At 42.7% G+C, this 115,383-nt stretch overlaps 2 protein-coding genes and 1 long non-coding RNA gene across 4 annotated transcripts; 1 reads left to right on the plus strand and 2 right to left on the minus strand.

Annotated features, from left to right (window-relative positions):
- Positions 1-7,772: 7,772 nt before the first annotated feature.
- Positions 7,773-9,050, minus strand: LOC149437613 (uncharacterized). Its single transcript, XR_016308042.1, has 3 exons — positions 8,874-9,050; positions 8,380-8,424; positions 7,773-8,298 (listed from the first exon to the last, which is right to left on the minus strand). It is a non-coding gene; the product is annotated as an uncharacterized LOC149437613 (long non-coding RNA).
- Positions 9,051-19,741: 10,691 nt separating this feature from the next.
- On the plus strand, positions 19,742-34,776 carry LOC149437614 (antigen-presenting glycoprotein CD1d-like). Its single transcript, XM_089660872.1, has 4 exons — positions 19,742-19,817; positions 22,536-22,793; positions 27,730-28,002; positions 34,369-34,776. Exons 1-4 carry the CDS (start codon positions 19,742-19,744, stop codon positions 34,701-34,703), a joined length of 942 nt encoding a protein of 313 aa, XP_089516998.1. The 3' UTR covers positions 34,704-34,776.
- A 16,934-nt stretch (positions 34,777-51,710) lies between these two features.
- Positions 51,711-97,351, minus strand: LOC149437615 (class I histocompatibility antigen, F10 alpha chain-like). Of its 2 annotated transcripts, XM_089660865.1 has the most exons (8): positions 97,194-97,351; positions 84,051-84,314; positions 78,334-78,612; positions 72,611-72,886; positions 67,992-68,098; positions 64,009-64,149; positions 61,831-61,854; positions 51,711-59,505 (listed from the first exon to the last, which is right to left on the minus strand). In XM_089660865.1, exons 1-8 carry the CDS (start codon positions 97,255-97,257, stop codon positions 59,452-59,454), a joined length of 1,209 nt encoding a protein of 402 aa, XP_089516991.1. In that variant the 5' UTR covers positions 97,258-97,351; the 3' UTR covers positions 51,711-59,451. The 2 variants fall into 2 exon arrangements, with proteins under 2 accessions (XP_089516991.1, XP_089516993.1); XM_089660867.1 differs by lacking the exons at positions 51,711-59,505; positions 61,831-61,854; positions 64,009-64,149; positions 67,992-68,098 and having other exon boundaries at positions 72,603-72,886.
- Positions 97,352-115,383: the final 18,032 nt, after the last annotated feature.

Here is a 115,383-nt window from a genome sequence, read left to right on the forward strand (position 1 = left end):
CAGTCACAGGTCCAGCTGAGCCATGATTGTCGCATCCAGGCGTCTTACCGTAGCCAGCTGCACCCACGACTGACGTAACCTGCTTTTTGGCCTGGGGAGCAGATCAGACCACAACTGCCTCAGTCTCCCAATGCCCAGACCTCTGGGGGTCTCTTCTTACCGGGGTGTTCCAAAACGGAACCACTGACATGCCTCTCTGACAGTTACCCTTCTCCACTGTCAGACTGGGCACGGGCGGTTGGTTCCAGACTAGTGACAGGGGCCCAAGTTGCTCTTCCCAGACAGGGCCGAACACCGCAAGGCCCCTAAAGTGGGCAACTTCACCCAGTTCCACTCCGCATTGCGGACCATTCCTGACTGCTGGAGAGGCGGTTGGCGCGTTCTCAACCCCAACTAGCTTTCCCGTGGATTCAGGCAAGCCACATGGGGTAGCAAAGGCTGGTTCGTCTTGAGCTTGCTGGGTTAGAGATGGTGGCCCATGCTCCTTGCTCAGGTCCATGATGGCAAAACAGCAGGCACCATCTGGATGCTCCATTAGCTCATGGCTCCTGGGCATGGGGCAGGCCACAACCACAGGGCTGGCGCTCAGATTTCCAAGGTCCTCAAAAAGCCTGGTCATCGGCTCCTGCTTGAAGACGGCGACTACTGGGGATGCCCAGACTCTAGCTGACCCCTGGATTCCTGACTGTGCCATTCCCTTGGTCTCTGTGGCCCAGTCAGCCTGCACCTTCTGAATCCAGACACCATCTATCAGAGGCCTGGCCAGCAGCTCCGGAACCTGAGTGGCAAGGAAGGGTGATTGGATCTGGGCCCTGCAGCCCTCTCTCTGTAATCCAAGCATCAACCCTCCTTGCACTCGTAATCCAAGCATGCTGTCACTGCCCATGACACATGTTTGTCTGCCTGTTGACACGCCAGGACACATGAGATCACATACCAGGCTCCCAGCCCCCAGTGACTAGGCCAGTAGTCCTGTCAAGCCTGTGTTGACTCTTCCCAGCAGGGGAGTTCATACCTAGCCCTGTACTGAAATCTCCATATAAATGGCTTTCCAGAGCTGCCTTACTCATGGGACTTCAAGTCCCAGCTAGCTCACCTCTGAAGCTCCTTTGAGAATTGCTTTTCAGGGTTGCCTGGAGCGAGGAACTACAAGTCCCAGTTGCCTGTTGTGTGCCCTCCTTAGCAGGGCAACTCACAGCTAGCGGACTTCTGAAGTTCCTTTGGGAATCACTTTTCAGTGCTGCCTGAAGCCTGGAACTACAAGTCCCAGCCGGCTGTTGTGTACCCTTCTTAGCAGGGCAACTCACAGCTAGCGGACTTCTAAAGTTCCTTTGGGAATCGCTTTTCAGTGCTGCCTGAGGCGTGGAACTACAAGTCCCAGCCGGCTGCCTAGTCCTATGCAAGGCCAACGGCTGGGCACTTATCAAGGCACAATCTTTTGGGCCCGGGCAAGGAACAGGCCTTTCCAGACCATCCCCTTGCTCAGCCCCCAGAGACTGTACCTCTGCCCCGTCACAGCACTGTGGGTGACCCCCAACAGTGAAAATACATCATTTGTCTCATCATGAATATCACAATCATTGTTAGCATTACCAACCATACCATCAACAATACTGACATCAACGACATTACTGACTTCACTATCAAGGTTACTGACATTATCAATGACATTACTGACTCCACTATCAAGGTTACTGACATTACTGACATTACCATCAATGTTGCTGACAATATTACCATCATCCCCATCTTCTTTACACCCATTATCAACAGTCACGTTCATAATATCAATGACACATGAGTTCAATACCTCCACAGGCAAGGGGATTTCTTCTTGTTCTCCAGCTAATGGAGAATCCTGTAGCCCCACACCATTCCCAGCCCCCTCCCTCTGTAAATCCACCAGTGGCCCAGACATTACCCCAATATCTGTCCACAGTACCTTGGCTTGTCCAGAGAGTTCCAGGAGGCCCTTCCGGGTATTCTCGGCAGGGGCATAATAGGAAACAAGAGTGCCCAGGTCAGCACCCAGCAAAACAGGAGTGGGAATTTCCGCGGAGACCCCCACCTCCTGCATCCCCCTTCCCGCACCCCAATCTAGGAATACCTTTGCACAGGGTATGCGTGAACGGGTCCCCCCAACTCCTGTGAGGGTAAGGAACTTTCCTGGGATGAGGTTCCCTGGCTCAATCAGCTCGGGCCGGATCAAGGTGACTTCTGCCCCGGTGTCCCGGAAACCAGTTACAGACTGGTTGCCCATGGTAACTTGCTGCAGGTTGGCGGGGGTTACCTGCATCTTCCTGCGAACGAACAGCACAGAAGAAGAGTTGCTGGCCGGCTGGCCGGATGATGTCATCTTCTTCTGGTCAGGACACTGCGTCCTGAGATGTCCGGCTTTACCACAGGTGAAACATTGGCGGGTGTCAGGCAGGAATGGCTTGGCTCCAAGCGCTGCAGGTGTGGGCGGAGGAGAAGCTTGACTCACCGACGTGGGAGAGGTTGCTAGGGACGATTTCCCCCCTTTCCAGCCATTTGGAGGTGCCTTGCGAGGGTCAGACACCCGCGTGTGGACAAAGGTATCTGCTAGGTCGGTCTGCTGCAGCTTTAGTAGATGCTGGCTCCCTCTCCAAGACAAACTGTCTGACGTCTGCCGGGTAAATGTGCAAGAGTTGATCTCGTATCATGAGATCTTACAAAGACTCATAGGAATCAGCTTTCAGTCCCTTAGTCCACTGCCGGAATGTGGTGCGTAAGCGACTTGCCACATCCGTGTAAGAGTCCCCAGGTCCCTTCTGCATGGACCTGAACCGCTTGCGGTACACTTCCAGGGTCATCTGGTACTTCCAGATGATGGCATCTTTTAAAAGTTCATAATCATCATCTTGCCCCTCTGGCAATTCAACAAAAGCTTCCAGGGCCTTGCCTCTTAGCCCTGGTGTCAGGTATCAAACCCATTGAGCTGGGGGCACATGGTACTGACGGCACGTTTTTTCAAAGGACAGTAAGTAGCTGTCAATGTCACTGTCCTTTTCCATCACTGGAAACTTGGCTGCGCCCATGGAAAGAGTGGCGTCCCTGTGATCTAGGGACCCGAGGTTCTGACCCGGTCGCTGTGGCTGGAGCCTTGCCATCTCCAGCTCATGCCGACGATCAGCTTCCCTCTGCACCACCTCCCTCTCAGCCTGGCGTTCCTCTCTCTCCTGGGGAAGTCACGTGTACAAGTGTACAGGACACTATTTATAAACCAAACAAAACTTTTTTTAAAATAACACCAAATAAATAAAGTGTTTAAAGTGGCACTAAGTGAATTAATCAATAATAAGTACAAAACCATATAATAAAAAAATCTCCTGAATGCCCATAAAACTCAATAGTGATAACACAAATATATGAATAGTCCGTGACTGCTGTAAAAAAACAATGACAAACTTAAAAGTGACGGAAAGTCCATGAAAAAAGTGTAGTAAAGTAATCCAAAGTGCATGAAAGTAAATCTTCTATTTCACAATGTGCAGCAAACTGACAACAAAGTGCTCCATAGGATTCCCCACATGGATGTAAACTCACCAAAAATATTTGCCTCCACTCTTGTGGTTGGCAAACAAGCTTCCTGGGACATATTTCCATTTAAAGATGAATATAGATCACTGAAGATAAAGATTCCACACACAGCACGCGCATGTGTCAAAAATTTCAGCCCGCGCTACCTGATGAAGGAACTCGGCAGTGAGAACGAAGTCTAGAAAGTCAGGAGAACCTCTTCTGCCTTCCTAGCCTTCGTTCTTGCTGCCAAGTTCCGTCATCAGGTCGCACCAGCAGAAACTTTTGACGCATGTGCGTGCTGTGTGTGGAATCTTTATCTATATGTCCCAGGAAGCTTGTTTGCCAACCACAAGAGTGGAAGGCAAATAATTTTGGCGAGTTTACATCCATGAGGGGAATCCTATGGAGCACCTTGTTGTCAGTTTTCTTCACATGGTGGAATAGAAGATTTACTTTCATAGACTTCGGATTACTTTACAACATTTTTTTCATGGACTTTCCATCACTTTTATGAAAACGTTTATGTTTGGTATTTTGCCTGTTGTCTAGTCTGTGTGTCATGCACATTTTCCTATGTTCTGTGCGTTCAAAGACCCTGAAGGCATGGAAAAAAAATACCTGCTGACCAACCAGGAATGCACTCTCCCATGCTCCTAAGTCCTGTTATAAGCTGACAACACACAGAGTTGTGAACCAAGTGGTGTCAGCCCTGCCTATTTTGTTTTGCCAAGCCATTCAACCACTCCCACTCTCAGATCTCTGCAACGTAAAGAATTATTAATCTGCAGTTCCAAGATAACAACTGGGAGGACTAATTAGGCACCCTGAGATAACACAGAAATTCTGCATACAACCCAGGACATCCCTGAAATTCTAATATGAACAACTGTTTTTTTATTTGCATTTATCAAACAGATATAAAAACAATATTTTCAATTGTATATGTAACATTCCAAAAGGAAGAAAATAAAAAAGTTTTTAGTAGGTTTGACATACATTTTAAAACCAAACATGGAAGGAGAGGAAAAAGAGAAAAGCTGACAAGTAGTCAGATTCTCAGTGGTTTCATTGTTTCTATAGTCTGTTAAAGGATACCTGTTGTAAGCAGTGGTGTATTTAGGTTTTGTGCTGCCATAGACAACACAAAAATCAGCGCCCCCCCCCCCCCCAAAACCAGGGAGAGCCTGACACCAACATCCTCCCCTCCCGTGGAGAGAGCCTGACATTTACCAACAACACCCCTGCCCCCCCTCCACCACCCGAGATACACCATCCTCCGACCCCCCTTCCCGTGGAGAGAGACAAAGACACTAATCTGCCCAGATCCAGACATCCCCAAGAATGAGAGTCAGGGCCGTGCATACACTATCACGCCATCAGCCTTCAGCCTCTCTCGGATCCCCCCTGGTCGCTATGCCACGCGTGCCCCTTCTTCCGAGGGGTATTGCTGCCCCTCTGAAATATGCCGCCCTAAGCAAATGCCTTGTTTGCCTTGTGGTAAATACGGCCCTGGTTGTAAGAGAAAGCTATCAGCTGCTATTGCTGACACTGCTGGCAATGTTATGGTGCTTTATGGACACTGTCATGTGATGGTCCCCCTGCATCATCCTCTGGACCCCCATCATCTCTTACACCCTCTGCTGTCAATCAGAAAGTCACACACCTGTTACAGCCCCACCCACAAATCCTATAATAAAACTCTGGAACACAGCTCAGGTACAGCACTCATGCAATGTTAACGGGGCAGAATTTCTACTTTCTGACGGTTTCAGATAGCAGTATTTTTCCTTGATAGAATACATTTATTACAACCCACTCTACTTGTTTCCTGGAATTTCCGGGACTTTTATTACAGATTTTCCTTCTCACAAAAAGAAAACATTCTTTAAGTCTATTTTTAGTGTAACCTTTCTAATGGACTGTTGCCAGTTTAATGATCATTGTAAAATGATTGCCCCCCCCCCCCCCCTGCGATCTAAAATTGCACGATTCGTGTGCAATTTCAGCGCGATTTCAGGTGCAATTTCTGAAGACTGTATTGCTACTTGTGAAAATTTTCAATGATTTCTTGCAATTTGCATTGTGATTTCCATTATATTCTATGTATGTGAAGTCGCAACAAAACTGCAGAAAAAGTAATGCAAGAACTACTTTAGAAATCGCACTGCAGCAGATTGCAAATGTTAAGGCACTGACATTCGCATTCATTGGATGTGATTTCAGGTGCGATTTCAATTCCCAAATCACACCTGGATCAGACCTACTAGGCATTTTACTGCAGGTCTTTCAACACATATTTTTAACCTTTCAATGCAGCCACCAGGATTGTGTCTAAAACTGCGTGTGGCCATGTATTCTGGTCTCTGTTTGCCCATTGTCAGACACCGGCTGACATGATGGGTGCCGCCAAGACAGAAGAGTGGACACACAACCCCTCTCCTCCCCTTCTTGCTGTGACCCAGAAAGCGACATGTATGACATCACTTCTGAGTCACCATAATGTATCCAGTGAAGCCCAGAGGAGACACTGGGGATCTTTTAGACCCTGCATGTCTCACCTAAAAATCATCACATAGTGGATTTTGTATCCCATATGCGATGAAAAAAAAGGTAAGTTAAAACCTTTTTTTTTCATTGCAAAAAAAAAAAGCACATTACATCACCATCCCCCCCAAAAAAATTTGAGAGGCCCCCTATCCCCACATGTTACACATGTTACATATATCGCCTCACATGCCGGAGTGAGACCAATAATTCTAGCACAATACCTACTACATAACACTAAACTAATGACCTGTAGGGGCTTTTGAAGCGTTGCCTACAGAAATTATAGGGTACTATAAGATTGCCGCCATTTCACAGGTGCACACAAATTTAAGGTTTGGCATGTTGGGTATCTATATACTTCGTGCAACCTCGTCTTTTATATTCTACCAAAAATGTGGGTAATTTATTACATTTGTTTGCCCTAAAATTCACTTTAGTGTGTTTTTACTGAAACTGTGCATTTCCTAGACCTTTGCGGTAATATCGTGAGACATAAAAAATTGGAAGTACCGTTATTTTTTTCTCTAGGGTCTCTGCTTTCAGAAAATTATAATATTTGGGGGTTTTGTGAAATCTTCAGGCCTAAAATTATTTTGTAAACGTGTGCGAAATATGCAAAAACGGCTCTGGCAGCGAAAGGGTTAAAGCAGAACACTAATCTGCAGCAATCTATATTTCTATTCTTCCCCCATGCCTGCTGTGTAGCATTCTTGTCAGAATTTTAAAGTGTTTCTAAACCTTTGAAATTAAAAAGGAACAAAGTATATCCCTATGTAGTGTGTACTAGTCCCAATCCAAAACATTTAGTTTGGTTCCAATCTGATCCTTCCTCCCTCTGCATGAGTCAGTTCTAACAGGCTATGGCCTCACTCTCTTGCAAACAGAAGGCGATTGACTGCCTCAGTTCTGCATGTTTCTCTTTGAGACCGTGTCTCTTTGAGGGTGTGTCTTTTCCCAAAACTCAGATCTCAGATTACACTCAGCTCCCTGCTCTATGCTGTGCAATGTGTGAAACCAGATCCCTGCCCCTGCCTTCTGCAGCTGAGTAAAAGCCTTTGATCTGTGTGTTTTAGGAGGTTATAGAGTAGAAATGGCTGCAGATAACTAGGTATAACTTATGTAGGAGGATTTGTTATATCTCTGTGTATCACTTGAGGCTAGTCATGTCAGTGGGTATGTAAAGGTTTACAACCACTTTAACATTTATTTCGAGTTTGTACCCTAGCACTGAAGAGACAAAAGATGTCACATGACCATCTTTGGCCTTTATTATCCTGCTCTGCACTGGCTGAAGCCAGCACCTCACTGCAGCAATGCCTACTGCAACGGTGAATGTATTTTTGCAGGCATCATGCCTATCTAAACTAATACACACAGCTTTACAGCTGTAGTAGTTTGGGAATAGCTGGGAGTAATCACCACTGAGCAGTTAGCTCTTTATCCAAGCACATATCTTTCACCACCACCATGTGTTACACCATTCACAGCATCTGCTGTTGCAGTTCTGCCCTTTAAAAATGTCTCAATCAAAAAAATTCTCAATAAAAATAATTTAACAAAAGAAAGGTCTGCACCACTCTCTGCCATGCCCAAATAGGAATGTATCAGAATTTACATTACAGCAGCTTTATCAACATTTTACAGTAGATTTTATTTATAATTAGCACATTCAGGAATTCAGATTATTGATTTTCAAATATCATTTAATGAAAAGAAATAAAAAATGGTGCAGGGAATATTTACAAAAAATAACCTAAGTAACAGAAGCAACACACAAAGTAGTAGATTTACTAAAACTGCATGGTGCAAAATCTGGTGCACCTCTGCATAGAAATCAATCAGCTTCCAGGTTTTATTGTCAAAGCTTAATTGAACGAGTTGAGGCTAGAATTTGATTGGCTCCCAAGCACAGCTGCACCAGTTTCTGAGTGTACCAATTTTAGCAAATATACACTAAAAAGAGATTTTAATAGCAAAAGACATACTGAAAGGGATAGTTCAAATTTACAGAAACCATGTAAAGGTGAACTAACACTGGACACCCTCTCCACCCCCCAGAATCAATCTGCTCCATGCCAGGAGCACTGACAGAAATTTTAAAAGGATGGGAGCGCCACGTCAGCTTGTACAGACTTTTTAGAAGATTTCTATTTGTGACAGCCAATGCATTTCGGGGGCTCAAATATCCGCCTTCATCAGGGCAAAAACCTAGACAATAAAGAAAATACAAAGAATCCTTAAACTTTGTTAAAATTTATGAGTATATAAAAAATATAAACATACAAATACCTTAATACAGTATTATTGGAGCCAAAAGGGACATATATTGCTCAACTAAAAGGTATAAAAACCAAGAAGAAAACATGTTCTGTTAAGGCAACACAAAAAAAAGTGAAAAGTGCAAAACACAAAAATAAATAAATAAAAAATAGAATCAATAATAATAATAACAATGATAATAATAATAAACAAACACTGATGCACTGCAAATGAGAGGGGCATAAACATCTGAAGCACTGACAGAGAAGAGGGAGAAGAATGGGGATTTCATAACCACTGCTGGGGTGCTGACAACTCCGGAGACAAGTACAGCAAGGATCAGAGGGGTGGGGAAGGTGTCTGACGTTAGTCAGCGTTTACATTTTGTTTCTGTAAAGATATACTAACACTTTAAAGTGAACCTTAATTCCAAAACAGAAAACGTCATGGTGCATGAAGTACTGCAAGTAAATCCAAAAATGTCATAAGTAATTTATTAAACAAAAATGTTTTGGTAAACTTACACATTTTGTCTTCTTCCAGGTTTCTCTGGGGCACTGGTGACATACCCAGAGCCTCACAGTGTGCACCATAGGCAGTCAACCTCTCCGGCGCCTCAGAGAAATCTCACCTGATGTCACCTAAAATATCACCTGATCTTGTACATGCACCTTACCAGCCTCCCCAGAGCATTACGGCACATGCGGTGTACAAGATTTGGTGCAGCTAGGTACTGCTCAATAACAAGCTGCCTTATCTTGTACAGCAGATGTGTCTGTTAGTGACGTAAATAGTTTGTTTCAACCAGATTGGTCCAAGCTAACTGTTTAAAGTTCACTGAAACATGGAGTTTGGCTATAAATGTTTCCCATGGCAGGCTCCAGCTCGCCATGCCCTTTATTGACAATAGTTTGTCTATTAGTGGCAGCACAGTGGCTAAATGGTTAGCACGTCCTCCTGGCAGCACTAGGGTTGTTGGTTCAAATCCCAACCACGGCACTACCTGCCTGGAGTTTGCATGTTGTCCCTGCACCTGCATGGGTTTCCTCCCACACTCCAAAGACATGCTGGTAGGTGAATTGGCTCCTCCTGTCTAAATTGTCCCTAGTATGTATATGTATGAATGTGGACCTTAGATTGTACACCCCTTGAGGGTCAGGGACTGATGTGAATGTACAATATATATGTAAAGCGCTGCATAAATTGACAGCACTGTATAATTACCTGTAATAAATAAATAATCTTAGCCTTGAAAATCACCAGACTTTTTGGCCATGCTTCATTAGGGTTTGTTTCTAAGTTAGTGAACTGAAATCAGGTAGAGTGACAATGCTGCTCCCCCATAGATACAGTACAATGAGTGAGTGTTGTCACCTTAGGAAGGAAAATACATTAATGTCAGGACCACCAGGTGAAAATAAAGCTGCAATTTTTATTTTTTGTTTTTAAGTTTATAAAGATTTTAACATATTAAAGCTTGTATGTGATTTTAGTGATTGGGTAAATCTATTCTAATACAGTTTTGTGGTTATACCTGTATAGTTAAATGTCGTGCTGATAACATCTGTGTATATACTACAAAATGCCAAAGGTAATACAATAGTGTTTTATGCAAAGCTTCAGTAAAGTGAGTTGGTCACATTCTCATAGAGAACCTGGTGTACAGACTATTTCCTCCTTCATCCTGACATCAGATACCTTACCTTGTGTGATATTGGCAACGTCTACATCGCCAACACCATGCCAGGCTTCCTTCTCTGCCTCCTGATAAGTTGGGTCACAGCTGTAGGTAAGGAACTAAGACCATACATATTCAGCAATGGTTGGAGGACTAGGAGATGACTGAACTTCTTCTATGGCTTCTGTTGTTTCTGCTCTTCACTTTTCAAGGATTCTGCCAAAACCCACATTTCCAGTGTTGGTTAGATGCCACCATATTGAAATAACTAACTTCCAGCTTTTCACCAATTTCTTATATCTTCCTGGTACTCCCGCAAGATGCCTGGATCCCCAATATCCCTGTTGGAATTTTCTTATATATTATATGTTCCGAAAAAGGAATTCAAATAGTACCATGAGCAAAATAAGAAAAGACATACAGTATATGATCTAGTCTGTCTCTGTCATCAGCACAGAAGCAAGACCCTCATTGGGTAAATCAGGAGAAAACATATTGTCTGTTGATCCTGCTGGCAGATCTGTAATTTCCCACTTAATGCAAGTTAATGCGTTGTGACAACGCTCTTCATTCTGTAGTGAAATCACGCAGCATCGTTGTCAGCCTTTGGACAGGGAAGCCTTTGTTTAACATGTACTTTGTAATGGACTTTCAAGTAGAACAAAAAGTATAATATATCATACTGTGAGCAGGAAGGCTCTTCATCAGAGAAGAAACATGCTATGGCTCTTCTGCCATAACATAAACTTACCTGCCCGTTCACAGTCTTTTCTTTTTATAATTTACACTGAGCTGCACATTTATGTAAATGTCTACAAAAATTAAAGTATGTGATATAAAAAATGAATTCATACTGTATGCTTAATATTATCAATATAGATTTGATGCCCATATTTACCAGAATTCACATTTTTCTGCCTATAGTGGTCCATTAAGTTGTAAATGTAAGACTCAACTTACTTCTGCAGCACAAAGGCAGAGTTGGGGGAACTTACTATTGGAGACCATTATGATGGGCTCCAATGAGATATGACTCCACTCATAACTGAAATAACACTATTAGGTGGACTGGCCCTTTAAGTAAATCATTTGTAAGTGTATTTAAAGTGGAACTACACTGTATCTGAGCACCACAAATCAAAAGCACTATTTAATTTATTTTTAGTATTGTCTCCATGCTTTATTTTGCTGAGCAATCACTTCGGAAAACACCTCCCAGCATTTCTGGCTACGGGCATTTTGAGTAAGGGCAGATTATTCATGTAGCAATTACTTCCTGGAATCCATCTGCCCTTAGCTCAGGCATACAGGCAGGAGGGGGTGCTTAGCTGAATAAATTCCTCCTCTCCTTCAGAAAACTACAGGGATGTATGACATCATTTGCCTAGGCATGGAAACAGGAAGTAACTAAAGAAATTTAAAAAACGGTTTACAACACGTAAATATGATATACCTTCCTATCTATTTACTAATGCGAGCAGCATAAGGATTCAAAACAGTCAATGTTGATTGAGAGAATAAAGTTCCACTTTATTTTATTTTTTTCAGAACTGTTGTTTGTATGTAAGATTTTGTATTTGTTGCAGGCAATAATGTTATCTCCAACTAAAAATGGAGAGACAGCTGTGGGAACACAGCTTTACACAAACAAGCCTTTTCATTTCCTTGTGACATACTTTAAAAACGTAACTAAACCCCAAAAGAAGAATTTATTATATTGCAGCTTACCTATCATTGGTGGCAGCTGCATTAGTTTTCTATTTTGCAAACTTTTATTCCTTTGTTTTCATGTGAAGATCAACCAGTAACACACCTCCTGTCTAAGGGTGGCTACATTCACTCCTCTACTGCATCTTTGGAGGAGCAATGTAGCCACTCTTGGACAGCTATATGGTCAACCAATGGGGAAGGTAGCGTTAGATGGATCAGTAGGTACAGATGGACTTTACATAAGTGAATAACAATTAGAAGCTGAACTCCAGTTAACACTTTTTAAGCAGTTACAACAGTTTCTTTTGGTTTTGGTTTGGTTTTGGGATTAAGATTTTGCATGAACAATATGACAGTGTTAGGCCCCCTCCACTCTGTGAATATAGGGAAAAGCAACACAGGGTTCACACTAATGTAGAGTGTGGGGCTCGGAGTTATGTGTTCCTTGAACCCAAAACTGGCAGTAGCCGGGGCTTTGGAGGGGGACCTTGGGTAAGTATGTCTAGTTTCTCAAGGTAATAGGAAAAAACACAATTGGATGGGTTAGAGGTGGGCGGAAAAAACAGTTTTAGTTTTAGTTTAGAGTGGGACTTTAACCCCCCTGGCGGTATTCCCGAGTGTAGCTCGGGGTAAAGTTTCTGTACCAAAAGCGGTAACCCTGAGCTACACTCGGGCTTACCATGCGGCGCTGCATAGGGAGTCCCTGCAGAGCTTACCTTGTCCTTCGCTCCCGCGATGTGTCCCCTGCAGCGTCCACGGCCATCTCCTCCGGCTGATGCCGGCATCCGGCTCCTGTGTTCCGGTCCCTGTGACGTCGGGACGTACGGGCGGCAGTGGCGGCGAATTGTACATAGTAAAACATTGCTGTTTCAAACCATTTCACATACATTTTGTCCCGAGTGCTTTGTCCTGTGCCCTGTCTGCATTTTGAGTGTTCTTTCTGCCTCGCAACTTAGAAAAGTCCATGGCGTCCAAAAAGCATCCCTTTAGGTCAAAATCGGGTTTAGATCAGCTAGAGAACAGCGATAGTAAATCAGAACCACTTGCAGAATTGAGTGATAATGATTCGTGGAAAAATTCGTCATCAGACACTGAAAACAATTTTGCGACTTTGCTCAGTGATGTGCGAACTTGGCGTTATATTTCAAATTTCAGTGTTTTTGGTTTGATTATATTATTGAATTAAATGTATTATTGTTATATTATTATTTTTTATGATTATTTATTAAATTATAATTTATGATTTTGTGTTTCAAATTTTATCATACCCGGGATGTTTAATAGACTCTTGTTCGGACAGATTTCAGTGAGTTAATCCTAAATATTACAGCCTACAATAAAAAAAACTACATATTTCCATGCAAAATAATGGTACCGCTTTCAGCACCAAAAATCTGAAATAATCATACCGCCAGGGAGGTTAAAGAATGTTGAAAGCCCACCTAGATATCCTAAATAAAGCCCAGGAGCAAAGTTTTGGAAATACGAAAGGAGCGCAACCACAATGCTGTGAACACCATGCCAACAGAGCTCTGCCAGATCCTTCCTATAATCCTGTTGGTGCAACATCCCCCTTAGTTCCACTAACAACACAGGGAGCCTCCGGAAATACCCCTCCACTTGATGGCGAGGTGAAAGTAGGGCAGGGTGCACCCAAACCAACTGTGGGATGGCCGATGAAGGTATCCCACACACCAGAGAGAGATGGTGTGGCCCCTCCTCATCCAGTGGTCTCCATAGTGTGACATGCAGAAGTGACCCGCAGAGAGGGAGCCATAGGCTCCATCCTCTAAATATCCTAACTCTCCCATGTGGCCAAGTTTAAACATCGGATAATAAGAAGACTCAAGCATTTAACGCTACACAAGGTGCAAGAGAGCCTACTCTTAAACAAGTCATGGGTGGAATACATACCTGCCAAGCTGCCTTGACTCCCCAAATAGACATGGACATCTTCCCCTTCTTGAGCATAACATGCAAAAAATCCACAGCAGAATAACCACTGAAGAGCAAAGAATTTGTGAGTTGAAGAATAGAGATGAGCGAAGAAATGAAAAATTCGATTCGGCTGATTCGGCGAATTCCAGTATGAAATTCGATTCGATGCGAATTTCTCCGCTACGAAGATGACTTATAAAAAGGGTTTCTAGGCTTCAGAGAGCCTTTAAATTAGTGCAGAACACTGTACCTTTAATTTAAATGCCCTTGGAGATGAGGAAGGAGAAGGAGAAGGAGAAGGATGAGAAGAAGGAGAAGGAGAAGGAGAAGGATGAGAAGAAGGAGAAGGAGAAGGATGAGAAGAAGGAGAAGGAGAAGGATGAGAAGAAGGAGAAGGAGAAGGATGAGAAGAAGGAGAAGGAGAAGGATGAGAAGAAGGAGAAGGATGAGAAGAAGGAGAAGGATGAGAAGAAGGAGAAGGAGAAGGATGAGGAGAAGGAGAAGGATGAGAAGAAGGAGAAGGATGAGAAGAAGGAGAAGGATGAGAAGAAGGAGAAGGAGAAGGATGAGAAGAAGGAGAAGGATGAGAAGATGGAGAAGGAGAAGGATGAGAAGAAGGAGAAGGAGAAGGATGAGAAGAAGGAGAAGGATGAGAAGAAGGAGAAGGATGAGGAGAAGGAGAAGGATGAGAAGAAGGAGAAGGATGAGAAGAAGGAGAAGGAGAAGGATGAGAAGAAGGAGAAGGATGAGAAGAAGGAGAAGGAGAAGGAGAAGGATGAGAAGAAGGAGAAGGATGAGAAGAAGGAGAAGGATGAGAAGAAGGAGAAGGAGAAGGATGAGAAGAAGGAGAAGGATGAGAAGAAGGAGAAGGAGAAGGATGAGAAGAAGGAGAAGGATGAGAAGAAGGAGAAGGATGAGAAGAAGGAGAAGGAGAAGGAGAAGGAGAAGCAGAAGAAGAAGGATGAGAAGAAGGAAAAGGAGAAGGATGAGAAGAAGGAGAAGGAGAAGGAGAAGGATGAGAAGAAGGAGAAGGATGAGAAGAAGGAGAAGGATGAGAAGAAGGAGAAGGAGAAGGATGAGAAGAAGGAGAAGGATGAGAAGAAGGAGAAGGAGAAGGATGAGAAGAAGGAGAAGGATGAGAAGAAGGAGAAGGATGAGAAGAAGGAGAAGGATGAGAAGAAGGAGAAGGAGAAGGAGAAGGAGAAGCAGAAGAAGAAGGATGAGAAGAAGGAAAAGGAGAAGGATGAGAAGATGGAGAAGGAGAAGGATGAGAAGAAGGAGAAGGATGAGAAGAAGGAGAAGGAGAAGGATGAGAAGAAGGAGAAGGATGAGAAGAAGGATGAGAAGAAGGAGAAGGATGAGAAGAAGGAGAAGGATGAGAAGAAGGAGAAGGATGAGAAGAAGGAGAAGGATGAGAAGAAGGATGAGAAGAAGGATGAGAAGAAGGAGAAGGATGAGAAGAAGGACAGTTCTGTGACAGTTTCTGTCTATTTCTGACAGTTCTGGGACATTCACTCCATACAGCGGTTTCAACCGCTGTATGGAGGGAATGTCATAGAACTGTCAGAAATAGACTATTTCTGACAGTTCTGGGACTGTCCTTCCATACAGCGGTTGAAACATTGTATGTATTTGTTTCCATAAATGGATCCATTTATGGAAACAAATACATACAATGTTTCAACCGCTGTATGGAAGGACAGTCCCAGAACTGTCATTAATAGTCTATTTCTGACAGTTCCATGACATTCCCTCCATACAGCGGTTGAAACAGCTGTATGGAGTGATTGTCCCAGAACTGTCATAAATAGTCTATTTCTGACAGATCTGGGACATTCACTCCATACAGCTGTTTCAACCGCTGTATGGAGGGAATGTCATAGAACTGTCAGAAATAGACTATTAATGACAGTTCTGGGACTGTCCTTCCATACAGCGGTTGAAACATTGTATGTATTTGTTTCCATAAATGGATCCATTTATGGAAACAAATACATACAATGTTTCAACCGCTGTATGGAAGGACAGTCCCAGAACTGTCATTAATAGTCTATTTCTGACAGTTCCATGACATTCCCTCCATACAGCGGTTGAAACAGCTGTATGGAGTGATTGTCCCAGAACTGTCATAAATAGTCTATTTCTGACAGATCTGGGACATTCACTCCATACAGCTGTTTCAACCGCTGTATGGAGGGAATGTCATAGAACTGTCAGAAATAGACTATTAATGACAGTTCTGGGACTGTCCTTCCATACAGCGGTTGAAACATTGTATGTATTTGTTTCCATAAATGGATCCATTTATGGAAACAAATACATACAATGTTTCAACCGCTGTATGGAAGGACAGTCCCAGAACTGTCATTAATAGTCTACAGCTGTTTCAACCGCTGTATGGAGGGAATGTCATGGAACTGTCAGAAATAGACTATTTCTGACAGTTCTGGGACTGTCCTTCCATACAGCGGTTGAAACATTGTATGTATTTGTTTCCATAAATGGATCCATTTATGGAAACAAATACATACAATGTTTCAACCGCTGTATGGAAGGACAGTCCCAGAACTGTCATTAATAGTCTATTTCTGACAGTTCCATGACATTCCCTCCATACAGCGGTTGAAACAGCTGTATGGAGTGATTGTCCCAGAACTGTCATAAATAGTCTATTTCTGACAGTTCTGGGACATTCACTCCATACAGCTGTTTCAACCGCTGTATGGAGGGAATGTCATGGAACTGTCAGAAATAGACTATTAATGACAGTTCTGGGACTGTCCTTCCATGCAGCGGTTGAAACATTGTATGTATTTGTTTCCATAAATGGATCCATTTATGGAAACAAATACATACAATGTTTCAACCGCTGTATGGAAGGACAGTCCCAGAACTGTCATTAATAGTCTATTTCTGACAGTTCCATGACATTCCCTCCATACAGCGGTTGAAACAGCTGTATGGAGTGAATGTCCCAGAACTGTCAGAAATAGACTATTTATGACAGTTCTGGGACATTCACTCCATACAGCGGTTGAAACATTGTATCTATTTTTTTCCATAAATGACATTCTGCAGATACACTTAGAGGAGCGCTGCAGATACACTTTTTGCCGGCTTGGAATTATTCTTATTTTTATCCTACTTCTTCTTTTTCTTCTTATGAGGATGAGGATGAGGATGAAGAAGAAGAAGTAGGATGAAAATAAGATTAATTCCAAGCCGGCAAAAAGTGTATCTGCAGCGCTCCTCTAAGTGTATTTGCAGAATGTCATTTATGGAAAAAAATAGATACAATGTTTCAACCGCTGTATGGAGTGACTGTCCCAGAACTGTCATAAATAGTCTATTTCTGACAGTTCTGGGACATTCACTCCATACAGCTGTTTCAACCGCTGTATGGAGGGAATGTCATAGAACTGTCAGAAATAGACTATTAATGACAGTTCTGGGACTGTCCTTCCATACAGCGGTTGAAACATTGTATCTATTTGTTTCCATAAATGGATCCATTTATGGAAACAAATACATACAATGTATTCTCTGCACATACACTTTTTGCCGGCTTGGAATTATTCTTATTTTCATCCTACTTCTTCTTCTTCTTCTTCATCCTCATCCTTATCCTCAGAAGAAGATGATGAGGATGAAGAAGAAGAAGAAGAAGAAGAAGAAGAAGTAGGATGAAAAGAAGAATAATTCCATGCCGGCAAAAAGTGTATGTGCAGAGTTCCTCTATTTCTGACAGTTCTCTCACAGCTTCTTCACATGTACAGCGGTTGAAACATCTGTATCCTAAATGGAAACTAATAGATACAAATTGTGTTCATGTGTTCCTTCTGTCAGAGAACTGTCAGAAATAGCGGAGCTCACTGCAGGGACACTTTTGCCGGCTGATCTGGAAATGTTCGATTCGCGCACCCGAAGTAGGCAAAATTTCGGTTTCGACGCGAATCGAATATTTCCTGAAATTCGACTCGAATTCCGGTTCGCCTGGTTCGATTCGCTCATCTCTATTGAAGAATACAGTTAAAGTGATTATAAAGGCTTATTTTTTTTAACCACTTTCCCACCACTTTCCCACCGCCCTATAGTAGACATACTGCTACAAGGCGGCAGGGCTGCGCAAAATCATGTATATATACATGATTTGTAGTTCCAGGTAGGGCGCACACACGCCGCCCTACCTAGCAATTGTTTGGGAAAGCTAACAGGGGAAAGACCTGTGTGTAAACAACACAGGTCTCTCTCCTGCCAGCAAGGACATGCTGCCTTGTATTTCCCTGCACAGCAGAGAAATACAAAGCAGCATGTTTCCCTAGTAAAACACACACACAGCACATGATGTAAAACAGCACACAACAAACAGTTAACCCTTTGATCGCCCCAGATGTTAACCTCTTCCTGCCCAGTGTCATTAGTACAGTGTCAGTGCTTTTTATTAGCACTGATCACTGTATTAGTGTCAGTGGAAATGTCAGTGGCAGTTAATCAGTCCCCCCCCCCCCCAGTGTCAGAATGCTCGCCGTAGTCCCACTATAAGTCGCTGATCGCCGCCACTACTATTATAAAAAAAATTAAAATCAAAATTCCAGTATATATACCACCATTTGTAAATGCTATAACTTTCACACAAACCAATTAATTTACACATATTGGGATTTGTTTTAGCAAAGACATGTCGCAGAATACATTTTGGCCTAAATTTATGATGAAATATGATTTTTTTAATTTTTTTAGTGGACATGTTTTATAGCAAAAAGTCAGAAATATTGTTTTTTTTTCTTCAACATTGTCGGTCTTTTTTTGTTTATAGCTCAAAAAATAAAAACACAGAGGTGGTCAAATACCACCGAAAGAAAGCTCTATTTGTTGGAAAAAAGGACATAAATTTCATTTGGTGCAACGTTGCATGACCGCGCAATTGTCAGTTAAAGTAACGCAGCATCGTATTGCAAAAACTGTCCTGGTCGGGAAGGGGGTAAATCCTTAAAGAAAAAATAACAAACATGTCTATACTTACCTGCTCTGTGTAGTGGTTTTGCACAGAGAAGCCTGGATCCTCCTCTTTTTGGGTCCCCCACAAGCTTTCCTGGCCCCTCCCTCCTGTCCTGCCCTGTGTGTCCATTCGTGGAGCCGTGGCTTAGCCCCACCCCCTCTCTCTTCTCATTGGCTCACTAGCTGTGATTGACAGCCGCGGGAGCCAATGGCTCCCTCATCTGTCTCAGCCAATGAGAAGAAGGAGTCCTGGGATAGCCGAGACTCCAGTGTGCATTGCTTGATCGAGAGGGGGCTTAGGTATTAGGGGGGCTGGGGGAGGGGATGCTGCACACAGGTTTTTTCCTTCATACATAGAATGCATGAAGGTACAAAACATTGAGCCTCTACAACTACTTTAATCCTAGTCTGCTGAATTTCCCAGGATGAAAAAGAACTATGTGACCACGTTGTAATAGGGGGATTTGGAGGATCGCCTGCACCACAGTAAAACCTTTAGTCTCTGGGATTCCCTGAAGGTTCAGAGGGTAAAGATGTAGAAACTTTTTGGAAAACTGGTTTAAATCTATTGTTGGTGGAGACTCATTCTCTAATTTTTTCAGTCTACCAAGTGCACTCGCACCACTGCTCTGCCTGTCAGCCTCATCAATCAGATGCTGTTCTGGTAAAGTAAGCCTTGTTAAAGTGTCATCTCAAGTGCTGGGACTGTGTTAAAGTACAATCCATGTGCTAAGAACCATTGTACCCGAGCCACCTGTAGTGTCCAGACTCAGATGTCATATTATTTGGGACTTTGACAGCAGAGTTCCCCCCCAAAAAAATTAAAACTCAGCAGATACAAATACTGTGGCTGTTGACTTTTAATTGCAGGTCACTTACCTGTCCAGACATCCAGTGGTGTCCTCACCCTGAGCTGATTCTTCAATTGGCTGTTGGGTGCTGGTGCCGCCATCTTCACTAATGGAAACCAGCAGTGAAGCCTTGCAACTTCACTGCTGGTTTCCTAGTGCATATGCGCAAAATGCACGGCACTTTGTGAAAGGGCTGCAGTCCTCTAGGACCCTGGACATGTCCCAGAGGGCTACGGTGGGTGTCGAACTTCCAGCTCAGCATTTGACATCCTCTCAGAACGGCGCCTCCAGCGGTGTGCACCCGGCGCTCTCTGTGAGCACTGTGTCTTTTGGACACAGCTGATCACATGACACGGCAAAGGGCCAATCACAGCTGATCACCATGAAAACAAACTTGCTGGTTATCGGCATTACTTCCGATAAATCACACATCACAAGTTACTGATGCACAGGCTGGCTTGCCCTTCTGCCCCCCTCCTTGTCCCAACCCATTTTAGTACTATTCAGAATTAACCCCTTGCCTACCGGGCACTTTTACCCCTTTCCTGCCCAAGCTAATTTTCAGCTTTCAGTGCTGTTGCACTTTGAATGACAATTGTGCGGTCATGCAACATTGTACCCATATGACATTTTTATACTTTTTTCACACAAATAGAGCTTTCTTTTGGTGGTATTTATTCACCATCCAGGGTGAAGTACCTCCTGGGGAAAGAGCTAACACACAGAGATCAGAGACAGAGAAATATAGTGTAGTATTTTATTTAAAAGTAATCACAGCCACGTGGCGCATAAAACAAAATTACAGGCAACAAATCACTTATAAAGATGACCGCCGGACCGTCGCATGGACTCGGCGGTGTGACGTCAGCACGTAGGCTCCTCCCAAATGTTGGACATTTGTATTGCTAGTCACCATTGAGTTTTTTTAGACACTGCAATACTGGACTTTATGAAAGTGAATGATATTCACAGATTTGTTGTTCGGTTTTTGTTCACTCACCAGCGCTGCACTTTTATTTATGTGTTTATGTAGTGGTAGTAGAAAGTTTGCTACTGTGTGCTAGCTGCTCATACACATCTTTGCGCTCACTGTTTATATTTTTTACATGTAATAGAAAGACATGATTAACCCCTTGAAGGGAGTGATGGCGTTAATTAACATTGCCAGCAGTGCAAGAGGTTAATTAACGCTGCCACTGGTCATTGCTGTATTAGTGGCCAGTGGCAGTGTTTATTAACCCCTTTGCATTACTAGCTAGTGGAAATGTTGTTTAACCCCCTCACTCCCCAAGGGGTTATTCATTTATTTGTACAAAACTGGATCATAGTAATTGTCATTAACCCCTTGCATTACTGGATAGTGGCAATGTTAATGAATCCCCTCACTTCCTCAAGGGGTTAGCAATTTGTACAAAGCTGCATTAGTGACCAGTCAAAGGGGTTGATTTACCAAAGATGGAGAGTGCAAAATCAGGTGAACTTCTGCATCGAAAGCCTAAATGAACAAGCTGAAGTTAGAAGCTGATTGGCTCCCATGCACAGCTGCACCAGATTCTGAATGAACCAGTTTTAGTAAATCCCCCCCAAAGTGTTTATTACCTGTGGGTTTTGGAGGTTATTACTGTGTAAACTGGCACCAATACTAGGGGTCAGTACTGTGTAAACTGGCACCAATACTAGGGGTTAGTACTGTGTAAACTGGCACCAATACTAGGGGTTAGTACTGTGTAAACTGGCACCAATACTAGGGGTCAGTACTGTGTAGACTGGTACCAATTCTAGGGGTCAGTACTGTGTAAACTGGCACCAATACTAGGGGTTAGTACTGTGTAAACTGGCACCAATACTAGGGGTCAGTACTGTGTAAACTGGCACCAATACTAGGGGTCAGTACTGTGTAAACTGGCACCAATACTAGGGGTCAGTACTGTGTAAACTGGCACCAATACTAGGGGTCGGTACTGTGTAAACTGGCACCAATACTAGGGGTCGGTACTGTCTAAACTGGCACCAATATTAGGGGTCGGTACTGTCTAAACTGGCACTAATACTAGGGGTCGGTACTGTGTAAACTGGCACCAATACTAGGGGTTGTTGGCGGTTATTGGTGGAATACGCCAAGACTCAACCTGCACCCCCTGAATAACTTCAGAGCAAGCAGCTGAACACTTTTTATTGAGAATTCAGCAGAACATATATAACATGAGTAAACATCTTTTCCCTAACTGTGGCTGCCCCAGTGTACCTGCAAAGGTGAAGTCCTTTTGGAAAAATTTGAATATTGGAAGAACTCAAGTAGAAGTGTCCATAGTCACAGGTCTCCCAAATAGATGATGCGCCTAAGGTGGACCACAGGTCCCAGTAAGCTTCTGAAAGGTTCCTGTTCATGTGCCTGCTTTCTAGCCCCCCAGGGACCCAAAGCTCTTCCATTTTATATAACATGGGAGGGAGGCTGGACCCCAGAAAAAGCCTGTGAACATTATCAGGGAAGGTGGCAAGAAACATTAGCCCCCCCCCAACTTGGGCAGCCAGAAGTTAACTAAAACATTCTATACAGTTGGCAACCTGCCTACATACTCTATCATGGCAGTTAACTAAGCAGATTTCTTTTGAAGAAAATTCTCTAAAGTTGTTTCCATTGTAGGAAGTCAGACACTGCTTTATGACCCCGACTAAGCAAGCTTAAGCTGACTATAGATGGATCATTTCATTTTTGATCAGCCAGCCAACTGACCAAAATAATTATAAAAAGGAACAGATTACCCCATCCACACATTCAAGGTGGTTGAAGGATTTCGCCCTGCTGCACTATTGTATTCTGTCAGAGGGGACTCCCCTGCTGTCAGAATACATTTATCAGCACTGCAGAAGCTGATCAAACAAACGTTTCAAATCAAATTTCAGACAAAGCAACAAAACAAACATCTGTATACTCTAAGACCATACTGTGAGGTTGGGTAGATCAATTATTACATTCTTGTCATTCTTTTAATTTGTTTTTTTGTATACAGAATGCTTTAACATGGTGTTCACCCAAACGTCAGAATTTACCAAGACCATGGACATGCACATCTGGGGAGAAGCAACACTTGGTGGGATTGAGACCCACTCCCTCCCCAATAACTCACATCAGTTTGTCTTCACCCAGAGCTGGTCTAAAGGAAACCTTACTGACCTGGAATGGGGCTTCTATCATATGATTTTTGATGACTATTTTAACAACTTCAAACATTATGTTACAAAAAAAATACTGGCTCGCGGAATGACAGGTAAGGTTCATGAAATAATAAATGGCCCTGTACTATGTGATCGCTGTGACCAATCAAAAAAACAATAGCTGCATATTGCAACCACTAGTCTGTTTCCTCTCACTGAACAAGCGCCTGTGTCAGGAATGGATTCACCACTGGTGGTGGGACTCACCTGTCGTGTGGGCTGCAGTACCAGGGCTGGCCAGAGGGTGCTCTCAGCAGCGAGAAGCTCACTCCTGCAATCAAGCCATCACCTGAGGCTGATTGCAGGAGGTGTATTTAGGGAATGGCCAGGCCTGCAGTCAGTGCCTTGGTGTACTGTTTCCCATGAGCCCCTGTACCTGGTATCCTGTGAATCTTCTGTTGCCGACCTCTGCATTGTTCCTGACCCTGCTGACTGTCTCCTGTTTAACCCCTGGCTTGCCTGACCATCCTACTGCCTGATCCTCTGTACCGCGCTGCCCATGAGTTACTGAACCCGGCTTGTGACCCTGACCATTTTTTGCCTGCTCCTCCGGTACCTCGCTGCCCGCACGTTGCTGACCTGGCCTGCCTGACTACACCTTACGCTACCCAGACGATCCATCCATCCCGCACGGATCTGTCCCTGTTACCAGGCCTGCCAGCCTCTTCACGTCAGGCTCCTTTCCCCGCACACCTCTGGCGATGCTCTCTACCATTGCCGGACATACTCAGGGGTCGCGACCTGGTCTCAATCTGCTCCAAGTCCATCCCCACCATCAGGGGCCCCGATGAATAAGCAGATTGGGACTTAGACCCCGCGCCCTGAGGAACCCTGTGCTGTGGGCTGCTAGAGACGCTGCCAGGCGGTGCTTAACAGTACCAAACGGCCTGCCTGACCATTCCACATCTCCAGCCCTGACTACACCTGTGTTCCCACACATTTCTGGTCATACCCGGATCCCTGACAGCCTGTGAGAGAAAATGGACTGTTTCTAATTGTCAGTGGAAATTAGTAATATACCTGTATTCCCCTAGAGAGCATGAAGATGCTCCTTGGATTTTAGGCCTCACTGTGTGACTAAGCTGTGAAAAAGTGAAAAAGCGACACAATCTCCCAGAGGGCCAAGGGGACTGCTGTGCTAGAAATTACTTGGGGAAGCAGAGAGCACAGGGTCATGGAGAGACACATGGGGACAGCATGGACTAAGGGGAGAGCAGGTGCTGCTGTGTGAAGATAGTACCTACCAAAAGAGAACAGCCAGGAGACCATGAGAAAGTGGACTGTGGTGCTGGACAGAGGGAACTGTGTTGTGCTACCAGCCTGCAGAGTGCAGGGAGAAAGGGACTGTGGGGAGACCACATGCTGCTGCAGTCATAGCATCCCTGGACAGGTAAGTGTCCTGTTCTGTTATTAAAAGTCAAAGTACTCTGACTGTCTCTTGGTAATCTTTAAGGTAGGTCTAAACCACAACACAAACATCAACTATAAGCTTTACCATGTTAGTGTAATTTAAAAAACAAATTGTCTTCAATCCTTTTATATCTGTGTCTTTTTTTAATATTGCCTGGCAATCATGACATGAAAGTCTTTGTTCCGAGACTTCTTGTTATGGGGACAACTGTGCTCCTGCGTTGTCACCTTGTTACATGGACCTCTAGTGGAGACTACAATCAGCAGTATCAAAACAATACTGTATTCCACAAGCATGATCCAGACCATGCGTGGTGTGAGTACATGTAGATTGAAAGTGACTGAAAAGGCTGACGGAGCTCAGCAGGACTGAGATGCCAAAAATAAAGAAAAAAACAATATTGAAAGGTTATTGTTTATAGTACACATTTCTCACACATTTCTTTAGCCAATTAAATGTTATCTAGTTGGAGTTTAGATCAACTTTAAAGCCCATCTGTGAGTACAACCTGTAATTTTATGAATCTGTCTAAAGCACATGTAGTTGATGATCGTACACCCATCCAGTCATCTTCTCTGTACACTGGGTGGACTAAACCACAAAAGGGTAGGTTGGTAAAGCCCATGGTAGCATTACAGTCCCACAAAACATTCCTCAGTTGTATTATGAGATACACACTATTTTTCCAAAAGTATTGGGACGCTTGCCTTTACACGCACATGAACTTTAAAGGAATCCCAGTCTTAGTCTGTAGGGTTCAATGTTGAGTTGGCCCACCCTTTGCAGCTATAACAGCTTCAACTCTTTTGGAAAGGCTGTCCACAAAGATTAGGAGTGTGTTTATGGGAATGTTTGACCATTCTTCCAGAATTGCATTTGTGAGGTCAGGTATTGATGTTGGACACCCGTAAGATTGGGTGGGTGTACATATTTCTGAGAGGAATACCCCTGGGAATGATGGTAAAGTGCCTGGTGCCTTTATAGTAAATTTAATCCAGCTAACTTTGGGGCCTGTATGTACAGTGGTGCATGTGTTGCTGTCTCTTTAAAACTGCACACAATTGATGACTGATGGACTAATACTGTAAGTAAGGAGCAGTCTCTACTGGAATTACCTGTCAATGATTATGTTCACTTGGCGGTCAGTTGTCCCAGGTGGCTTTGTCCACATGATCAGGTAATCACAAGGCTCATACTTCATGATCAAGTCCTCAGAGGTTCAATCCTGCTGCAGGCACAAGTTGTAACAGGTCCCTCCAGTCGCAGCTCAGCAAGTGACCTTTCAGTGGCTCAGTCTGCCTGGTGCTATGCACAGAGACCAAAGCTGCAGGCCTGTACTGACTTGTGCAGTGCACTCCCTGAACTCCACAGAATTGCTTGGGAAAAGTCCTGTGCTCACCTCCTCCTGTTTGCAAGGATCAATGGGTAGTCAAATTCACAGCCCATAGCCTCCATTGTTCATTGCCCTGCCCCGGATTACATATCCCAGTGTTTTCAGTGGCTGTTGTAAAGAAGCAGGAGCAAGTGGGGAATGACACAAAGCCCTCTCTGCTCACACAGCCACTCCCACAGTATAGCAGCAATAAGGAGAAAGAAAGAGCAGGCACCAAGCGCACAGCATGCTCTCCAATCCCCAGTATGGTCAGCAGCACACTTGGCAGGGGAGGAAGGAAGAACAAGTGAGGACATATTCAGCTTATCTCGTCAACTCATTGTAGTATAGAAACATTTGGTGAACAATTCTGTGTGCAGTTTAACAGTATTTCTGGGCAGTATTAATCTCCTCCTACCCATCCCTCCTTTTTTAAACCAAAAACCCACCTTATTGTGTTACTTATTTATTTGAGTCCAGCACCATCCATCCACAGTGTCTCTTCCATGGGTGATGACTGCTGATTCAGCACTAGGGTCCTGACACTCCGCTGACCAGTCTTGCTGCCGCCCCTTTTTATGATGTCATCACATCATTGCAATTTCTAGAACCTGAGAGGACCCGGCAACTGGACAGTCAATGGGAGGTGCTTATGTCACTCAGGCTGTGATGTGGCTTTCTAAAAAGGACCCTTCTTCTGTGCATTGATTAAAGTAGAACACTTGGAACTTAGCACCAAGGCCATGGATAAGGGGGTACCACCAGTCCTCTTGTACGGGGCCCAGGACAGTTGGTGAATCAGATTTGGGCAGGGAGGCTGATTGGGGCAGCAATTACTGGAACCGATCCCCTGTGTGGCTCACTCTGCAGCAGATAAAAGCTGGATTCTTCTCCTCTCCCTCTCACTGTCTTTTAGCTGTTGAGAGCCATACAGGGGATCGATTCCAGCAATTGCCCCTCTGCTGCACCAATCACCCTCCCTATGCACCATACATTTCCCCCTGCTGCCCAGGTCCCCTTGTGCGCCCCCAGCCCCCCAGCGCTGCCGGCTTCCCTTCTCTCCTTCCCACTGGCAGCTGCAAGCACACAATAGGGACCATCATGATGGAGAAGGGTCTAGAAAATGTCACATTTATCAGCCTCTTTCTTTCCTGAAAGGACACAAGGAGTAATCAGTACTGATCACTCACTGTGTTCATTCATAACTGAAGCATGTAAAGCAAGTAAATTGTGGGTTTTTTTTGGGAGAGGGCCCTGTCAGGTTGGCTGTATGGGGCCCCGTGGTTTCTAACAGCAGCCCTGCTTAGAACATATATTGCCAGCACAACATGTTTCTTCAAGATATCATCCTCAAATGTATTAAGGTGAACATATCAGAGTTGTAAGGCACAATGTTTCTGGACCATGCAGGACCCATTTTTCAGAACCCAGCATGTCAGCAGTCAGTGTGGCTTTTAGAATTTTTCTGTTTATGCTGCTGCCAGACTCATCCACCTTACTAACCGTTCTGTATCTGCCACCCCTCTCTACCAATCCCTCCACTGGCTTCCCATTGCCCAACAGATAAAATTCAAAACATTAATAACATATAAAGCCATTTATAACTCTGCCCCAAATTAAATCACCAATCTTGTCTCCAAATATCACCCAAACAGTCCTCTCCGGTCCTTGCACGACCTCCTGCTCTCTAGCTCCCTTGTCTCCTCCTCCAATGCTCGTCTCCAGGACTTCTCCAGAGCTTCCCCATCCTCTGGAACTCTCTACCCCAATTTTATCAGACTATCGCCTACTCTGCTCACTTTTAGGCGATCTCTGAAAACCTATCTCTTCAGGGAAGCCTATCCTGCTCTCAGCTAATAATGGAATATTCTACTCCTCCTACCAGTCCATCCCCCACAGTTACTACCTTTTGTACCACTAGCCCCTCCCTCCTAGAGTGTAAGCTCCATGGAGCAGGGCCCTCCTATCCTTCTTGTATTGAACTGTATTGTTGCTGTATTGTCTCCCGTTATATTGTAAAGCGCTGAGCAAACTGTTGGCGCTATATAAATCCTGTATAATAATAATATTTACCTGAAGGATCAATTAGAAGGAGGCAGGGGATAAAAAGGAGGGGAGGGTGGGGTGCCTAGCTGTCCAGATTTAGGCTTAAACAGCATATTATTTGTATTGTTTAATGCATACTCATATCAGCTTTTTCTCTCAGGTCCATTGATAATGCAGATCCATTCGGGGTGTTCAACAAATTCTGAAGATTCAGAGGCCACGTTTTATAAGTTGGCTTTGAATGGCATTGAAGTAGTATATATAGACATTGATCGGAAGATTTGGGTGGATTACCCCTCCTCTGCTTACCAATTTGCAACTGACATGAATCAAGATCAAAGTGCTAAGAGCCTCCAATATTTCCATACCAAAATGTGCCCAGATATCATCAGCACCCTCCTGCAGTCAGGCCGTGCAGCACTGGAGAGGAAAAGTAAGTGACAAGGTTGAGAAAAATACATTAAAATATTGTAACCAGAGGGGACACAAACAACATCAAAAAGGTATAGATAGAAGGTATTGGATCTGGGTTTGTCCTAAAGAGGGCTTGTGGAGTAAAGTCTTTTGTGGAAGGAGTAGAGGCTTTGGTAAGACAGTTCTCAAGCTTCTCAGAAGAAGATCAATAAAAATGGAAGCATAAAAGCTCTACACCAAAGGAGTCTAAAAGTATTGATTCCATCATCTCTAAAATAACAATCCAACATATTTCTGGAGCCAGGCTGTATCTTTCTTCATGAGAACTGAAAATATTGTGTAAGGCAGAAGGAAAAAATTGGATTTGAATGATATTTTCTAAAGAAAAGGGTATCTCTTAATCACTGTTATTAAAATGTCTTTATCAGCTGAAAGTGATTGTAAATCCTTACATATACCTAGTGAAATTACTGGCCTCAGGTGATACACAAAGATGAAACAAATCCTCCTACATACGTTTTACCTGTTTATCTGCAGCGTTCTCTTTTCTACATCTGTTCAAAGTTCTACATTTATAAAGCTTGTCTGAGAGCTTTGAAAAAAGGAGGTGGAGAGCTGAAATTACACACTGCAGAGTGCAGTAAGGAGAGTTGTGTGAGCTGATTGGAGGGAAGAGACACCCCCCCCCCCCCCATCCACCCCTCTACACAGCTCACGGGAACAGAGTTAAGGCTGCTAATCTGCTGGAGGTCCCTCCCCTGACACCATTTTTTTCTTGCTGTCAAGAAAACTTGTCAAAAGTGATTCATGCAGATAGCAGAGAATGGAGGCAGCAGACAGAAATGACACTTAATGCTCCTAATTGAGCCAAATACATACTATGAGGGATATACTTTGTTCTTGTTTCATTTTAGAGGTTTACAACCGCTTTAAGTTCTTTACTACAACTGTAAACAGCATTATAAGCCCTAATGAAGGGGGTACAGACTGTCCCCTGAAAAGGGGTTTCCTTTAAGATGAAAGGGATGTGTAGCTTGTGTTGGGTTGGCTTGTTGTGAATTGTAGCCAATGTGACTCTATCCTTTCATTCTGGGCACACTGCCCAATAAGGATCTATGTCAAAGGGCTATGAATTTGTGCTGGTGGGCAAATGCTGCTTGCCTTTGAAATAAATTTATAGCAGACCATCACCCTAAACTAAACTTTTATTTTGCCCTGCCTCTTCCCCCTCCATCTCGCACATTTTGTGCTGCAAAGTTTGCATCACCCCAGCATCAACTCGTGGATTCTGCATGTGCGCAGATGTGCCACAGGACTTCAAGTCCAAACTGCGCCTTGCAGCACATCCACACACATACTGGTTACCTGAACAACTGTAATGTGTGCGGATGCCAGGGAAATCTCCAGTACATGTGCAGACATGTGAAGGGTTCTTCTTCCAAGACCCAAAGACTAGGTAGAGCCCTTTAGCATGGCTGCATATGTGCCATAGTAACAAAGATAGTGGCCCTGGAAGGGCAGAGCCAAATGAGAGAAAACTGAAGCTTTTCTTTAAAGGTGCTACTGAAATCATTTAGAGTTCACTGACGTGAGGCTGCTTCCCTGGAGGGTCCCAGGAGAGGTGTACCTAAGGCAGTGTTTCTCAACTTTCTTTCAGTCAAGGCACCCTTAAAAATTATGGTGGTCCCGAGACACCCTTTAAAATGATGTACATCCGCTCCCTCACCCACATCTTCAATCTCTCCCTCTCTACTGGCGTATTCCCTCCCCCCTAAAGCACGCGCATATCACCCCCATCCTCAAAAAGCCCTCCCTGGATCCCGCGGACCCCAACAACCTCAGACCCATCTCCCTGCTGCCACTCACCTCCAAGCTCCTTGAACGCATAGTCTACTATCGCCTAAGCTCCCACCTTACAGACAATAACCTCCTTGACCCTCTACAGTCCGGCTTCCGTCCCCTACACTCCACTGAAACTGCCCTCCTCAAAATCACTAACGACCTACTAAACGCCAAAGCCAAGGGCGACTACTCTGTCCTCTTTCTCCTGGACCTCTCTGCGGCCTTCGACACAGTTGACCACCCCCTCCTCCTTAATAAACTACTCTCCCTTGGCATCGGAGATACTGCTCTCTCTTGGTTCTCATCCTACCTATCCCGACGCTCCTTCAGTGTCACCTACAATGGCGCCACCTCCCCCTCCCTCCCCCTCTCTGTTGGGGTCCCCCAAGGCTCTGTCCTTGGACCCCTTCTCTTCTCCATCTACACCTCCTCCCTGGGCAAACTCATACACTCTCACGGCTTCAACTATCACCTCTACGCTGACGACACCCAAATCTACCTCTCCACCCCTCACCTCACCCCCACTATCTCCGCCCGCATCACTCACCTCCTAAATGACATCTCAGACTGGATGTCGCTACATTTCCTCAAGCTCAACCTCTCCAAAACCGAGCTCCTCATCTTTCCCCCTGCCAACACCCCCCCCCCCATCCTATCCATCATCACCAACAACTCCACTATCACTCCCGCCCCGCAAGCCAAAGTCCTTGGCGTCATTCTTGACTCGAACCTCTCCCTCCAACCGCATGTCAAATCACTCACAAACACATGCAGGCTCCATCTTCGCAACATTGCCAAGATACGTACCTTCCTCACCCTTGACACCACCAAACTTCTAGTACACTCCCTCATCATCTCACGCCTTGACTACTGTAATTCTCTTCTCACCGGCCTACCCAAGTGCAGGCTCTCCCCGCTCCAGACCATCCTGAACTCAGCGGCTAGACTCATCCACCTCACCACCCGCTCCACCTCTGCCACCCCCCTCTGCCTCTCCCTCCACTGGCTCCCGATTGCCCAACGCATCAAATTTAAACTCCTAACCCTGACCTACAAAGCCGTTCACAACACTGCCCCTGACTACCTCACCAACCTGATCCCCAAGTACCGCCCTACCCGTACCCTTCGCTCCTCACAGGACCTCCTTCTATCCTGCTCCCTGGTCTCCTCCTCCCAAGCACGACTGCAGGACTTCTCCAGGTCCTCCCCCATCCTCTGGAACTCACTGCCCCAATCCATCAGACTGTCGCCTTTCCTCTTCACATTCAGGCGCTCCCTCAAAACCCATCTCTTCAGGGAAGCCTACCCCACCCTCACCTAACGGCCATCCTCCCTCATTCCTCCCACCACTTCATCCCCCTCAGCCACTTCCTACTGTACCTTTACCCCCTCCCTCCTAGATTGTAAGCTCGAAAGAGTAGGGCCCTCTTACCCCTCGTACGTTGTTTGTTGTTGTTGTACTGTGCCATGTATTGTCCCCCCTATTGTACAGCACTGAGCAAACCCTTTGGCGCTATATAAACTCGTAGTAATAATAATAATAATAATACATTCTAAAATGGGGTGCCTCAAGACTGTCCATCATTTTAAAGGGCAAACCATTCTAAATGTGAAAAGCTTTATATAATGCAGCAATATCCACACATGTAGGACACCCAACATTAGAGGTGATTTATACTTCCAAAGCAAGTAAACTTTTGCACACTGGTACTGTCTAGAGTTTGGAGTTTTTCTCCATCATTGAGCTAATGTGACCCCAGCACTGATGGAGAGGGGCAGGGGAGGGTCAAACTAGGATACTGTGCAGGCAGCTAACATCCTCCTTATCAATTGATGATGTCATTGGTTGTCAGGAAGCTGGCAGCTAGAAGGTCGTAATGGTGCACAATGAAAACCTGTGGCTTTGCGTAACTAAAAGGCTGGCTTGTATACAAGTTTTGGGCAATTTTTAGACATTTTGCCAAGGCACCCCTGAAGAAACCTTAAGGCACCCTGGTTGAGAAAGGCTGACCTAAGGAGGAGTTGACTACTGAGAGCTCAGTCCTGTGAGTACTAAAGACCCTGGTGAAGGAGAGGCAAAGGCAGATGGCTGATAAATGTGCTGCATATGCTTTCACATGTGAATACTGCAAACTGGCCACTAAATGTGATTGACAAGTGACTTGAGAATGTACATGATATACCTGTTATGCCATTTCCTGAATTTCATCAGTATAGTGCAGTGTATGTATTCATATGTATGGACATTCCTACATTGGGATATAAACGTCAATGTTGTGTGAAGGCCTCTGGCAAAGAGTGGGGCACAAAATGGCAAAGAGTTCAGCCTCAGCAGAAGGGGCAGTGTTCTAGCAGGACAGGAGCAGGGGTAGGGACTTGTGCTCTTTGAGCCAATTCTGGCCAATCACCAAGCCTTTCTTACAATTTGTAGTTATGACATTGTTGCTAGCACCGAGTTGTCAGCAAGTTATGTGATAATCATGGAACATTTGTACAGTGAATGCATCGGTCCTGAACTCTCTGCCTTGCAGGGCTGCATCTGGTGTAGCTGACTAAGAGCTCTTTCACACAGGAGTTGAATACATGCAGTTGGGTCACATTTTTACCACTTCCTGACCACCTATTAATGCAGCTCAAAACTGTTAAAACAGAGAGTGGATAGAGGTGTAAAAACTGCAGTGTTAACATTTCCTCACAATGCAATGAGGCAAACATAATGCTACCTGCAGAGTTTATCAGGCGTTGATGCTTCACAACTGCTTCCATTCACATCTATTGCAACCCACCCCAAGTGTGCCAAAAAAGCATGTGCGTATGGCATTTAGAACATGTTTAAAGTGCAGCTGCAAAGCATCAAAACTAATCATTTTCCATTTCAGCCTTGTAAAAATTGTTTAAAAACACATCTCACAGGGCCATTAAGGAGCATCACTTGATGCGACTTAAGCCTGTGCAAAGCATACAAAACACTAATTAATGTTATAGGCAGGGCCGGCGCCAGAATAAGGCAGTTTAGGCAACATTGTTAGATTGCCAGCATGGGGGCCGGTAAAATCTAATCCCAGTCACTTGCTGGGGATTCGGATTTTTAAAATACCTGTCTCCCCAGCAGGCAAACTAAAATTTCCATGCTGTGCTCTCTCTCCTACGATCCTACAAGGTGCAGTGTGGAGGTTTTAGTATACCTGCTGCTTAGTAGGTTGTCACCAAGAGAGCATGGAGAGTGAATCCAAGGATGCAGAGGAGGGTGGAGCAGTGAGTACACCCCAGTGCTTATAGACTCTGGTCAGGCATAGTGTGTGCCTGGCTGTGTGGGGTGGGTCAGAGGAGGGGGGCAATGGAGGGTCAGGGTGGAGGAGGATTTCCGCTCACTGCTGCATCTGCGCCTGCCACCAGGGATCCTGGTGGAGATCTTCTCCTGCCTGCTCAGAACATAGCTAAACCTTTTGTCCCTGGTATGCGGCAAATGTCTGGCAGCATCTGGAGAACGTGCTGCAGGACTGGTATTATCAAGGAGGATTGGTAAACCCAAGGTGTGTGATCAGAGTGGGGGTATCTGGGGAGGTGTGATCATAGTGGAGAGATCTGAGGGATGTGATCAGAGTGGAGGTATCTGGGGAGGTGTGATCACAGTGGAGAGATCTGAGGGATGTGATCAGAGTGGGGGTATCTGGGGAGGTGTGATCAAAGTGGGGAGTATATGGGGAGTGTGATCAGAGTGGGGGTATTGGGGTGTGTGATCTGGGAGTTTGTTTATGGGGGGGTGTCTGGGTGTGGGGTGATCGCAAGGTATATTGGGGAGGCGGGATGCAATCAGAAGGGAATGCGCTGGAGTATGTGCTTGGGGTGGTATCTTCTTGGGTAGATGGTATATGCTACAGCGTATGTATATTGGGATGGGGGGGTATCCTCTGGGGTTTGGCTATTGAGATGGAGAGTATCCAGAGCCTTTATTCCATTCTTCTAACACTGTCTCCTACCGGGAGTAGTGTAGAAGTTTTAGTTTGCCTCACCTTCAAGCTGCCTGTCAGCGAGGGGAAGCAGAGAAAGCATTATCCTGCCCCCTCATTACACACTGCCGTTTAGTGGCAGTTCAGCAAGTTCAGTTTTCAGTGCTGTGTGACATCTTTCACATTGCTCCCCATCACATTATGGGCACAATGTGAAATAGGTACCAACGTGGCTATAGACAGTGAGAGGATATGGTGGAGGGGAGGGGGGGTAGGATGGTGGTGAGGGGGGGCTGCAAAATGCACCTTCACCTCTGTAGACAAAAATCCTTGCACTTGCCCTGGCTATAGGTGCATTGATGCATGTTAAAGGTTGAATTAGAATTCAACGCATGTGTGAAAGAGCCTTTATAAGAAGCAGACCAGTCATTTCGAGAGGTAATAAGGGTCTATGTGAAAAAAGGACATCTTTTGTGAAGGATTACAGAACACTGGAATGTATACAATGAGACATGATGCCAAACATACTGAAAAATAGATTGCAGGATAAACACACTTTAGGCTAATTTTATACTTGTTAATCTTTCCTTCAGCCAAGCCCAATGTGTACTTGTTACACAATTACAGAGACTCAGATGATGAGCTGGTATGTATGGTTACTGGATTTTACCCAGAATCCATCAATGTGAGCTTATGGAGAGGCAACAATATCATGGAACGCACAATGTCTACACCCACATTGCCCAATGGAGATGACACTTTCCAGATAGTGGTCATTGTGGCCTTGGATGGTAAAGAGGAATCAGATCTATATTGTAGAGTGGAGCACATCAGCCTCACAGAACCTCTAATGGTCCAGTTAGGTGAGAACTCAAACACTGTATTATTTTATCGGAATTGTTATTATTTTACTAGAATGGCTATCTGAATTTCACTTGGTATCAGCCTTGGCAGTTTACTGTACAGTCTGTTAAGCAGAGCTTTGAGAGCACAGGGAGCAAATCAGCTGTTATTTCTGTACTTGTTTAGCAGTGTTAGGCTCTTTACATCCCACTGCATGTTTTATGTGGTTTCAGAAATGTATTTTCACATGTGTGTTCTGCAGCCCAATTGCAAGTCCTCCTGCCCTATAACTCTTTGATGGCTTTGATGCATAAAAAAAAAATATATATATATATATATATATATATATATGATGTGAATGTACAATATATGTATGTAAAGCACTGCATAAATTGACGGCGCTATATAAGTACCTGAAATAAATAAATAAAATAAATATATATATATATATATATATATATATATGACATTGTTAAAAAAAATTCTCGAGTCTGACTTTTTTCTCTGGAAACCAACATTTCATATCAGTTTCCAATACAGCTGGGACATCCTCTTGGCTCGTAGAATTTTTGTTTGTGAAAACATTTGACGCATATAAGTTGCATTTGCCTGTGGTGAAGAGAAGTCTGAAAACACATCATCAGTTTAGTTTGAATCAACCGTTTGAAAGTTCCACCCACGTGTTACTACTTTTACTGGGACATGCTTTTTTGAAATTGACATTGAGGACAATATATACCATTGGTTGTTAAGACCCCATTATAAAACTTATTTCAACTTCATTTTTAGACATGATTTTATTATTATTATTATTATTATTATTATAAAGGATTTATATAGTGCCAGCAGTTTTCGCAACTCTTTACAACATGAGGACAGACAGTACAATTACAATACAATTTAATACAGTAGGAAACAGAGGGTCCTGCTCATTAGAGATTACAATCTAAAAGGGAGGGTCAATCGAAACAAAAGGTAATAACTGTGGGGGATGAGCTGATGGGGAAAATAAAGAACAGATATTAGGTGGGGGCAGGAAAGACTCGTCTGCAGAGATGGGTTTTCAGGGGTCATCTAAATGTAGACAGAGTAGGAGATAGTAGGAGAGATTGGGATAGGGAATTCTATAGGATTGGGAGAGACTCAGAAAAAGTCCTGAATGCAAGCATGGAAAGAAACTGACAGGGGAGGCCTTGGGTGGAACGAAGAGAACAATTTGGTTGGTATTTTGAGACTAGGGTAGTGATGTAGCTGGGGGCCGAGTTGTGGATGGCTTTGAAAGTTGTTAGTATTTTTAATTTAATTTGTTGGGAGAGCAGAAGTCAGTGGAGGGATTGGCAGCGAAAAATAGCAGACACTGAATGGTTGGTGAAATGGATGGACTGAAGAAGGTATAGCCTATGTAAAGGAAATTGCAGTAGTCAAGGCAAGAGATGACCAGGGAGTGAACTAGAAGCTTTGCTGTGTCATTGGTTAGGAAGGGGAGTATTTTGGAGATGTTATATAGGTTGAGGCAGCAAGCTTTGGACATTGATTAGATGTGGGGTGAAAGGATAGGTCAGAGTCCAGGATAACGCCTAGCAACTTGGCATGCAAGGACGGTTAATAGTTGAGTCTTCAATCTTAACAGAGAAGTCAACAAGATAGATTTGGGTGTCATCAACAGAAAAATGGTATTGGAAGCCATGGGAGGCTATCACTGACCCAGGGATGAGGTGTAGATCGAGAAAGGATAGGACCAAGAACAATACCTAGGAGGACCCCGACAGAAAAAAGAAGAGGAAAGTAGGAAGTGAGATTGTAATTGATGCTCAAGACATGGTGAGATAGGTAAGATGGTTAGAACCAGCGAATAGTACAGTCACGGAGACCAATGGAGTGAAGTTTTGTGAGGAGTAGGGGATGGCCCACTGAGGCAGCAGAGAGGTCCAGAAGTATGAGTATAGAATAGTGTCCTTTGGTTTTAGGAGAGTAGCTTCTGCGGAGTGTTGAGAGCAAAATGCAGATTGAAGGGGATCAAGAAGGTTATTTTCATTGAGATGGTCGTGCAGTCTGTTGTAGACTGACGCTAAGGTAATTTGGAGGAAAAGGAGCAAGGAGATGGGGCATAGGTTTTTTAGATTGGTGGGGTACAGTGAGGGTTTTTTTAGTATGGGAGTGACTAGTGCATTTTTAGAGAGTTGGGGAAGATGCCAGAGAAGAGGGAGAGATTGAAGATGTGAGTTATAGATTGTAGGATAGAGCCAGAGGGTGATCGTAGCATTTGTGAGGAAACAGGATCCAGTGGGCAAGTGGTTAAGTGGGTATTAGAAAAAAAGTTTAGCAAGCTCGTCTATAGTAGCTGGGTTGAATGAGGGAAATAATGAGTGTACCTGTAGACATGGAGTGATAAGTGGGAGAGATGTCTTTACAGCAGAGATCTCATCACGAATTGTATCAATCTTATTTTTAAAGTGATTGGCGGTCTCCTGGGCAGTGATGGAGGTAGTGGGTGGAGACAGTGTAGGACAAAGTAGAATGGTCAAGGTAGAGAAGAGTTGACGGGGACTGGATAAGACGGTGTTAATGAGAGTGATAAAATAGGTCTGCTTGGCAACGTAGAGGCAGGAATATTATTTTTGAAGGGCAGATCTATTGAAAGACCAAGACCTAGTCTTGCTCCACAGGAGCCCCAGAGCACTGCTACATTTTTTCAGACTTCTGGTTTTATCTGTTTGCCAAGGTTGTAGGGGTCGGGACCTGATTCTGTGCCTGTTGGGGGGGGGGGGAATTGTGTCTACGATGGATGACAGTGAACTATTGTAGACAGAAGTGACTAGGTTGGGGCAGGACAGGGGTGAGATTTTGCCATAGAGTTGGTCAGTAGTAGAGAAGAGAAGGGTTAAGGTGGCAGAGGTTTCTGTGGGTAATTGTTAGGTGATTGGAGGGAGAGAAGGAAGAAGACAGGGAGAGAGTGAAGCTAATAAGGTAGTATCAGAGAGAGGGAAAGGATTGTTACTGAGGTTGCATGGAGTGCATAGGTAGGAGAAAACAAGGTCAAGGTTGTTGCCATCAGAGTGAGTAGAAGCATGTATCCATTGCTTCAGGTCAAAAGAGGAGGTTAGACTGAGAAATGTAATAGTAGCAAGAGTGTTAGCATTAACAGGGATTTTGAAGTCTCCAAGAATGATTGTGGGGATTTCAGAATGTACAGCAGCCAGGCAGAGGAATCAAGGAAGTTTGATACTGGTCCAGGGGGCCAGTAGATCATAGCAATTCTTAAAGATACTGGAGAAAACAGACAAATGCAATGTGCCTCAAATGAGGAGAGTGATAGAGAGGGAGAAGGGTGAAGTACCTGAAAGGTGCTATGGGGGATAGAAGGATTCCCACTCCACCTCCTTTCTGCCCACTGGGTCTGAGTTCCGACAAGATTACTATGGGAGGGGGAAGCAGGATAAGTGTCAGAATCATGGAGCCAGGTTTCCATGATGGCAAGTAGATTAAAGGAGTTGGTGTTGGACTGCCTTTGGCATCCGAGACAGCCTGAATTCCCCTGGGAATTTATAAATATAAGTCAAATAAATTGGCAACTTCAGTCACAGAGGCACCAGCTAAGCGGCACCAACATTTTTCCCTCTTTGAAACTCAGTAAGCTCTGACATGACTCTGTAATACAAGCAGCTCAAGCAGTGCATGAAAAAGTGAAGATTCCCACCTGTTAGCTAGGTGTCTCATCACACAGCGTAAGCAAAATAATGTTACATCACTTCTGCTTTCAATGTGAAACATGTCACTTTCACACCTGCAAGTCATGTAGTGTTTGTCCAACCTCTATATATTTTGCTAAATTTTAAAATACAAAGTTGCATGTTAAGCACTGTAGTTATATTTATGGTATTATAAATACTCTGCATAAGGTCTGTTTAGACACTCCATAGCTCTGTGCAATACAGTATCTGCTTAGGTGGATACTGGCAATTTTTTGGTAGGCATTAAGAGGGGAGGCAGGAAGGTTTCTTTTTTCTCTTTCTTTGGAAGTAAACCTAATCACTAATAAATGTCTCTCATTTCTTGTTAACAGAGAAACCTTCTAAAGCTCCAGTAGGACTGAATGTAGGTCTAATAGTTGCATTCTGTGTGTTAGCCATTGGCATGATTTGGTTGGTGGTCCGATATAAGGGAAAAAGGTAAGAGCATGCAGCAAAACTTGACCTGAAAGTGCAGGTTGGTGTGCTGAACATAATACTACACAAACATTAGATGTTGCCATGGTTTAATTGCACATAACATGTAAACAGATGACGTTCAGAGCACATTTTATGCCCAATTCATGCAAAACTCCACGTAATCTCAAAGGGGTTCACATACTTTTTCTTGCAACTGTAAATTATCACATACCTGGTGCTGGAGGCCAATGGAGAGAGGGCTTCCCTTGTGGCTAAGTTCCGGCTCCCCTGAGAGTGGGACAGCGGGAGTCAGGCCCAAAGTTGCACAGGTCGCCTGTAGGAGTGCTGGTTGGTGGTCCACTCAGAAGCACGGCTGGTGCACGGAGATAGGTCTGCAGACAGGAGGCGCCTGTGCGTAGTATGTAAGCCCTTCCGGGATTTGGATGTTTACTGGATAGTTGGTTAATGCCAAGGTCAGGTACCTGGTGGGAATCAGAGCGGTCGTAGTCAGATGGGATAGCCGAGGTCATACACAGAGGAGCGAGAGGGAGAGAGTATCTGTAAGCCAAGCCGAGGTCAGATCAGGGGTAAATCAGAGTAGACAGGTCCAGGAGCCAGCCAAATCGGTAACAGGAGATCACAAGTCAGAATAACAGGGAACAGGGCACGGGGAGCTAGAGATCATCCAGCAACCAGAGGAAGTGATGAGCCTCCTTATAAAGGCCGTCTGGCACCAGACTGAGGCTGATGTGTCCTTCTGCAGCCATGTAGAGTATTGCAGAAATGGCAGATCTTCCAGAGCTCCTGCCGTGGACAGGACCCTGACATAAGTACAACACAGAGTACAAAGTAGAGCCTTTTAGAAGTATGGAGCATACAGAATGGAGTGGTCAGGGGTAAGTACAGTAAAATACAACACAGCATATATACTCAACTCCACTTAAAGCATTTTGTCCAATTGGATAAAAAGGGCTGGCTTTTCAGAGAGGTTTGCGGAGTCAAGTTCCCTGACATCAGACGCTGCTGTCTTGGATGACAGCGGCATTCTTTTGAGTGATCAAGCCAGCGTGGTATAGTTTTATATTTACTGTATAATTGGATAGCACTTATGTGAATAAAGCTTTTAACATACTGCACTATGAGAGCCCTCTTTGGCCCTCATGGATGCTGTGAGGCCAAGTGGCATGTAAGATTTATCTGGAGGGCTGCAGTGCTGGTTCTATTGGTTCTATTGAGTTCCAAAGCAAGAGAGATATTGAAGTGCAGCAGATCTGGGGCTTTTTGAGTGGTATTCATCCATCTGGGGAAATCAATAAGGTCTCTTTCACACAGGTGGACTGATTGGGCCTGCCTGTCAGTTTTTCAGGCGGACCTGATCGGACCCTCCGTTATCCTCTATGGAGTAGCAGATGTAAAAGGACTTGTGGCCCTTTACACCCACCGACATACAATTCGATCTGATCCGCTAAGAACAAACAGATGGGGATCTGTTCCCCATCCATCTAGCGGATCGAATGGCAGTTGGGTGTAAACAGACAGGCATCCGACTGTCATTAGAGGAGAGCAGGCTGTGTCTGTGTCTGCTCTGCATAGGCGGAACGGACATAGACCAGCCATCCATCTGCTCAGTGGGGATTAGTGGGCAGATTCCCTGCTGAGCAGACGGACTCCTGGCAGAATCTACCCCTACACCTCCCAGATGGTTTACCTCCATCTGGGAGGTATAGGATCTGGTAAGCATACCACTTACTCTTGGGTATCGGTGCTTCACTACTGGAACTCATGGTCTGAAGGCTTGTGGAAGTCACAGTTCACATCCACTTTTAGGCTTTGTGGAAGACACATTGGAATTTGAAAATTGATTAACGTTTTTGCAGTATATGATTGAACATTCAGTTATTACAGTACATCCATATGATTATTTATGAACACTTTATAAATTGCATGGTGGTTTTAATTAATTATTTATTGATTATTGATATATTCATTTTATGTACATAGTCTTGATCGATCGCATGGTATTTATGCTTAGCACATTTTAAATTTTTATTTTGAATCTACTGCAATTTCCTATTTTCTGTTGGGAATTAACAAACAGTATATCAGTTCCTTGCAAGCAGCCAAGCTATCCATTAGCACAGATTGTGTAAAAGGATAAGTCCCCCTTTGATAACATGTTACATGTTACACTTATTTGCAGGGTGTAACATGTAACATGTTACTGTAGAACCGGACCCCACCACCCCTCCCGTTGTGTCAGTGAGCAGGGGATCTTCTCTGCCTGGCCGCGTCATTCATTTACAGTGTTCTGTGAATGGGAAAACTACAAGTACCAGCAGCCCTTGCGGCTCTTGGATTGTAGTTCTCAATAAACTTCTGAGGGCGCTGTTGAGCACTGTGGTAGTTCATTGATTCTTCCTGTTAGTGTGAAGCTGCCTGCCCGTATGAGGTACATGCAGACCGCTTACACGGACAGTCTGTAGGAGTCCTACATGGCACCCCCAATCTGCTGATCATGGGTACAGTGCTTTCCAGACTCCTACAGTAAAAATAGTAAATGTACTTTTTTTAACCTGCAAAAAATGTGGATTTCTTCTTATTATTTTTTTTAAGTGAACTTATTCTTTAATGATGAGAATTGGTGAATTATTAAATTTAGTTTTTTTTTTCACAACCATAGAAGAAAAATGTAATATACTGAAGCTTGCCAGTCCTTAGCTGTAGTGGTTGCATTAGTTTGCATTTCGCAAGAGCAGAAAATACCCGGTAATCATGTCCTTGTGAACTCCAATCTCAAACAATGTTTTCTTGCTTCCAAGCTCATTTCTGTAAACTACAAATTCCCCACCCCCAATGTAATGTAGATGAAGAAAGGACATGTTTATACTCCAAATCAATTGAGCAGCCTAGACTGACAACGCTGCTCCTATATCTATATACCGTATTTTTTGCTCCATAAGAAGCACTTTTTTCCCCCCAAAAAAGGGGGGAAAATGTCAGTGCGTCTTATGGAGCGAATATGGAGCAGCCGGTCCAGTATTTCCACCGCCGCCGTGTCAGAATACTGGGCCGGCCGCTCAGCTCTGCAGCGGGACCTTACCTGTTCCTCTATCCAGCGGCGCGCTGTCTTCCTGACTTCTGTAGTGTGGGCGCTTGGCTTGACAGCCGGGTGCCCAGTGCGCATGCGCAAGAAGCGGTGCTGTTTGTGAATGGTAAGGCGGCACCTGGGACACATGACAGGTCCCAGAAGCCGCCGGACCAATCACAAAGCGCAGCGCTTCTTGTGCATGCGCACTGGGTACCCGGCTGTCAAACCAAGCGCCCACACTACAGAAGCCGGGAAGACAGCGCGCCGCTGGATAGAGGAACAGGTAAGGTCCCGCTGCAGAGCGGACACTAACTAAAGAACAACTCCACGGAAGTAAGAGCGGGTACCTGTCAAATTCAGGTATCGACTCCCCTCCCTCCCCAAAGGTCAGCAGTCATCTCCTGTACTATGTCCGCAGTCTCTGGTCATCTCCTGTACTGTCCGCAGTCTCTGGTCATCTCCTGTACTATGTCCGCAGTCTCTGGTCATCCCCTGTACTGTCCGCAGTCTCTGGTCATCTCCTGTAATATGTCTGCAGTCTCTGGTCATCTCCTGTGCTGTGTCCGCAGTCTCTGCTCATCTCCTGTACTGTGTCCGCAGTCTCTGGTCATCTCCTGTACTGTGTCCGCAGTCTCTGGTCATCTCCTGTACTGTGTCCGCAGGCTCTGGTCATCTCCTGTACTGTGTCCGCAGGCTCTGGTCATCTCCTGTACTATGTCCGCAGTCTCTGGTCATCTCCTGTAATATGTCTGCAGTCTCTGGTCATCCCCTGTACTATGTCCGCAGTCTCTGGTCATCTCCTGTACTGTGTCCGCAGTCTCTGGTCATCTCCTGTACTGTGTCCGCAGTCTCTGGTCATCTCCTGTACTATGTCCGCAGTCTCTGGTCATCTCCTGTACTGTCCGCAGTCTCTGGTCATCTCCTGTACTGTGTCCGCAGTCTCTGGTCATCTCCTGTACTATGTCCGCAGTCTCTGGTCATCCCTGTACTGTCCGCAGTCTCTGGTCATCTCCTGTACTGTGTCCGCAGTCTCTTGGTCATCTCCTGTACTATGTCCGCAGTCTCTGGCCATCTCCTGTACTGTGTCCGCAGTCTCTGGTCATCTCCTGTATAATGTCTGCAGTCCATTGGTTCAGAATATTTTTTTTCCTGCTTTCTGCCTCTAAAACCTAGGTGCGTCTTATGGTCAGGTGCATCTTATGGAGCAAAAAATACGGTAGGTATAATTCAGTGAGACAGCCTTGTCACCCTAGGACAGCAAATGTGCTATTTGCAGGATTACTAGATGAAAATAAAGGAAAAAAGTCTGGGGAAAAAAAGAAAACTAATGCAGGCAACACATCTAAAGACTGGCAAGCTGCAGTGTTATATTAAAAACAAAAATGCAGGGTGTAGATGTGTTTTAATATCTGCCTGGAGTTTAGCTTTAACTTGTCTGATTATCCATGATATAATCCTTTGTTAAGTGTTTCCAAATTTGTGGATTTTTTTGTAAATGTCATTTGCTGCCTCTGTATGCATAAAATAAACTAAGAATGGACATTCTCTGAGAGATGCTATGGAGGTCATTAAATGTTATTTTCTTTTCCTAGGTTGTACTCACTCTGTACCACGACTGTTATGAATGAACATCCCTCTCAAAACACTTTTGACTTGCCCAACCACTTGGAATCTTGACTTACCAAAGCTACCTAGTGTGGTGGGCTGGGCCAGTCCTGGGATTCTTATATTCCATGGACATTCCAATAGAAAGATCTCCCTGCCATAATTTTAGACTCTGTTCCTGTCCACCTGGTAGGTTAGGGTGATTCCATCCATCTTTATGTGTTCCAGTTCCTCCTGTTGCATTGAGTCCCAACAATAAATATACGAAATTGTCAGGTGGTCTAACTCTTCGGCATCTATCAAAACCAAATATAGGGTGTTCTGGTCTTAATGGGAATTTGTCCCAAACTCTGCTGCTCAGTAGTTATCTTTTTAAATCCAACAACACATTTTGACAAGCTGGTCAGGGTTTACTATACAGCAAAACAACATTTGATTTAAATTGAAATGATCAATAATAGAAAGTAAAATTGCATTTGAAATTCATTATACATTTAAATGTAAATAATACATTTAAATTTTAAAAGTGGACATTTAAATGTATTATGAAATCTGGGTGCACTGGGAATCTGCCCCCAAGCTGAGCCACTCAGTAGTTAACTTGATGGATAAAATAATATAAAAAAAAAAAAATAATAAAAATAAAACAAATTTTGACAAGCCAGTCAAGGTAATGCTATACTACAACTCTAATCTTAATTTGAACGAAAATGATAAATAATAAACATTAAAATTTAGTTGAAATGTATTTTAAATAAAAAGATACATATAAAAATTATCTAAAAACAAATTAAACGTATTATCTGGATGCACTGGTCTTTTAAAGGGAATCTGTCCCCAAGCACAATCATACACTAGTTAGATAAAATTACACATTTTAACAACCCAGCCACTGCAACGCTACCATTTTGGTTGGAGTTGCCCTTTAATTTACCCTGCTAACTCATAGCACCTTATTTTCTGCTTTCTCCTACCTGAACAGCGATTATTTTATTATGTGATACTTGGGGTTTTTGTCAGTTACAGTTTTTAGGTTTGTTTCCTGAACTGTATTTATATCAAGCTCAATTCATAGAAAACAAATCTATGCAAAGCAAGCTAGAAGAACATACTGTACATCTTAACAGGAATACCTTAGTACAGGGGTGGGCAACTGTGGCCCTCTAGCTGTTGTACAACTACAAGTCCCATGAGGCATTGCAAAACTGACAGGTACAAGCATGACTCCCAAAGGCAGAGGCATGATGGGACTTGTAGTTCACCAACAGCTGGAGGGCCACAGTTGCCCACCCCTGCCCTAGTATATACTAATCTTGATTATTTTGTTTAACCCCTTGTCCTCAAGAGGATTTACCCCCCTTCCTGGCCAGGCCATTTTTTGCGTCACAACGCTGCATTACTTTAACTGACAATTGCGCGGTCATGCAACGCTGCACCCAAAGGAAATTTATGTCCTTTTTTCCCACGAATTGAGCTTTCTTTCGGTGGTAATTGATCGCCTGTGCGTTTTTTATTTTTTGCGCTATAAAAAAAAAAAAGGCCGACAATTTTGAGAAAAAAACTATATTTTTGACTTTTTGCTATTAAACATGTCCAGTAAAAAAATATAAAATATCAAATTTCAGCATACATTTAGGCCAAAATGTATTCTGCGACATGTCTAAAAAAAATTCCAATACGTGTAAATTAATTGGTTTACGTGAAAGTTATAGCATCTACAAATGGCGGTATATATACTGGGATTTTTATTTTTACTTGTAATGGCGACGATCAGCGACTTATAGCGGGACTGCGGCCGGCATTCTGACACTGGTGGGAACTGACTTGGTTTCACTGACATCCCCAGAGGCACCAATACAGGTAAAAAAAAAGCACTGACAATGTACTAATGGCACTGGGCAGGAAGGCGTTAACATGAGGGGCGATCAAAGGGTTAACAGTGTGCTGTTTTACATAGTGCTGTGTTCATGTGCTTCACTGTAAGCACACTGCTGTGCACAGCCATCCAAAGCAGTGTGCAGGAGCTGACTGGAAGGAGAACTGTTTTGTTTACAAACAGCTCTCCTCCCTGTCGGAGATGCTCGGCAATCAAGAGTAATCACTGGCTGGGACCCGACCGGTGATTGACAGATGCAGCCGCAAATGCCTCACACGCACCCTCTACCCGGAAATGCAAAATCACGTATATATACACGTGATTTTGCGCACCTGTGCTGCCCTGTAGCAGTATTTCTGCTACGGGACGGTTGGGAAGCGGTTAAATGATCGACGGACAATATTTATACATTTTTGTCATGTCAATGTCAGATTGCCACAGTATAAATTTCAATGCTTACATTACAATAAAAACATTTTAGAAATAATATTTGTATGGATTGCCTGGCCCAGGAGAAATTGCATTACATAAACAAATAAACAATCAAACACAAGAAAACAATGGATTCCTTCCTGGCACCTAGCAGTCTGGACTCTGGAGGTGATTAAGCAAAGTGAGAGCTTATCACCTATACCTCCTAGATTGTAAGCTCCAAGGATCAGGGCCCTCCTATCCCTCTTGTATTGAACTGTATTGTTGCTCTTTTGTCTCCCGTTATATTGCAAAGCGCTGAGCAAACTGTTGGCGCTATATAAATCCTGTATAATAATAATTATATACCTAATTACAGCACACAATGGTTGAAACCTGTAAGATAATAAAGTTTCGTAACCCTGCATATGCTGGAATTCACCCCCTGCACATAGTTCCACTATGCACAGTATGCCAAGGGGTCCCAGAAACAGTCCATCCAGCCCTAATTGCCTGGAAAGGGTAGCTGGTGTAATGCATGGTCAGCCAGATAACCAGGGAAGAGATATAACCTTTTTGGGCAAATGGTTCATTGTAATGAGGGTCTCCTTAGTCCTGGGTCCAAAGTCAGTGGGAAGGAGGGTGGCCCCCCCAGGAACCTCAAAGTCATGGTGGTTTTGGTGACAATGTTAACAATCCACCACCATTTATGTCCACCATATACAACCCCACCTATGACAAGAGCATGGCTTCATAGTAGAAGAATACTAGTGCTTAACTGTCCTGTCTAAGGTCCAGACCTTTCACCAATTGAAAATATTTGGTACATCTTGAAATGAAAATATGACAACGAAGACTCAGAACTGTTGAGCAGGCAAGAATGAGACAACATTCCTCTCCCAAAACTCCAGCAACTGGTCTCCTCAGTTTCCAGAAGAGGCAATGCTACACCGTGGTAAACATGGCCCTGTTACAACTTTTTTGAGACATGTTGCTGCCATCAGTTTCAAACTAACCTTATTTCTTCTTCAAATGGTACATATTCTCAGTTAAAACATTTGACATGTTCTATTGTTAATGAAATACGGGTTTATGAGATTTACAAATCATAGCATTATGTTTTTATGTAGATTTTACACAGCGTCCAAAATTGTTTTGGAATTGGGGTTTTGGATTGGCAATTTGGTAAAGTCAACCTGTGGTCCTATTGACATTGTTGGCCATGTATGAACAATGATGTCACCTGGGAGACCCTACTCCTTTTATATAGCAGCTGTCATTTGCTCACCCTGTCATTTAGTGGGAGGTAAGCTAAAAAAATAGATGTGTCTCAATGGGCAGCAGTTTCTTTTTCTCTCGATGGGTTGGAGGGCTTTGGGCATTGTGATTGATGAGGTTTTCTGCTACTGGTTAGCCTCCTCGGCGGTATGATTATTTCTGATTTTTTGTGCTGAAAGCGGTACCATTTTTTTGCATGGAAATATGTAGTTTTTTATTGTAGGCCTGTAATTTTTAGGAATAACTCACTGAAATCTGTCCGAACAAGAGTCTAATAAACATCCCGGGTAGGATAAAATTTGAAACACGAAATCATAAATTATATTTTAATAAATAATCATAAAAAATAATAATATAATAATAATAAATTTAATTCAATAATATAATCAAACCAAAAACACTGAAATTTGAAATATAGCGCCAAGTTCGCACATCACTGAGCAAAATCGCAGAATCGTTTTCAGTGTCTGATGACGAATTTCCCCACAAATCATTATCACTCAATTCTGCAAGTGGTTCTGATTTACTATCGCTGTTCTCTAGCTGGTCTAAAACCGCTTTTGACGTAAAGGGACGCTTGGACTTTTCTAAGTTTCCAGGCAGAAATAACAGTCAAAATGCAGGCAGGGCACAGGACAAAGCAGTAGGGACAAAATGTATGTGAAATGCATTGAAACAGCAACTATGTAATAATCATTTTTTAAAAAATGACATTTTTTAAAAATTTCAAATTTGCCGCCGATTCCGGCAAAGTCCTGCCGTCACAGGGACCGGAACACGGAAGCCGGATGCCGGCATCGGTCGGAGGAGATGGCCGGGGACGCTGCAGGGGACACATCGCGGGAGCGAAGGACAAGGTAAGCACTGCAGGGACTCCCTGAGCAACGCCGCATGGTAAGCCCGAGTGTAGCTCGGGGTTACCGCTCTTGGTACTCAAATTTTACCCCGAGCTACACCAGGAATACCGCTAATAAGGTTAGTGTGATTGACATGCATGTCATGGGACATTTTATTAAAGGACTTGTCAAAAACCATGACTTTCAAGGGTCTTCCAGATTCCGATAAGATTCTTCCCACATGCAGACCCAAACAACCACCGGCCCGGTGTTATGGAGAAGAGTATCCTGTCCTCATCAACATGAAGACAAAGGGGTTGATTTACTAAAGGCAAATAGACTGTGCATTTTGCAAAGTGCAGTTGCCCTCTAAAAGAGCAGTTGCTCCAGAGCTTAGTAAATGAGGTAAAGGTTCACTCTGCAAAGAATACCTAATCACGTGCAAGGAAAATGTAAACAAAAACAGCATTTTTGCTTGCACATGATTGGATGATGGAATTTAATTGGATTGGATTGGATGCTCATTTACTAAGAACAGGAGCAACTTTGCAAAGTGCACCATCTATTTGTCTTTAGTAAATCAACCCCATAGTGCTTTGCCAGGAGATCCACCTTGCAAGGTACCCCCCATGTTGGGCACATGTTCCCTGGTATGGTTCATGAGTGGGGAAGATATATGCTTGATCCACCTTTCCTGCCCTGCCAGGCTGTATGCTCAGAAAAGTGTCTGGTGTGGTGCTGGGAATTTATCAGTTGTAATCCCCCGTGGAACTGGCTGGCAAGCAGCTGCGCTTCTTCTCTTTGTGTGGCCAAGCAATGTGTGGGGAGGGAGCAAGGCAGAGCCAGACAGTGGGGAGAGGGCTAGAGGAAGCAGCTGCAAACTCTCACCCAGCAGACTGGAGCCAAGTTCCAGCACTGGGCTCCACTAGTCCTTTGCAGGGGAATCAACAGTGCCTGTGCCTGCTCCCAGCACCCCCTCCCCCTGCCACTCTAAATATAGCCCCCCTGTGTGCTCCCCACCGCTGCTCTGATCCCCATGTGTGCCTCCTGCAGCACTTCTGGCTGCTCTCCTCTCCAGCCGGCTGCTGCAAGGCACATGAGGATAGGATTAGTGATGGAGAGTGGGGGGAGGGGCAGTAAATACAGTATATTATATTTTGTGTCCCTTTCCTTTCCTGGATGAACACAGTGGGCAATCAGTACTGATCACTCACTGTGTTAATTGATAATTGAAGCATAGTAAACTGTGTTTATTATGCTTCAGTTTGCAAATGAAGAGGAAGACACTCTGCATACAGCACTTCTCATTTCTTCACTGTCCAGTGCAGCTGACGCTGCAGAGAAAAGAAAATAATGAATCTCTGTCCTCACTCCTTTTCTTTGACTCAAAGTGAGACATCAGACGTCTCTTCAGACCTCTGATATTTCACCAAAGCCCCAACAAGTTTGTTTAACCTCCCTGGCGGTATGATTATTTCAGTTTTTGGTGCTGTAAGCGGTACATTTTTTTGCATGGAAATATGTAGTTTTTTCATTGTAGGCCTGTAATTTAGGAATAACTCCCTGAAATCTGTCCGAACAAGAGTCTAGTAAACATTCCGGGTAGGATAAAACTTGAAACACGAAATCATAAATTAGAATTTAATAAATACTCATAAAAAATAATAATAAAATAATAATAAAGTTAATTCAATAACATAATCAAAAAAAAAACACTGAAATTTGAAATATAGCGCCAAGTTCACACATCGCTGAGCAAAGTCGCAAAATTGTTTTCAGTGTCTGATGACGAATTTCCCCACGAATCATTATCACTCAATTCTGCAAGTGGTTCTGATTTACTATCGCTGTTCTCTAGCTGGTCTAAAACCGCTTTTGACCTAAAGGGACGATTTTTGGACGCCATGGACGTTTCTAAGTTTCCAGGCAGAAAGAACAGTCAAAGTGCAGGCAGGACGCAGGACAAAGCACTCGGGACAAAATGTGTGTGAAATGCTTTGATACAGGAATGTTTTGCTATGAAATAATCGTTTTAAAAAAAATGTCATTTTTTAAAAAATTTCAAATTTTCCACCGGTTCCGGCGCCCGTACGTCCCGACGTCACAGGGACCGGAACACAGAAGCCGGATGCCGGCATCGGCCGGAGGAGATGGCCGGGGACACTGCAGGGGAAGCATCGCGGGAGCGAAGGACAAGGTAAGTGCTGCAGGGAATCCCTGAGCAATGCCGCATGGTAAGCCCGAGTGTAGCTCGGGGTTACCGCTTTTGGTACTGAAACTTTACCCCGAGCTACACTCGGGAATACCGCCAGGGTGGTTAAAATGTAAATAAACCAATAAATATGATTCTAAAAATTGCAAAAAAATATTTTAAAATCATTTTAAAAATAAATAATAAAGGGTTTGCTCACACTTTGCTCTCTGAAGATAAATCTGCACTTAGATTGCTCTTCAGAGACCATTTGACAGGCAGTACGGAAGCATCGTATCACCTCCTCAACGTCTGCTTTAACCCCTTCAACCCCACACTGTCATGGTGCAACTGAGCTTCTCCTTTAAAGCAGAAAGCCTCTTATCAGACAATGTGACCCCTTAATTACAGGAGGTCAGAAATGCTTCCCCCTCACAATGGGACTAAAATGTGGCAAAAGGATCACTGCGGCTAAAACTTCCTCTGCTCTTCCAATAAAATCCACAGACTGTGTATTACGCAGTAATCATTTTGAAAGAGAAAAGCTCCACATGGTAAAGTACTGTAAAAGGACTCAATTTATTTAGGTAAAATAAAACTCACATGTGAAAGTAAAAACAGGCATAAAATGTATGGATCTTCAATGTTTTATGCCTGTTTTTACTTTCACTTATGAGTGTAAGAGCGGAGGAGGCTTTAGCCTAGTGATTTCTAGATTTTCACTATAACAAATCTTTACTTTTTGATTTCAGTTCCACTTTAAAGTGATTGTAAACTTCAGACATAAAATATGAACAAATGTATCTCTTTATAGTGTGTGCTTGTCCCAATACAGAACACTAAGGGGTTTATTTACTAAAGCTGGAGAGTCCAAAATCAGACTCCCTTCTGCATAGAAACCAATCAGCTTCTAACCTCAGCTTGTTCAATGAAGCTTTGGCAATGAATCCTGGAAGCTGATTGGTTTCTATGCAGAAGGGAGTCTGATTTTGGACTCTCCAGCTTTAGTAAATAAACCCCTAAGTGTCATTTCTGTCTGCTGCTTTGTTCCTCTGCCATCAGCATGAATAACATCTGACAAGTTTTCCTGACACCAAGAGAAAAATGGTGACAGCGGAGAGCACAGCCTGTGATTGACAGCCTCAGCCCTGTTTCTGTGTGCTGTGTGAGGGGGGGTGTCTCTTCCTTCCAATTAGCTCTCCTCACTGTTGTAACTTTAGCCCCCTTGCCCCCTGCTTTTCAGAGTTGAGAGATCCCTGTATTGATTCTGCATTTTGGATGGATGTAGGGGACAAATGGCTGCAGATAAACAGGTACAACGTATGTAGGAAGACTTGTTTCATCTCTGGGTATCACCTGAGGCCAGTCACTTCAATGAGTATACTGTATGTAAGGGTTTACAACCACTTTAAGGGCATAATAAATGAGCAGGGATCTGCACTCTCATAGTGCTTTTGCATCAAAGCTACCATTTCTGTGTCTGATTTGCCAAACTATTATCAGTAGTAGCATCCTAAAAAGAAGAAAAGAAAATGAAAACAGTTGAAAAACGTGGATCTATAAACATCACTATGGGATCTTGGTAGTGGACTGTTGAACAGCGGAGTTACATTTTCACTGTTCTTTATTTTTAAGTACAAACAAGACAAAGAAAGATAATACAGTTTTGTAAAAATATATTTTTATTAACAAGTGCTTCAACTCTATAATGAAAAATACACATTAGTAATTAGATACATAATTATACAATTCACTAAATACACAATAAAAGAGCATGCACATACATGCTTACAGCGTAGAAATCAGTATGATCCTTAAAGTGCATCTCCAGTTCATAGTCCACAGCAAGGCCATGGAAAATGAACATAGCCATCCTTTAACTGGAAGAAACAGATCACAGCAACACACAGCAACAAAAAAAAGGAATCTGGAGATTTGGAATTAAGGATACATACTTGAATAGCTTTTTTTAAAACATTTAAAATACTTTGTGTCTCTGTAGTTTGTAAGTATATATGATATTATAGTTTGTAATTATATATTATCAATATATGCATGGGGAAGCCATATTTACTCTTACGTTACATTTTTTCTACCCGTTTCTTTCCTTGCTGTGCAACACAATGGATGTGCTTCACTGCTCCTTCTCACAATACCATCATCCTACTGAATGAAGTGCTTGTGTGGCTGATAAGCAGATAGGTGGGCCATACATGAGCAGAAAAGCAAATAAAAATTCATACCAAAAGACCGATTGTTCAATTTTCGAATAGTGTGCCCGCAGCAACAGCTGGTTTTTGCCCGGCTATTGAAAATGGCCTGTCAAACATGTTTGAAACGTTTTTTAAGAACGCATGATTTTCTAAGGCTAAGTTCACATCTGTGCGGGTGGTGCCACTGCGGATCCGCACGAAAATTCGTGCAGCCGCACCACCCGCACAGAGAAATGCAGACGCGTGGGCGGCTGCCATTAGTTCTAATGGCACGCCGCCCGCACTGGAAAACGCAACCGTACTGGAAACCGAGGTTCCCGAGCGGGCTGCGTTTTTGGACGAAGTGCAGGGACTTCTTCCCTGCGTGTCACGGGGACGGGAGTCCATTCACATGAATGGGTTCTCATGCCCACGAAAAACGCAGTCCGCACGGCCGCATATATGTGAACCAGGGCTAATTGTTGATGGGGGACTGATTGAACATGAAATGTGCATGAGCCAGGAAATTGTGTGAAACGGAAGGAAAGAATGTTCACCGTCACTAAAGTTGATTATCATACAGTCTCATTGTAATTAAAATATATAATGTAATGCAATGAATATTAATAATTTACTAATAGGTTATTTTGCTTTAAAATGTCATAAGGCATTGAAACAAATGGATTTCTTTTTCCAGACCTAGTCACCTCATCTACATTTGAATCCACATTTTTCAGGATGTGAAAGGATAATCTTTTTGTTTGCCACAATTGAAATATACAGCTGTACCTCGGTTTACGAACACCTCGGTTAACGTAATTTTCGGTTTACCAATGAAAATCCATTGAAAATATTGGCTCGGTTTATGAATTTTTTTCGCAATACAAACGGATTAATTGTTTTTTAGTGCATTTACGAATTGTTTTTCAATCATGTCCCTGTACAGTACTATGCCTTTATAAAGAGTTTTGAACAGATAAGACTTTTTTCTGACTTCCGCAATGGATTAATTGGTTTTCAACGCATTTACAAATTAATTTTGAATCATGTCTGCGTACAGTACTATGCCTTTATAACGAGTTTTGAACAGATAAGGCTTTTTTTGACTTTTTTCTGACCTCCGGAACGGATTAATTGGTTTTCAATGCATTTATGAATTAATTTTGAATCATGTCCCTGTATAGTATTTTTGCCTTTAAAGTGCATTTTATAAAGAGTTTTGAATAGATAAAAGACTTTTTTTTACTTTTTTCTGACCTCCGAAACTGGTTAATTGGTATTCAATGCATTCCTATGGGAAACCGCGTTTCGGTTTACAAATTTTTTGCAATACGAAAAATCCTGCAGAACAAATTACATTCGTAAACCGAGGTACACCTGTAAAGCTGGAGTGTACAGTAAATGAGTGTCTGTAAACATCAAAAATTACATTACTTTTGTCAAATGAAGGAAAAAAAATGGTTTTGCAGGGCAATTTCCAAAACAATGATGGTAGAATTATATGAAAACATGAAGAACAATTTTAATTTTCATTCGATGTTTGTTTTTTTACTTGTGTAGGCAGAATCATCATTAACACTAATACAGGTTTCTACTGAAAAAACTAATAAATAAATAAAATGTTATATATATATATTTTAAAGGTACATATATAGCACTGTCAATTTTCACAGCTCTTTAGATATATATTGTATATTCACATCAGTTCCTGCCCTCGAGGAGCTTCCAGTCTAAGGTCCCTATCTTCTGCATAGACATACTAGGGCCAATTTAGACTTAGACTCACCATAGAGCTTCTTTAATACAGAAGGTGTTTGCATGTCACATGCCCATCACAAACTCAAAAATAAGTTTACTGGAGATCTCTTTAGAAACGTACTAGCTTGCGGTGATTGTATCCGTATTGGTGCACTTTTTTTTGTGACAAAAACAATTACTGCCCATGATACTTTTTTTATTTGCACTAACATACAATTTTTCAGGATAAGCTTTCAGGGTGCACCCCCTTCTTCAATCTGCACGCAGTACTCAATATCCAAGGAGTACAGTTTGGAATTTGAAGAAAGGGGCGAACCCCGAAAGCTTGCCCTGGAAAATTGTATGTTAGGCTCGGTTCACACTCCCCCAACTTTGGATATGATTTTAGACACCCAAAGTTGCAGGACATGTAAAATACAACTGTTTTAATTGAAGTCTGTTTTAATTGATCCTACTGAGGTAGCTGCGACTTCATTATGTTGCATTATGACTATTACACTCTCTGGCACTGAAGTTGTATCAAAGTTGCATTATGATGCAACTTTGATACAACTTCAGTGCCAGAGAGTGTAATAGTCATATCAAAGTCATATTAAAGTTGAATTCCAAAGTTGCACAGAAAATCGCATGACTTTGGAGTCGATTCGTGTGAACCAAACCTTTGGGCAAATAAAAAAAAAATATCACAGACAATACTCAATTATTTTAGAAACATAGCAAAATGACAACAGAAAAAAAGACCAAGTGGTCCATTGAATCTGCCCCCTTTTTTGAATGTATACAGGTTTTTGTATTTTCTTGTTTTTTGTTACATTATTTGATTCTTTTTTAGCCCACCTAAAATATTACTAATAAAAGTAATTCGGAGCTCATGTAGCACACTTTAAAATGACTCTGTGCAATGCCCATGCAGGGCAAAGTAACAGGTTCTCTTTAATGCCCAGTCCTGCATTTAGAATATAGTCAGCTTCCCTTTGATTCCTCACTGCTCTATTCACTGCTGGGAGTGAATTTCCAGCACTTCTCATTACTGGGGTTCATGTAACTTAATTTCTTTCCTCCAACATTATTGGTGCTTGTCAAGGAGGTGCTCAGACACCGACACCATCTCATGGGAGGCAGAAAAAGAGTGTCTTTGTAATCTCCAACTAGGATAGAGTTGGAACTTACACAGGAATACTTCTCCTCTGTCCTTCCAAGAAATGAAGTGGTGGGACAATAAAGGGAAGGTAAGTATAAGTGGACTGGCTTTAATGTAAATTGTGGACTGTATTAAGTGCCATTGTAACATGATGAATCGGGGCCAATAAACTGAGGATTTTCCCTCTAACTCTTTGGGGGTCTCTGTGTAAAGACACACTAATTGGATGGAGCTAATACAGTATATTAATACCAACTGCTCCATTATATGTGCTTTAGGTTGCATAACAACAATAAAAATTTACATGCAATCTCAATAAAACAAAAATGATGCTTCTGTGTATAATATATAATTAAATAAAAGCTATAGAAAACATTATATATTCCCTTTACGCCTATTATAGCCACATACATTCTAACCCAAAATATCCATTAAAACAGGAAAGCTCTGGTGGAGAAAGTAACACATTTCAAATACCTTAGCAAGTCCTGTTTGGTCTACAAGACCTCCTACAGATATGTACGAGGTGGGATCAAAAAGTTTGGTGATTAGCTCCATCTACAAGAAAGTACTTTATGCGCTATAAACAAAAAATACAATACAAAAATACAATTTTGAAAAAAAATATACGTTTTTGACTTTTTGCTATTAACCACTTCGAGTCCGGACACTTTCACCCCCTTCCTGCCCAGGCCAATTTTCAGCTTTCAGTGCTATCACACTTTGAATGACAATTGCGCGGTCATGCAACACTGTACCCATATGAATTTTTTAGCATTTTTTTGAGACAGATAAAACTTTATTTTGGTGGTTTATTCACAACTGGGATTTTTATGATTTTTTTTTTTTTTTGCTATATAAATGAAAAAGTCAAAAAAAATTTTAAAAAATAGTTTTTCTTATAAAATTTTGCAAATAAATAATCTTTCTTCATAAATCTTGGCCAAAATGTATTCATTTATCTTTTTAGTAAAAAAAATAACCCAAATTAGTTTATAACTAAAAATTATAATTTTTCCCAAAAACATTTACATTTTTATTTTATTTTTTTTATATTATTATTTATGTGGGGTTTTTTTTAAACATACTGTCACCCTAGCAGTCACTATGGTGACACTGTACTACTTGTGGAGGGTGATGAAGATTTTTTTTTTACACTGATTGCTTTTACACCTATAAAGACTGTAAAAAACAATCATTTCTCCTTCTCTCTGGATGCATTCTTGCATCCATTGAGAAATACTGTGTGAGCTGTGATTGGTCACAGCTTGTCACATGGTACAAGGCTGTTGTGAACAGCCTTGTACCATGTGACCTCTGTGATCATTCCCAGATTTCACACGTAGTAAGCATAGATGTCAGAAGTGACATCTTGCCTACTACTATTCATGTGATCACTGATTGGCCAATCAGTGATCACATGATCGGGACCTCACACAGAGGTCCCGTACAACGATTGGGCTCTGGATCACAGTGCTGCGGGCTCCCAGGGAGCGGGTACAAGCAGATAAGTGGGGAGGACGTTTATAAATGGCCATCTGCCCCTGCACTGCTCCCGTCCAGCCGTTTATATACATGGGTCGGACGGGAAGTGGTTAATATACGGTTACATGGTATCTCCTTCAAAAATAGTCCCTTTGCACAGCAATACAGTGCTTCCAGCATTTCGAAGCACGTCAAGCTTTCTGCAATTCATGCCAGATTTCCGTAATGGTGTCAAAACAGTGATCTTTCAGCTGGATCTTCATTTTAGGGAAGAACGAAGAATGAAAATCTGGCTAGTAGGGTTGGTGCAGAAGTGAGATCACGCTGTTTTCAGCTCTATGTTCTAACATGCTGTCCATTATGAAATAGCAGATTGGGTAACACACATGGTCAGAACAGCACCAGTTGCACAGCTCCCAATGTACACAGGACAATGTATTTTGGCACACTGACTTAAGAAGGACCATGCTCCCTGTGACAGCACGTGCAGCCTTGAGCTGTCATCTTCTGGCGTGTTACAAAACTAGTCTCAAATTTTTTGATACCACCTCGTATTTTTACAGCCTGTTTGATGCCTAGGGATCCCACTTTTAAACAAAATGCACATATCCTTTCTTCCCTCTATTGCACTAGCCTAGCCCCCCTTCTCATTAGGCATACTTACCATGCAATCATGCCTATGGCCTCTAGGGTGACTAGCTTGCCTCAGGAGATGGCTCTATATAATCCAATAGGAAACGAATCCACAAGCAGGGATGGAACATGTACGATCAGCAGTGGGATATCAATAAATCCTGGAGACCTTAGGCACAATTTCAAGATAATTATGCAATGGGAAGGAGGATAGGTTAGCACAGTAGAGATAGGTTAGCACAGTGGGGGGTACAAAAATGATTTGAGCTTTGTTTGAAAGTGCACTTATCTTTTACAATTTTGGGCTTCTGTGGTTCAAAATGATACCATTCCTAACAAACAGATTTAAATAAATGGCAGTATCCCTTAAGCGAGGCACTTGTGAGCAGGTGCTTCCAAAGGGTTTATTTTTCTCTCTCTCCTGACCCGTTCTGAAGCTATCTGAGTTCACTGTGCTGTTTCTCAATTGAAATGTTACAATGTAGATGTGTGGTGGATCTTAGGAATTGATTGGGTAGATTTTCCCAACAATTTTCTACAGTTCCACATAAAAAGGCTCAAGGAAATTCCCTGAGAGAGATCTTGCTGAACCAATGCCAAGATGTAGGGTGTTACTCTGCTGGACAATGTTCCCTTCGGGGAGGGGGGCAGTGGCGGTACCCTGAGAGCTGAGAGTCCGGCTGACTTTATGGACTTTCAGGTGCCAGCTATGGTCTTATTGCCTTTTGGACTTACTGCCAATTATGGACTTTAAGGATTACTTGCTACCTCTTGTGGATTATCTTCCTAAAGGGACTCTTGCCTCAATGGACTACCTATGAACTTGCTGCTAACACAGGTATGGTCACCCTATGGGCACTAAAGAACCCTATGGGCACTAGAGAACCTCAGGGAAGAACTGTTCCTGTATGTTTTCCGCAATTTCAGTAAAGGCTGTTCATTGTTACTCTAAATTCCTAGTTTGAAGTCTCTCAAAAGGGGTGAATGCACAACGTATCTAAAGAACAGGGCTTACATCAGGGGACTGTAGGTTACAGTAGTTACAATACATTTTAGTCCAGCATGGAGTTTGCAGTCTAGCATAGTCTATATTGCCCATGCTAGGGACAGCCATGCATGTGTCCTTGCTAAAGGCAGCCATCCAGCCAAGGAATGGGTGACTGGCAAAGGGTAATGGTTATCCTGGTAGTGAAGGTATGTTATGCCTAGCCCCTTCACTAGCAACTGGTTCCCCACAAATTAGAAGCGTATCTGCGGCACAGTGTACCTAGGGACCTAGCCTGGAAATCACGGGAAAGAGAGAAATGCAGAGGGGCCACTGGGAGAGAACAAGCATGTAGCCGTGAATGAAGAACATTCCGTAAGCAACAGTGGACATTTCACTGGGTGTGAGGCAACAGGAATTGGTGGATGCCAGTAAAGGCTGTGCGGTACCAGTCCATGTATGCTGAACACCCGGGAAGTGGTGTTCTTTATTTGTAGTGGTGTCTAGAGTGCTTAGTGTTATCAGTGCAACAATTTAGCTATGGCTTACAAGAGGGTTAACTGTCTTAGTTGTTGCTCGGTTCTAAGTCTGGAGTTATGCCTTAATGTTGATTCCACATGACCGCAAACTCCTGCCTAGTGATTAGGCAGTTAACGAGTGAAGTTCTTGGTGTCCCCACTAGGGTGCTTAAGCCCCATCCACACACTAGCTGTATTGCTTAGGCTCCATTCACACTTGTACGACTCCAAAGTTGCATGACTTCACAATGCAACTTTGGATGGGTGCAACTTGGATACAACTTTGGCTTTCATTAATAATAATGGACAACTGTTGCATGTATAACATTCAGGTGCAACTCTCATACAACTTTTAAGGGTTTATATTGCGGTCTAAGGCACTCGAGTTGCATAAGAGTCGTACCAAAGTAGTTACATAGTTACATGGTTAGTCTGGCTGAAAAAACACAAAAGTCCATCCAGTTCAACCATAGTAGTAGTAGTACATGAACTACTTTGATGTTGCTGAAACTTTAAGTTGTACGGATATGAACGGTTGTCATTGAAAAACATGGCATTTTGGCGTCCAAAGTCGCATGACAAGTGTGAATGGGCTCTAAAATCCTACAGAAGAACGGTTTAATAGGTTGTTTGTGCTTCAATGCCTTTTTTCTCCTCTTGTAGTTTTTGAAGGTTTTGCAATATGCCATTATGACGACTCAGATGTGCTGGTTGTTGGAGGCATCAACAGTGGCATCTGAAGCTGTAAAATAGTGAAACAGTCAGGATATTAAATCTTTGTGAAAATCCTGGTAGAATTATTCCTATGCAATGATTTCAGTATGTAAAGCACATGGAGACAACAGCCTTCCTACACACAGCCAGCGATTTTCCTCCTATACAGTTGTCTGTGCAGAGAGCTGATAACTGGGAGATTGCTTCTGCCGGTATAATATAAAATAGAATGGGATATGGATACCAATCGTAAGTGAAAATATAGATTTACCCCCTTCCTGACCAGGCAATTTTTTGTGATACAGCACGGCGATATTTTACCTGACAATTGCGTGGACATGCAACGCTGTACTCAAATGACATGTATGTCATTTTTTTCTCACAAATGGAGCTTTCTTTTGGTGGTATTTGATCAACTCTGCTAAGAAAAAAAGACCGAAAAGTTTGAAAAAAAAAAAAAAAACATTTTTTATTTTCTGCTATAAGGCTAGGTTCACACCTAAGCATGTTGCGTTTGAGACGTTTCTGCATTGCGTTTTTCGTAACGAAATTAGTTTCAGTTTGTTTCATTTTGTTTATTCGTTTTCAACTGGATTCAGATTTTTTGAATGGATTCGAAGTATTTGAATCGAAAATATCAAAATCGGTCTGAATTCATTGTGAAGAATAGATGGTTCTATCTATGCTATTCTATTCAATGCAGATTCGTTTAAATTCACTACTATTGTAATTCAGAAATTTGGATACATCTGAATCTCTGAATGCCAAAAAACTCGTCTGAATTTCGATACAGAATGAAACGAACTGCACATGTCTACATGCTAGTTGACACTTTTTATATTAACCACTTAAGAGCTGCCCCATAGCAGATATACTGCTTCCACTGGGCGGCTCCACTGTGAAAAATCAGGTGAAAATATGCATTGCTATTGGCTGATGGATATGTCAATCACTGGGTCCTGGCCAGCTATTCTCGGCTGGGACTCAATGATCGTTGGCAGGGCTGAGAAGGGAGAGATCTGTGTGTAAACAACAAGGACATGCTGCTTTGTATCTCTCTGCGCAGCATGTCTCCCAAGTAAAATACAACACTCAGCTTACAGTAAAGCACACAAGGATGAAACCTGGTTTGAGACTTATATGTGAACAATACAGATCTCTCCCCTGTCAGCTCCAGCACACTGCTTTATATGGCTCTGCAAGGCATAGTCATACAAAGCAGTGGGCTTACAGTGTAAAGCACACACAGCTCACATAGTAAAACAGCACACAGCACACAGCTAACCCTTTGGTTACCCCAGATGTTATCCCCTTCCTGCCCAGTGTCATTAGTACTGTGTGCTTGCTTTTTATTAGTACTGATCACTGTATTGGTGTCACTGGGGATGTCAGCGGCAGTTAGTTCCCACCCAGTGTCAGAATGCCCGCCGCAGTCCCGCAGTGCAGCTATAAGTCGCTGATTCCAGTATATATACCGCCATTTGTAAACGCTATAACTTTCATGTAAACCAATTAATTTACACGTATTGGGATTTTTTTTAGCAAAGACATGGAGCAGAATAAATTTCGGCCTAAATTTATGAAGAAATTTTATTTTTTAAATTTTTCTATTCAATATGTTTTTTACTAAAAAATAAAAAATGTTTTTTTTTGTTAAAATTGTCGGTCTTTTTTTGTTTATAGCTCAAAAAATAAAAAAACTCACAGGTGATCAAATACCTTTGAAAGAAAGCTCTATTTGTGGGGAAAAAAGGACACAAATTTTATTTGGGTGCAGCGTTGCATGACCGCACAAATGTCAGTTAAAGTAACGCAGTGCCGTATGGCAAAAAATGGCCTGGGCCAGGGAGGGGGGTAAGTCCTCTGGAGGGCAAGTGGTTAATAAATACATTGAAGTATGATTTACCAGGGGAAGCAAAAAGAAAACCCATCATTATTGAACAGTCCTGTGTAAAGGGGAGGAGGGGTGATCGCTAAGACCACAATTGTTCTGTGTACAGTAGGTGCGGGTGGCTGTTTTCACCGCACCCTGGGCACTGCGTGAAAGTGGCCTTAGAGGCTCTTACCTGTTTTTCCTTGAAAAATGTGTAAAAGGACAGTTCCCCTCACTCTGTAGAGATTCCCTTTGGCTTCCTGCTGCAGGACAGGAAGTGAAGGGAATTCTCTCCAATGGCACACAGACAGCAGAGGGCAATTACATGAGGTTTTTAACTCTTTCCTACTCTACTCAAAACAAAAAACCTTTTGGCTATAGAGTACATATACTATAAACAATGCAGCAAGAAAATCACACAATCAACAAACATCTCATGCTACAGTGACACAAAGACAGAGCTCAAAATGAAATACGTACTACTGGTTCTCCTTCGCCATTTCCCTGAAACAAATAAAAGAGGAAATTAGAGACAGAAAAAAAATACAACAATCTTCACAAATTTTTTTGAAAAGATTCAAATTTACAGAACATTCTGCCTGTGATTATTATAGGGGTTTTAACAGTGAGTGTTCCGTTATAAATGGCGCTGAACACAAAGCTTTTGTTAGGCCCCTTACACACCGGCGATCCAATCAGGTCTCGGGAAAACAGGTATATAGGCGCTACAACCACCCCATGTAACAGCTCCGCCCAGTGCGCAGTTCTCCAGGATGCTGACACCTCCAATATACCAGGATAAGTAGAGGGATGGTCAGCACTCAGGATGACACCCAAAATATAGTATTCCTTTATTGAAAAGACATGTACAACACTGTACAAACAGCCTACGCGTTTCAGACTTTTTATGTTCTATTCTGTTCTGTTATACTCTATTATTTTCTAAAGGAAAGCAAAGAAAGGGCGCACTCTCTTCGTGCATTACCGTGGTAAAAAATTAATTATTAAGATGCATGAAAGTGCATGCTCACAAACCAAAGGAGATTGAAACAGGACAAAGAGCCAGTGGTAATAGTCTCGAATGACGGGAAACCCTTGATGTGGTTATCCAACGCGTTTCGGGAGACGCACTCCCTTCTTCAGAGCTAAAATATTAGACCTGCTACTCTTGCATATATAAGGCAATAAAAGAATTGAGAGAACAAAACTACACCCCCTCCATGACATACAACATGGGCAGAACCCGCCAAGGTCCGCCCAGATGATGAATAAAATAGACCTATAAAGATGTGGAGTCATGATTTGAAAGGCTTGGCATAATTTCCTTTATCAGTACCAAGATTTCCCGATCTTTCCCCATTCAGCATGAAGTTTGAGCGCTGGTTTTGTTTCTCTTGATTCTATTATTTTCTACTCTGTTCTATTCTATTTTATTCTTGTATATTCTATTCCTTTATTTTCTATTATGTTTTGTTCTATTCTATTCTGTTTTGTTTTACCCCTTCTATTCTATTTGATTCGATTCTATTAAAATTTGAATTTTGGAAGACGGCTATATTCTTTCTATTTTATTCTGTTCTAATCTATTCTATTTTTATTCTATTATTTTCTATTCTATTTTTATTCTATTATTTTCTATTCTATTTTTATTCTATTATTTTCTATTCTATTTTATTATTTTCTTTTATTTTCTATTCTGTTCTTTTTTTAATCAATTATTTTCTATTCCTTTTTTATTATTATTATTATACAATATTTATATAGCACCAACGGTTTGCTCAGCGCTGTACATTATAATGGGAGACAGCACAAGAGACAGTACAGTAACAATACAATACACGAGGGGTTCCAAGGCCCTGCTCCTTGGAGCTTACAATCTAGGAGCTTTATTTTATTTTCTATTATTTTATTCTGTTTTACTCTGTTATTTTCCATTCTGTTCTATTGTTGTCTATTCTATTCTTTTATTTTCTATTTATTTTATTCTATTCTACCCGTTCTATTGTTTTATTCTATTCTATTCGAAATTCAAATGTCAGAAGACAGCTATAATTTTTCTATTCTATTCAAATCTAGTCTTTTTTCTATTATATTGCTTTTTTCTATTCTGTTCTTTTATTTTCTATTCCTTTATCTTCTATTGCTTTTTTTCTATTCTATTCTTTTATTTTCTATTCTTTTATCTTCTGTTCTATCCTGTTTTATTCTATTCTATTCTTTTGAAATTGGAACTTCAGAAGATGGCCATATTTTAACACTAATACACACAGTCTTTGAAGGAAATCAGCAATATTTAACAATATGTTTATACTTCAAATTTGTTTTTGAATTCGATTTTGTTTTTAAAATCAGATTCAAATTCAATTTGAATTTCTGACAAAATTTAGTTTTAATATGTCAGATTCTTTTAAATTTGTTACTACTGTAATTCAGAAATTTGGGTACATCTGAATCTCTGAATAATGAAAAAGTAATCTGAATTTCAGTTCGGAACAAAACAAACCACACGTCTATTAATTTCTACTTCCCACTTCTTATTTATATGAATTAATACTTTAAAGTATAATTTATAATGGGAAGCAAAAAGAAATACCAGCATTAATGATATTTAGCATGCTGCATTAAATTTGCCATGGCTGCTCAAAATGAAATACTTACTGGATCTCCTTCGCCATGTACTGCTGGTTCTCCTTCGCCATGTACTGCTGGTTCTCCTTCGCCATGTACTGCTGGTTCTCCTTCGCCATGTACTGCTGGTTCTCCTTTGCCATTTACTGCTGGTTCTCCTTCACCATTTCTCTGAAACAAATAAAAGAGGGAATTAGAGGCAGAAAAAACTAAATACAAAAATCTTCACAAACTTTTTTGAAAATATTCAGACCCCATTCACACTTTAGCGTTTTTCAGCTCGATGCTCAGAAATGCTCAACAAGTAAAATCCTATTATTTCCAATAACTCCTGTTTACACTTGAGCGTTCTGTCCCGTCGCTCAAAAAAGTACTTGCGCTACTTTTCCGGCAGATCTGAGCATTTTGACCCATAGACTTGAATAGAAAATGCCTGAACAGGGAGAATGAGTGTTTTTTCAAGCGTTTTTTCAAGTTAGTTTTTTTTTTGTTTTGTTTTTTTAGGCGCTATTTCTATTTGCCACAGCAAAAACACCTAAATGAAAAACGCCTGAAAAAAACGCCTATAATATTTGCAAATCTTCTCAAAAATGCCTGAAAAACGTTCAGTGCAGTGTGAATGGAGCCTCAAACTTCCAGCACATTCTACCTGTGACCATTATAGGGGTTTTATCTAATAGAATGTTTCTAAAACAGTCAGTGTTCCATTACAAATGGCCCTGAACACAAAGCTTTTGTTAGGCCCATTTCACACTGGGAGATCCAATCAGGTCTCGGGAGAACAGGTGTATAGGCGATACAACCTCCCCATATAACAGCTCGGCCCGGTGCTCAGACCTCAAAGCTTCCTACACCTCCAATATACCAGGATCAGGAAAGGGTTGGTCGGCACTCAGGATGACATCCGAACAGTAATAATTTCTTTATTGAAAGGACACGTACAATGTTGTAAAAACAGCCTACGCGTTTCAGACTGTCCTTAGTCATGACTATGGACTAATGTCCGAAACACATAGGCTGTTTTACAGCATTGTATATGCCTTTTCAATAAAGGAATACTATTTTTTGGATGTCATCCTGAGTGCCGACCAACCCTTTCCAACCCCTTCCTCAACCCTTTCCAACCCTTTCCTGATCCAATCACGTCTGCCTGTCAATTTTTCAGGTGGACCTGATGATAGGATGGTCTATGTATCTCTATGGACCGGTGGGTGTAGCACCCTCCCAGTTAGTACTGCAGCTGCAGGCTTGCCTGGTTCCCCCTGTCTTTCCAGAAATCTCTGAAACATAGTGGGTGGAGAGGGTAGAGCCTGACACAGCCTCAGCCAATCCCTGGTCAGGAAAGTGATCAGCAAGGGGCCGAGAGAGATATTTTGGGACTGGAGAAGAGAGTAGCAGGGTCTTTCACCTGCTGGAGATTGGCCCATCATGGAAGGGCTGGTAAATATTCCAAGGCTTAGAAGTAGCTTTAAGAAGTCCTGGATGATTCTAGCTCACCAAGTAGGTGAAGGATCACCCCAAAGTCACAGAAATACTGGGGCGACATACAAATTGGATCTTCCTGGAATACTTTTGTGTCAGCTGAAGCTGGAAGAAGGCCTTCAGATTCATTGGATCACAGTGAGTATGCCTTGACTGTTCCCTGTACACCCCTGTTAGAGAGAGTGTTCGAGACCTGCTGCCAGGGCTGTGCCCACAGTGGAAGCCCCCGCTGTGCTGAGCCATTTTTGTAAAGAGAACTCTGCTTTACTTCGGTGAATGTCAGATAGTGTCCTCATCCAAGTTGTTTAGTTCTGGGCATCCCAAAGCTTTTCCAAATCCCCATCCCAGTTCTTTATCCACTAGCCCTCCTGAGGATTTTCCTGACCAGGCCATTTTTTGAGTTACGGTGCTGCATTACTTTGACTGACAATTGTGCGGTCATGCAACGCTGCACCCAAATTAAATTTACGTCCTTTTTTCCCACAAATAGAGCTTTATTTTGGTGGTATTTTGATCGCCTGTCAGTTTTTTATTTTTTGCGCTATACACAAAAAAAACAACAATTTTGAGAAAAGCAATATTTTTGACTTTTTGCTATTAAACATGTCCAATAAAAAAATTTTAAAAAATCAAATTTCATCATAAATTTAGGCCAAAATGTATTCTGCGAAATGTCTTTGCTAAAAAAAAAAAATCCCAATACACGTAAATCGATTGGTTTACGTGAACGCTGTATATATATATATACACAGTATACTGGGATTTAAAACATTTTTTTTTTTATTAGTAATGGCGGCAATCAGTGACTTATAGTGGGACTGCGGTGGGCATTTTGACACTGGGGGGGAACTAACTTGCTGTCACTGACATCCCCAGTGACACCAATACAGTGATCAGTACTAATAAAAAGCACTGACAGTGGCACTGGGCAGGAAGGGGTTAACATGTGGGGTGATCAAAGGGTTAACTGTGTGCTGTGTGTGTTTTACTGTAGGGCTGTGTTTTTGCTTCACTGTAAGCACACTGCTTTGTATGGCTCTGCTATGCTAAAGCAGTGTGCAGGAGCTGACAGGGGAGAGAGCTGTTTTGTTTACAAACAGTTCTCTCCCCTCTCGTCGGAAATGCTAGGCAATCACCGGGCACCACCGAGTAATCGCTGGCCCTGATGATTGACAGCCACGGCTGCTAATGGCAGTGCAGGTAGGACACGCGTGCGCCCCCTACTCGAAAATGGAAGGAAAGCTGTTAACAGAAATTAAAAAAAAAAGACAAGACATTATTTGCCTGATTACTGTCAGAGGATTGAATGAAACTTGATGCATCTAGGTGGATCGGATTGGAGTGCAAGTCCATGTACACCCAACCAACCATGGAGCAGAGCTGGCTCTGTCAGTGTCTGCTATACATATACTGAGTGGACACGGACCTGTCATCTGCCCTCTCTGCTCTGCTCAGCAGGGGATAAGAGGACAGATGCCCTCCTGATCCAAGGGGATTCTGCCCCCATGTGAAAGAGGCCTTAGGCAGTGCAGCTACAGTCCTTATATTAACCTCTTGCCGTCCGCGCTCCCTGGGAGCGCACAGCACCGCGATCCGGTGCCAGCTGTGCCACACATTGAAACACCAATCGTCGGACCGGACCTCTGTACGAGGTCCCGATCATGTGATCACTGATTGGCCAATCAGTGATCACATGCATAGTAAGCAAGATGTCACTTGTGACATCATTGCTTACTACGTGTGAAATCTGTGAATGATTACAGAGGTCATATGATACAAGGCTATTCACAACAGCCTTGTACCATGTGACAAGGTGTGACCAATTACAGCTCACTCAGTACTTCTCAATGACTGCAACAATGCAGACAGAGAGAAAGAGAAATGATTGCTTTAACATCCTATATGGGTGTAAAAGCAATCAGTGTAAAAAAATTGCTGTTACATGGTGACACTGTACTGTTAGGGTGACAGTATGTAAAAAAAAAAAAAATAAATAAAAAATAATAATATAAAAAAATAAAATAAAAATGTAAAAAAAATGTTTAAAAATTATAATTTTTGGTTATAAACTAATTTGGATTTTTTTTTTACTAAAAAAATAACGGAATAAATTTTGGCCAAGATTTATGATTAAATATTATTTATTTGCAAAATTTTATAAAAAAAAACTATTTTTTTCAAAATTTTTGGACATTTTCATTTACGTAGCAAAAAAAATAAAAATAAAATAAATACCACCAAAATAAAGCTTTATCTGTCTCAAAAAAATGGTAAAAAATTTATATGGGTACAGTATTGCATGACCGCGCAATTGTCATTCAAAGTGTGATAGCGCTGAAAGCTGAAAATTGCCCTGGTCAGGAAGGGGGTGAAAGTGTCCGGACAGGAAGTGGTTAATCAAAAATGTGATGACGTCTGTTTGTAGATGACACAATATAAAAAGTTAATCAAGGTAGTTTTTGTATAGATCATTAGTTTCTTATTAGACAATACTATTCCAGAAAATGAAATCATGAACATATGACACTTACTTTTACTTTACAAAAATAGATCGCTACCCAAATACAAAAAGCAAGAACGATGACAACAACAGGAATCACAACACCAGGAATCACAGCACCATGAATTTGGTAGCGTTCTGAGAGAGAAACAAAAGGGAAAACATCAAATAGTGTTTATACTTGAAGTCTAGACCACAAGGTACTCAGAAGTGTTCTGGTTAAGTCCTCATGCACACGGGACATTTTTACAGCGGCTGTTTTTGGCTTTTGACGTTTTTTTTCTACAGCTCCCCAACATCCTATGAGTTATCCTATGCGTCCATGCACACATAGACTGTAATCAACGTTTTTTGGCAGGGGTGTTTTTTGGCTGGAAAAAAACCCCAGAACTAGTGGGTTTCTAGAGTTTTTAGCTGTAAAAACGCTCTAACGCTGAAAAACGTGGCAAAACATGGTAAAATGCGTTAGAACGCCACAAACCGGCGTTTTTGGACTTTTTTGACCCAAAAAACGGAAAAACGCAGCTAAACACGGCAAAACATTGCTAAACGCTAATGCAAAAACGCTAAAAAACACTGAAAAACTCACGTTACCAGCGTTACTAAACCGCCCCATGTGCATGGAGCCTCACACAATGACATTTATTAAAGCTGAACTCTAGACAGATTTGAAAGACTCCCAACCTTATTGAGACCAGGTCCTAGTAAATTCTTTCAAAACCTTCCATGTTCCAACATTAACCCTAGGTTCACACTGGTATGGTGTGGGGAGGGACCCCATGCCATTAAAAAAAAAAATGGGTGTAGGGTTCCCCTTAAAATCCATACTAGACACGAAAGGCCTGGTATGGATTGGAAAGGGGGGGGGGGTGGGGGCAGCCCACTTTTTTTTGTTTTCCTGATTTCTTTATTTTTTTCATTGCCGGCAATAGGTTTGTTTATATACAGCTGTCAGCAGGGAACCCCGCTGACAGCTGAGGACTATTTGGGATGCGGTGGCCACCTGCTCTTTAACAACTATGTTGTTTACCACTTGCTAAGGATGCCAATGGCCTCCTGCTCCTTACAATCAGATAAATTCACACAAAGCACAAAACGCAAAATGCATTAAAAAAATGCAAAAAAAAGCATAAAAAAAGAGTGTGAAAAAAACGCATAAACGCACCCGGAAAATGCATCAAATGTAATCTGCATAGATGTGAACCTAGCTTTAAAAAAGGTTTATACTGTACTAGGACAATTAAACAACACTACGCATTGAAATGCGGAAACGTTGTGGATGGAGCTGGGAGTTACTGTGGAGAGATGAGGATTTGGGAAGGAGCTGGGTCAACTGTGGGGGATGCAGTCCCTATAGGGGGGTTATGGGTCTCTCCAGGTGGTTGGGATACTGTGGTAGACTAATGAGGGACTGGGGGCACTATGGGACACTGCTGGAGGTTGGGGGAACTCTGGTGAGCTGAAGGCTTTGCAGAAGGCTGGTGGGCACTCAGGGAGCTCATAGCTCTCAGGGGCAAAGGGGAATGTGGAGGGTTGAGGGGCATGGCGGACCACTATGGCAGGCTGGATGGCACTATGGAAGCTGGGAGGCATTGTGGGGGTCTAGAGGATCTGCAGCTGGCTGGTGGCCCAGGAGGAGGGAGGCTGTGAACTGTATTCAGCCACAGCCTGGTGGTTGAGAACCATATTGTAAAGCAACTTTTCCATTTCTTGCAGATATTGTAAATCTGAAATTTTGGCAATAAAATTACAGAAAACCCCCAGAATATTATATATTTTCTGAATCAGCACTGATCTAATTAAAGTGGTTGTAGGTTCATTATTTTGCATTCCAAGTTTGTGATGCTCCTGTAATTGTAATTAAACTCACCTGTATCACTTAAAAGGTGCTGACAATATAGAATTCACACTGGCAACCAGTTAAAATGGTGAAACATTGAGCCTGGGTTCACACTGATGTGGTGCGGAATTTGCAGCGTTTTCTGTGTGAATACCGCAACACAACTCCATTCATGCGAACCGATGCAGGTGTGCGTGTTAAGCTAACAACACCCCGAAATCGGTCCACAAAACGCGGTGCGATGTACAGAGTCGGATCGCATGGGTGTGAATACCCATGCGATCCAATTCTAGTGCAGAACAAAAAAAGGGTCCTGCACCTTTTTGGTGCAAATGCGGTGCGATTTGAGCCATACAAAATGCATGGCTCAAATCGCACCGCACAGAATTTGCATGTGATTTGCACAGGAATGCGGTGCGGTAGAGCACTGCACAAGTGTGAACCCAGGCTAACTCAGTCTTTCTGTTGTGTGTCTCTGTGTGCCACATGAGAATTGAGAGGATTAGTCCTCTGTTGCATCTGGTTGGAACATCTGAGTTGAAGGTATTGAAAAAATAGTGCCCCCCAAACATTAAGGCTTCATGCATACTGGCTTACAAAAAACGCCAGTGCTCCTGGCAGAAAGAAATGCTAATTTTACCTTTAGGAGCATGTAGTGTTTTTTTCTGCCAGAAAAACACTCTCGAAAATGCAAAACAGAAGGGGTTTTCTGCCTATTTAAAAAATGCCTCCAGACTGCCTAATGTGCACGGACACATAGGATTACATTAGTTGCTTCTACAGGCAAAACACTAAACTCCTCTAGGAGCAGAGTTTTTTTAAGTCCATGTGTATGGAACCTAAAAACCTCTTGCAGTTTGTACTATCAGATGATTGTGTTGAATAAAGAGCCATCTATTGGTTGTTCACTGCAATTGCACCCTTTTTTTTATTCCTTTCAAACAAGAACAGGAAGTGCCTCCCATTTGTTAATTAAGACTCCATGTACACTGCAGCTGCTAAACTGAGGTTCAGGAGCTGTTCAGCATTTTTTTCAGCAGCCCCTGAACTGTCCCTAATGTTTTCCTATGTGTCCATGTACACATAGTCGTTTACAGGCAGTTGAGTTTACAGTCGTTATTTTGAACGCACCAAACTTGCGTTCAGGAGTAGACTTTACCAGCGTTTCAAACTCAAACACTTGTAAACGTGGTTAACCGTCTTTATAAGCGTTTGTATATAAAGAGTTTTTTAACTGTTCCATGTCCAGATGCTATTCAGAGCCTTTTTTCATCATCAGAAATGCATGCAAACCTTTTTCCATGTATTCATATAGACCTAGCACACCAGTGCAGTCAGTTCCAGGTTTTGCTTGAAGGAAAAGATGGTAGAATGCGCTCATGATGGGATCCATAGTGAATACAACCAGAAAAGACAGGTCATCTCAACACATACTGCTCTCTCTGCTTCTGCTCTCTCTAATCCTCTCAAAATGTCTGAAATAGTAAATTGTTGGGCATTTGGGAAGTTCTCCTGAGGTTATCTTTTAAAAATGCTTCAAAATGAAAGGCACATAAACACGGTATGCAAACGCGGCTAAACTGATGTTTTTTAACCTACGTTTTCCAGCAGTCAGTTTCCATCATTCAGAAGAATTTTCCAAACGTCCCGTGTACATGAGCCCTTAACCCCTTCAAGCCGGCTTCACGCAAATGTGCGGCCTCCCGGCGTCTGGGCCTAGACGCCGAGCGGCCGCACATTTGCGTTCATGTAGCAAAAAACATATGTGCTGAGAGCGCGCGCCCTGCGTGCTCCCAGCACACAAGTGAGGTACTCACGGAAAGGTCCCGGTCCGCTCTTTCAATCGGGACCTTTCCTGATCATGTGACCGGCCGTGACGTCATGACGGCCACATGACACTAAGCCACACCCCATCCCGCCCACCTCCCGGCGCAGGAACGCCTCTTCACGCCGGGACGATCCTGCGTGAAGGTGTTAAGTTTACCCACAAATTACTTCTGTACCATTTCAGCTTCCAGAGGAACACACCAGTGAAGCTCACCTCCTTTTTCCCTTTAATGCACATATGCGTGCAAGTCTGTTAAATTTTTGTTTGTTAAAGTTATGATATATCTAGATTGCACTGTTTTCTATTCGATGTGAATTTGAAGGTGTGCGGTCTGCAAAGAAATGTGTTGTTTATGCATTTGTAAGAGACATGTTGGAACCTCAGTTTATGTGATTGTATTGCAGTTTTACAGAACTATTCACAATACAATAGTAAATTCAATATTTGAATGAAATACTGCTTCTGTCAGTTTAGTCGGCTAACTGGTAGTAGGACAGCATTCAGTTGTTGGAAGGAATTCATATTATTGTTATGAGGAATATGCTGCATATGTGTGGCTCCAAAAGCCTTTTTAATTTTCAAAAGTACCAAATTTACAAACTTTCAGGCAGGTTGAGGTTTCCCCATAAATGGGTGGGAATATTATAACCATTGTTACAATCTGTATGTTAATAGATACATTAATAAAAATCCTTATTAATCGAGAACTCAACAATCCGAGACATGTCGGTTTCTGAGGATTCTTCAGCCAGTGAATTTAAGTTCTTTGCAGTGACAATTTTGTTTTATATTTTAGAAAAAGAGTCACTTTAATGACAGGTGTAGATGGCCATTTATGAGAGCACATGGGCTCCGCTTACACTGAGATAAACTCAATTCAGTTTGTTGAACTCAATGAGCTATGGTCTTATTGGTAGGACAGAGTGTATGAAAACACTGTTGAAATAATTGTGGCTCTTTTAGTGTTCTCTGTTTCACTCACCCCATTTCACAATGAGAACATCCTCCAGGCTGCTGTGGTCCACATGACAGGAGTAAGTGTCTCCCTCCTTGGTTGGCACTTCCACACTGACTTTTATCTGATAGGTGCCATCAAGATGGGGGAGAATTGGAGTCATTTCATCTGAAGGAACATGGTCCTCCCCATTCCTCATCCACTTCACATCCACAGCTCGGGGGTGAAACCCGTACACCAGGCAGTATAGTCTTGTCAGCCCATCTGACTGAAGACGATCCCACACCTTCACCTCTGGACGCACTGTGGGTGATATATAAGCAAAAGAAATTAAATTGCTGGTGGAAATATCTATAAGAGGGACACATATGAGAAGCTTTTTAATTTGATCAAATTTGATAGTTGCTCCGTTGGATTAAATAATATTTTTCTCATACAATTATAGAGGTTTTTTTACCTTCTGATTAAAGGCCCATTTATTGTGATGTACTGTAGTGCATTGTGCTCCACTGTGTTGGGGTGCCAGTCACAATGAATGGTACCACACATGCAGCTCGTGTGATGCCATGAGTAACAGAAATGCATATTAACATGTTAGCATGTGTGTTTGTGTGCATTGCCTCAATGCACAATTATAAATGGGCCCCAACTGGTCACTTTAGAGACTTGACAGATCATTTCAGTTCCAAATCATGTAGTGTCAGTTTATAGAAATTGTACATCTTTCACATATATTGATCACCAGTCTTCTATTGTTTATATCTCATATAGCAGCTCATTGAATGTCCCATGGCCATCAATGCTCTGAGCTGTCTGTTGAGTGTTGATAATTAAATATAGCAAAATGTATAATATTCAGGGTCTTCAGAGAGGTGATACAATATAGTTGGATACATTTTGTTTTTAAATGATAACTGTTTCCCTTAGTCTTTTCAGGACATTGACATGCTTTACAAAATAAGTGAAGCCCTATTCATTAATAAAAAAAACAAAATATGTGGCAGGAGGATCAGTAGCTGGACACAAAGGGGAATTAATAAAATGTACCTGAGACAAGTTCTGCCTTAACTGGTGCAGTTGCTCATTGCATTGGATGCCTTAGGCAATTGCTCCAGTTGAGACAAAAGTAGCCTCCCTAGCGGTCTGATTATGCCAGTATTTCTGCGCTCAAAGCGGTACATTTTTTTGCATGGAAATATGTTGTTTTTTATTGTAGGCCTGTAATTCTTAGGAATGACTCACTGAAATCTGTCCGAACAAGAGTCTAGTAAACATCCCGGGTATGTTAAAATGTGAAACACGAAATCATAAATTATAATTTAATAAATAATCATAAAAAATAATAATATAATAATAATAAATTTAATTCAATAATATAATCAAACTAAAATCACTAAAATTTGAAATATAGCGCCAAGTTCGCACATCACTGAGCAAAGTCATAAACTCGTTTTCAGTGTCCGATGATGAATTTCCCCACAAATCATTATCACTCAATTCTGCAAGTGGTTCTGATTTACTATCGTTGTTCTCTAGCCGGTCTAAAACCCCTTTTACCTGAAGGGACGCTTTTTGGATGCCATGGACCAGGGGCGGACTGACCATTTGGAAACTCAGGCACTGCCCAAGGGCCCGGGGTCAGTAGGGGGCACCATGAGATGCCCCTGGTACCTTTTTCATAGGCTTTTTTGAGTTTGGGCAAGGACACAGGGGCCCCATGATCCCCTATTGCCCAGGGGCCCCATGAGTTGTTAGTCCGCCCCTGCCATGGACGTTTCTCAGTTTCCAGGCAAAAAGAACAGTAAAAATGCCGGCAGGGCACAGGAGAAAGCACTCGGGACAAAATGTATGTGAAATGGTTTGATACAGTAATGTTATACTATGTGATTTTAGTGTATTTAGTGAATGTCACTTTTTGACATTTTTAAATTTCCCGCCAGTTCCATCCCCCGTACGTCCCGACGTCGCAGGGAATGGAACCCGGAAGACGGATGCCGGCATCGGCCGGAGGAGATGGCAGGGGACGCTGCAGGAGGGACATCACGGGAGAGCAGGACAAGGTAAGTTCAGAAGGGATCTTGGAGCAACGTTGCAGGGTAAGCCCGAGTGTAGCTCAGGGTTACCGCTTGTGGTACTGAAACTTTACCCCGAGCTACACTCAGGAATACCACCAGGGAGGTTAAAGGAATTGCATTTTTAATGACAAACATGCTATACTTACCTGCTTTGTGCGATGGTTTTGCATAGAGCAGCCCTGGTTCTCCTCTTTTGGGGTCCCCCGGTGACACTCCTGGCTCCTCCTGCTGTTGACTAACCCCCCCCCCCCCAACAAGCTGCTTGCAAGGGGCTACTCGTGCAGGCTCAATCCCTAGCCACACTGCGAGCAATTATTGACACACACATTGAGTCTTGGCCCTGTCCTCAGCTGCTTTGTCACTGGATTTGATTGACAGCAATGGAGCCAATGGCTCCTGCTGCTCTCACTGAGTCCAGTGAGGAGGGAGAGAGAGAGCAGCACCATTGCTCTCGGGTTCATCGCTGAACCGAGATCGGATACAGGTAGGTATTTGGGGGAATAGGGGGAAGCTGCACCTAAAAGGTTTTTTAACCCTAATGCAGAGAATGCATTAAAAAAAGGAGTACACCCAAAGTTCTTTTGGCTGTACTTCTCCTGTGGATCACAGGAGTGCAGTTCGTTCTGTACTCTTGTGACCCATTTTCAACTGAAAGTAGACTGAAGTTTGCTGTTGGCTGACGTCACTCAGCAGGTCCAGACTGGGGAAAGATCCTGAGTTTAAAGTTGGTAGTCACCCCAGAGTCTGGAGCAGCACCTGGCTCAGCCTCTCAGCGAAGTGCTGAGATTCTGAGCTAGCCGCTCCCTCCCCCTCTACAGGCCAGTGCTCCAGTGAGCACTGGGGGGGGGGGGGGAGAGCAGAGAGCTGGTGACTGGCAGTCACCACGCTCTGCTCAGAGCGGCTGTGAGAACTCAGCAATCAGTGGTCATGTAATCGCTGAGTTCTCACACTTAGAGCAGGTGGGGGACAGATGCTGCATCCAACTAGGTTAGTATAAATGAGGAAAAAGCCCTACTTCTCTTTTAAGGTAAAAAATATTACGTTTTACAACTACTTTAAGCCAAAGTTTGTGTTAGACAATTTATATTATCCCCCCCAGAGTGTTCCCTGTAGTGCAGTCTTTTTTAAATCAGGGTTCCATGGAACCTCTGGGTTCCTCCAGAGTTTACCAGGGGATCCTTGAACAATAGGCAATGCCTGCCCTTTAGAAAAGTATCCACTGAGACCAACAATTTTTTTATCTATCTATGGGGGTATTACCAATGACCACAAATGTAAAAGATTATTCTTCCCTGTAGTCATCACTCTATCGTACTGTGAGTTGTGGATATAATAATAATTAGTAGGGGGTTCCTGAGCATTTCAAGGCATCCTCCATACTATAAGGGTTGAGGAAGGTAACAGTAGTGCCATGTGTCATACTGCTGACAGCATTCTATAAATCACTCCAAATATTTAAACACTTTTATACAAAGTGTGTGTAGCAGAGCGCCCCTTTACCTGCCTTGCCTAGCAATGGGGGCAGAGCCCTTTAACTCCAGTACCTTCAGTCCTGGAACTCCTACAATCCCCTTTGCTCTTATCATCCCCTGGACTTCTAGATGTGCCTAGGGGATATAAACTGCAGCTTTTCCCACCTTCTCCAGTCTTCCTGTGCTCAGTGGGATTATTCCTGATGGAGCAACTGTGACTGGGCAAACTAGCTATGACCAGGTACAGGCCTTCCTTTCTCAGAATCAGTGTGTGGGCCTCCAAAGAGCATAAGAGCATGCAGCACTCACCTAATCCCCAGTCACATTGGTGGACATTATCAGGACAGATTTATCAGTATAGCTATTCAAGTAAACTAGCATTGCTCACAGCCACCTGGACTACCAGAGAACTCTGGTACAGGGTCTGGTACAGGTTTCCAGTCCTCAAAGGGATGCTAATCTTTCTAAGCTCTGCATCTTGAACAGGAGAGCTGCTGCAGCTGCTGTGCCCGCCCTATCCCTCATCCTGCCCAATTACATAAGCCTTGGTGTTATGTGAACACATTCACAAAATACAAAGGCTTCTGTGAATGGGTAGCAGAGGGGAGGGGGGCATAACTGCTCTGTGTGTTTGTCTCCTCTCAAACCCCCAGAGTGTCTCTTGGCAGATCAATAAACCTGTTTAATGTACCGTATTTTCCGGCGTATAAGACGACTTTTTACCCCTTGAAAATCTTCTCAAAAGTTGGGGGTCGTCTTATACGCCGGTATACGGCATGCTGACACTTTTTAGGGGGCGGCGCGGTGCCGCCGCTGCCCCCCCCCCTTCCAACGGAAGGGACACTAAGTACAGGGGTGGGCAGGGGCTGTTTCTTACCTGGCTCCGGTCCCACGACGATCCGGTCCAGGAAGAGTGGCGGCTCCTTCAGTTCGGCCAATGGATGTTCGCGCGGCTGCTCGGCTCCGCCTCCTCACCGGTGATTGGCCGCCAGAACTGTAGCTCAGGAAAGGCACACAGGCGGCCAATCACTGGTGAGGGGGCGGAGCCGAGCGGCCCCACGAAAATCGAGTGCAGGAGCAGCAGGTAAGTGTTCAGTGTAGAGGTGCTGCTGCAACCACATATGCTGGCTGATGCAGCACCATACTAGAACAGGGTCAGCAAGTGTAATTGGTGTCAGTGGGAGGAATAGTGCCCCATCATTGGTGTCACTGATACCAATGATGGAGCACTATTCCTCCCACTGACACCAATGATGGGGCACTATTCCTCCCACTGATACCAATGATGGGGCACCTATTCCCCCCATTGATACTAATGATGGGGCACTATTCCTGCCACTGATACCAATGATGGGGCACCTATTCCCCCCACTGATACTAATGATGGGGCACTATTCCTGCCACTAACGCCAATGATGGGGCACTATTCCTCCCACTGACACCAATGATGGGGCACTATTCCTCCCACTGACACCAATGATGGGGCACTATTCCTCCCACTGACACCAATGATGGGGCACTATTCCTCCCACTGACACCAATGATGGGGCACTATTCCTCCCACTGACACCGATGATGGGGCACTATTCCTCCCACTGACACCGATGATGGGGCACTATTCCTCCCACTGGTTTGCATTGGAAGAGGGGTAGTCTTATACGGCGAGTATAGCCCAAACACTACATTTTAGCAGGAAAAGTAGGGGGTCGTCTTATACGCCCAGTCGTCTTATACGCTGGCAAATACGGTAAATAATAGAGATAAGCCCAGGAGGTGTCATGCAGCTGCTTGGACTTAACTCTTGGTGTGCCTTCACTTTTTACAAAGTGTCTTAATTCCTTGAATTCAGCTTTAATATTGGTTATATTTCTTTGTACTTTTCTGTCCTCCTTACAGTTGGTAAATCTCAACAAAGTAGAAGATATTTTATTTTTAGTGCAGAGGTTTGTACAAAACAGCAACAGTTTCAAGCTTCCCAACTCTTCATCAGGTGCAGTAGATGACGTGCTGGGAAACTTGCAACTGTTGTACAAACCTAGGCACTGAATATAGAATATCTTCTGCTTTGGGCGAGAAAAAAGAAGTGCAGTGATACGAATGGTTATTTGCATGCGACAGACTAGAGCCTGTTGGTCGTGCACAAGGACATGCACCTTTCCTTTTTTTGCAAATATATACAGTATACAATATATAGTGCAATTACCTCTTTTCTCCAGATCTTCTCTCCCACGCTCAAGGAACTCTTTCAACCAATATATACAGTCGTAGTCCAGATATCTGCTCTGTAAATGCCCCCATTTTTTCTTAGGACTGTTCCATTCCTTAGCGGTGAGCTCCGCCTCATGCATCGCGGCTACCCAGTTCTCCTTCTGTTTGTCCAGGTAGATGAATTCTCTCCCATCGTATCTAATATATGTAGTCCCTGAAGTGCTGTTATCATCTCTCAGCTCACATTTCGATATCCATTGGCCATAGTGGATCTCTGTACAATGAACAGGAAGATGCTCCATGAGAGCAACGCATGTCATGGGTGCATCACATTGAATATACTGTTAATGTATAGCATGACCAGACCAAGATCATGCTCAGCTCAACGTTTTCTCTCAAGGGTCCGCAATCAGCTTAGGCCCCTTTATATCTTGTCCTTTTAATACATGTATTTATATAGCACCAAAAATTTACTAAGCACTTTACATACAGTATCTCACAGAAGTGAGTCCACCCCTCACATTTCTGTAAATATTATATTCTATCTTTTCATGTGACAACACTGAAGAAATTACACTTTGCTACAATGTAAAGTAGTGAGTGTACAGCTTGTATAACATGTAAATTTACTGTCTCCTCAAAATAACTCAACACACAGCCATTAATGTCTAAACCGCTAGCAACAAAAATGAGTACACCCCTAAGTGAAAATGTCCAAAATTGGGCCCAAAGTGTCAATATTTTGTGTGGCCACCATTATTTTCCAGCACTGCCTTAACCCTCTTGGGCATGGAATTCACCAGAGCTTCACAGGTTGCCACTGGAGTCCTCTTCCACTCCTCCATGACGACATCACAGAGCTGGTGGATGTTAGAGACCTTGCGCTCCTCCACCTTCCATTTGAGGATGCCCCACAGATGCTCAATAAGGTTTAGGTCTGGAGACATGCTTGGCCAGTCCATCACCTTTACCCTCAGCTTCTTTAGCAAGACAGTGGTCCTCTTGGAGGTGTGTTTGGGGTCGTTATGTTGGAATACTGCCCTGCGGCCCAGTCTCTGAAGGGAGGGGATCATGCTCTGCTTCAGTATGTCACAGTACATGTTGGCATTCATGGTTCCCTCAATGAACTGTAGCTCCGCAGTGCTGGCAGCACTCATGCAGCCCCAGACCATGACACTGCCACCACCATGCTTGACTGTAGGCAAGACACACTTGTCTTTGTACTCCTCACCTCATTGCGCCACACATGCTTGACACCATCTGAACCAAATCAGTTGATCTTGGTGTCATCAGACTATAGGACATGGTTCCAGTAATCCATGTCCTTAGTCTGCTTGTCTTCAGCAAACTTTCTTGTGCATCATCTTTAGAAGAGGCTTCCTTCTGGGATGACAGCCATGCAGACCAATTTGATGCAGTGTGAGGCATATGGTCTGAGCACTGACAGGCTGACCCCCCCACCCCTTCAACCTCTGCAGCAATGCTGGCAGCACTCATACAGTTGTGTTCAAAATAATAGCAGTCAGACATCACTAACCGGGTCAATCACTGTTTTTGGTAGAAATGATATTTCTACATGGCAAATAATTTCCTAGCAGGTGTAGTAGAGTAATAGAAATCCAACAGACCCAACAGTCATGACATGCATGCTGCTGATTCTGTGACATTGAATCACTAATTGAAAGGGGCATGTTCAAAATAATAGCAGTGTAGAGTTCTATTAGTGAGGTCATTCATTCTTTGAAAAACAGGTGGCAATTATTGCCCTTATTTAAGGAAGGAAGGCAGCAAATGTTGTACATGCTGGTTACAGTGCATTTCTCTCTGAAATTCTGAGGAAAATAGGTCGTTCCAGACATTGTTCAGAAGAACAGCGTACCTTGATTAAAAAGTTGATTGGAGAGGGGAAAACATATAAAGAAGTGCAGAAAATGATAGGCTGCTCAGCTAAAATGATCGCAAATGCTTTAAAATGGCAACCAAAACCTGAAAGACGTGAAACAAAGTGAAAAACTACCATTCGAATGGATAGAAAAATAGCCAAAATGGCAAGGACTCAGCCAACAATCAGCTCCAGGAAGATGAAAGAAGGTGTAAAGTTACCTGTGAGTACTGTTACAATTAGAAGACACCTATGTGAAGCCAAGCTATCTGCAAGAGGCCCCCGCAAAGTACCACTGTTGGAAAAAAGACATGTGCTGAAGAGGTTACAATCTGCCAAAGAGCACAATGACTGGCCTAAAGAGAAATGGCGCAACATTTTGTGGACTGATGAAAGTAAGATTGTTCTTTTTGGGTCTAGTGGGCGGAGACAGTTTGTCAGACGACCCCCAAACACTGAATTCAAGCCACAGTACACTGTGAAGACAGAGAAGCATGGTGGTGCAAGCATCATGATATGGGGATGTTTCTCATACTACGGTGTTGGGCCTATTTATCGCATACCAGGGATCATGGATTAGTTTGAATACATCAGAATACTTGAAGAGGTCATGCTGCCTTATGCTGAAGAGGAAATGCCCTTGAAATGGGTGTTCCAACAAGACAACGACCCCAAACACACCAGTAAACGTGCAACATCTTGGTTCCAGACCAACAGGATTGACGTTATGGAGTGGCCAGCCCAATCCCCGGAGCTTAATCCAATAGAAAACTTGTGGGGTGACATCAAAAATGCAGTTTCTGAGGCAAAACCAAGAAATGGAGAAGAACTGTGGAATGTAGTCCAATCATCCTGGGCTGGAATACCTGATCACAGGGGCCAGAAGTTGGGTGACTCCATGCAACACAGATGTACAGCAGTTCTCAGAAACAGTGCGACTACAACCAAATATTCATTCAGTGATTCAAAGGAAAAAAAATCTTCAAACATTTTTCAGTTTATATAGTAAATGTTTGAGTTTGTAAAGAAGAATACAAACACTGCTATTTTTTGAACAGTCTAATATTCACTTTTCTTCAAATTTTTTAGAGGAACAACACAAATTTGATCTATTTTTCTTCATGTTTTGATTTGGAATAGAATGTGTAGTGTTCCCAATGCATTTGTGTGCATGGAAATAAAAGCTATTAGAAGGATTTTGAGCTTTATTCACTTTTTTCAACACACTGCTATTATTTTGAACACCACTGTATGTCTATTTCCCAAAGACAACCTCTGGATATGACGCTGAGCACGTGCACTCAACTTTTTTTGTCAACCATGGCGAGGCCTGTTCTGAGTGGAACCTGTCCTGTTAAACCGCTGTATGGTCTTGGCCACGGTGCTGAAGCTCAGTTTCAGGGTCTTGGCAATCTTCTTATAGCCTAGGCCATCTTTATGTAGAACAACAATTCTTTTTTTCAGATCCTCAGAGAGTTATTTACCATGAGGTACCATGTTGAACTTCCACTGACCAGTATGAGAGAGTGAAAGCAACAACACCAAATTTAGCACACCTGCTCCCCATTCACACCTGAGACCTTGTAACACTAACGAGTCACATTACACAGGGGAGGGAAAATGGCTAACTGGGCCCAATTTGGACATTTTCACTTACAATAGTATATGTAAGAAAGTGCTTCGGGGCTGTCGCTGAGCAACACGGAGTTTCAGCTCCCTCCAAAGATGTTCTACTGGATTTAGGTCTGGAGACTGGCTAGGCCACTCCAGAACCTTGATATGCTTCTTACAGAGCCACTCCTTGGTTATCCTGGCTGTGTGATTCGGGTCGTTGTCATGTTGGAAGACCCAGCCACGACCCATCTTCAATGCTCTGACTGAGGGAAGGAGGTTGTTGCTCAAAATCTCACAATAAATAGTCCCATTCATCCTCTCCTTAATACAGTGCAGTCATCCTGTCCCCTTCGCAGAAAAGCACCCCCAAAGCATGATGTTACCACCCCCATGCTTCACAGTAGGGATGGTGTTCTTGGGATGCAACTCATCCTTTTTCCTCCAAACACGACGAGTGAAGTTTATACCAAAAAGTTCTAGTTTGGTCTCATCTGACCACATGACTTTCTCCCATGCCTCCTCTGGATCATCCAGATGGTCATTGACAAACTTCAGACGGACCTGGACATGTGATGACTTGAGCAGGGGAACCTTCCGTGCAATGCATGATTTGAAACCATGACGGCGTAGTGTTCTACCGACAGTGACCTTTGAAACTGTGGTCCCAGCTCTCTTCATGTCATTGACCAGCTCCTCCCTTGTAGTTCTGGGCTGATTCCTCAACTTTCTTATTATCAGTGATACCCCACGAGGTGAGATCTTGCAAGGAGCCCCAGTCCGAGGAAGACTGACAGTCGTCTTTAGCCTCTTCCATTTTCTAACAATTGCTCCAACAGTTGATCTATTTTCACCAATCTGCTTGGCAATTGCCCCGTAACCCTTTCCAGCCTTGTGGAGGTCCACAATGTTGTCTCTGGTGTCTTTTGACAGCTCTTTGGTCTTGCCCTTGGTAGTAGTTGGCGTCTGACTGACTGTGGGGTGGACAGGTGTCTTTAAAGAGCTCAGACAGGTGCTACTAAGTTAGATTAATGAGTGGAGTAGAGGTGGACTTTTTAAAGGCACAGTAACAGGTCTTTGAGAGCCAGAATTCTTGCTGTTTCTTAGGTGTTCAAATACTTATGTTCAGCAGTGCAAGACAAATAAATTCTTTAAAAATCATACAATGTGTTTTCCTGAATTTTTTTTTTTAATTCTGTCTCTCAGAGTGGGAATGGACCTAAAATGTGAATTTCAGACTCCTCCATGATGGAGAAGTGGGAGAACTTGCAAAATCGCAGGGTGTTCAAATACTTATGTTCCTCACTGTATATCTCAGATTTTATATGTTTATTGTAACATCATTTACTACTGCACTGTACGTCACAGATCACCACGGACATTATTGTATTTAGATTCTGCCCGTGATACACTTTATAATTTGGCATTTGCATTTTGAGCTGTTTAGCTGATAATTTCTTACTTTTACTTGATGCACTTTACTGTTTCACTCAGCACATTTTGAGGGGACAGCAAATTTACAGTTATACAAGCTGTACACTCACTACTTAGCAAAGTGTCATTTCTTCAGTGTTGTCACATTAACAGACATAATAAAATATTTACAAAAATGTGAGGGGTGTACTCACTTCTGGGAGATACAGTACATTGTACATTCGCATCAGTCACTGCCCTCAAGAAGCTTACAATCTAAGGTCCCTACCTCACACACAAACTAGGGCCAGTTTAGACTGGAGTCATTTGATCTACCAAAATGTCTTTGGGAGACCGTACTTGAAGTACGTGGAGGAACCCATGCAAGCATGGGGGGAACATGGAAACTCCATGCAGGTAGCACCCTGACCAGTATACAACCTGGGCTCCTTAGTGCTGCAAGGCAGATGTACTAACCAATAGCCAACTGTACTGCAATTCATCAGATTCATCTCTCTCTCCTCTTTCTTCGCCCCTGCTCCATGACCTGCTGTAGAAATCCAGATTTTGCTCAGGGCAGTGGATCACTTATATTGCACCCTCATATCAGAATGTGTTTAGTGATCATGTACAGCCAGAGGACTGAGACTTTGCCAGGCCCTGAGATCTCAGGTCTGATTGGAAATGAGGTTGCTATATAATGCTGGCTATGTGTCACTGCAGGTCTGATTGATGGAATGGTGACATAATGCCCCAGTCCCCCCCAATTCAGTCTTTCCCTCTGTACAGTGTAAAATGTGTCTCACCTTTAGTCTGATTGATTTTCCCCATCGCGTTCTCCACCATCTCTTCCAATAAACGTTGCAATTGTTTTGAAATTTGTGTTTGTTCGTCCCAGTACTTTTGTCCTTTCTTCTTCTTCATCCATTCAGCGACTGGAATATCTCGGCCAATGTCACTTGTATATCGCATGATCTGTTCATCATCTATGAATCCGACTATGGAAAATTCTGGCCGACCAAACTCTGAGGCCGAGACTGCTGTGCAGCAATATTGCAATGTGTGACTGTCTGAGAGGGAGAGACATACAGACTGTTATATATCACCGCACAGAGTGACTGTCAGAGAGAGAGACATACAGACTGTTATATATCACTGCACAGAGTGACTGTCAGAGACAGAGACATACAGACTGTTATATATCACCGCACAGAGTGACTGTCTGAGAGAGAGAGACATACAGACTGTTATATATCACCGCACAGAGTGACTGTCAGAGAGAGAGACATACAGACTGTTATATATCACTGCACAGAGTGACTGTCAGAGACAGAGACATACAGACTGTTATATATCACCGCACAGAGTGACTGTCTGAGAGAGAGACATACAGACTGTTATATATCACCGCACAGAGTGACTGTCTGAGAGAGACACATACAGACTGTTATATATCACTGTACAGAGTGACTGTCTGAGAGACATACAGACTGTTATATATCACCGCACAGAGTGAATGTCAGAGAGAGAGACATACAGACTGTTATATATCACCGCACAGAGTGACTGTCTGAGAGAGAGAGACATACAGACTGTTATATATCACTGCACAGAGTGACTGTCAGAGAGAGAGACATACAGACTGTTATATATCACTGCACAGAGTGACTGTCTAAGAGAGAGAGACATACAGACTGTTATATATCACCACACAGTGTGACTGTCTGAGAGAGACACATACAGACTGTTATATATCACTGTACAGAGTGACTGTCTGAGAAACATACAGACTGTTATATATCACCGCACAGAGTGACTGTCTGAGAGAGACACATACAGACTGTTATATATCACTGTACAGAGTGACTGTCTGAGAGACATACAGACTGTTATATATTACCGCACAGAGTGACTGTCAGAGAGAGAGACATACAGACTGTTATATATCACCGCACAGAGTGACTGTCTGAGAGAGAGAGAGACATACAGACTGTTATATATCACTGCACAGAGTGACTGTCAGAGAGAGAGACATATAGACTGTTATATATCACCATACAGAGTGACTGTCTGAGAGAGACATACAGACTGTTATATATCACTGCACAGAGTGACTGTCTGAGAGAGAGAGACATATAGACTGTTATATATCACTGCACAGAGTGACTGTCTAAGAGAGAGAGACATACAGACTGTTATATATCACCGCACAGAGTGACTGTCTGAGAGAGACACATACAGACTGTTATATATCACCGCACAGAGTGACTGTCAGAGAGAGACAGACAGACTGTTATATATCACTGCACAGAGTGACTGTCTGAGAGAGAGAGACATATAGACTGTTATATATCACCTCACAGAGTGAATATCTGAGAGAGAGACATACAGACTGTTATATATCACCGCACAAAGTGACTGTCAGAGAGAGAGAGACATACAGACTGTTATATATCACCACACAGAGTGACTGTCTGAGAGAGAGAGACATACAGACTGTTATATATCACCACACAGAGTGACTGTCTGAGAGAGAGAGAGACATATAGACTATTATATATCACCACACAGAGTGACTGTCAGAGAGAGACAGACAGACTATTATATATCACTGCACAGAGTGACTGTCTGAGAGAGAGAGACATATAGACTGTTATATATCACCGCACAGAGTGACTGTCAGAGAGAGAGAGACATACAGACTGTTATATATCACCGCACAGAGTGACTGTCTGAGAGAGAGAGACATACAGACTGTTATATTTCACCGCACAGAGTGACTGTCTGAGAGAGAGAGACATACAGACTGTTACATATCACCGCACAGTGTGACTGTCAGAGAGAGAGAGACATACAGACTGTTATATATCACCGCACAGAGTGACTGTCTGAGAGAGAGAGACATACAGACTGTTATATATCACCACACAGAGTGACTGCCTGAGAGAGAGAGACATACAGACTGTTATATATCACCATACAGAGTGACAGAGAGAGAGAGACATATAGACTGTTATATATCACCGCACAGAGAGACTGTCTGAGAGAGACATACAGACTGTTATATATCACCGCACAGAGTGACTGTCTGAGAGAGAGAGAGACATACAGACTGTTATATATCACCACACAGAGTAACTGTCTGAGAGAGAGACATACAGACTGTTATATATCACCGCACAGAGTAACTGTCTGAGAGAGAGACATACAGACTGTTATATATCACTGCACAGAGTGACTGTCTGAGAGAGAGAGACATACAGACTGTTATATATCACTGCACAGAGTGACTGTCAGAGAGAGAGACATATAGACTGTTATATATCACCATACAGAGTGACTGTCTGAGAGAGACATACAGACTGTTATATATCACCGCACAGAGTGACTGTCTGAGAGAGACACATACAGACTGTTATATATCACTGCACAGAGTGACTGTCAGAGAGAGAGACATATAGACTGTTATATATCACCATACAGAGTGACTGTCTGAGAGAGAGAGACATATAGACTGTTATATATCACCGCACAGAGTGACTGTCAGAGAGAGAGACATACAGACTGTTATATATCACCGCACAGAGTGACTGTCTGAGAGAGAGAGACATACAGACTGTTATATATCACTGCACAGAGTGACTGTCAGAGAGAGAGACATACAGACTGTTATATATCACCACATAGAGTGACTGTCTGAGAGAGACATATAGACTGTTATATATCACCGCACAGAGTGACTGTCAGAGAGAGACAGACAGACTGTTATATATCACTGCACAGAGTGACTGTCTGAGAGAGAGAGACATATAGACTGTTATATATCACCTCACAGAGTGAATATCTGAGAGAGAGACATACAGACTGTTATATATCACCGCACAAAGTGACTGTCTGAGAGAGAGAGACATACAGACTGTTATATATCACCACACAGAGTGACTGTCTGAGAGAGAGACATACAGACTGTTATATATCACCGCACAGAGTGACTGTCTGAGAGAGAGAGACATATAGACTATTATATATCACCACACAGAGTGACTGTCAGAGAGAGACAGACAGACTATTATATATCACTGCACAGAATGACTGTCTGAGAGAGAGAGACATATAGACTGTTATATATCACCGCACAGAGTGACTGTCAGAGAGAGAGAGACATACAGACTGTTATATATCACCGCACAGAGTGACTGTCTGAGAGAGAGAGACATACAGACTGTTATATTTCACCGCACAGAGTGACTGTCTGAGAGAGAGAGACATACAGACTGTTACATATCACCGCACAGTGTGACTGTCAGAGAGAGAGAGACATACAGACTGTTATATATCACCGCACAGAGTGACTGTCTGAGAGAGAGAGACATACAGACTGTTATATATCACCGCACAGAGTGACTGTCTGAGAGAGAGAGACATACAGACTGTTATATATCACCACACAGAGTAACTGTCTGAGAGAGAGACATACAGACTGTTATATATCACCGCACAGAGTAACTGTCTGAGAGAGAGACATACAGACTGTTATATATCACCGCACAGAGTGACTGTCAGAGAGAGACAGACAGACTGTTATATATCACTGCACAGAGTGACTGTCTGAGAGAGAGAGACAAACAGACTGTTAAATATTACCGTACAGTGTGACTGTCTGAGAGAGACAGACAGACTGTTATATATCACTGCACAGAGTGACTGTCTGAGAGAGAGAGACATACAGACAGTTATATATCACCGCACAGTGTGACTGTCTGAGAGAGACAGACAGACTGTTATATATCACCGCACAGAGTGACTGTCAGAGACAGACAGACTGTTATATATCACCGCACAGAGTGACTGTCTGAGAGAGAGACATACAGACTGTTATATATCACCGCACAGAGTGACTGTCAGAGAGAGAGAGACATACAGACTGTTATATATCACCGCACAGAGTGACTGTCAGAGAGAGAGACATACAGACTGTTATATATCACCGCACAGAGTGACTGTCAGAGACAGAGAGACATACAGACTGTTATATATCACTGCACAGAGTGACTGTCAGAGAGAGAGACATACAGACTGTTATATATTACCGCACAGAGTGACTGTCAGAGACAGAGAGACATACAGACTGTTATATATCACCGCACAGAGTGACTGTCTGAGAGAGAGAGACACATACAGACTGTTATATATCACCGAACAGAGTGACTGTCTGAGAGAGACATACAGACTGTTATATATCACCGCACAGAGTGACTGTCTGAGAGAGAGACATATAGACTGTTATATATCACCGCACAGAGTGACTGTCAGAGACAGACAGACTGTTAAATATCACCGCACAGAGTGACTGTCAGAGACAGACAGACTGTTAAATATCACCGCACAGAGTGACTGTCTGAGAGAGAGACATACAGACTGTTATATATCACCGCACAGAGTGACTGTCTGAGAGAGAGAGACATACAGACTGTTATATATCACCGCACAGAGTGACTGTCTGAGAGAGAGAGACATACAGACTGTTATATATCACCGCACAGAGTGACTGTCTGAGAGAGAGAGACATACAGACTGTTATATATCACCGCACAGAGTGACTGTCTGAGAGAGAGAGACATACAGACTGTTATATATCACCACACAGAGTGACTGTCTGAGAGAGAGAGACATACAGACTGTTATATATCACCGCACAGAGTGACTGCCTGAGAGAGAGACATACAGACTGTTATATATCACCGCACAGAGTGACTGTCTGAGAGAGAGAGACATACAGACTGTTATATATCACCGCACAGAGTGACTGTCTGAGAGAGAGACATATAGACTGTTATATATCACCGCACAGAGTGACTGTCTGAGAGAGAGACATATAGACTGTTATATATCACCGCACAGAGTGACTGTCAGAGAGAGACATACAGACTGTTATATATCACTGCACAGAGAGACTGTCAGAGAGAGAGAGACATACAGACTGTTATATATCACCGCACAGAGTGACTGTCTGAGAGAGAGACATACAGACTGTTATATATCACCGCACAGAGTGACTGTCTGAGAGAGAGAGAGACATACAGACTGTTATATATCACCGCACAGAGTGACTGTCTGAGAGAGAGAGAGACATACAGACTGTTATATATCACCGCACAGAGTGACTGTCTGAGAGAGAGAGAGACATATAGACTGTTATATATCACCGCACAGAGTGACTGTCTGAGAGAGAGACATATAGACTGTTATATATCACCGCACAGAGTGACTGTCAGAGAGAGACATACAGACTGTTATATATCACTGCACAGAGAGACTGTCAGAGAGAGAGAGACATACAGACTGTTATATATCACCGCACAGAGTGACTGTCTGAGAGAGAGACATACAGACTGTTATATATCACCGCACAGAGTGACTGTCTGAGAGAGAGAGAGACATACAGACTGTTATATATCACCGCACAGAGTGACTGTCTGAGAGAGAGAGACATATAGACTGTTATATATCACCACACAGAGTGACTGTCTGAGAGAGACATACAGACTGTTATATATCACCGCACAGAGTGACTGTCTGAGAGAGAGACATACAGACCGTTATATATCACCGCACAGAGTGACTGTCTGAGAGAGAGACATATAGACTGTTATATATCACCGCACAGAGTGACTGTCTGAGAGAGAGACATATAGACTGTTATATATCACCGCACAGAGTGACTGTCAGAGAGAGACATACAGACTGTTATATATCACTGCACAGAGAGACTGTCAGAGAGAGAGAGACATACAGACTGTTATATATCACCGCACAGAGTGACTGTCTGAGAGAGAGACATACAGACTGTTATATATCACCGCACAGAGTGACTGTCTGAGAGAGAGAGAGACATACAGACTGTTATATATCACCGCACAGAGTGACTGTCTGAGAGAGAGAGAGACATACAGACTGTTATATATCACCGCACAGAGTGACTGTCTGAGAGAGAGAGAGACATACAGACTGTTATATATCACCGTACAGAGTGACTGTCTGAGAGAGAGAGAGACATACAGACTGTTATATATCACCGCACAGAGTGACTGTCTGAGAGAGAGAGACATATAGACTGTTATATATCACCATACAGAGTGACTGTCTGAGAGAGACATACAGACTGTTATATATCACTGCACAGAGTGACTGTCTAAGAGAGAGAGAGACATACAGACTGTTATATATCACCACACAGTGTGACTGTCTGAGAGAGACATACAGACTGTTATATATCACCGCACAGAGTGACTGTCAGAGAGAGAGAGACATACAGACTGTTATATATCACAGCACAGAGTGACTGTCTGAGAGAGAGACATACAGACTGTTATATATCACTGCACAGAGTGACTGTCTGAGAGAGACATATAGACTGTTATATATCACCGCACAGAGTGACTGTCAGAGAGAGAGACATACAGTCTGTTATATATCACTGCACAGAGTGACTGTCTGAGAGAGAGAGACATACAGACTGTTATATATCACCGCACAGAGTGACTGTCAGAGAGAGAGACATACAGACTGTTATATATCACTGCACAGAGTGACTGTCTGAGAGAGAGAGACATACAGACTGTTATATATCACCATACAGAGTGACTGTCTGAGAGAGACATACAGACTGTTATATATCACCGCACAGAGTGACTGTGTGAGAGAGAGAGACATACAGACTGTTATATATCACCGCACAGAGTGACTGTCAGAGAGAGAGACATACAGACTGTTATATATCACTGCACAGAGTGACTGTCTGAGAGAGAGACATATAGACTGTTATATATCACCGCACAGAGTGACTGTCAGAGAGAGACATACAGACTGTTATATATCACCGCACAGAGAGACTGTCAGAGAGAGAGAGACATACAGACTGTTATATATCACCGCACAGAGTGACTGTCTGAGAGAGACATATAGACTGTTATATATCACCACACAGTGTGACTGTCTGAGAGAGACATACAGACTGTTATATAGCACCGCACAGAGTGACTGTCAGAGAGAGAGAGACATACAGACTGTTATATATCACCGCACAGAGTGACTGTCTGAGATAGACATATAGACTGTTATATATCACCGCACAGAGTGACTGTCAGAGAGAGAGACATACAGACTGTTATATATCACTGCACAGAGTGACTGTCTGAGAGAGATAGACATACAGACTGTTATATATCACCGCACAGAGTGACTGTCTGAGAGAGAGAGAGAGACATACAGACTGTTATATATCACCACACAGAGTGACTGTCTGAGAGAGACATATAGACTGTTATATATCACCGCACAGAGTGACTGTCAGAGAGAGAGACATACAGTCTGTTATATATCACTGCACAGAGTGACTGTCTGAGAGAGACATATAGACTGTTATATATCACCGCACAGAGTGACTGTCAGAGAGAGAGACATACAGTCTGTTATATATCACTGCACAGAGTGACTGTCTGAGAGAGAGAGACATACAGACTGTTATATATCACCGCACAGAGTGACTGTCAGAGAGAGAGACATACAGACTGTTATATATCACTGCACAGAGTGACTGTCTGAGAGAGAGAGACATACAGACTGTTATATATCACCATACAGAGTGACTGTCTGAGAGAGACATACAGACTGTTATATATCACCGCACAGAGTGACTGTCAGAGAGAGAGACATACAGACTGTTATATATCACTGCACAGAGTGACTGTCTGAGAGAGAGACATATAGACTGTTATATATCACCGCACAGAGTGACTGTCAGAGAGAGACATACAGACTGTTATATATCACCGCACAGAGAGACTGTCAGAGAGAGAGAGACATACAGACTGTTATATATCACCGCACAGAGTGACTGTCAGAGAGAGAGAGACATACAGACTGTTATATATCACCGCACAGAGTGACTGTCTGAGAGAGAGACATACAGACTGTTATATATCACCGCACAGAGTGACTGTCTGAGAGAGAGAGAGACATACAGACTGTTATATATCACCGCACAGAGTGACTGTCTGAGAGAGAGAGAGACATACAGACTGTTATATATCACCGCACAGAGTGACTGTCTGAGAGAGAGAGACATACAGACTGTTATATATCACTGCACAGCGTGACTGTCTGAGAGAGAGAGACATATAGACTGTTATATATCACCATACAGAGTGACTGTCTGAGAGAGACATACAGACTGTTATATATCACTGCACAGAGTGACTGTCTAAGAGAGAGAGACATACAGACTGTTATATATCACCGCACAGTGTGACTGTCTGAGAGAGAGAGACATACAGACTGTTATATATCACCGCACAGAGTGACTGTCAGAGAGAGAGAGAGACATACAGACTGTTATATATCACAGCACAGAGTGACTGTCTGAGAGAGAGACATACAGACTGTTATATATCACCGCACAGAGTGACTGTCAGAGAGAGAGAGACATACAGACTGTTATATATCACCGCACAGAGTGACTGTCTGAGAGAGAGAGAGACATACAGACTGTTATATATCACCGCACAGAGTGACTGTCTGAGAGAGAGAGAGACATACAGACTGTTATATATCACCGTACAGAGTGACTGTCTGAGAGAGAGAGAGACATACAGACTGTTATATATCACCGCACAGAGTGACTGTCTGAGAGAGAGAGACATATAGACTGTTATATATCACCATACAGAGTGACTGTCTGAGAGAGACATACAGACTGTTATATATCACTGCACAGAGTGACTGTCTAAGAGAGAGAGACATACAGACTGTTATATATCACCACACAGTGTGACTGTCTGAGAGAGAGAGACATACAGACTGTTATATAGCACCGCACAGAGTGACTGTCAGAGAGAGAGAGACATACAGACTGTTATATATCACCGCACAGAGTGACTGTCTGAGAGAGACATATAGACTGTTATATATCACCGCACAGAGTGACTGTCAGAGAGAGAGACATACAGACTGTTATATATCACCGCACAGAGTGACTGTCTGAGAGAGACATATAGACTGTTATATATCACCGCACAGAGTGACTGTCAGAGAGAGAGACATACAGACTGTTATATATCACTGCACAGAGTGACTGTCTGAGAGAGATAGACATACAGACTGTTATATATCACCGCACAGAGTGACTGTCTGAGAGAGAGAGAGAGACATACAGACTGTTATATATCACCATACAGAGTGACTGTCTGAGAGAGACATACAGACTGTTATATATCACCGCACAGAGTGACTGTCAGAGAGAGAGACATACAGACTGTTATATATCACCGCACAGAGTGACTGTCTGAGAGAGAGACATACAGACTGTTATATATCACCGCACAGAGAGACTGTCAGAGAGAGACATACAGACTGTTATATATCACCGCACAGAGTGACTGTCAGAGAGAGAGAGACATACAGACTGTTATATATCACCGCACAGAGTGACTGTCTGAGAGAGACATATAGACTGTTATATATCACCGCACAGAGTGACTGTCTGAGAGAGAGAGACATACAGACTGTTATATATCACCGCACAGAGTGACTGTCTGAGAGAGACATATAGACTGTTATATATCACCGCACAGAGTGACTGTCAGAGAGAGAGACATACAGACTGTTATATATCACTGCACAGAGTGACTGTCTGAGAGAGATAGACATACAGACTGTTATATATCACCGCACAGAGTGACTGTCTGAGAGAGAGAGACATACAGACTGTTATATATCCCCATACAGAGTGACTGTCTGAGAGAGACATACAGACTGTTATATATCACCGCACAGAGTGACTGTCAGAGAGAGACATACAGACTGTTATATATCACCGCACAGAGTGACTGTCTGAGAGAGAGACATACAGACTGTTATATATCACCGCACAGAGAGACTGTCAGAGAGAGACATACAGACTGTTATATATCACCGCACAGAGTGACTGTCAGAGAGAGAGACATACAGACTGTTATATATCACCGCACAGAGTGACTGTCTGAGAGAGACATATAGACTGTTATATATCACCGCACAGAGTGACTGTCAGAGAGAGAGACATACAGACTGTTATATATCACTGCACAGAGTGACTGTCTGAGAGAGAGAGACATACAGACTGTTATATATCACCATACAGAGTGACTGTCTGAGAGAGACATACAGACTGTTATATATCACCGCACAGAGTGACTGTCAGAGAGAGAGAGACATACAGACTGTTATATATCACCGCACAGAGTGACTGTCAGAGAGAGAGACATACAGACTGTTATATATCACCGCACAGAGTGACTGTCAGAGAGAGAGACATACAGACTGTTATATATCACCGCACAGAGAGACTGTCAGAGAGAGAGAGACATACAGACTGTTACATATCACCGCACAGAGAGACTGTCAGAGAGAGAGACATACAGACTGTTATATATCACCGCACAGAGTGACTGTCAGAGAGAGAGACATACAGACTGTTATATATCACCGCACAGAGTGACTGTCAGAGAGAGAGACATACAGACTGTTATATATCACCGCACAGAGAGACTGTCAGAGAGAGAGAGACATACAGACTGTTACATATCACCGCACAGAGAGACTGTCAGAGAGAGAGACATACAGACTGTTATATATCACCGCACAGAGTGACTGTCTGAGAGAGAGACATATAGACTGTTATATATCACCGCACAGAGTGACTGTCAGAGACAGACAGACTGTTAAATATCACTGCACAGAGTGACTGTCTGAGAGAGAAATATAGACTGTTATATATCACCGCACAGAGTGACTGTCAGAGACAGAGAGACATACAGACTGCTATATATCACTGCACAGAGTGACTGTCTGAGAGAGAGACATACAGACTGCTATATATCACCGCACAGAGTGACTGTCTGAGAGAGAGAGACATACAGACTGTTATATATCACCGCACAGAGTGACTGTCAGAGAGAGAGACATACAGACTGTTATATATCACCGCACAGAGTGACTGTCAGAGACAGAGAGACATACAGACTGTTATATATGACTGCACAGAGTGACTGTCTGAGAGAGAGACATACAGACTGTTATATATCACCGCACAGAGTGACTGTCTGAGAGAGAGAGACATACAGACTGTTATATATCACCGCACAGAGTGACTGTCTGAGAGAGAGAGACATACAGACTGTTATATATCACCGCACAGAGTGACTGCCTGAGAGAGAGAGACATACAGACTGTTATATATCACCGCACAGAGTGACTGCCTGAGAGAGAGACATACAGACTGTTATATATCACCGCACAGAGTGACTGTCTGAGAGAGAGAGACATACAGACTGTTATATATCACCGCACAGAGTGACTGTCTGAGAGAGAGAGAGACATACAGACTGTTATATATCACCGCACAGAGTGACTGTCAGAGAGAGAGAGAGACATACAGACTGTTATATATCACCGCACAGAGTGACTGTCAGAGAGAGAGAGAGACATACAGACTGTTATATATCACCGCACAGAGTGACTGTCAGAGAGAGAGAGACATAAAGACTTATATATCACCGCACAGAGTGACTGTCTGAGAGAGAGAGACATATAGACTGTTATATATCACCACACAGAGTGACTGTCTGAGATAGACATACAGACTGTTATATATCACCGCACAGAGTGACTGTCTGAGAGAGAGACATACAGACCGTTATATATCACCGCACAGAGTGACTGTCTGAGAGAGATAGACATACAGACTGTTATATATCACCGCACAGAGTGACTGTCTGAGAGAGAGAGAGAGAGAGACATACAAACTGTTATATATCACCATACAGAGTGACTGTCTGAGAGAGACATACAGTCTGTTATATATCACTGCACAGAGTGACTGTCTGAGAGAGAGAGACATACAGACTGTTATATATCACCGCACAGAGTGACTGTCAGAGAGAGAGACATACAGACTGTTATATATCACCGCACAGAGTGACTGTCTGAGAGAGAGACATACAGACTGTTATATATCACCGCACAGAGAGACTGTCAGAGAGAGACATACAGACTGTTATATATCACCGCACAGAGTGACTGTCAGAGAGAGAGACATACAGACTGTTATATATCACCGCACAGAGTGACTGTCAGAGAGAGAGACATACAGACTGTTATATATCACCGCACAGAGTGACTGTCAGAGAGAGAGACATACAGACTGTTATATATCACCGCACAGAGTGACTGTCTGAGAGAGACATATAGACTGTTATATATCACCGCACAGAGTGACTGTCAGAGAGAGAGACATACAGACTGTTATATATCACTGCACAGAGTGACTGTCTGAGAGAGAGAGACATACAGACTGTTATATATCACCATACAGAGTGACTGTCTGAGAGAGACATACAGACTGTTATATATCACTGCACAGAGTGACTGTGTGAGAGAGAGAGACATACAGACTGTTATATATCACCGCACAGAGTGACTGTCAGAGAGAGAGACATACAGACTGTTATATATCACCGCACAGAGTGACTGTCAGAGAGAGAGACATACAGACTGTTATATATCACCGCACAGAGAGACTGTCAGAGAGAGAGAGACATACAGACTGTTACATATCACCGCACAGAGAGACTGTCAGAGAGAGAGACATACAGACTGTTATATATCACCGCACAGAGTGACTGTCAGAGAGAGAGACATACAGACTGTTATATATCACCGCACAGAGTGACTGTCAGAGAGAGAGAGACATACAGACTGTTATATATCACCGCACAGAGAGACTGTCAGAGAGAGAGAGACATACAGACTGTTACATATCACCGCACAGAGAGACTGTCAGAGAGAGAGACATACAGACAATGTTATGTATAGTCGTTTATCAATAATCCATCACTGATCCACATACTCACCACAGCGCACTCCTGACAACATCGCAGTAATCATGAGAATCAGGATAAGGGGGGTCATCTTCATTTTCTTGGTGTGCTACATTGAGGGCCCCCACTGAACACGGCCAGACTGTCAGGAAGGAGCAACGGAAGTGTCGCACCCATTCTGACGCTCTTCAGATGGGAGTGGTGTGTCCATGTATGTGAAAGGACCTTGGTGAAGTGATTACAGTCAGTGTGAACTATTCATAGAACAGAGAGGACAGGAAGAGGTCACACAGCCTGGTCTGCTCCTTCTACAAACTATAGCTGGGAGTACTCTGGGAGGTTGGTTTTTGCTCAACCAGTACATTGAACAAAATAAAACCTCACAGATCCCTGAATCTGCACAAGAAAGCAGAGATCTCCCCCGCCGTGCTAATGTATTCTGGCAATGAGAACTCTCCCCTATAGCTGACAACCCATTGAATCAATATACCAGGGAAAGAGGACTTCCATCAATACTTAAGTTACAATCATAAATTGTCAATTGCATTTCTGTTTCCACCATGTAATGTCATAATCTGATCTATGGAGACGTGATTCATGAATAACGTACACTATATTGCCAAAAGTATTGGGTCGCCTGCCTTTGCACACACATGAAGTTTAATGGCCCCGCAGTCTTAGTCTGTAGGGTTCAATATTGAGTTGGCCCCGCCCTTTGCAGCTATAACAGCTCCAACTCTTCTGGGAAGGCCGTCCACAAGGTTTAGGAGGGTGTCTATGGGAAGGTTTGACCATTCTTCCAGAAGCACATTTGTGAGGTCAGGCAATGATGTCGGGGGAGGAGGCCTGGCTCACAGTCTCCACTCTACTTCATCCCAAAGGTGTTCTATGGGGTTGAGGTCAGGACTCTGTGCAGGCCAGTCAAGTTCCTCCACCCCAAACTCACTCATCCATGTCTTTATGGACCTTGCTTTGTGCACTGGTGTGCAGTCATGTTGGAACAGGAAGGGGCCATCCCCAAACTCTTCCCACAAAGTTGGGAGCATGAAATTGTCCAAAATGTCTTGGTATGCTGATTCCTTAAGAGTTCCCTTCACTGGAACTAGGGGGCCAAGCCCAACCCCTGAAAAACAAAACCCCGCCACCAAACCTTACACTTGGCACAATGCAGTCAGGCAAGTACCATTCTCTTGGCAACCACCAGACCCAGACATGTCCATCGGATTGCCAGACAGAGAAGCGTGATTGGTCACCCCAGAGAACACGTCTCCACTGCTCTAGAGCCCAGTGGCGGCGTGCTTTACACCACTGCACCAGACGCTTTGCATTGCACTTGGTGATGGAAGGCTTGGATGCAGCTGCTCGGCCATAGAAACCCATTCCATGAAGCTCTCTATACACTGTTGTTGTCCTAATCTGAAGGCCACACAAAGTTTGGAGGTCTTTAGCTATTGACTCTGCAGACAGTTGGTGACTTCTGTGCGCTTCAGCATGCGCTGACCCCGCTCTGTCATTTTACGTGGCCTACCACTTGGTGGCTGAGTTGCTGTTGTTCCCAGTTACTTCCACTTTGTTATAATCTCACTAACAGTTGAGCGTGGAATATTTAGTAGCCAGGAAATGTCACGGATGGACTTATTGCACAGGTGGCAACCTATCACGGGACCACGCTTGAATTCACTGAGCTCCTCAGAGCGACCCATTCTTTCACAGATGTTTGTAGATGCAGTCTGCATGCCTAGGTGATGATTTTATACACCTGTGGCCATGGAGGGGACTGGAACGCCTGAATCCAATGATTTGGAGGGCGGGCCCAATACTTTTGGCAATATAATGTATCTCAGTGCTGCAGATCAATGCAAACATATCAATAATAATATTGACAGTTAAGTAGATCACTATCAATATAATGAAAATAAGTAAAATATCTCATTTAAATACTAAAAACACACACAGGTGGCAACAAATTCCATATAGGATCCTTCCGGGGTCGAAGAAAGAAGTGCCTTTATCGCGCAACAATCACAGCAGAAACCCACCGCATTTTCATATACCATTAAAATGAATGGCACATGAACACGCGGCTCTGTGTTTTGTCATTTTTGCAGAGCGTCTTGAAATTCAGAATTCCCCAGTGTGAATGGGGCCTCATCACGTAGATTTACATCATCAGTCTTCTTCTTGGTTTTGGAATGTTTTATTAGACAACCCATCATGTACCCTGAACACTGGGGTATAAAAACACTCTGTATTCGTTGTCCAACTACTTCCCGCCCACCCACAGTGCTTGTACTGCAGTTGGGTGGCAGCTCCAGGCTGGGTGATGTATCTGCACATTATGGCCTTTCTTCCAGGTTTGGGGGTGCACATGCACTCACCCCCTACTGACCTGTGCTGTGATCGGCACACAGTTAACCCCTTGATGTTAACCCCTTCCCAGTCAGCATCATTAGTATAGTGTATGGTATTATCACTGATCACTGTATTAGTTTCACTAGCGACATCAATGTCAGTTACAGAGCATACCTACTCGCACAAACCAATTAACCACTTCCTGTCTGGCCCATGTGCATAAACGGCCGGATTGGAGCAGTGCGGGTGCTGGTGGCCGTTTATAAACATCCTCCCTGCTCCCCTGCCTGTGCGCGCTCCCAGGGAGGGAGGTCACATGGTACAAGGCTATTCACAACAGCCTTGTACCATGTGACAAGCTGTGACCAATCACAGCTCTCACAGTATGTCTTAATGGCTGTAAGAATGCAGCCAGAGAGAAGGAGAAATTATTGCTTTTACAATCTTTATGGGTGTAAAAGCAATCAGTGTAATAAGAAAAAAAATCTTCATCACCCCCCACAAGTAGTACAGTGTCACTATGGTGACACTGTACTGCTAGGGTGACGGTATATTTTTTAAAAAAACATAAATAATAATATAAAAAAAGAAAAAAGTTTAAAAACAGTTTTGAAAAATTATAATTTTAAGTTATAAACTAATTTGTTTTGTTTTTTTACTAAAAAGATAGCTGAATACATTTTGGCCAAGTTTTCTGAATAAAGATTATTTATTTGTAAACTTTTATAAGAAAAACACTATTTTTTCAAAATGTTTGGACTTTTTCATTTATATAGCAAAAAAATAAAAATCCCAGTGGTGAAAGTGTCCGGACTTGAAGTGGTTAATATACATTTATTGTTTGTTTGTTTTTAACTAAAGACATGTAGCAGAATACATTTTGGCCTAGATTTATGAAGAAAATTAGATATTAATTAATTAATTTTTTTTTTATTTTTTTGGGGGATATGTTTTACAACAGAAAGTAGAAAATATAATTTTTTTTCAAAATTTTTGGAGTTTTTGTTTATATAATAAAAAAATAAAAAAAACTGTGGTGATCAAATACCACCAAAATAAACCTCTACTTGTGTGAAGAAAAGAGTGTAAATTTAATTTGCGTACAGGGTGGTATGGCTGAGCAATTGCCAGTTAAAATAGAGCATTGCTAAACAGCAAAACATGCCCTGGTCATGAAGGGGGTAAAACCTTCCAGAGGTCAAGAAGTTAAGGTGCACGTATCATGTAAAGAAACCTGAAGATCAGGACTTTTCTCAGAATTCCCTGATCTGCATACTTTTTCAGGTCAATTACTAGTGTTTCATTTTATCAGCCAGGCAAGTAGCATTTTTTAGAAGAATATCAGTGATGGCAGCCACTATATTTTTCTCATAACAGGTTTATTTTAAACCGGAGCATAAAATGCAATTTGAAGGGGTTTCGGTATGACCAAGTCCCTTTCTTCAGGCAATGTATAGCCCTTGAGATGAGCTCCTTGCAGATGCCAAAATACCAGGTAATGCAGTTATGTAATCATTAAAAAAATAAAAAATCAATTTTCAAAGACAGCTAGTGAAAGTATCTGACCAAGACTTGGTGCAAAGGGTGGGCCAGCTCAATACTGAACCCTACGGACTGAGCCTGGGATGCTTTTAAAGTGCATGTGTCTGTAAAGGCAGGAGGCCCAATACAGTACTTTTGGCAATATCATGTATATAATCTCTATGTATCTAGGCTGTGAAAATGTCTCACACAGATCATAATAATTCATAATTATAATAATGCCCATGCTGTATGTGAGAATTAACTTGTTAAAATGACAACTGTGTGAAAAAAATATAAAATTTCTTCATTTTCCAAATAGTTGTGACAAAAAAAATTACAACTTCAATTACAAAAAACTCACCATGTCTCTTACTAAATACATTGGACTGTCTACTTTCCAAAAAGGGGTCATATGGGGGATATTTGGACTGTCCTGACATGTTAGGGCCCCAAGAAATGAGAAATGAGGCTTTCAATACATCAGGATTGATAAATTTTCAAATATATGGACTTCTCACTTCTTTACTATGCAGTCTCTGCTCTCAGAAACCGGCCTTCCCCCATTTATATACAGAACAGGGTGGAGGGCAGAACCCAGAACCCAGAAAAGGCCTTGAAAATGCAGAACCTGTATTAAATCCTTCCCCACCTGGTCAGCCCAGTAACTATATACCAGGAGCACACCCTTAGTAGGCACCTGCCTACATAGTATTGAGGTGATTAAGGGGATACTGTCACTTTAGGCAAAGTGACAGTGTCTATGAAAAGCCCCCCTGACCCTCCGGTAGTTCCCCAGTGCTTCTTCTTCCATCAAAGTTGGTACCACATACTCAGTAGCAGCTGGTGTCAATACCTAGAGGGAGTAGTGATGTAGTCCTCTGCCATGTATTCAGGACTAATGATTGACTGCTAGACACAAGCTCTGACACCTTGTAGGAGGACCCATAGTCCCACATACCCTAAAGCAATGGGTATTTTTGCACCAGCTGAAAGAGATGAAGGGGCAGCAAGGAATTGCTGGAGAGAGAAGTATTAGTAGGTCAGGGGGGAGGAGGGGGCCTTTTAAAGAAACTGTCACTTTGCCCTGGACAAAAAAAATTAACAATAGAAGCATTTGTGCAAAAAGCGAGAATCTTCCAGAATTCCATTCTCTATATACCATAACAACGTTCTAGAAGTCTCAGTTAAGAATGGAAGTCACCAAGATGAAGCAGAAAGTGTCATGTTTCACACGACTGTCATATGCCTTTAAGTGTTCTTTGTATTTTCCTCTTCTCCTCCCTTTCCTTTGGTTTAGTTCATGCTGCATTCTTTTATTCTTTTCCCAGTAATGCACTTCAGCTTCTAGCCTCATGTCTTATGGAAGCAGATCACATTATGATCTTTTGACCTATCTGATGTTCATTGTTGTAAGATTCTCTCAGTTTATGGAATAAACTTCACAAGATCTACAAGGTGTTGTCTGGATCGAGTCACTGCCTGTGTTATTCAACTAAGATTGGAGTTATCGCTATCTCATCACAACTGTAAGTTACAGAGATCACACTATCAATGCTTAGATTGGAGAGACAGAACAGAAAGGATTTATTGTTAACCATATGCTTAGTAAACTAGAGAGTATAGAGGAGGGGTTTAACTCTTTTACTGCCATTGCCATATGTACTATGGTGGTGGTAGTGGTGGGTTGTACACACTCAGCTGCCGGGAGTGTGTGTGCACTCCCCAAGCTGATCATCAGCTTTCTATTTAAAGTGATCCAGCAGCTGTATAGCCACCAGATTGCTTTCTGTGACCCCTAGAGTGTGCCAACCCCTGCCATGCTGAGCTGTATGGCAAGTATTAACTGGTGGAGAGGAGGGAGATCAGCAAACATCCATTTAGTAGTCTCCCCTAGATAGAATAAACTCAGAAGCAACATTTAAAACATCACGTCCCGGTTTAAAGTCACACCTTCCCTTGCCTGTGAGGCCTAGAAAGAAGCTAATGGGGTGTGTGTGTTTTTTATGTCTACCACTTCCCATATCCCTGTATATTGTGTTAAATAAGATGCCCCTTCAAAATCTTTTAGAAATTAGCAACACATTCAACTAAAACCACTGATTGTGGAAGGGAGTTCCACATCCTTACTACTCTAATGATAAAGAACCCCTTACGCAGCTAAAAGGTAAACTGTTTTTTGTCCAACTTCATTGAGTGACCGCATATCTTCTTGAGTGACCTAAGACTAGTTTCCTCACAATGTTAAAATCACCATTAAGATATTTGTATATTGCTATCATATTCCCTCTCTCAAGCATCTCTTCTCCAGGGAGAATAAGTTTAATGTTTGTAATTCTTCCTCATAACTGAGGTTCTCCAACTCCCTTATTAGATTTATTGCCCTTCTCCGGACTCCTTCCAATCCCAGCACTTCCTTCCTGTGGAATGGTGGCCAGAACTGGACAGCATACTCAAGATTTGGCCAAACCAGAGTTTTTTTTAAAGTGGTAGAAATATAGTTTTGAGTAAATACTCTTTTTACTGCATGCTAATATTCTGCTGGCCTTGGCATTGCATGCTATTGCTGAGTCTGTCATCAACTAGGACCCCCAGATCTTTTTCCATCATCAGTCCCCCCAGAGGTTCTCCCTCTGGTGTGTAGCTTGTGTTCATATTATTAGCCCCCAAGTGCATTACTTTACATTCTCGTACATTGAACCTCATTTGCCTTATGTTTGCCCACCCCTCTATTTTATCAAGGTCCTCCTGTAAATCTGCTATATCCTGTTGTAAAGTTTGTATCATCAGAAAACACTGATATTGAACTGTTTATGCCAACCTCTGTATCATTCATGAATAAGTTAAACAGTGCTGCAATCACATCAAAAGGTGCTTCAACAAAGTATTAGTTTAAGGGTGTGCACACTTATGCAACCGCATTATTTTAGTTTTTTAAATTTACCCCCCCCCCTAAAAGATTTCAGTTTCTTTTTCAATTGAGTTGTACTTTTTTTTATATTTTTGCTTTACCTACACTGAACTATAATTCATGATACATTTTACATTGTTATTTTAAGCCATTGCGTGATAAAATAAAATCTCCCTTTATTTTTATTTCGCCGGCTCTTTAATTATCCAAAATCGCCTATGGACACTAAAGAATTATATGTGTCTCAGAACATTCTACAACTGTATACTGGAATTTCATTTTTTACTAGTAATTGTGGCAATCAGTGACTTATAGCGGGACTACGGCAGGCATTCTGACACTGGGGAGAACTGACTTGGTGTCACTGACATTAGCAGTGACACTAATACAGTGATCAGTGCTAATATAAAGTACTGACACTGTACTAATGGCACTGGGCAGGAAGGAGTTAACATGTGGGGTGATCAAAGGGTTAACTGTGTGCTGTTTTACTATGTGAGGTGTGTGCTTTACACTGTAAGCACACTGCTTTGTATGGCTCTGCTTTGCAGAGCCATACAAAGCAGTGTGCAGGAGCTGACAGGAGAGAGATCTGTATTGTTTACATATAGGTCTAAAACCTGTCATTAATACTTGGAGATTGCCAGGTGGCTGGGACCCAGTGATTGACAGCCGAGGCCACGAATGTCGGCGTGGGTAGGCGCGCGTGTGCCCCCTAACCGGAACTGCGAAATCACACACATATATATATATATATATATATATATATACAGTGGGGCAAAAAAGTATTTAGTCAGCCACCAATTGTGCAAGTTCTCCCACTTAAAAAGATGAGAGAGGCCTGTAATTGGCATCATAGGTAGACCTCAACTATGAGAGACAAAATGAGAAAAAAAATCCAGACAATCACATTGGCTGATTTGGAAAGAATTTATTTGAAAATTATGGTGGAAAATAAGTATTTGGTTGATATCAAAAGTTCATCTCAATACTTTGTTATATATCCTTTGTTGGCAATGACAGAGGTCAAACGTTTCCTGTAAATCTTCACAAGGTTGGCACACACTGTTGCTGGTATGTTGGCCCATTCCTCCATGCAGATCTCCTCTAGAGCAGTGATGTTTTGGGGTAGTCGCTGGGCAACACAGACTTTCAACTCGCTCCAAAGGTTTCTATGGGGTTGAGATCTGGAGACTGGCTACGCCACTCCAGGACCTTGAAATGCTTCTTACGAAGCCACTCCTTCGTTGCCCGGGCGGTATGTTTGGGATCATTGTTATGTTGGAAGACCCAGCCACGTTTCATCTTCAATGCCCTTGCTGATGGAAGAAGGTTTGCACTCAAAATCTCACGATACATGGCCCCATTCATTCTGTCCTGTACATGGATCAGTCGTCCTGGTCCCTTTGCGGAGAAACAGCCCCAAAGCATGATGTTGCCACCCCCCATGCTTCACAGTAGGTATGGTGTTCTTTGGATGCAACTCAGCATTCTCTCTCCTCCAAACACGATGAGTTGTGTTTCTACCAGACAGTTCTATTTTGGTTTCATCTGACCATATGACATTCTCCCAATCCTCTTCTGGATCATCCAAATGCTCTCTAGCAAACTTCAGACGGGCCCGGACATGTACTGGCTTAAGCAGGGGGACACGTCTGGCACTGCAGGATCTGAGTCCCTGGCGGCGTAGTGTGTTACTGATGATAGCCTTTGTTACGTTGGTCCCAGCTCTCTGCAGGTCATTCACTAGGTCCCCCCGTGTGGTCCTAGGATTTTTGCTCACCGTTCTTGTGATCGTTTTGACCCCATGGGGTGAGATCTTGCGTGGAGGCCCAGATCGAGGGAGATTATCAGTGGTCTTGTATGTCTTCCATTTTCTAATTATTGCTCCCACAGTTGATTTGTTTACACCAAGCTGCTTGCCTATTGCAGATTCAGTCTTCCCAGCCTGGTTCAGGTCTACAAATTTGTTTCTGGTGTCCTTCGACAGCTCTTTGGTCTTCACCATAGTGGAGTTTGGAGTGTGACTGTTTGAGGTTGTGGACAGGTGTCTTTTATACTGATAACAAGTTCAAACAGGTGCCATTGATACAGGTAATGAGTGCAGGACAGAGGAGCCTCTTAAAGAAGAAGGTACAGGTCTGTGAGAGCCAGAAATCTTGCTTGTTTGTAGGTGACCAAATACTTATTTTCCACCATAATTTGCAAATAAATTCTTTCCAAATCAGCCAATGTGATTGTCTGGATTTTTTTTTCTCATTTTGTCTCTCATAGTTGAGGTCTACCTATGATGCCAATTACAGGCCTCTCTCATCTTTTTAAGTGGGAGAACTTGCACAATTGGCGGCTGACTAAATACTTTTTTGCCTCACTGTATATACATGATTTTGCATACCCGTGCCGCCCTGTAGCAGTATTTCTGCTACAGGGCAGCACAGAAGCGGTTAAAGGAGCTGCAGGAATATCTGGCAAGTACTGGCTGTGTGGTACATGTGACAACCATCTCCCGTTTTCCTCATATGTCTGAGATATGGGGTAGAGTGGCAAGACAGAAGCCTTTTCTTATGAAGGAAACCATCCAAGTCCAGCTAAATTTTGCAAAAACACATCTGAAGTCTCCCAAAAGCACGTGGGAAAATGTGTTCTGGTCTGATGAAACCAAGGTTGGACTTTTGGGCCATAATACCAAAAGATATGTTTGGCGCAAAAACAACACTGCACATCACCAAAAGAACACCATACCCACAGTGAAGCATGGTGGTGGCAGCATCATGCTTTGGGGCTGTTTTTTTTCAGTTGCAACTGGGGCCTTAGTCAAGGTAGAGGGAATTATGAACAGTTCCAAATACCAGTCAATATTGGCACAAAACCTTTAGGCTTCTGCTAGAAAGCTGAACATGAAGAGGAACTTCATCTTTCAGCATATCATCAACCCAAAGCCTACATCCAAATCAACAAAGGAATGGCTTCACCAGAAGAAGATGAAAGTTTTGGAATGGCCCAGCCAGAGCCCAGACCTGAATCCGATCGAAAATCTGTGGGGTGATCTAAAGAGGGCTGTGCACAGGAGATGTCCTCGCAATCTGACAGATTTGGAATGTTTTTGCAAGGAACAGTGGGCAAATATTGCCAAGTCAAGATGTGCCATGCTGATAGACTCAAACCGAAAAAGACTGAGTGCTGGAATAAAATCAAAAGATGCTTCAACAAAGTATTAGTTTAACTAAAACGATTACAGGTCTCAGTAGTTACTTATCTGAGAGGCAAGCATTGTTTAATGGAACCCCTGGTATACTCTGGAGGAACCCTAGTGTTCCACAGAACCCTGGTTTAAAAAACTGCACTACAGAGAACATTCAGTAGGGGATAGAAAACAAGTGTCCAAGACAAACTTTATCTTAACTTTGTCTCATTTATTAAAATGAATAGGACTTCACTTGTTTTGTAAAGCATGTCACTGTCCTTAAAAGAGTAAGGAAAACTGTTATCATAGTTTTTTTTCATTTTTATTAGACTGTATTGTATCACCTCTCTGAAGACCCTGAATATTATACATAATGCTATAATCCACTATTAATAAACAACAGACAGTTCAGAGCATCACTGGCCATGTGACATTAAGTGAGCTACTACATGAGAAATAAAAATAGAATACTGGTGATCAACATATGTGGAATGATGAACCATTTTAAAAAAAGAAAACTAAGTGGTTTGCAACTGAATTAATCTGCCATTTCTCTAAAGCAACCAGTTGACACCCATTCACAATTGTGCATTGAGGCAATTCATGCTAAGCACACACGCAAACATGTTAACTTACATTTCAATGACTCATGGCAAAACACCAGCTCAATATTTAATGGAACCATTTATTGGGAATGGATCCCCAACACATTGAACAGTCTAGCACAATGCACTGCAGTGCACCACAATGCGCAGTATAAATGGGCTCTTAATCAGATGGTAAAAAGATCCTCTTTATTTGTAAAAGAAAAATATTATTTAATCCAAAAAAAACAAATATCAAATTACATCAAATTAAAGAGCTTCTCATACCTAGACTCCCATCTGTCCTTCCAGCCCCAAACTCATGTAAACTTCACCTCTGCAACATCTCCAAGATACGCCAGTTCCTAACCTTGGAAACCACTAAGCAACTCATTGACTCCCTTGTCATATCACTCCTCGACTACTGTAACTCCCTCCTCACTGGCCTACCTCATCGCAGGCTATTCCCTCTTCAGTCTATCATGAACGCTGCTGCCAGACTCATCCACCTCACTAACCATTCCAGGGGCGGACTGACAACTCATGGGGCCCCCGGGCAATAGGGGATCATGGGACCCCTGTGTCCTTGCCCAAACTCAAAAAAGCCTATGAAAAAGGTACCAGGGGCATCTCATGGGGCCCCCTACTGACCCCGGGCCCTCGGGCAGTGCCCGAGTTTCCAAATGGTCAGTCCACCCCTGAACCATTCCGTATCCGCCACCCCTCTCTGCCAATCCCTCCACTGGCTCCCAGTTGCCCAATGGATAAAATTCAGAACTTTGACAATGACATATAAAGCCATCCACAACACTGCCCCAACTTACATAACCGATCTTATTTCTAAATATCACCCAAACCGTACTCTCCGCTCCTCGCAAAACCTCTTACTCTCTAGCTCCCTTATCTCCTCCTCCCATGCTCATCTCCAAGACTTCTCCAGGGCATCACCTATCCTTTGGAACTCCCTACCCCAATCTATCAGATTATCACCTACTCTACTTGCCTTTCGGCGTTCATTGAAAACCTTTCTCTTCAGGGAAGCCTATCCCGCCCTCAGCTAATTCTGGTATCCTCTACTCTTCCAACCACTCCATCCCCCACCGTGACTACCTACTGTACCACTCATCCCGCCCTCCTAGATTGTAAACTCCAAGGAGCAGGGCCCTCTAATCCCTCTTGTATTGAACTGTATTGTTACTGTATTGTCTCCCACTATAATGTAAAGTGCTGAGCAAACTGTTGGCGCTATATAAATCCTGTATAATAATAATAATAATAAAAATAATAACTTACCCTCTTTTAGATCTTTACTGCCAGCAATTTATTCTCTCTTTGCTTTTATATAATAATATTCCGTACAGTTTATTATGTTCTATTATTTATGGGCCCTGAATGATCTAGGAATATTCCTTTTACAGAGGACATGTTCAAGTTTAAACCTGGAATACAATTTTGTGCAGCTTGAATGTAGGCTTATATAGGTTGACTGTATTTTTATTTCCCATGGAAGAAGCGGTGCCACCAAAAACTATACAGGGAAAAACCACCTCTTTGCAACTACTGCCTGTATGGAAAGGCCTTCAAAGACTGATGGTAATGTTGGTCCAACATCCTCCATTACACAAAGCAAGAAAGACTATGCAACTGAAGTGTTTTGTGACCAGTCAGTAACGTCTATGTCCAGCTTTAGAAAGTGACTGAACTTCACCTAAAGTATTTCCATCTAAAACCTTTTTGTTTTGGGTGGCAAAATTCTTGTTAGTTTTGAATTGCTCTCTGGGTCCCCACTATGTAGATTCAACCTATTTGTCCTGATAAACTTATCACTAGGAGAGAAAGAAATGGGAAATCCCGAATGTTATGGCTGTCACCACCACGATAGGATACAAGGGGAAATATTTTATTAGGGACATGTTGGGGTGACAACTGTCTAAGAAGAAATTTCCCCTTGCAGTATTCACTTGCTGTTGAATACTGAGGACACAAAAGTGAAGGAGAAACTCTACAACATAAAACATACCAAAAAAGAAAAAAAGGAAAACAGGAATGGAGTTTTAAAGCAACTAGACATGTGAAGAACAAAAAAATTCATTTTGTTTTATTTCGGGTCAATTCGTTAAGTTTCTAAGTTTGCTTTGTTGCATTTGTAATTAAATTCATTTAGTTTTGGTACATTTATTTGTTTTCGACCAGATTCAGATTTTTTCAATGGATTTGAAGTATTTAAAAATTGATTACAATTCATTGTGAAGAATAGCTGGTTGTATTCTATTCAAAATTTTAATTTCAGAAGAGGGTTATATCCGTTCTATTCTATTCTATTTTCTATTCCACAGGTGTCAAACACAAGGCCCGCGGGCCGAATCTGGCCCTCGAGGCCATTTCATGTGGCCTTTGCACCTCTCCTGCAGGTACCCCCTTGTCTCCGCCTCTACCCTGTCTCAGCAGTCAGCAGCAGAGAGGAGAATAGAACTCCTCTGCCAAATCCTGCACTTCTCAGTGCAGCTACAGCACCCCCTCATCTCTGCCTCCCCTGGTCTCAGCATTCAGCAGACCTCTGGTAACTGATTCCACTCCTCCTCTGGTCCTCCTCCAGACTCTGCACTTTCTACTTTCCAGCTCTGCCCCCAGAGGGGGTGCACGGTGATGTTAAGGAGGGTGTGGGATTCTTGACATCTGATGTAATGGGGGTGGGGTGCTCAGGACATCTAGTCTTACAGATACAACCGGCCCTTTGAGAGCAACCATAATACTGATATGGCCCACGATTAAATGGAGTTTGACACCCCTGTTCTAGTCTATTCTTTTATTTACTATTCTATTCTAATATTTTACATTTTATTCTATTTTACTACATTATTTTCTATTTTATTCTGCAACCCCTGACCAGGGCCTCAGGTGGCGATTTAGGTTCTAGGGGGGTTGGATATGACTCACGCCAGGCCACCATCTGCCCCAGGTCAGTACCCAATAATGCATTAGTGTAAATGGCAACTACTACACCCAGTGGTGTATTCAGGTTTCGTGCTGCCCTAGGCAACACAAAAATCGCCGCCCCCCCCCCCCCCCATGGAGAGACCCTGACAGCGATTAACACCCCCCTCCCCCACAAAGAAAGCCGGGACCCACAACCAGGACCCACAACTACATTGCTGGCTGACAAACGGCTTACCAGAGGATGATCTTAAACCATGTCTTTTAACGTAGTCGTTTTTACTCCTTTTGATACCATTAAAGTATTAACCCTCTACACTCAGATTGGCGCCCCCTTCTGTTCGATTTCAACTACCCAACTAACCTACTCTTACATTTATGTTACAGCACTAAATTGGAAAAAAAAAAAGCAATTTGCAGGTGTTCAGGAGGAGATACTGCCACCTCCTAAATGTCTGTGTTTTTAGCAACTGAACAGGGAATTTGCAATAAATTATGATGTCACAATCATGAGTGAAAGCTCATTTAGACTACCCTAACATAAGGTGACCATTACCTGAGGATCATTTTTCCAGAAAAAGGCTTCTGTCTGGCTTGCCAATCCATCAGAGAGATCACATAACATGTTTCAGTCATTACATTTTGGTAGCAACATTCAACTCCTCGCTTTTTTAATTGATTTAATAAATACTAACATTTGTGCTGACAGACCTGACGCACAATGGTGGTATCTGTGAGCGGTTTGGTGCACCCTATATATGCCCAGAATAAGCAGGATGAGGCAGATCTTCTTTATTAACTTTCCTGTGATATATTATGGGATGCATAAAAAAAATCCTGAATTTCAGCTATGAGATATGAAGTTAAAAACTCTGTTACCGGAGCAGATGGTGTCTGATTAGGATGACTTCTTATCTGCTTCCTAGAAAACTGTTTATGATGAGCAGTTATCAGGCAAAAACATGTGTTGTCCGACTAGTAGTAAAAGAGAAAGTTTACTAAAGTACCCATAGCAGTTTCCAACAGCATACAGCTACCTCTTTTATAAGACCTGGTTCACACCTATGCGTTTTTTAGTGCATTTTGCATAAATGTACTTCAGTCCATTTAAAGGATAAGTTCACCTTTTAGAAAAAAATAATAAATACACATTTGTTTGCAGTTAAAAAAATGTGCATTTATTATTTTTGTCTGCAGGAGCCTGTAAACCATGGCACCAGCGATCAGCAGATAACTGATGCCATGCAGGTCTCCCCCTGATCTGTCAGTATATCTGCTTGTCTGTACGGTATGTATGGGATGTACGGGATGTACAAGATGTAAGGGATATAAGGGATGTACGGGTTGTACAAGATGTAAGGGATGTACAAGATGTAAGGGATGTACGAGATGTATGTGATGTACGAGATGTAAGGGATGTACGGGATGTATGGGATGTACAAGATGTAAGGGATGTACGGGATGTACGAGATGTAAGGGATGTACGGGATGTACGAAATGTAAGGGATGTACGGGATGTACGAGATGTAAGGGATGTACGGGATGTACGGGATGTACGGGATGTACGAAATGTAAGGGATGTACAGGATGTATGGGATGTACAGGATGTAAGGGATGTAAGCGATGTACGGGATGTACGAGATGTAAGGGATGTACGGGATGTACGAGATGTAAGGGATGTAGGGGATGTACAAGATGTAAGGGATGTACGGGATGTACAGGATGTACGAGATGTAAGGGATGTACGGGATGTAAGGGATGTACGGGATGTACAGGATGTACGGGATGTATGAGATGTAAGGGACGTACAAGATGTAAGGGACGTACGGGATGTACGGGATGTACGAGATGTAAGGGATGTACGGGATGTACGAGATGTAAGCAATGTACGGGATGTACAGGATGTACGGGATGTATGAGATGTAAGGGATGTAAGGGATGTACGGGATGTACAAGATGTACGGGATGTACGGGATGTAAGGGATATATGGGATGTACAAGATGTAAGGGATGTACTGGATGTACAGGATGTACGGGATGTATGAGATGTAAGGGATGTACGAGATGTAAGGGATGTACGGGATGTATGGGATGTACAAGATGTAAGGGATGTACGAGATGTAAGGGATGTACAGGATGTACAAGATGTAAGGGATGTATGGGATGTACGAGATGTAAGGGATGTACGGGATGTATGAGATGTAAGGGATGTACGGGATGTACGAGATGTAAGGGATGTACGAGATGAACAGGATGTATGAGATGTAAGGGATGTACGAGATGTATGAGCTGTAAGGGATGTACGAAATGTACGAGATGTATGAGCTGTAAGGGATGTACGAGATGTAAGGGATGTAAAGGATGTACGAGATGTATGAGATGTAAGGGATGTACGAAATGTACGAGATATACAGGATGTAAGGGATGTTCGAGATGTAAGGGATGTAAAGGATGTACGAGATGTATGAGATGTAAGGGATGTACAAGATGTATGGGATGTATAGGATGTACGCGATGTACAGGCTGTATGGGATGTATGAGATGTACAGGATATATGAGATGTACGGGATGTATGAGATGTAAGGGATGTATTAGATGTATGGGATGTACGAGCTGTAAGGGATGTACGAGATGTATGAGATGTACAGGATGTAAGGGATGTACGAGCTGTAAAGGATATATGGGATGTATGGGATGTACAAGCAAGCAGATATACTGACAGGAAGAATAATTAACCTACCACAGAGTGTCACAGGGTCGTGGTAGTTCATTGAGGACTACAAGCTGACAGCCACTAAGGCTGTTGGGACTTGTAGTCTCTCATTCACAGAGGACTGTGAATGAGTGACGTGGCCTTGTGGGCGGAGCCTCGCAAGGCCACTTTTTAAAATTTGACAGCTAGCGAGAAGGGAGAAGATCCCCCGCTATCTGTCAAAGTAGGGATTGATCGTAACATTACATGTTACACCCTGAATATGGCTGTAACATGTAACATATTACGAACGGTGAACTTATCCTTTAACATGGTTTCTTATGTTATAAGCAAATTGTGTACAAAAAAAAAAATACTGATCACTTCCCCAAAGTAGTACAATGTTAGAAAAAATGTAATAAAAAATAATTAAAAAATTAAAAAACATTAAAAAAATTATAATTTTTTTTCGTACTGTCACCAGTCAGTGTCCCTGATCACCACCATGCCAGTTATATGATGATGCTGTACTGCACTGGTGACAGTATGTAAAAAAAAAAAAAAAATTGTGAAAATCATTTATTTATTTCTTCATTTCTGAAAAATTATGACAAAAAAATTACAACTTCAAAAAACTTGCCATGCCTCCTATGATATGCAACGGACTGTCTACTTTGCAAAAAGGGGTCATTTGGGGTTATCTGTACTGTCCTGACATTCTTGGACCTCAAGAAATTAGATTGGCTGTCAGTACTTCAGGATTGATCAATATTCAGATCTATACCATAGTTTGTGAACTCTATAACTTTCCTACAGACTAAAAAATACATCCTAATTTGGGTTATTTTCACCAAAGACATGTAGCAGAATACATCTCTGCCTAAATTTATGAAGAACAATTATTTATTTGCAAACTTTTATAACAGAAACAAAGAAAAACATGTTTTTTTTTTTAATTTTTGGTTTTTTTTGTTAATTTAGCAAAAAATGAAAACCCCAGCGATGATTGAATACCACCAAAAGAAAACTCTAGTTGTGTGAAGAAAATGATAAAATTTTAGTTTGGGTACAATGTTGTATGACCGCGCAACTGTCATTCAAAATGGGAGAGCGCTGAAACCTGAAAATTGGCCTGGGCAGGAAGGGGGTAAAAGTGCCCGGTATGGAAGGGGTTGAACTCTTAAAAATGTTACCATAAAGTCATGTTCAGCTCAAACCATATTGTGGTCTGGATTGTTCTAATTACTGTGCACAACTAGGGGGGGGGGGGGGGAGAAAGAGAGATGGGCAGAGAATCGAAAGCTTAGCTATGGATAAGAACCATGTAATCACAAACTCTGACATGGGCTTCCGATATGTGCGGGACACTGCATGTGATTCGAATAGGAATCGCACCACATTTCTATTCAAAACACATGCGAATCTCTGCAGTGTGATTTGAGCCCATTCATTTTGTATGGCTCCCACAAAACCGCGCCCATACAAAAAAGATGTAGGCATCTTTTTTGTTTCCACACACCCATGCGATTCGATTCTGGCAATCGCACAGTGTTTTACAACCTGTTTTTGGGTTGTCATTAACCACTTGCCTTCTAGAGGATTTACCCCCCTTCCTGACCAGGCCATTTTTTTGCGTTACGGCGCTGCGTTACTTTAGCTGACAATGGCGCGGTCATGCAACGCTGCACCCAAATGAAATTTAAGTCCTCTTTTTCCCCACAGAGAGTTTTCTTTTGGTGCTATTTCATCGCCTCTGCATTTATTTTTTGCGCTATGAAAAAAAAGGCTGACAATTTTGAGAAAAAAAACTATATATTTGACTTTGTGCTATTAAACATGTCCAGTAAAAAAATTTCAAAAATCAAATTTCTTCATAAATTTAGGTCAAAATCTATTCTGCTCCATGTCTTTGCTAAAAAAAAAATCCCAATACATGTAAATTAATTGGTTTACGTGAAAGTTAGAGAGTTTACAAATGGCGGTATATATATTGGGATTTTGTTTTTTCACTAACAGCAGTGATCAGCAACTTATAGCTGGACTGC

This window comes from Staurois parvus, unplaced genomic scaffold, assembly GCF_062004578.1.
Source record: "Staurois parvus isolate SC_StPar_1 unplaced genomic scaffold, SC_StPar_1.0 ptg001284l, whole genome shotgun sequence".
In the NCBI taxonomy this organism is placed as follows: Eukaryota; Metazoa; Chordata; class Amphibia; order Anura; family Ranidae; genus Staurois; species Staurois parvus.

Bases quoted from the DNA above. Each gene is read 5' to 3' on its own strand.
- LOC149437614 (XM_089660872.1), top strand. From the start codon at position 19,742: ATGTCCCAGAGGGCTACGGTGGGTGTCGAACTTCCAGCTCAGCATTTG. The intron at 22,794-27,729 runs GTAAGGTTCATG...TTTTTCTCTCAG, and splicing joins ACTGGCTCGCGGAATGACAG to GTCCATTGATAATGCAGATC. The intron at 28,003-34,368 runs GTAAGTGACAAG...TCTTTCCTTCAG, and splicing joins TGCAGCACTGGAGAGGAAAA to CCAAGCCCAATGTGTACTTG.
- LOC149437615 (XM_089660865.1), bottom strand. From the start codon at position 97,257: ATGAAGATGACCCCCCTTATCCTGATTCTCATGATTACTGCGATGTTG. The intron at 84,315-97,193 runs GTGAGTATGTGG...TCTCCCTCTCAG, and splicing joins GTTGTCAGGAGTGCGCTGTG to ACAGTCACACATTGCAATAT. The intron at 64,150-67,991 runs GTAAGTGTCATA...TATTTGTTTCAG, and splicing joins TCTATTTTTGTAAAGTAAAA to AGAAATGGTGAAGGAGAACC.